The following is a 121,519-nucleotide window of genomic DNA, read 5'->3' as shown; positions in this document are numbered from 1 at the left end:
AAACTGCATGTCTAAGTTAAGTTGTTTTAACTTTAAATAGTCACTTCTGGCCAGTGATAGTCCATGATAATGCTTCCTCCAGTTTAAAGTCCCCTTTTGGCCTCTTACACTTAAATCCACCAACACATTTATTTAGAACTGTTTTAGACTGGTTTTTGCTTGTAATCGGTGCTTGATCTGTGTATATTTCTCCCCTGATTCAGACGAGGTGACTTTTTTTTTTTACCGGACAAATATATTATGGATAGGGGATTCATATATTGATATTAAAAACACCTTGACTGATTTGTTTCTTACAAACACAAGCATTTTGCTTCTCATTAATCGAAGGACTGGAGTTACTTACCTGTGGATTATTGTGATGTATTATTAGCTGTTTAGACTCTCATTCTGACGCACACAGAGCACACAGACTGAAGTAGTTTTATTTTAATTGTGGTGATTTTGGCTCACATTTAACAAAAACCCACCAATTCACTCAGTCATATTAACAAATTAGAATATGGTGACCTGCCAGTCAGCTAATCAACTCAAAACACCTGCAAAGGTTTCCTGAGCCTTCAAAATGGTCTCTCAGTTTGGTTCACTAGGCTACACAATCATGGGGAAGACTGCTGATCTGACAGTTGTCCAGAAGACAATCATTGACACCCTTCACAAGGAGGGTAAGCCAAAAACATTCATTGCCAAAGAAGCTGGTTGTTCATAGAGTGCTGTATCCAAGCATGTTAACAGAAAGTTGAGTAGAAGGAAAAAGTGTGGAAGAAAAAGATGCACCACCAACGGAGAGAACCTCAGCCTTATGAGGATTGTCAAGCAAAATCGATTCAAGAATTTGAGTGAACTTCACAAGGAATGGACTGAGGCTGGGGTCAAGGCATCAAGAGCCACCACACACAGACGTGTCAAGGAATTTGCTAAACCACAGATAACGTCAGAGGCATCTTACTTGGGCTAAGGAGAAGAAGAACTGGACTGTTGCCAAGTGGTCCAAAGTCCTCTTTTCAGATGAGAGCAAGTTTTGCATTTGATTTGGAAACCAAGGTCCTAGAGTCTGGAGGAAGGATGGAGAAGCTCATAGCCCAAGTTGCTTGAAGTCCAGTGTTAAGTTTCCACAGTCTGTATTGATTTGGGGTGCAATATCATCTGCAGGTGTTGGTCCATTGTGTTTTTTGAAAACTGCACCCGTTTACCAAGAAATTTTGGAGCACTTCATGCTTCCTTCTGCTGACCAGCTTTCTGAAGATGCTGATTTCATTTTCCAGCAGGATTTGGCATCTGCCCACACTGACAAAAGCACCAAAAGTTGGTTAAATGACCATGATGTTGGTATGCTTGACTGGCCAGCAAACTCACCAGTCCAGAACCCAATAGAGAATCTATGGGGTATTGTAAAAAGGAAAATGAGAAACAAGAGACAGCAGATAAGCTGAAGACCACTGTCAAAGAAACCTGGGCTTCCATACCACCTCAGCAGTGCCACAAACTGATCATCTCCATGCCATGCCGAATTGAGGCAGTAATTAAAGCAAAAGGAGCCCCTACCAAGTATTGAGTACATGTACAGTAAATTAACATACTTTCCAGAAGGCCAACAATTCACTAAATGTTTATTTTTTATTGGTTTTATGAAGTATTCTAATTTGTTGAGATAGTTAATTGGTGGGTTTTTTGTTAAATGTGAGCCAAAATCATCCCAATTAAAAAAGAACCAAATTCTTATACGACTTCAGTCTGTGTGCATTGAATTTATTTAATACATGAGATTCACAATTTGAGCCGAATTACTGAAATAAATGAACTTTTCCACAACACTTATTTAGACGCACCTGTATGTTAATATTACCTTTTTTCTTCCTTTTTACTGTCTGGATGAATGGAATCATCAGATTTGATGGGATGTGAATGGTGCACCAAGCAGAAGCTGCCAGCCCTGTTTCTTCAGACAACACCTGAGACGTGCCTTCATCTGCAGGTCCAGCTTGACATGTCTGAAGAGGATTCAAAAATGTGGTGTAAATGCGAGAGTGCATCGCAAATCCAAACTTTACAGCAGTCAATATATGATGAAGTGTGACGGATGTTCTTGCTTTGAGAGTTAAAACATGAAACGGTTTCTGTTGTGTCCTCAGATGAAAACAAGAAATAAGTTGTCCTTATCTTTGAGAATGAGCTCATGCTTGCAGAGCGAATCACACTTGAGGAAATATTCACAGAGATGGGCAAGTGTCATAATATCAGCTGTTTTCCAGTTAAGCTGTCATTAAAAGAAGCCAGTAACAGTTTGAAGACACATCAGTGTCCCCAGAAACAGGAAGTGGGTCATGATGGCATGCAGTTCAAATGTTTGTCATCTTCATGATGTCATCAAGTTCCAAACTTGTATTTTCTTTTGAGGAAAGTCATGTGGTTTCGAACTTCCTTGCATTAGTCAGTCGTAGATCAAATAAATGTAAACGACTATTTATAATATTTATTACACTTTCAGCATCAATCTCACGCTGAAGTTCAAGCGTGAGTGAGTTGGCAACCCTGCTTCCATTACTTTTCCTGTCCTGTCCCATTACTCCCATTTCCCTTTCCTTTTCTTTGTCTCTTTACATATACTTTCCTTTCCTTTTTCTGTTTTAATTTTTTTTTGTCCTTTGACTTTCTGGTTCCTTTTACTTTCCTATTTCTTTTTCCTTTTCCATTTCCTTTTTATTTCCTGTCCTTTTCCATTTCCTTTTCCCTGTTACTTCTTTAGCTTGTCAATTTTTCCTTTTCTTTAAATTCTTATTTCTTTTTACTTTCCTTTTTTCTTTTAATTCCCCTTTCTTTTCTTTCTTCCTTTTACAATCCTTTCCCTCTTCCTTTTTTGTTATCTTTCCCATTTCCTTGTCCATTTACTTCTACTTTCTCTTCCTCATACCTTTCCTTTTCCTTTCAGATTGCCACAGAATCAATAAAAAATTCCTTTATGAGCACCAGTTATATAATAGAGCAAAACAAACATCAGCTTTTAACATGTTTTTCAGTTGTTTAGCTCTTTCTCTCCTGATCCTCACTGATATGAAATTGCAGCCCTCAGTGTCTCAGACATAGAGCTTCCTTTATCGCTCCGACAGGATATCAAAAAGTCAGTTGTCTGGACTCAGTTATTGTGATATTATTATTATTATCTAGAAGAACTCTTCTCACCATCTCTTTGCAGACTGGTTGTGTACCCATCTCCTCCAGGGGGTATAACCATCTCAGAGGAGGACCTCGCCTGTCTTGAGGAAGGAGAATTCCTAAACGATGTGATCAGAGACTTCTAAGGGTTAAAGTTTTTGAAATTATGGCTGTCTACTTCACTATATTGGCACTTTAATGATGTAAATCTTGTTTTTTTGGCCAGGTATTTGGTCTGGGAGAAGCTGGAAAAGGAGGATACATCCAAGTACCACGTGTTCAGCTCTTTCTTCTTCAAGTGGTATTGCTGCTATATTCTTTATGACAACTCCAATAACAACGACAAGCAGTTCAAAACAATTGACAGCAAAAGACCAAGAAGCTGCGCTAGCTTAACGTTACACAACACACATAACGTTACACAAAATACTTATTGAACATGCTACAATTATTAATAATAATATTGACATGCGGTGAAAGTGAAGTTGTAGGGCGGGGTTCGCTGCTGTCATCGGCAGTGGCAGGTGGTGTTATTTCATCCGTGTCGTTTTGTTGTTGTTGCGATGTAGATGTTTGTGCGTTCTTGAGCCATTTTCTTATGTCCATGATGATTAAAAATGGACACTTATTTTTACGTTACCTAAAGCCCCGTCTCAGAAAGTCAGCTAACAAAATTTCTGAGCGGGAAGCACGCACGCAGGCAAAGTGGGCAATTAAAGAGACAGCTTCACCTTTTGCGTATCGCGATCACGAAAGGACAACTAGGGGAGACCAGGGACAGTTGTAACACTTTTTGCAATTTTTAGCAATACATCAAAAACCATTTTTACTGGAATAACCAATTTGTTATATTATAAACTTCAATCTGTCAGCTGCTGAAAAAATGTATTTAAGTGGGTTTATGAAATATGTACAGGTTGCAAAATTGATTTTAATACAGTCCCAGCCGGCAAATGACCAACCTTCAACGTTGAAATATGTTTGAAATAAGGTCAGTTGTTGTTTTAACGCTGAAACAACGTTGATACAATGTTTAAAGCTGAACGGTTGAAAAACAGTCTGCCCATGACCAACTTTCAACGTTGAAATATGTTTGAAATAAGGTCAGTTGTTGTTTTAATGCTGAAACAACGTTGATACAACAGTGAATCAACGTTACAATATCAACGTTGATCCAATTTGCAAAATCAAAAGGTAATTCAATGTAGATTCAACCATGGTACCAACGTTGTTTCAACCTTCAATCAACGTTGAAATGCCAGCTGGGGTCTCTCCACTGTTACAACCGTCCCAGTGTACAGGGACGGTTGTAACGCATGTCAGGGACGGTTGTAACATGTCTAAAATCTGCATAATGAATCAATCATATACTCAAAATAGAAAATATTATTTATCAGTCATGTTATTGTGACTATTCATTTCATGTTTTTAAGTAATGATTACCTTTTTCACACAAATAACACACAAAAAGAGGATGAAACTGTCAAATTATAATGCAAGAAAATTGTTTATTGGGTAGAACACCTCAAAAAAGGTTAAACATGAACTCAAACATTCTCAAAAACAGAGAGGGGGGGCTTGGTAGGCCTAGTCTGAGTCACAGTTGTGGCAAGTGTAAAAATGGAGTCCAGTACTTTAGAAAGTGTCTTTGATCCCTGGCTCCTCTTCTTGTGGAATCGGTGCAGGGTCACATGGAAAATGCCATATGATTTGGCCACTCCCCTGACTGACTTTCCCTGTCTGATTTCATCGGAAGCCTTTTCCAGCACAGGAAATGGGACTCCCCTGTCTGTCTTCCTCTTTCTGATATTTGGCATGCTGTCTATCACACTGACAATCTTTATATAAAAAAGATAATTACCTTAAAATGTGATTTGATGACATTTTACATTTAATTTGCAATGCACATTGTACATTTTACTTTTAATTTGCACATTGAAGGGAAACTATACAGTTTTTTTTAAGCTTGATTAGTTTTTAAAATATAAATGAAACTTGGTTGGTGATACTGGGACAGTTGTAACGGGGTGTTACAACCGTCCCAGTACCACCAAACATGTTTTCATCTCATGTGAGCTAGCTTGACTGCTAGTTTGACACTTGTTAGCCATTTCTATTTTTAGCTTACAAAACAGTGATTCTAATAATACTTGTTTGAATTCATAGACATTTGATCCTTAATGCATCCATGTATTTTAGCTGTGAGCTCAGTAGGTATATCTTTGTCTAGAGAAAAATCAATACGGCAACATCCGTAAATTAATGATGTTAATATATAAGGTTATTTTACCTTCACCATTGCCGCCATAAATTGGCTAACGTTAGGCTACATAACAGATAGCTAACTGTTGGCTAGCTGTCGAAGAAAATATGATTTCTTCGACAGCCAGCCGAAGAAATCAAAGTCGCTGCCATTACCATTGTAAGTAATATACATATGTAAAATATTCGCGCATTTTCCTTTTAAATTAGCTAACTAAAACTCTTTGTAACTCGTGTATTAACCGAGAGAGCCTTACCTCAAGTAGCAGCTGGTGTTATCGTCGATAACACGAGTAAGGAAGCCATGAAGCGGAAGTCAGAAATTGCCGTAAAGCAGACCCTCTGGCAGTGTGAAAATATGTGACGTCATCACATTTTTGAACGCTTTTTTAGAGCAGATAAGTGAACTTAAAAATGCAATTTTCAGCTGAGTGTATTATCTTAGCCCTCCCTTTCGAATACAACATTTAAATTACTAGACAAAAAATTATATCCTGAGAAAAGTGGGTTTTGAGGGGTATTTCGCCATAGACCTCCATTCATTCTGCACTCGCTCGCGAGCGCCCCCGCATGGATAGAGACTTGTTACTGCAACCAATCCAGAACCCGGAAGTAAGCAGAGAGTGCCAATTCTCTTCCTATTAGACATTCTCTGCCCTGGTCTCCCCTACAATGCATTAAACATGAAAGCATAACGAAATAATTTATTTAATATATATATATATATATATATATATTGTTTAATTTTATTAATTTATTTATTTTGTGTAGGCTATCCTATTATAGGCAAGAGTGTGAAATCCGTCTGTGTTTTATTTTCGGCAAAATCTTGTTTATGTGTGCTATTAATAATTTTTCATCTGAGGGTGCTTTCACTTTTATTTGAGGGTGCTTAGCACCCTCAAGCACCCCCGTAGAACCGGGCCTGCCATAACAAATACTTAATACAAGCTAATTTGTTTTCAGAGCATTTGAGCCATTTTTAAAAAAATTTTTTATCACAGTTGTTTTTTGTTTTGTTTTTTACATGTACATACAATGCACTGTAAGTCGCTTTGGATAAAAGCGTCTGCTCAATGCATAAAAAATGAAAATTGGACCACAAAACCGTATTAAGTGTACATTTTTCGAAATTTTGATTTATATATCATATGAAAGCTGAATAAATAAGCTTTCCATTGATGTATGGTTTATTCAGATCAGACAATATTTGTCCAAGATATAACTAAAAAACTTTGAAAATCTGGAATCTGATGGAGCAAAAAAAAAATCTAAATACTGAGAAAATCGCCTTTAAAGTTGCCCAAGTGAATTCTTAGCAATGCATATAACCAAAATATAAGTTTTGATATATTTACGGTAGGAAATTTACTAAATATCTTCATGGAACATGATCTTTACTTATTATCCTAATGATTTTTGGCATAAAAAATAGATAGATAGATCTTTTTGACCCACACAATATATTTTTGGCTATTGCTAAAAATACATCCCAGCATCTTAAGACAAGTTTTGTGGTCCATGGTCACACACACACACACACACACACACACACACACACACACACACACACACACACACACACATATATATATATATATATATTTACATTTTTTTTAAGTCTCATACTCACCATGACTGCTTTTATTTTATCAAAAAAAAAAAAAAACATTAAATAGGAAAACCTCTAGTTGTGAAATTTTATTACAATTAAAAATTATATTTCTATTAGAAATTAGAAATCTTTTGTAACATTATAAATGTCTTCATTGTCAATTTTAATTAATGTGATGCATTTATTTATTTTTTTGGAGGGATGAGTGAAAATTATTTTCTGTGATTATCTCTCATTATGCATGTTTTTCCCCCATAGACAACTTCAACCAGTGTTTCTGCTCCCTTTCAGATGATGAGGCTGAGGATGATGTTCAGGTAATGTGAGTAAATCACTTTCTAACTCTGTAACAGATCAGTGGAGAGTGAATTAACCCTTTATTTTTTTATTTTTTTAACAGACTGTCTAGAACAGATATGTCCTTAATAGTAAAAGTAATGTCTCTAAACAGTGAGTCAAGTTTTTTCCCTCCATGTTTTCCCTTTACCCGTCACTAGATGGCAGTAGCAAGTCAATGAAATGCTCCATTGTACTGAGTCACTGATGAACTGTCTGTGTTTGTAGACCATGCATACTCGTCATGGACTCCCTCGCCTGCACTGGAAGATCATCAGTGGTGCAGATACTCCAAGAGTAATTATCTTCTGTTTCAAGAGTTTGATTAGTTTTGCACCTGTGCATCGAGAGCACACATTTTCTCTTGTGCTTCTGTTTTCTGCATTTGGCAGCAAATGTCTCCAATTAATGTCAAATGTCTTTCTCAAGTGGGAGCAGCTCAGAAAGCCAAGTCCTTCACTGGACCGCATTCAAATCTCATTGGAGACGTTTGTATGCTAGAAAGAGTCATTTGTTTAAATAAATTCAAAGGACTCGTTGCTGACATAAAAATGAAAATCTGTCCACAAACAGAGCAAACCACATGCATGTTAGCTAGTGGCATATTTAAAATGGTGGAATTCACAATCAAATTATTCAATACTTCACAAATTAAAAAGATTTATGATCAATGAGCACAAGACAACATTGCCATCTTAGCAACATATTTTCTGTAAATCCTACTTACAAGAAGAATGAAAGGTCAGAATGGGCTCTGAACAGAGTTTTGGAAATGGAGTGATGAATGGAGTCCCCTCGTCCCACAACAGGATAACTAAACAGACAGTGGCATCTACCTTCTGCAGTATGTGGAGAGCTTCATCAAGGTATTTTGGTTAGCATCTGTTACTTTCTAATGTTTAGTTTGAACTTTTTTTTTCTTCTGTATTTAAAAACTGTTATTATTTATTGTTTCAGGACCCACCACAAACTTTCCTTTCCAACCTGAATAGAGGACAGTGAAGAAGAAGAGGAGGCAAATCAAACAACTCATTCTCAGGCTTCACAGACAGCAAAATGTTTTAAAATAGTTTTTTTTTTTACGTCTTATGGATCTTTCAATGTGACTACAACCTCAACCCCTTCCTACGGGATTTTTCATGGAAGGAAATTAAATTTGCATGTGTGAAAAATGAAATGTCATTTGCTTTGGAAATGGATCATTTGTTCTTGAAATCCAATCAAAAATTTAGCTATAAATAAAATCTATCAAAATAAAATGGCCAGATGCTGAATCCAAGTTCAAAAATCCATTTTTAAAAATTGTATTTGTTGGGGTGAAAGACTCACTTAAACCTGAATTGTGTCATTTCTGAACAGAATTGTAAGAATAACTCTTTTTCCAACAGGTTTCTCCAAACACTCTGCCTGCCACTGCATTAGTCCCGTCTCAAACCCAAATCTTTGTTTGAGCCAGTGTTGCTTTACTGTATTGGTTGAGATGCTCAAATAAACAGCGATTCTATGAATTCTTCAAGGAAATGAGTTTATAAATGGCTTATTTGTAGTGGTCTAAAAATGACTGAAAGTCATATTCAAGAGCCCTTGCTGTTTCTTCAAGCAATCCAAACATTAAGATTTCATTCTCATTCTCATTGAAGGCCCAAATAAGCACTCATAAAATGAAAAAATACATTTCTTCCCCCAGGAACACGGCTTATGCATATTCTAAACTCATTAGTTCTTCCGGACTTGCTTCTGTCTCTGCTGGAGGGCAGAATTTTTGCCTGTTCATGCCGATGATCAGTCTGGCGTCCTGCGCGATCAAGAAAGATGACCGTCTGCCTTCCAGTGCTCAAATTGAAATGCTTTATCTATTTCTGTGTTTCACCCTGGGCAAGAATTTATTGATGATAATGAACCACCTGATCCCTCAGCACTTCAGAGTATAATATTCAAGACTTTGGAAATCAAATGCAAAAAAATAAGAATACTTCGTTTAAAATATGTCGGTATGTTTAAATATAATGGTTACAATCCTTCTTCAAAGGGTTAATGTGCACACTGTAGCAAGTATGAGAACTATAAGCAAATTAACTAGATTAGTAGACCAGAAAGTTCATTAAATTCTTAGTTTAAAAGAAACGTCTCATAGCCTGTATCATTTGTTCAACTTTGAAACCTTGAAAACGAGCGCCTGTGACGCCTCACCTTCTTCCCATCTCTTGAGATAGCATCCCTGCTGTGTTCTCCATATGAGAAACTTCCTTTATCTCTTTAATTCTGAAGTGTTAGCGCTAATGAGACTCTTTGAGTGGATCACGCACTCGACGCTCAGTTATTACTTCAGTGCTTTGTGGAATCACCCATCTGCCAGTAGGCCAGCAACATATGAGCTGTAATTTAAGCTGAAATGTTTCTGAGGGATTGGTTACCACCGAGGGTATAAGGAGGGCAAACCCAAATACTCAATTTGCTGTTTGATTTGTGTTCATGATTGATAGTATTAATATCTTTAATAAAATAATTCATTTGTATTAATTAGAATTCATTTATTATCCCATATGAATAGTCCTAAATGTGTATATTAGTACTTTATGTATTTATTTATTTTCAGACAATGAAAATGATTTTCAGTGAAATATGTGTACAACTTCTGTTAAATTAGTAGGTATTTTAGTGCATGTTAACCATACGATTTTACAGTTCCACAATGTATAACTTGAGTCTAAATCTGCAATTTCTGGCTGAAATTGCAGATTTAGACTCAAGTTATACATTTTATTTTCATGTAACTGAAAAATAATAATAATAATAATAATAATAATAATAATAATAATAAAAACCTAGAATATCTTCCAGCTAGCATTACACTCCTCCTCACTTCAGGCTTTTTCATTAGAAACAACATCATTAAGATGAGTCCGTGTCTGGAAATCAAGCTGTTCTTCTCTTATACGTTCGCTTTCGTTGTGTTACTGGCATATGTGCTCTGGAGCACATTGTACGATTGTTTTTATCTCTGAGAGGCTCCTGGGAAATGCCAGAGTCAGTGTGGCATTAAATGTAATTAATGGTGTTTCTTTATGCTCACCAGACATGACTGTAAAACTCCTGTTTTAACCTGTTTTGAAACTTGTTTCTGAAGGAACTGATGTTTAATATCAATAAATGTTGGTATAGAAGATATTATTCTATAAAATCTTGTCAGATATTACAATATTTCATGGCTATATATGAGACTAACGCAAGCTTCTAGTTTAACTGTATAAACACCCTGAAGAACATTTCGAAGAAAAATATAAGTCTAGGTTTTTAAAGTAAAAACAGTTTTTCTCCTAGCTGTTTTGTTCAGACATTTGATACAGTGCCACGTAGTGAGTTATCATGTGTCCTAATTCGATTTACAAACACAGTCTGCTTTTCAGAGGTATTAGATTTCAACTCAGGAATACTTCTGTAAGTTTTGAATTACAAGCCACTAAAATATTAACGAGTCTCCAGTTTGTATTAGTTGCGCATCTTTTAGTAACCATGACAATCCAGTAGGCAACTCTTGACTTTCTCCTCATCATTCCTCAACAGACACTTTTTCATTTTCAACACGACTTCATATAAAAATAGAGTGTGACTTCTTCCTAGAATTTCATTTTACGATTTGATAATTGTTTTGATATTGGACCTGGTTCATATTTGTAGCCTGTTTTCCACTAGGAACGTGAGTTATACATTCTATAGTGTGCATATTTATAAAGCCCCTGTAGAGAAAAAATAGCTTTTTGTTCAGTCCCACAAAGATGAAATGTTTTTGTTTATTTATTTATTTTATAGAATGCTGAAGAAGCAACGTAATTTGTGTGAACAGAACTGATCAAATGAAAATTAAACATTTGTTTTGATTAAACTCATTCATTTGTAGCCTGTGTATTTACTCTTTTGTATAGACCTACTACACACTCGTGAAAAATAGTCATGGGCCATGGCTTATTATTTCCACGTTAAAACACATTGCTCTATTTTTATAGTAAACAAATGGTGTTGGCTGTGTGTGTTTTTGTGATTAGATGAGTGATATTTTAGTGATTAGATGTATGAAAATAGCTTCTGTGTCTCAACAACCTACCCTACCTATACAGTAAAGTTGCTGCTGCGCGTTCCCGTGACGACCAAGTCTGTGCACACGCCGTCCGTATGAAGCTGTATAGACAGTCAGCTCTCTGTGTTTTGAGACACAGCCTGTGTAGGTCACAGCTGTGTCACCACTGAGGTCGCTGTTATTCCTGTGGATTTCAGGCTGAAGTCGGACACACATATTTCACATCGAGGGAATCTGTCACCGCTAACCGGGATAATCTGTCGCTTCTGTGTCCGTAAAGGCAGCTTTTATTGCCGGACTTACAGATAATGTGAGTGACTTTAATTGCTCTATTTGGTGCGTGTCTTCTGTTTAGAGCAGCTAACATGTTAGAGGTTTGTTGTTAGGTCGTGTTTAATTGCTTTCACAGTGGCAAGCTAGCATGCTGCTAATGAACGAGTCCATATTATAAACAGTCGTCAGGTGAATTTCGAGCATCATTTGTTTTAGTAACAAGCAAAATTCTTTTTAAATACGCGATTCTAATTGTGACTTTTGTGTGGCAAATATTGCGTTTCATGTAGCTTCTTTTCTATCAGAGTTAGTTAAGTTATATCTATTAATAGTTTTGCATTCGGTTGGCTTTAGTTATATTATTTTGTCTTTCAATGAGTCAAAATTACTTTGTTTTGTTTTAATTAAGTATGTGACCAAAGTTTTCCAGAAAATGTGTAACGGCTGTATGTCAGGGAAACTCGATTGATTGTAAAGAGTTTAACTGTTGTGTTCTGAAGAGGTAAGTTAGGGTTATTTATTTGTGTTTCATATGAATGATGTACACCGTATTAGGTGACTGTAAACTTCAGTGTCTGCGCATGCGCGACTGCTCCGGTTAAATGTCTAACCTTTATAATCCCTCTTGTGTCATTCCACGAAATGTGTGTGAACACTGGCTTTATCAATGAAAAGCTTTTACTTTGTGCTATTATACAATGTTTTTACACTAAAGCAGAAAACAATGTATATATATATATATATATATATATATATATAAAATCTAAATTTTATTAATATTATATATAACTTTTTATTAATATGTATTAAGCAATTAATATCTAAACATGAGTGTATATTACACCCCAAATTAATGCTATAAAAAAACAGAAAAAATAGGACACAATGTAACTGTATCAAAATGAAGGAATTTTCAATATTTATTTATCTGTTTATTTATTTACAGTATTGTATTTTGAATTCTGAACTTTATTTCATTGTGTTTTAGGATTAACAGAAATGGCCATAAAATTACTGGATAATGTCCTGGCAGCAAATTACCAGTTCACTTTGGTTTAAATATATATATATAATATTAATAGATATTATATATATATAATTATTATTTTATAGTATTTTATTTTATAAATATTGTAAATAGGTTCTAAAATCTACACACACACACACACACACACACACACACACACACACATATACAGTATATATATTACTTATTTGATAAAGCAGCGATGAGCCAAAAATGTGGGGGAAATAAATCTGTGGTTGTCTATCACAGTAATAATGTTCTCACAGTTTTATTGTTATTCTTGTGGAAGAGACTGTATCTCAGCAAGGCTTGCATTGCCAAATATGCTTCGAAAGGACTTGTGTGTTCATTATCAGTGGATATTTAGATATTTTATTTAATTTTTAAATGTTTCATTTAATTTAATTTGAGTTTAAATTTCAATTTTTTGAAAAGTTAATTTTCTCTTTCATCTCCATATCACTTGTTTCAAAGTCTCTTCACTTTTGATGGTCATCTGCACAGAATATAGCCATAAAACATTTTTATTGTGTGTCTAATGCAGTGCTGTCATTGTGACGCATAATTATAAAGCTTTTATCAAAATGAAATGTTGTGTAAGCATATTATGATTAAGTTAATCTTAGATATTATATATATATAATTATTATTTTATAGTATTTTATTTTATAAATATTGTAAATAGGTTCTAAAATCTACACACACACACACACACACACACACACACACACACACACATATACAGTATATATATATATATATATATATATATATAGAGAGAGAGAGAGAGAGAGAGAAGGAAAAAGAGAGAAAGAGAGAAAAAGAGAAAGCGAGAGATTATTTAAACATTTTAAAATGGAGAAGGAATCTGTTTCATGGAATGACCCTGATAAGAAAAAAACACTCACTCACTCACAGCTGCCCTGTATTTATAATTACATCTTTGTACAAAGAAGAAATGTTCTCCCATCCCTGCTGAGGTCACACAATTATGCAAAATGTATTTTAACGGATCATCAAAGCAATGGCTTTCAAAAATTGTGCATAATTTGAATAATGAAGTTTGAAAAGCATAGGCCTAGTTACCAACTACAAACCTGCACACCAACTAGTAACATTTGGCTTGATTTTATTTTATTTTTTCAGTTCTTGCATATTAGTACACTCATTTGAATATTTATAGAACCCAGCAGAAGCACAGTAAAATGTTGACTTTGGAAGTCCCAACGACACTGGCCTCTTTGCATCCTGTTGCGTCCTGTTTTCCATATCCTCTGAGTCTGGCTATAAAGAGAGCAGGAGCAGAGGAAGAAGGGGAAGGGATACTGTACAGTATGTGTGGTATGGGAAACTCGCAGCCCTTTGACCCCGAGCCATTGCCAATGACAACGTCTGTACTGCTGTCATAATTATGTGCAATTACACTTCTCTATGATTGTCTCACTGCAAACATGAAGCTTCAGATAGATAGATGTTTATTTGATAAAGCAGCGATGAGCCAAAAATGTGGGGGAAATAAATCTGTGGTTGTCTATCACAGTAATAATGTTCTCACAGTTTTATTGTTATTCTTGTGGAAGAGACTGTATCTCAGCCAGGCTTGCATTGCCAAATATGCTTCGAAAGGACTTGTGTGTTCATTATCAGTGGATATTTAGATATTTTATTTAATTTTTAAATGTTTCATTTAATTTAATTTGAGTTTAAATTTCAATTTTTTGAAAAGTTAATTTTCTCTTTCATCTCCATATCACTTGTTTCAAAGTCTCTTCACTTTTGATGGTCATCTGCACAGAATATAGCCATAAAACATTTTTATTGTGTGTCTAATGCAGTGCTGTCATTGTGACGCATAATTATAAAGCTTTTATCAAAATGAAATGTTGTGTAAGCATATTATGATTAAGTTAATCTTATAACAGATATAAGAATTGATAATGAAGAAGATTAACCTTTAAAGGTTACTCACAGTTGTTATTATTATTATTATTTGTTTTTGTTTTTAAACATTGCACTTCCTTCTTTGTGACCGGTTCTTATTAAATCATTAAAAATTCAAGTGAAGGGCATGGTGCCACATGAACTTTGGTCTCATTTTGTCTTTGAGTACTTCCACTTGATCACTCAAATTTGGGTCACATCTGATTAATAGCATGCTACCATATATACGAGTGAATGGCACACATTTACTTCTGAGCATATAATGAGGTAAGTTAGCATGCTTGACAATTGATAATTGTGCTGTGGTGAACTCTTGGGACTGGGCCATCGTCAGAGTGCCAGAGAGAATAGGAAATGTTGTCCTGGACCAGACCTGGAGCAGTTGTTGCGTTCATCCTCTCTCGCACAGGTAGGGCTGGGTAGTTCTATACTTTTTAGCATCGACCCAGTTTGCCTATATACCATTGAGTATTGAAAAATGTATTGCCGTTTGGTACCAAATTTCAATAACCTAAGGGGTTAATTGTTAAAGGTTTTTATTTAATGAAAAAATGCCTAATGAAATGAAATATAAGTCCCAGTGTGCATAATATCCATCCTAAATTCTATGTGATATTAGTAATTTTCAATACTATTTAGGGCAGACAGGCTGGATAGTATACACATTGGGACGCAGGGAAAGTGTTCATCTGAATGGGCCGTTGAATCACTGGCTCACTTGATTCGTTTAAAAACTGATTCATTTAAGAAATGAAACACTGTGTTACTATGCACTGTTGTATAAAATTAATAGCACATCAGAAAAGTACATTGCTTGTGAAATGAATATAAAAACATAAAAAATCATATATGGGTGTTTTTTTTCTTTAATTGTTTGAATTATAAGGTTATTTTACCTGTATTCTAATAGGCCTCATCGTGCAGTGAATGCTTTGGACTCTCAAGACGTGTTATTGTTTTGTTTTTCAAGGTCGATGTCAGCTCTCCTATCATCTCTCAATCCCTCACAGTTACAAATACAGCACAATCACATGTCAGGAGAATGCTTTCAAATTCCAATGAAGAAAAAATCATAAGTTTTCTGTTGTCTTCTTTTTAAAGAAATTCAAAAGTTGCGCTTGAACCATTTTGAGCATAAAAATGATGAAAAATTGCTTGCGCTTGTTACATAATCGAGTTCTGTTTGGCCAGCTGTTATTCATGAATTAACTTAAATTAATAATTGTAACATTTAATTTGCATGATAACTTTTACATAATACACATTATTAATCCAAAGGGGATGGTAAGGGAGGATGGTGGTTTTACTGAAGGGATGCTTTTTGTCATTATTCTCCAGCAGAGGGATGCCATCCCCCATTTCCCCCCCTCAATTCAAGCCCTGCTCATCAGTAAATCAGTGGAAAATAGTTAGAAATTATGATTCTAAGTTATGCGTTTTGAAACGGAAGTTTAGCCTTAAAGATGTGGAAACTGAAAACTATTTGAAGTGTATTTAAGCTATTTGCACTGATTTATTTTGTTCATTTGTGCAGTGGCTCAGGAGATCAGTCTTCAATTCTGTAAAAACGCGAAAAACTTAGTCTCAACAAGCTGAAAAAGTTATTTTGAGGTAATGTAGTCTTTTCATAAAATTGATATCGAAAAAAGTATCGTTCAGGAACCAATATCGATATCAAACGTTTTTGAAGGATACCAAGCCCTACGCACAACAGACGTCTTTGACATAATGTCAGTGCTGTACTCTTACCAGGTATAATAATGCCCTTGTTATTAGCCATTATTGCTTTTGTAGATTTTGACAGCAGTTCAGTTACAGGTCATGCAGTCTTCAGTCTAGAGCTGAAACAACTAATCGATTTAATCTATTAAAATCGATTATTAAAATAGTTGTCAACTAATTTAGTCATCGATTAGTTGCTAAACAACTTTTATTTGCCGTAAGCGGCTCATTTTGTGCATATTTTAAATCTGCGATGACCAAAGTGTGGCAGTAATGAGCCGCCGCAGGTTTTATTCAGCCAGTACAGCAGGAGAAGTAGCGAATAGCCAATAGCTGGCCTCGTTTTATGTCACGTGCTTCCCGAACTGCGTCTGCAGCAGCGAGATGGTGGAGACACACGGCAGTGGAGTAAGCTTGAGAAAGAAAAAGAAAGAAAAAGAAAAAAGCGGAAGATAACACTAATCGAACTTGATTTTTTCAAGTTTCAATGTAAAAAAAAAGTACATTTTTGTGATGGTGATGACGTCGGTATGAATTTAAACAAATGAGCATATCGTGACGTCACTGACTGGGTCTTCAACCCGTGCCTTCGGGCGCATAATTGCAAACCTCATTTTGATGCAGGCTATATAGACCACAAACAAATTTAAATCTTTGTCAAAAACATGTTTATTGCATGAATTTCAGGTGAGAAAAAAAATGAGGTACTGTTTTACTTGCATCCACCGCTACGTATCAATGCAACCTACAAATGAGAGAACGTTTACTTTTCTTTCTTAGGTTGTCACTTTTGTGAAAAAAATCCTGTTTGATTTAAGTGACGAGTGTTCATTGAATCGATTGTAAAATCGATTTTGCATGTCTAAAGTTTTATACGGCAAATAACACCAAATATAGGTAAATCCACGGACAACAGGCAGGAGGAATGTAAAGATTCAATCTATTGGTAAAGACCAATATTTCTGATGATTTATTGGCGTGAAGTTACGTGCAAAATGACAAACAGAAGCAGAGTGGACTGCCATAATGCAAAACATTTACTGCAGGCTTCAACATGGCTGTGTTTACGATTAAATTTCAACAACAACAAAAAAAAAATTGCATAGGTGATTTTTTTAGGCTATCAAAAAAAATATTTTTTCGAATATTCGTCGAATTTAAAATAAAAATCCACATTAGAATGCTCATATGAATTTTGGGTGTGCATTAAGGAAGCTGCCTTATGAGCCCCGGTACTTCAGTCCGTGTTCCAGTCCACCTCGCCGCGCGCACAGCTGTGTCTACACAACGTTCAAAGGCGGACGAGCTCGACACGCACTATCTGCTTTCTCATCTTTCACCTCGTGTACGTGCACGAGATGCGATGACAATATATGTGGCATTGCATTATAAGGTTATGTTAGCCTATCCAGTTGAAGCCACTTAAAAAAAAAAAATCAATGTGGAGAAGATCTTGTTTACATCATAACTGAAACCAAGCCGTTCACACAGAACGCATATTTCGCGCATCTCATGTTTTTAAATGGAAAAAATGTATCCTGTGTGACTGGTTTTCCGCCCTTTTTATTTATTTAACAATGCATGCATACATGATGCTGTTTTGTTTATCGTTCTTTAAGCAACGTAATTAATAATAATTGGATCATAAACATTATTTTAAATATTATGTTTTTTTCACAGTCATGTATTCTAATGCTTTGAATAAATATGCAGTAATATTTTGCTCGATGCGCTATCTTGAGCCTCAGAAGAGAAGCAAAAAGCTTTTCTTCACCCTAACTGAAATTATGCATTTAAAATTCGAACACAATTCGAATTTTGATCATATTTAAGTTAAAAATTCGAATTTAGTTTTTTCAGCTATTTTGACAGCCCTAGGCGTTTCAAGCCCGAAACTGTATGAGACTGAATACCGGCTGAATTCACATTTCTGTTGTAAAAAAAGAGAAACATTGTGCAGAAATATTATTTGCTGTTATGCGTGTTTGTCCGAAGCTGCAGTTGCTGTGTGACGCCTGTAAAAAAAAAAAAAAAAAAAAAAAAACCTGGACGCGCTCCGAGAAAAGGTCGTTAAAATCATTTTCTTATTTTCGTTGCTTGAATCGTGCAATAGATTTTCGAACATAAAGTGACAGTCGACACGGTCACGGTTTTAGACTAGAAAGGAGAAGGGATGGGAAAAGATCTGGGCACAGTTTTTCCAGAACTTTGTGCCAAGTTAAAGAGGTGTCGAGCTGTTTTAATTATTTTTTTTAGATGTATTATGGTGCCCGAACCCATATGACTTTGAACAGTGACCGCGAACATTTAGTTTACTGCAGCCGCAGCCATCATTACCAAGCGCGAACCGTTGACTCTGACAGTGATTGAGAGCATGAGACGAAGCGAACGCACAGGCCACAGTGTGACATCCGTGTAAACACAGATGACATCAAGGTTTTTTTTTTAATTGAAGAAGATAGCCTTCATTTGTATGTAGGCCAAGGTAATTTATATATTTACAATACTTACTTAAATATAATTAATAGTATTTTATTGCGTTTGTATTAGTTGTTTGAAGAGTAAAAAAATAATTGGTCGGTCTTAACGCAAATTTACAATCGGCAAGTCGGTCGGACTAAAAGCAAAAAAAAAATTATAATTGAGTCGGTGCTAAATTGACAGGGTCGGTCGGGTTACGGCAAACAAGAATATTTTTAAGGATGGCCTCAGTTTGTCGTTTACCAGTTCATAATTCAGTCTTGCAGCCTAATTATGATTGAATGAGAGAGGTAGGCTAAATGTTTAAATGTATTTGAAATGCACTTTTTTCACACAGCAAGTTTTTTGTGTGTGTAATTTTTTTTTTTTTCTGGACAACCTTCTGATGGATTTTACTTTAAAATGTGAGCTCCATTCAGGTTTCATGCCACTGGCACTTTATTCGAAGGATTGTTTACAATTTCACAGCATAAGCTATAAAGCTGTTTCCTAGGTATAAGTTGTGTGTTTACAGGAAAAAAATAATGAAATGCAATGTACTGCAAATTTATTCTGTGTTATTCTTATTCTTCGTGAATAACATTCCTTAATAAGCTTTGTTCGGGATGTTAAACTACTTTAGGGGCCCTAAGGACTGCCATGGTGAAAATATTCTTTGAAATCTTGTGAGTATGGGTCAGTGTTTTGATTGCAGAAGAGTTTGAAAAAGAATTACTCATAATAAAACAAAACTCCAGGTATATTTTTGATGAGGATATGACAATGCAAAATGGTTAAAATCTTTAAAAGTCTATGTTGAATGATAAAGACCCTTCGTTAATAATTTAATTGGAAAAAATGGGCAAAACTAAAATATAAGTACATAAAGATTAATCGATTAATCATAAAAATAATCGACAGATTAATCGATTATCAAAATAATCGTTAGTTGCAGCCCTACTTCAGTCCTCAGTGGATCTCATGGATCTTAACGGATGTCATTCAGTGTTTCAGATAAATCACCTGATCTTAATAGGGAATTATATTGAACACTGTAAGAAGTCAATGGTTTATGGTAGGATCAGAAAGAGATCAGATAGGGCCACCAACTGTTCTCTCAAGAGGAGAGACAGTGCAGATAAAGATGGCTCAGAGAGCAATCCACTATTACAGGATAAGCCCATACCTGAAGGGGAATAACAAGATCAACGAAAAAAACATATGGAGCAATAAACAAGGAGACTAAAATAGAACTGTTTTTGAAATGACCAGTCCTTGACAAGACATTTGTCTGAGAATGGCCTAATTTTCCAAAACGTCATTAGACTGCATGAAAGAAGACATTTCCCCTTTCATAATAATGTGAGACCAGTCAGACTAGGGATGCTCAATTTCGGCTGATTCCGATGATGTTCAGATAATATTGTGCTTCCCTAAACCAGACCATAGAACTTTTGCTAAGGCATGCATCACAGTTAACATTGTTCATGATTTTCGAATCACAGATGATTAAAAAAAAGAATACAATTCCCATACACTCCCTATGTACTTGTTAAAGAAAGAATAAAGTCATATGTGGCATGAATAACCAGATGCATTTCCAATCGATTGAAATTGGTCTTGTAAATGTCTCAAAGTTTAACGTTTGAGTGATCAGATTGCTGTCCTTCTCGCATCCTGGAGGGTGTTTACACTTGGTATATTCATGATTCAGTAGACATCTGATCAGTAAAGATGCACGAAGTGATGAAATCTAAGTACCCTAGCAATTTCTTACCAAGATTTCTTTACAAACATATTGATGGTTATTTATTTTCTGTGGACATATACACTATTTATTCATTTATTTTACCATGGTAAATAAGTTAGAGGGTGACAGCTGCTTCATGGCCAATTTAAAAGTTGTGCTCATCTGCCATAGGGAGCAAAAATATGAAAATCTTATATATATTTGGGAGATCGTGGAAATGTGTCTTACAAATGCCATTGCAACCAGAGGACACTAGGAAGGGTCTTGCAACCTCCAAGGACTCGCTAACAATTCTCTGGCAACCACACATTAAGGCAGCCAGAAATGCATCACAGCTCACATTGTCTTCACATGTGTCTGTCTTCCAGAGCTGCGGTGTAGCTACGGGGTGCAATGGAGGATGGGAAGCCTGTGTGGGCGCCTCACCCAACTGACGGGTTCCAGCTGGGCATGATAGTGGATATCGGTGCGGATGCCCTCACCATAGAACCTCTCAATCAGAGAGGAAAGGTAAGACGTCAACTTTACTGCCCTTGAAATCCATCCTGTTAGCATTTAAAAAGTGACCAAGCAGGTGGCACCCATTGATTTTATCCATTGGTTTAAAGTGAAAAAAAAAAAGTGACGTGACATTCAGCCAAGTATGGTGACCCATACTCAGAATTCGTGCTCTGCATTTAACCCATCTGAAGTGCACACACACAGCAGTGAACACACACAAACACACTGTGAACACACACCCGGAGCACTGGGCAGCCATTTATGCTGTGGCGCCCAGGGAGCAGTTGGGGGTTCGGTGCCTTGCTCAAGGGCACCTAAGTCGTGGTATTGAAGTTTTACACATTATTGTGCCTCATACGAGGGAAACCTTAGCTTAGTTGCCAAGCACCTTTGATGTTCTGTCCCTCCACTGAGACCAGGGCACCGCAGGTGATCATGTGATCAGCTTTTCTGCTGACGTGTTGAGTTTTACCCACCACACGTTTGATTAACTTCATGATGTGTATAAAAGGCCTTCAGGTATCTGAGCAATAAGTAAAATGTGAGAACATGTGTATGTGGAATAGTGCTGTGCCATGTAAGGGTGTCACTTGCAGGGGATTTGAATAAGTAATGAGCTCTACCTGCTGCAGGTGTGCGAATCACGTTACACTCAGTGTAGGTTCATTAGACTAAAAAAGCCACCTGTGTTTCAGCTGCTTACACGCTCCCTTAGAGACTGTAGCACTGGGTGTATGATTTCTGAAAATAAAAAACTTGACAAAAGCGACTTATGAGGACATTCTCACAAGGAAAATTTTATAAATAATGTAATAAATGGGGGCGTGCAATACTGACAAAAAAGAGATCTTTATATTTTCTGGAATTTTATTTATAAGAATAATTATACAATATTTTGCTGAGTGTGTTGTTGTGCTGACATGTTTAGGACTACAGTTACATTAAATGCATAAATAATGTTTAGCTATTTGAAATAATAATAATAAAAAAACTAATGAAAAGATACTTTAAATGTGAAATTAAAACCGCCAGGAGGTCATTCAACAACTTTTTGCCACATTTTGCGACACATGGCAGTGGTCAACCGTTTGACGGGAAATAAGAGCATGGCTTCAACAACGCCGTTGTCTGTTTGCACGTACACCATGACAAATAATTAACTGCACTTATACTTAATTAACTGCATTAAACTTTGCCATTAATATGCAATTAATTGATCTATGTACTAAAATGGAAAAATGAAAGGAATATTCTAAAAACCTCTCATGTAAACACCTTAATCGTAATATTGTCTTATTCAGAATAAGGTAAATAATCAGATTACTGCTGTCCATGTAAATGTAGTCACTGTTAATAAGTGAGTCATTACGATTGAACCAAATAATTTAAACAGTTGATTCATTCAGGAAGGAAACATGTTATGTTGTTAAGAGACACAAAACAGTGCTGTGGTTCTGTTTGTAAGTATTTTTGATGGTGAAAATTGATCAAAAACAGACAATATGGTGTCTAAAATCTTTGTATGATATTGACTATATAAAATTATATATTCTTGATGTGATGTCCATTTTTTTATGCATCTAATCTATTAATTTATTAAAAAATTTGTAAAAAATGCAATTCATACTGTACATTCAATGACTCAATAAAAATATGCTTCAGTTATGATCAGCATGTTTTTGGTTTTCTGAATCAAGGGGTTCCTGAAATAACATCTTATAAGTAATATTAACTATTAATTAATTTTGTATAATTTTATAATTCTTATAAAAAACTTACTCATTAAAGATTGCATTGAAGACAAAGTTAAAAAAGAAAAAAATGTAAGGAAAGACTTGATTTTGACGGCTGACGACTTGACGGCTGTAGGTCTGGAATCCATGGCAGCTTTTATTGGCTAAGGTCCGCCCATAAGGGCGTTTGACCAACATGTCAAACAGCCAATCACTGTTTCATTTCAGCGTCACATTTCGGGGCGTGGAAATGACGCCACAATTGGTGGTGAGGTTGCAAAGGGATCTCATTATAATATTATCACCCCTTAATCTGTAAGTTTCCACCGATGGTGCCGTTATTGTGTTTTAAACAGCAACAATGGTGTACCATCTCTAATGCCGTTGAGAAAGTTTGAGCAAAACATACTAACTGTTCTGCCTTTGTCTGCACAGGCAAGCACAGAACACTAATAAGATCTAAAATAAATATGCAATTTATTTCCCAGAAGTTTACCGTCATAGACATAACCAACTGTTTTTGTAACTCGTGTGTTTTTAACGTAAACTTATCTGTGAACGAGAATTTGATTTAGTACTCAAATGCTGTAACAGCCGCTTTCTGTCCGTCTGCTTCGAATGTGTGTTCTCAGAAAACCTTATATCAGAAGTTTAAACTCATTTGGTTTAAAACGTATGATTTTAGCATGATAAACATGGTAATCAGAACCATAACAGATGTTTTTAGCAGGTCCCAGCTGCAATGGCACATATTCTGGTAAATGGGGTGGGGGGAGCAGCTCATTTGCATTTAAAGAGACAGGCCCTTTTCTGTTTCCACTCAAAATAGGCATTTTCAAAATGATATAATATATAATCTGTGGAGTATTTTGAGCTGGAATTTCACTGATACATTCTGGGGACTCTAGAGACTTAAATTACTATTTATTACTTAAATTACTATTAAATGACTTTAAATATTTCACATAGGTTTGAGAATCCAGTATAAGCGCTCATCGTCACCGTTGTAACATGAAGGCTTTTTTCTTTCGTGAGTGGGTTTGGTGTCACGGTATCTTTGTTTGCAGGCAGAATGTTCAAGAACACGCCACACACTTCTCCCGGAAATCCTGTATAATTCAATGACGTCTTCAAAACTCCTGAAGTGTTTCCACTGCTGTGTACTATATGCATCATATGTTCAGCCAGCGGTCCATGGGAGTGAGTCTGAGGCTGAGACTAGTGCACAGGGGATGGAAAGTTGTTTTGATGAAAGATTACAGGGACACATGATTTAAAAAAAATAAATAATTACAAAAACAGGAAATATGTGAACACTGACACATCATTCATAGTAAACAATGCAATATTCCATAAAAAATAAGATTAGTCCATTTTGATTTGATGCACAGAAATGATATCATAGGACGTCTGCAAATCCTTAAGACTATTTGTCAAGTCGGCAAGTAAGTCAAGTTAAGTCAAGTCAATATTATATCAGTTATATCATAATAACTGTATAAATAATATATCAGAAAATATCATTTTTATTTGACATTCTCATGACAAAGTCAGTTCAAGTTTTAAAATGTTGTGTAGTGCAACTCCTCAAAAACGTATGAAAAATAAATAATAGATTAATTATTGTATAATTATTAAAATAATTTTCTTAATTAATAAATGATAATATTTGTTATTTATTATTATTCGTTTTTTTACCCTAAATTTAATAACTTTTTAATATATTTTAGATCCAATTTAGGAAACCAACATGAATCATACAAAGAGTAAATTTCTAAGAACTGTAAGAAGCTACGGATTGTTTGGATCCGTGACTATTATTTGTCAGTGGCACGTTAGCTTTTTTTAAATAAAGATAACAATGTGTGAGATTTTATAGAAAGGTTGTGTGTGTTTTTTAGGCCAAAGAGGTAGATGATAACCATTACATTGAGACATATAATAACTTTCCTAATGTAAATGGCTTGTATAAAAGTGTAGGAGTGGAATAATGTAAAGCAGGGATGAGATGAGTTTTTTGAGAAAGGTCAGCCTGTCTCATCTCGCTCTGAATAACACACTGGTGTGATGGGCAGTTCTGGAATGTCTTATAATGTGTCATGTAATGGATTTCGCAGCTTATGTTCTTACCTTTCACATTAACATGACTTTACTGTTTCTTCTCTGCATTAAGGGCACCATTAGACATGATCAATCATGGCTGACCTAGCACCGTTCTTCATTGTCATTTGAGCGGTCGTAATGTATGAAGACCTTGAGTTTTTATAGCTTTACACTTCTCTAAAAGTAACCAGACAGAGTCGGAATTGAGAGGACAAACTGCTGCCATTCTTTACTTTTTTTTTTAAATGGTGTGTGCTTTTAATAATATGGATAAATAGTGAAAAAGGTTAATGCAGGCAGTTATTGATAGGCCAGGGTTTTCATTTGGCCAGAGGTCAAAGAGTTGACAATGCTCATTTTGACTTCTTTGCAGACATTCCTGGCACCCATCAGTCAAGTCTTTCCTGCTGAGGACGATGTGAACAAACATGTTGAAGACAATTGTAAGTATAGTTGTAACTGTATCATCTTAAATAGTTAATCTTATGATGTTCAATGATATTCTCATATTTACTTGGGATATATATTACTTACATGTTTACATATTTACTTCCAGGTTCTCTTATGTATTTAAATGAGGGCACTCTTCTAAACAACATCCGTGTTCGTTACAGCAAAGACTTGATCTATGTAAGTTAAATTCCTGTTTTGAATTCTTGTTTTCCATCATTTCTGTGCCCTTTTCCAAAACTATGCATATACACAAATACTTGGCCAACTCATAACATAAGCAACTCCAATTGGACCGATTTAGGGTGTGGACGCATTAGCAAAATTTTGCAGAGAAAAGAGGTCCATTATTTATTGTCAATAGTGTAGTGATGCATGAAGATCTGCTCACACAGAAGTTTTTCAAACCAAGTAAAATTGTAATTGATTTTCACCATAGGGAAACAGATGTTTAACAATTACTTATAAACCCTTGAAAACAGATTTACTGTGAGCTTCGAGGATGTAAATCAATAGTATATGATTTCGTTGAATCCTTCAGCCCGCATTATTTCAACCTGTTTTTCAATCGTGTTTAGCAGAGGAGTTCCTAATAGAAAAGCTACATTACCCATGATTCTGTAAAGAGCAAATAATGCTAAAAGATCTCTGCACTGATTGCTCATACTGTAGCTGGCTGGCTTGTGACTTTTTAAAAATCTCTATGGGGAAAAAATACTTCCAGATCCAACTTCACAGAAAAGGTGAAGATTGAAAAGTCTTCACTCATGCTCTAGTGCCGTCCCCTCATTTTCCATTGGTTGGATGAACAGATAATCCCGCCCTAAGTTCACACCACTGTTGGAGCCAATGTTGATGTATCGACTAGGTTGGGTTGCTCAAATGAACAGATTCATGTTTTTAAAGCACCACAGAACATACCCGAGTTGTCTGTGCATATTAAGCTAAGCATTTTAAATTACACCCATAACCTAAATATGTATAACAAATTGATTCTCTGATGAATTAAAGCCTCTTTTAATGAAACCGCACATAAAAATGCACAATGTATTCAAATATTTGGCTTAACAATCACCTCAGGGTAGTGTAGGGCGTAGATCTCACTGGCAGGCATGCCTGCAGGCACGGAGCTGACGGGCATGTTATTGTCGTGCTCCAGTAGCCCTTATTAGCCTCTCATCTGAGAGATGGCGGTCCCACAGTCAGCGTACGCTCATCAGCACAGCCCCCGAGCCTGTCAGGAGACGGCCCAGGCCCTGCCCTAGTGTGACTGCACGTCTCAAATGACCCAGCTAATCCTGCTCAGACGCTATCAAGTTGCCCAGTGCACTTAATTAGGTCCTGTGAGGTAGCGACGCTCCACATGGCGCAGCTAACCTGAAAGAATGAAGCATTGAATGACAGTGGTTTAAACATTAACTTTTGTTGGGTCGTCAGCCATTGATTTTCAGTTTGTTCAAAATATGGAAGACTCCAAATACAGAATCACACACATAGCAATGAACGTTTTACATGTTTTTTGACCATGTGTGTTTTTTATTTCAGACGTCTGTAGCTAACATCCTGATTGCTGTGAACCCGTATTTCGACATCCCTAAACTCTCCTCCCCAGAGATCATTAAGAGCTATCAGGGACGCTCTTTGGGGACACTTCCCCCTCATGTCTATGCTATTGGTGAGTGGGCATTTGAACGTCTGTCTAATAGGACACTTAAGGATTCAGTTCTAAGTCTTTATTTTGTAGATATGTTTTTTTTTAATGGCTACAGTGTTGACAGTGATTTTAAGAAACATCTGTCTCTCTCTCTCTCTGTGTCTCTGTCTCAGCGGATAAAGCCTACAGAGACATGAGGGTTCTGAAGATGAGTCAGTCCATCATTGTGTCCGGTGAATCAGGTGCTGGAAAAACAGAAAACACAAAGTTTGTTCTCAGGTATGACAACTATCAGTATTTTTATTGAATGACGAAAACACTCCTATTAATATTTCTCACATGCATACAGGGTCCAAATTTAGTCGTTTTTGCCATACCTGGCAGTAGTGGTGAAGTTAGGACAATATTTATTTTTAGACATTTAAGAGATTTTTTTTAAATTTTTATAAAAATTATAATTGTTAAAAATTATTATGGCATGCCTATGGAACTGTTCAAAAACATGAAAACCCATTGTAGTTTTAATTTGTGTGATTTGATATGAGGAATATTTTAGGGAGCCTTAATAAACTTTTTCTAGTGATGTAATCGAGTTACACTACCACACAAATTTTTGGGGTCAGAAATGAATACTTTTATACAGCAAATCGGTCAAAAGTGACCCATGAAGAAGTTTAAAGTGTTAAAGAAGATTTCTGTTTCAATTAAACTATTTGAACAAGTTTTGTCATTTTCACCATGTCTTGATCTGCTTAATTTCAGGTATTTAACCACATCTTACGGAACATGTCAAGATATAGATGAGAGGATTGTCGAGGGTATGTTCTCTAAAGACACTTTGAACTGGTTGTGTCTAGTGCAGTATTGTTTGAGTTTTGCATAAGATGCAAAATCTGTTTTTAAATAATGTCTGTTCTGTGCAGCCAACCCCTTGCTTGAAGCCTTTGGAAATGCAAAGACTGTCAGGAACAATAACAGCAGCCGGTTTGGAAAGTTTGTGGAAATTCACTTTAATGAGAAGGTAAACTTTCTCTTACTCCGAAGGCTGGAGTGTGATCTCTGTAAGACTTCATTAATAATTGTGTTCATTGTGTGTTTAGAATGCAGTCGTGGGGGGATTTGTCTCGCACTATCTGCTGGAGAAGTCTCGGATTTGCATGCAGAGTGCAGAAGAGCGAAACTATCACATATTTTACAGACTTTGCGCAGGGGCATCGGAGGACATCAGGAACATGCTTCACCTCAACTCTCCAGACAACTTCCGGGTCAGTTTCCTGAGTATTGTGTGTGTGTGTCAGGAATCTGGAAAGCATTATACCAAGCTTAGACACTCTGTTCAACAGGAAAGCTTGAGATCCTGTGTTGTAATTGGTGCAATGAAAGCAATCTGACAGCTGTGGCCATAGCAAACAGACTGTATCACAGCACACAACTGAATAAAATCCAATATGTGATTTCCAGGCCTTATATACAGTAAACATTAAATACGTGAGACCATGAAAATGGAGATGTACCACTAGATGGCATATTTGCTTTACAATGATTAGGAATGTATGTTTGGTCTCCTATATTAACTTGCCTCACTTTGTGTTTGTGTTTCACTCAGTATTTGAATCGCGGCTGCACCCGATACTTTGCAAACAAGGATTCAGATAAACAGATCATGCAAAACAGGAAAAGTCCTGAGGTACGTTGAATCATCTGTGTTTGGGAATCTCTGGGTCAATAACTTGATTAGTCCGTGTCCTCGTTCCTGCATTCTTATAGACATTTGTGGCAAATTTTAAGTAATAAACAACCCTAAGTTAAGCTGTAGTTAAGATGTATTGATGTATGATCAAATCCTTGCGTTATTTTTGTTTGTGTGGTACAATTAAGTCTAGAGGACATGCTGAATGAACAGATCTTGACCGCAGCCAGAATCTCTACATTTGCAGGATCACCGTTTTGCCTCAAATAGAATTAGTTACCCTCTGAAATTAGTTCATGTCTTTGATGAATTATGTAAAGTGTAATAAATTCCAGCGTTGTTGTGTTTGCACACAGCCCTCTCTGGAGACCAAGCCCATCAGTTGATGTTATTGTTATCAAGGGCCATTATTATAAATCATCGTTGTGTTGGATCCCTCTGGAGGTGATGAGATATTCATTAACTGCTGTTTCTGTTGGTGCAGTAGTTCATTTGCTAGCTCAACACCGTCTGTTTCACTACATTTTCAGATGAAGATCTGAGATTAGTTTCTTACCCCATATTCGCAGGTGGTACTTTTGTTGTTATCGGCCGATCGTGATCGGAGCAGCCCTACTATCTCAACAGCCATTTATGAGAACTGTATATTTATATTCAAATTTAAGCGAAGCTTTTAAAAAGTCACGCTGTCCCAGAAACCGATATTTTAACGATTCATAAAAATGAATCCCTGTATTTCGGTTAGTACATGATTCTTCTGTGGTATTACAGCACACTGTGAGTGCATTTTAGCACCATTTATTCTTTCCTTTGGGCATCTGATAGAGGGTTTAGACCCGGAAATGTTATAATTCTAAATCATCATACTCTTAAAAGCAAATAAGTAAGTATTATAATACATGAAAACGGTTCTTATGATTATTTATGAGATGATACAACATATTATACGTTTTTTTTTTTAATAACGCATTATTAATGATAATGACTTAAGAATACCCTTATTATAAATACAGGCTTCATAGAAAGTGTTACCGTACATTTTTAGAGATACTTTTAAGAATTGAAAAAGATTTCAGTGTATTTATGATTTTGTTCCACTTAGCCATCTTGAATTGAACTTGAATTGCATTCTGGGATTGCCAATGAGCAAAATGTATATGCAAGGCTGCTGGAACAGAGCACTACGTACTTTTCTAGCCAATTTGTTTATTTTCGTAGTTTTCTAACTCAATATTATGTGTCTTTGCCTTCCCTGATCTTTTTATAATTCAGGATCATAAGGTGATGTTTTTACCAGTTGGCCTTTCTAAATGCTTTTCACGCTTTACGTTCTTCAGCTTTCTGGGTTTCTGTGCATGAAATTAGTTATTAGTATGTGCATGGGTCTGCAAGCTAATATGCATGAGGCTTTCTGTGTGGAAAAAAGTATTTTTGTCTGAGGTGCTTGTAGTTATGGGTATTAAACAGTGTTTAAACTCTGCTGTGGTGAGAGTGGTATGATCTAGCTTGTCATCAGACTGCAAATTATCAGTACATCAGTGACTTAACGGCATAGTTTGCCCAAAAAGAACAAAATTCTGTCATCATTTATTCACTCTTGTATCCTTTAAACACAATGTTAATGTTGCTCTTTGGACAAAGTGTGATTAATTGATGATGGAGAAAGTCGAAAAAGGGAAGTGCTGGCACACTGACCCTCAGGTGTGGTTTTTCTTTTCTTCCTTCCTTCAATCAGAGATCTAGATGTATATACTGTACATTTCTGATCTCTGATTACAGCTGCTGTGCCACTGCATTTCCTTCTCACACACTTGCAGTGTGTGTGACGTATTGATAGTTTTGATTCTGGAACCGTGTGTCTTGATGGTCCGTTGTGTCTCTAGCATGGGAAGGTGGGTGCCCTGAAGGACCCTCTGCTGGATGACCTGGGAGACTTCAACAGGATGGTGGTGGCCATGAAGAAAATCGGCCTGGATGACACAGAGAAGCTCAATCTCTTCAGAGTGGTGTCTGGTGTCCTTCATCTTGGCAATATCGACTTTGAAGAGACAGGAAGCACCTCTGGTAGCCATCAATATAGCATCAGTAGAAAAATAACCCAGCATGGTGTCACAAGTTTCAAGCATATAGGGATAAAATTACAACCAATCAGCACATATTTGATGTTTCATATGCAGCCTGTGAGATTTCACTCTTTATCTATTGCAATAAAGCAGAACTAGAAACCAAACAGCCTATAAAATGTCTTGTGTCATTTGCAATTATGCTAGTTGGGACAAAAAAGATATGGAGTTTATTGCTTGTTGCTTTGTCATGTCATGCTTGGTTTAGAAGTATTTGGTTTCTTTCAGGTTTAGGGACTTCAAAATATGACCAATTTTGCTTTTATACAGAATTTGCACCATCTGCGTTCAGTCAGGGAAGAAATTTTCACTGATGTCTGAAGTGTTATTTCATTATTTTCCGAGCTCATGCTCATGTTCTCATTAGACTCCCTCACACTCATACACACACACACCACACCCACCCCCCCTCCAACTCAAAAGACCTCATTAGAGACCTGCTGTGGGGGTAACAGGGCTCTTTCTAGTGTTGCCAGACATGCATCCAGGATTTGTTTTCCTCCTCTGATGAAGGTACAATACCTTTTAACACTCTGGTCTGCTCCATTTCTCTGCTCCTAATGTAATAGAGGTCTTACAGGAGACCTGGAGACTATTGTGTATGAGCACATTTTTTTCATAAATGAAACAATGGTACAGTGATACAACTGTCCTGATATGACAAAAAAAGCCTCATTAAAAAAAATGTAAATCCTGCAAAGGAAATCTTTTTAAGTAGTTTGGCGTAATCTTTTATTATGTGTACAAGAAGAATATTTTATTTAGGGGGGGGGGGCATGATAGTTTTCTGTAAAATATATATATAAATGAAATCCATTTATCCAAGTAATTTTATTTTTTGGCCACAGTTTAAAGATGAGCATTAACAATTTGCATTTGGTCTCAGGTGGCTGTATTTTGAAGAACCAGACCAGTCAGACTCTTGAATACTGTGCCGAGCTCCTGGGCCTGGACCAGGATGACCTGAGAGTCAGCCTCACCACCAGGGTCATGCTCACTACTTCCGGGGGCGCCAAAGGCACAGTCATCAAGTGAGTGACCCTAACATCTGTTCACCCACTGACCCTCCGGCAGCCTGATTTGTTTTATTTCCCTCTCAAATGAGGAACAAAAGATGACCAAAAAGTCACTACAGATCCCTGCTTGGTATTTTCCACACTCTCCTCACATCTCAATCTTCCCCGCGATGCCAAACCTCTTCTAGTATTACATTTCATCATTTCATCCCATTCGCATAACTGTTAAATGAATCCTCTGGTCATCCCCTCACAGACAAGAGGAGAGCTGAAAATAGCTATTCGCAGCTTTTCCATTAGCGATATAGTCAGTATAATCAAATGTGGCATTGACTAAATTGGCTGAGGGTCCGTTATAGTCTAGTTGCCATTCAAAGACTTCTGCATTTAAACGGACGTATTTATTTTTATTGATTACGAAACGGAGAAGGCCTTTCACGACTAGACTGAGGTATCAAGCAGCTTTTTCCACTACCTTTTAAACATAAGTCTCGGGTTTGCAATTTTGTGAAACAAAAGCCCAGTTCTTCTTAGCTTTCTCCGTGCAAAGCCCGCAGTCCAATTACTGCACAAGTTTGTTGTCGAAGGGGAGAGAAATTGGAAAAACTCTATTGCCTCGATCAAATCGTAATGCTTCGTTCTTCATCGCCCAGGTGGGGTTTTATATTCGGTGCCGTCTGAATGATAGGCCAGCGCTCGGTGGATTAATATTTAACTGAGCACAGATGCAGGACTGGGAGTGTTTGCACTGTATGAATAATGGATGTTTGTCTGAGGGAGTGGCTTGGGGTCTTTAAGGTATGATGAGAATCAAAGTCACAAGAGGTTTCACTGCCCTCCTTATTTGACTGCGAACAGATGCACAACCACGTAAATATGTAATATGCGTTTTATGGAAAATTATGGAGACTGTATTCAAACAAGGCTACACTGACGCTTGGAAAGGGCAGCAGCTTGTGCCTGACAGAGCTTCATTTGAGGCGTATTGTGATTTTTAAAAATCTGTTAAACGCAACAAAGCAGGTGACATTGAGAAGGAAGAGCGCAGCAGCCTCTCGACACACGTGCTATGGAGGGAATACACTAATAGCATAAAAGCGAGTTTATGAAAAGCAATCTCGCAGACTCGAGATCAGATCATTGTGAGCCAGGCCCAGCTTTTATTAACTGTGCAGGCAATAAGAGTCACACAGCAGGTATTCCCACAGCGGGACGGCACCATCGAGAGAGCAAGAAGGTTTTATCATCTAGTTCTGGAGTTTCAGTTCGCTGGCCTCCATGTCCCTCCTGAGGATTGTGGGGAGCCATTGTGTCTTGTGATTATGAGCTGTTTTGCTTTAACAGGCGTGTGTTATAGAGATTTATTGTGTTTTCATGTAATATCGCTGCGCTGCTGCATTTCAAGCCCTTTAAGCTTCGCCGGGATTTCAAGTGCTGTTTGTTCTATGTGTATACATTTATCAAAGTTATCACTGCAAAATAAGTATGAATTGAACCTTTTCCCTGTACCCGTCTCAGTTGAATTATGTAATTAATCTGCTGGAGGACAATTAAGGTTTAAAAAAATAAATAAATAATAATAATTTTTATACACTTTATGAACAACAAAGCAGAAAAGGAGGATGTTGGAATGAAGGATGTTTTTGTGTTAAAAGTAGTCTAGGACATTTAGACCCAGTTATTTGCATGCCATAAACTTATTTTCTTGCATAGTTTTAGGAATAGTGGTCTTTGGGGGACTCATGTTACTGTTAACCAATTTACCTACGTCCCCATAAATACAAGCCCCCACACCCCCTAAAAAATATCTTGTATATCATTGCCAAACAATTTCAGCGGCTTTAATTATACTAGTTTGTATTCTGTCTAACTGTAGAAACTTCTATTGTCAGGTCAAATAAAGTCAGAGAAGATTTTTCAGTAGCCTTGAGCATTTGCAATTATAATGGAATTTAGAGGAAAATAAATTGCATTTTGACTCAGAATTATTTCTCGCTGGCGTTCTGCTTTCCCCTGAAGTTTTTTTTTTTACACATTTTGCTTGGAGTGGTAAAACAGCAACTGTCTTAAGAGTGCAAAGTTGGATGAAGTAAAACAGAATGGACATGAATTGATGAGGCGGCATAAGCAAAAGCCCTGGCCCAGATTTTGACTCCTCCTGTCCCACTTTGCTCCTCTCCAGGGTGCCTCTGAAGGTGGAACAGGCCAACAATGCCCGCGATGCCCTCGCCAAAGCCGTTTACAGCCGGCTCTTTGATCATGTGGTCAAACGCGTCAACCAGTGCTTCCCCTTTGATACGTCCTCCAACTTCATCGGTGTGCTGGACATTGCTGGCTTTGGTAAGGCTGTGTGATATCCACAATGGATGGGTCACGTTGCATTAACACAGATTTCAGTGGCTCTTTAATGGTCAAACATATCAACTAGATGCATATGAGAAATGAGACAGCCAAGAAAATCGCAACTTTTCATTTTCCGTCGGTCTTAGTACATGATGTAACTACAGAAATGTCAAGTTTTAAAAAGAAAAAATATAAAAACTCTTTGGTCATTTTTAAGCGAAATGCTAACGGTCTAATCAGATTCAATGATCTATGGTAAGCTAAGCTAAAAGTGCTACTGCCAGACCTGGAAATCAGCTGAATGGATTCAAAATGGTAAAACTCAACTGTTTAACTCTAGAGGAGTTGGAAAATTAGCTTATTTTCAATAATATTTGAGTGTTCCTTTAAATACATCTGAATAATTTCCATCTGAAAGCACGTGACTGGTACTATTGATCACAGAACGGGCTTTACTGATGAGATGCTCATTACATTGACATTTTCGTACAGCCTTTGATTGTTGACTACAAAGTACAAAGTAGATATGTAAAACTAGGATGCCGGGTGTATTCAAAGCACCACCATTACGGTCTAGAGTGCGTGGACTGGTGCGCTGTTATTGGTTGAGCAGATATATCGCATTCTGCAATAAAGGGAGACAGGCATTTGTCCTGGTTTGGAAAAAAAGGGAGAAAACATGACCTAATAACTCTGAATAACGCATTTTGTGTAAAATTACGAATACCAACCAGATACAATACTGATTTTGGCGGACACTTATAAAATATAATAATGCAGTTTATCGCATTTTGGAACCAAATCTTATATAATATAATAATTATATTAACAGCTTAACAATTTGAGTGAAATGTTGAAATTAATATGTAATAAATAATACATTTTCTCAATATTTGAATTTACTTATTTTTATTATTTCTTGTTTATTTAATGATTATTTGTCTTAATTAAAAAAAATGTATCATGATTTTTTGGACCCCATTTTATGTAAATACAGAGCTCTTTCTGAGATATTTTGACTTTCATGGAGTTCTCGAAAAAAAAATTGAAGATGTCACATTGTTTCTCAAAATGTATTCCAAATTATCAAGACAAAAAAGACAGAAATGCACTTACAATTTCTAAATCTAATAATAATAATTATATATAATAATATATATATATATAATATATAATATATATATAATATATATATAATATAATAATATATATAATATATATATAATATATATATAATATAATAATACTTTTTTGTTAGACACTCTTGTAATTGAATTTTAAAATATGTATATATTAATGATCCAATTCATACATACAATGGTGCAAATAATGAATGTGTTTTTCATTATTTGCACCATTGTATGTATGAATTGGATCATTAATATATACATATTTTAAAATTCAATTACAAGAGTGTCTAACAAAAAAAAACAATTGTCAGGGTGTCGTGATATCATAGTGAAAAAAAAACATTTATTAAAAGAATGGAATTTATATATATATATATATATATATATATATATATATATATATATACACATACATACATACATACATACTGGTCCTTCTCAAAAAATTAACATATTATGATAAAAGTTCATTATTTTCCATAATGTGATGATAAAAATTAAACTTTCATATATTTTAGATTCATTGCACACCAACTGAAATATTTCAGGTCTTTTATTGTTTTAATACTGATGATTTTGGCATACAGCTCATGAAAACCCAAAATTCCTATCTCAAAAAATTAGCATATCATGAAAAGGTTCTCTAAACGAGCTATTAACCTAATCATCTGAATCAACTAATTAACTCTAAACACCTGCAAAAGATTCCTGAGGCTTTTAAATATGCTAATTTTTTTGAGAAGGACCTATATATATTTATATATATATATTTTTTATTTATATATTATATATATATATTTTATTTATTAATTTTTTTTAAAGAGCTAAAAAAATAAAAATACACTTGTGATTAAAGTCCATAAGGTAAACATGCAAAACAGTACATGTCTACTAGATATCATCATTCATTAATTCATTCATTCAATACAACACAGTGATTCAATAGCTATTAGCTTGTCTTATGCAGAAATAAGGTTGAGAATATGCAGTATGATTAATGATAATTAGCTCTCTAACAGTGTCTGTGAAATAGTGTAACTGTTAAATGCTTTTAGAGATATACCTAGCACGTGAATCATAGAATGTTTTTTTTTTATTCCTGTTCAGAGTATTTTGAGCACAACAGCTTCGAGCAGTTCTGCATCAACTATTGTAACGAAAAGCTGCAGCAGTTTTTTAATGAACGCATACTGAAAGAGGTGAGTCATCAATGTTATTGGGATTTTTAGTATTGATCAGTGAATCATAACTATGCCCTTCCTAAAACCAACGCAATGAAGCCATTTTATCTGTATTCTTTTTGCTTTGTAAGCACACAGCCGTTCTGATTTAATGATTCCAGTATAACTTCTTTTGAGACGTTCTTGTTCCAGCAGATTAAGTTAAGCATTTTCCCACTTCAGCAAAAACGATACAATTTCATCTTGTGGTGGTGTTTTTTTTTTCTCCCCAGGAGCAAGAGCTGTATCAGAAAGAAGGCCTGGGAGTAAATGAAGTTCATTATGTTGATAATCAGGACTGCATAGGTCAGTGTTCCTTTGGCTGTGAATAACAATGGCCTTCCTCCATTCCATTCATTACGGGATGCACTATGGCCATAAGACGCAAACTTAAATATAATGAAGTCCTCCTCACATAGAAATGCTATGGTCTCTAAACCTAATGTGCTACAGCACAAATGTAATTTTTTCTCAAATTATGACCTTCAAAGGCCAAAAAACTTAGTTATTTGTATACATCGCCATGTCTGTTACTCTCTGGACATATCATGCCGAAGATGAATGTTCCAGCAGAAATCCATGCTGGGTGCCTGAGATAACACAGGAATGAATCCTGGGAGAAACCTCTCTTGAGCTCTCTGGAGAGGGTTTAGGAGATAAGATGAAGAGCTCGCACTGTTTTAGTTTTTTGATGCCGGCTTTAAAGGTGATCGCTTGAGAAGTGCAGTCTGACCCAAATCACCCTGTCATAAACAGAAAGTCAGTCCAGTCTCAGAACACTCAGTGAAATCTTCACCGGTTCACTGAATGCAAATACCAACACCAGACCGAACAGTGCTGTCTTGAGGTATCAGAACCAATGCCTTTTACATTTTTAGTCTGTCTGTATTTTAACACCCTAATGACTTATTGAATATCTTCCTCATATGTATTGCAGAAGCATCCACCTCATCAATCTATTTTAACTTGTGTGAGTTTGCACCGTATGCAGGGTGCTTAACATAACATCTCACCTATGATGCGGCTCAAAAAGCTTGCACACAACACCTGCATATCGCAGATGTCACTTCTTTTCCAAAGGGAAGAACTTGCTTTCCTTTCGCCATGTCTGCTTTTCCTAATTCTCTCGGTAGTGATGCAACACATGTAATTGTGACTTCCAAATGGATGCATAGGTCCTTTCCTTGCATGTCTCCTCATCAATCACATCACAATTATACTCGGGAGTCTGCTTATGCAAATACATGACTGCGCTTGCATCCGCACCTCTCTCACCTGCGTGTGTCTCAGTTGAATTATGCAAATGACGGATGCCTTCGTAATGATTATCAAATAGGTCCATGTTTGCCTACAGAATTTGCATTAGTCTTGCTGAGTTGTACTTCACTTTGGATAATACTTTCTGAGGGGGGATTGAATATGTTAATTTACTATTCAACTTGAATTCATTCATATGAAGAGTTTCTGTCAGTCCCAAAATTCTCTCTGTGACTTTATTGCTTTGCAGATCTGGTTGAGGCAAAGCTGGTGGGTATCTTGGATATTCTTGATGAGGAGAACCGTCTTCCCCAGCCCAGTGATCAGCACTTTGCAGAGGTGGTTCACAGCAAGCACAAAGATCACTTCCGTCTCACTGTAAGATATGGTTGGGTTCCTTCCAACAGCCAATACAGTAAAGCAAAGAAAAGCAACCCCTTAACTGTCACTCACATTTTTGAACATAGACTTTATAGTGCACGGTCTAAACTTAAATTTTTTAAATTCATGAATGAAAACATTTTGTAACATGATATTGATGCACCATTTACATGGTAATGCAATGTCTGATTTTAAAGTGAGTTTTAAAGGATGAATTGTTTTTTTTTTTTTTGTAGGGTGCACATAAATTAATCTATTAGTTTTCCTACATAATTTTTGTAACAAAAAACATTGGTAAAATATATATTTGGGAGTCTTAGACCTTTCCAACGATACATAGTTTGTCAAGATTAGATTAGATTTCATTGTAATATGGTGAAGTAAATGTAGGCGTCCCGTATATGGGACGGGGTGACAGTTAAAGGGTTAAACTACCTGCCTGCTGGATAGTTTCATACAGCCCCTTAGTAATTAATAGTTTATCCTTCATTTTGGACCACAGATCAGTTTTTTCATTTTCTGCATTTTCATCTGACCTTCAATGTCAACATATACATATCTTAAGGGATTGTTAAAGAGTAGCCTAATATTTAGAGGAAGATGGAGAAAGACCCCCCCCTCACCCCAACCTTTAATTTAGTAAACCTTTAATTTAATAAAGATAGGGAGTCATCTTACCACAGTGGGGAAAGATGGCCTTTTTTGTGATTTTTAATTTTGTGTTAAGAATTAAATTAGCAATTATTTCCATTCATTTCCCTAATGAATACATTATACTGTTATCCATACTAATGCTGTTTCCATATATGTTACAGTTTAGCAATAAATTATTATCTTAAGGGATAGTAGTGAACTATCACTTTAATGGAGGCATCAATATTTCCATCTGGCTTATTACAACAAACATGTTTTAGTGCTAAAATTAAATAATACATTAAACTAAATATAAACTACAAATATGCATAGTGTATTTTTTTGGCATTACATTAAGTGACTGAAACTTAATGTGCTTGAAAATACTATGGTACAATAAATAATAAGGCTACATTTTCTTTATGTAAAATTGTGTTTGTTACTTTATTTCTTTTGATTTATGGGATTAAATACGACCAGGGCATATCTTGGTTAATTTTGGTAGTGATTCACCCTGACAGTCCAATCAATGTCAAGACCCAAATATGAAGGAAGTCATAAAAATACAAAGATGGATTTTGCTGAAAGTTTAATTCTGTGTGGGCTGGTTTTTCAGGTTCCCAGGAAGTCAAAGCTTACAATCCACCGGAATTTGAGAGATGATGAAGGATTCATCATAAGACATTTTGCTGGTGCCGTGTGCTATGAGACTGTAAGGTCCCAATTCACTCAGTTCATTCTAAATCCCTTTTTGTATGGAAACCGTCCTATTGGTTTAGTTCTGTAACGTGACAATGTTTACCATAAGTTAATTAATTTCTGCCACACTGTAAAAACAATTGGGACCTTGGGGGAATCCCTTTGGTAAAGTAGTTGGTTTTTTTGTGAGGTTGACTTTGTGTTTATTTCTATGCCCTGTTGGTTTTGTGTGTGTGTGTATGGTGTATCTGTGTGAGCAGACCCAGTTTGTAGAGAAGAATAATGATGCCCTCCACATGTCTTTGGAGAGCCTGGTGTGCGAGTCGAAGGACAAGTTTGTTCGGGATCTCTTTGAGAACAACTCCAATTCCAAGGACTCTAAGCAGAAGGCTGGCAAACTCAGCTTTATCAGTGTGGGAAACAAATTCAAGGTGAATTTGTCCTTTAGCTTTACATTTCTATTCTCCTGATAGCCAGGTAACACATTTTGTCAAAGTTGTTAACAGGCCTGAATATATGAAAAAAAAATTAAGGTCTCAAAATTACAGGCTTTCCTCAAATTAGGAGTTCCTCAAATGTTTGTCTTTAGACTGCTGTAGATTTTGTTTTTGTGGGGCTTGCTATTCGTCAAGTTGTTTTCTTTTTGTTCCTCTTGGTAGTTTTGTGAGAGACATTTTACCTTTTACCTGGTGATCTAATTCTTTTCCTTCTAACATTTGCCCTTTCTCCGTCCTCCTCTTTTAGACCTTCTCCTGTTTCTTCAGCCTTTCCCTGTGAAAAGTTCTGGGGCTGAAATAAATATATAAAGAGAAACAAGGAAAAAAAGTGAAAAAACTGAAGCTTTTGTAGGGTAAGCCTGGCTGAAATATTCAGTGCCGGCACCACAGGGTAACCTGCAACTTCATAAACAATTGCAGATCTTAGTTTTCTCCCACCCTTCTCTTCCAACCTCTTTCACCCACTTGGTTCATTGCCATGTCTTTGTTCCATGTGGCTGCCACATTTTTGGTCTCTGTTGTTGTTGTTTGTCATGAAATCAAGGAATTTCACTGTAAACACATCATCATGCCATTTATGTCTCCATTATATACTGGATTTGTAGAAAAGATCTTCACAGTTGGTCTTATCACCGGCATAATGTATGTCTGTTACTTCCTGTGTGTGTCACAATATGTGATACCATTTGCATGGCAGCATAGTTCTACAACCATGTGTGTAAAGCTTTTTTTTTTTCTTCTTTTTTTTTTCTTGAAAAGATACTCTTAATTAAAATGTACAGGACTCACTCTCACATTTCATTTCATAGACCCAACTAAACCTTCTACTGGAAAAGCTACGCAGTACGGTGAGTAATGGGTTATTTACTCATTTAAAAAACGTTGGCCACTTGTTTGAACAAAAATATGCTTGTTTGCTTTGCGTGCCAGGAAGATTATATGTCTAAGTTGTCCATTCAACTTTGACAATAAGTGAAAATATTTCATGTGCACTAAATCAGCTTATTTGAATGATTTCTGAAGGACCATGTGACACGGAAGACTGGAGTAATGATGCTGAAAATTTAGTTTTGCCATCACGTGAATAAATTACATTTTAAAACATATTAAATTAAAAATTTATTTTAAATTGTAATATACAGTCGTGGCCAAAAATATCGGCACCCTTGTTAAATATGATCAAAGAAGGTAGTGAAAATTAATTTGTATTGTTAATCCTTTTGATCTTTTATTTAAAAAATTCACAAAAATTTATCCTTTCATTGGATAATAAGAATTTAAAATGGGGGGAAATATTATATGAAATATTTTTTTTTCTCTAATACACATTGGCCACAATTAACTGCACCCTTTCATTCAGTACTTTTTGAAACCTCCATTTGCCAGTTTAACAGGTCTAAATTTTCTCCTATAATGTCTGATGAGGTTAGAGAACACCTGACAAGATATCAGAGACCATTCCTTCATCCAGAATCACTCCAGAACCCTTAGATTCCCAGCTCCATGTTGGTGCTTCTTCTCTTCAGTTCACTTCTCTCATTTTCTATAGGGTTCAGGTCAGAGGACTGGAATGGCCATAGCAGAATCTTGGTTTTGTGCTCAGTGACCCATTTCTGTGTTGTTTTTGAGGATTGTGTTTGGATTACTGTATGGTTGGAAGATCTAAACATGGCCATTATACGATTTCTAACAGAGTCAGTCCCTTACTGATTTTTTATCTGTTGGTATTTGATAGAATCAAAGATGACATGTGTTTAAACAAGATGTCCAGGACCTCCAGCAGCCCCACAACATCACAAATACAGCAGTAAATTTCATTGTACACATGGGGTACTTTTTATCTCTGTGTTCACCAAACCCATCTAGAGTGTTTGCTGCTAAAAAGCTCATTTTTTTAGTTTCATCTCACCATAGAAGCAAGTCCCATTTGAAGTTCCAGTCATGTCTGATAACTGAATATGCTGAAGTTTGATTTTGGATGAGCTAGGAGAATTTTTTTTGAAGCCCTCCCAAACAACATGTGTTGATGTAGGTGCTGTTTGACAATTATTATTTTTTTTTTTAGATTTCTGAACCCGAGACTATTTTCTGCAATTCTCCAGCTGTGATCCTTGGAGAGTCTTTAGCCACTCAAACTCTCCTCCTCACCGTGCATTAGGATGATATAGGCACACATCCTCTTCCAGGCAGTTTCATAACATTTTATGTTGATTGCAAATTCTTAATTATTGCCCTGATGGTGGAAATTGGCATTTTCACTGCTCTAGCTCTTTTCTTAAAGCCAATTCACTAATTCGTGAAGCTCAATTATCTTTTGCTGCACATCAGAAATATATTCTTTGGTTTTTCTCATTGTGATGGATAATTAAGGGAATCAGGGCTTTGTTTTCCCTCCTCTTTATATTTCTGTGAAACAGGAAGCAATGGCTGGATAATTTCATGTTTATAATCACTCTGGAGTGCTCAAAATTGTGAATATGAATGGGATTATACTTCAGAGATATTTTACTCATAAGAATTTCTAGGGGCGGCAATAATTGTGTCCAACGAGTATTTGAGAAAAACCTTTATTTCATAATGATATTTCCCCCCATTTTAAATTCTTATTATTCATTGAATGGCTACATTTTTGTGAATTTTGAAAATAAAAGATCAAAAGGATTAACAATGCAGATCAATTTTCACAGCCTTCTTTGATCATATTTACCAAGGGTGCCAATATTTTTGGCCACGACTGTATCTTTCATTAAATTAAATTAAATATTAAATTATATATTTAAAAAAAACTTACTTCTGATTGACAGTGTACCGGCTGTAGTTTATTTCTGTTTCGATCGTGCATATGGTCCAGTGTAGACCAGATCCTACACCATTTAGTCAAGTGTCCTAACAATATAATAATATATGTATTAAATATATTATTATAACTATGTAATCATTTCTCATGTGTATGTGTTATAAAGGGATCTAGTTTTATCCGTTGTGTCAAACCTAATCTGAAGATGGTGAGCCACCAGTTTGAAGGAGCCCAGATTCTTTCTCAGCTTCAGTGCTCGGGTATGTATAGGATTTTATAGGTGTATTATTAATATTTTTTTAGTTCCCAATTCATCTCACAGCACATGTGGTAATGCTTCAAATATTTCAATTTAAGAAAACCCGTCGCAAATACACAGCACTCATCAGTCGCAAGCTCCCTTTTAAAACACATCCCGATATTGCCTATGGAGCAGCCATATTAAATGTGAGCTCCACTGATTTTTCATTATGTTTTGGAAGTGGCATTGCCACAAGAGTTTTTGAAGGTTGCTGTTATTGCGTTTTATAGGCCGTTAGCAAAGTTTTAGAAATAAACTTTCATGGAAGAGATAGAAGAAAAGTATATTCAAGGAGCTGCACTGGTATGTCGATTTGCCAATTAGTTTCATACTTTGTTTAGACCTTTGTTGATTAGTCGTGCACCACGATAAATGTAGCCTCATCAACTACAGTACTTAGTAAGTACTACTTAGTAAGTTCTAAGTGTTCTTAGTGTTATAAACTCATTCTGTGAGTTTTGTTGACAAAGGCAAGCACATACAGTGTTCAGTTACAGGTTGAGTGCACATTACAAAGAATAAGATGTTGAATCCTCCTTTAAAATTGGTTCATGCTTCAGGTCTGTAATGCAGCAAATCCTGTATATCTTCACTAGCTACATGATCTGTACTTCTCCTCTCCTCTCAGGCATGGTATCAGTGCTGGACCTGATGCAGGGTGGCTTCCCCTCCCGAGCGGCGTTTCACGAGCTTTACAACATGTACAAGCAGTACATGCCCAACAAGCTCACAAGGCTTGATCCTCGACTCTTTTGCAAAGTAAACCTCTATCTATCTTGATTTGCATCTAAAATGAATAGCTCTTTCTATTCGTGTTGTTATTCACATGATGTTCTTGTGTATATAATTAGGATTAGTATGATAGATGATGGCTAGCTGCTGGATTATTTTTAGAAAAGGCTATATGACCTTTCATATCCATGTGACAAAGCATGCACATAGTGATCCCTAATTGATTTCAGTGATAAATGATAGTGGTTTATCATTAGTAGTTACAGATACATTTGAAAGTCAAATTGCATTTTAATTATACACCCGTGGTTAAATATAAAGTATTTACTTCATCCTAAAATGTACAATTAGATGCTACACTAATACAGTGAATGAGCAGGCTGCAATTAATGATTGATTGAAATGATTGAAAATTACTTCTTTGTTCTGATGATTGTATCACACTTGAAATGCAGTGTCTAGTGTATAATCAAGGTTCAACAATAAGAGCTTTTTATCCTGTCAGGTTTTTATTTCGGATTTTCACTGAAGCATATTTTATGAGCAACTATTTGTTTTCCATTTGCAATAACAGGTGGAAATCTTTACCTCTTTAATGTAACTCTTTGAAAGCTATAAACTTCATAAACACTTTTGATGGAAAGTGTTATAATTTGCAAAACATTACTGACTGTTGCAGTGGTCATGGTGTTTTTAAGCTGTCAGTGACAAATCTGAATTATTTATTGGCTCACTGTAAAGGAAAAATCTTTTAGAAGTCTATTTTAAAAATTCATAGAAATGTGCTACTTAGATGATGAACAATCAGGCCCTTAGTTTGGATTATCATATTTTAGGAATACATTTGTTTTATAAATGTAATTTTGACACTTTAAAAACAATTTGTTTTTTATTTGCAATACCAGCTGGAAAGTTTACCACTATAATGTAACTGTTTGAAAGCTACAAACTTCATAAACACTTCAGCTGCAAAGTGGCAGAAGTTGACTGAAATTATTGTTTTCAAATCATTCTGATTCTAAATCACAAGTCACTTTAGCAATAATGTTCAAAACAGCACAATATATATATTTTTTTACGTTTACAAAGCATTAAAACATTAAATGTAACATCATGCCATTCTTATTGATCTCTGATAGGCATTTAATAAAGTATGCATTCCACTGTCTGATTGCATTGTCTCCTTCTGCAGGCTCTGTTTAAAGCACTTGGCCTCAACCAGAATGATTACAAGTTTGGCTTGACCAGGGTTTTTTTCCGCCCTGGGAAGGTAATAATGTCTTATGATATTTCTCATGAGGGTTTGAATAGTATGAGACTGTTTCATTAAGCTTGAGCGCATGGGAAACTCGTAAATGCAGCTATATAAATTTCAAAGTGTGTCTGTGCTTGTCTCAGTTTGCAGAGTTTGACCAGATCATGAAGTCTGATCCAGAGCACCTGGCCGAGCTTGTAAAGCGGGTCAATAAGTGGCTGGTGTGCAGCCGCTGGAAAAAGGTCCAGTGGTGCACACTGTCAGTTATTAAATGTACGTGACCCTTCACAACTTCAGTAAACTGCCTTTCAAAAAAACAGATTAGAAGCACCCCACGCCCTCCCATTCGCTTTTGCAGCATTACAGTTTGATGCTATAGATGAGTAAGCATCTTCTACTTGTTACAGTGAGGAACAAAATGAGCTTCAGGGCCAGTGCCTGCATCAAGATTCAGAAGACTGTTCGCATGTGGTTGTGCAAAAGAAGACACAAGCCTCGGTATGTACACACAGCATGCCGCTATTAGTGACTGATTTCTCATGAATTGCAAACTCAGTGTGAGGATCTGTTTTCCAACACTTGGGTCAGTGTTGTCACTGTTGTTTGCATCTATTTTGGAAAGCTGTCTGTGACAAATCTAAATGGAAATATCATATACAAATCAAGTTTAAAATGCATTCTTTGTTTTTGTGTTTGTTTCATATGGTTTTGAAAAGCTTTTATACTTTTTTTCAAGAAAAGTCTAACATATTTTTACTACTTTGAAACAGTCTTAAAGGAACAGTTAACTCAAAAATGAACATTTGCTGAAAGTTTACTCACCCTCAGACCATCGGAGATGAGTAGATTTTTGTTTCTTCATCGAAACCGATTTGGAGAAATTTAGCATTACATCACTTGCTCATCAGTGGATCCACTGCAGTGAATGGGTGCCGTCACAATAAGAGTCCAAACAGCTTATAAAGGCATTACTATAATCCAGTCTATCAGTTAATGTCTTGTAAACTGAAAAGCTGTGTAAGTAACAAATCCTTCATCAAGATGTTTTTATCTTCAAACCATTGCTTCTGGTTATTACAAGTTCTCATCTGAATCTGGAGAAAAATATGCACAGATAAAGCACTTTTTACAAGTGAAAACAGTCTAAAACCAGTATGTTCTGAACCGATATGTTGGTGGATTTTGATGTGAGAGGACAACAAGGGGATACAGTTTTTCACTTTAGGAAGTGATAATAATCATTATAAATCCTTAATGATGGTTGTTTTTATTGCAAACACACAACTTTACACTTGAGAAGATGTAAATTTAAGAACTGGAGTTGTAAGGATTATTTGAGGATTATTGTGACGTTTTTATCAGCTGTTTGGTCTCTCATTCTGACGGCACCCATTCACTGCATAGGATCCATTGGTGAGCTAGTGATGCAATGCTAAATTTCTCCAAATCTGTTCCAGTGAAGAAACAAACTCATCTTCATTTTGGATGATCTGAGGTACAATTAAAAAAAATTAAAATACCTTTTTTTTATGTTTCTCAAAATGACCCAAAAGATCAAAATGAGATCTTATATTGAAGATATCATTGAAGAGGTGTACAAAATATGTATTTTTGAATTAACTAATAAACCCTATTCTCTATTCTTGTGGCAGCATTGATGGCATGGTAAAGGTTAAAAATTTGAAGAAGAGGATGGAGAAATTCAATGAGGCTGTGAATGGACTCAAAGAGGGAAAACAAGAAATGAGCAAACAGGTGGAGGAACTGGCTGCCTCCACCGACGCCCTCATGACCAAAATCAAGGTGAGGTTTTCCACTGGAAAACCACCCAAGGTCGACAAACCCCCTTTCACCTCCTCCAGCGTACCGAGCTCAATGATGTTAAATGGTGTAGCTCTTTTCTTAGTCTGCTGTCGTATATCAGTTTCCATGCATAATTCAACAGGTGTGTGTTTTTCCATGTCCTGATGAAGGCAGTCTAAAGCTGTGGCTAGAATTGTCTGGCAGCTTCAAGTGTCTCTCTTCTTAGGGCCCAAAGAAAGAAAGCAGAAGCATTTCATCTCATTCAGCAGAAAATCTAGCACTCAACAGCAGAGTAAATAAATATAAAGTATGCAAATAGACAGTCGACAATGAGATTTCTCTCTGCAGATCATCATTGACATTCGCACCACACACTGTCAAGTCGATTTTCAAGGCTTTGTCGCATTATGCCCTTTCTAGTGTTGATTTCTTGCCTTCTTTCGAACTTTCTGCTTTGGCTGATTGAATGCAGTATATGCGTTATTGTATTCTCTATGTGGAGCCCTACGTGGAGTGCATTATTGACAGGGAAGCTTGAGAGATATTGTGCGTTCTCCCTGATAGAAAGCTGGCACCAGAGCTGAAACTTTTCTACCTGAACATTCCGTTCCTCCCTTTAAATGAGATGTGTTCTGTGCTTCTGCACCCATGATAGCCCTCTTTGTTATTAGCATAGCACGTTTTGATAAGCATTTGGTTTTTTGATTGGCAATGCCTCCCATCACCTTACCATCTGGACTGGAGATTACTGTGTCAATGACTGTCATTCAACACACTAGCGTTAACTCATCTAGCGTTAGGGGGTGAGACAGACCTTGTCATTGAGTCCCCACCCCTCTGCGGTACAATGATCTTTCACAATGCTTGCACCCCTCCACGCACCTCTGGTGCTCTGCCAGATGGCACAAAATCCACATCCAGGTTTAATGAATATCTGCAGGATTATTAATACAACTGCAGGTGAATGTGGCCCAATGTCACCGCTGTCGCCAAACTGATGGGTAACCACTGAGTTGCTGCCACTTTTTTGTGAAACCCTTTTTCAAATTTGTTTAATGAAGCATGGGAAGAAAAGCTTTTTAAAGAAGCTACTGTAGAGTTCAACCAAGTGGCCTGTCCTGTCATCATTTGTCATCATTTACTCACCTTATTATTGTTCCAGCCACTTATTGTTACAAAAGGAGATATTTAGGCAGAATGTGCAAGATTCTGTTTTCCATACAAAAAAAGTGGATAGTGATTTATGCTGTCAAGCTTTAAAAAGTATGAAAAAATTAGTCAAATATACAACTGACAAAGACTAAGATCTCTCATGATAAACAATAACCAACAGATCAAACTGAAGATGTCATTCACTGAAAATCTTCCCCTCACTTTGAAAATATCTTTTGCAGTCTAGCCCCTAATTTAGAATACAGAAACACTAGTATTACAGGCATATACAGTGCCCTCCATAAGTATTGGAACAGTAAAGACAAAATTTCTTTCTCTGCTGTGGAGTCAAGACATTTGCAAATATGATTAAAAGGTGAATATGCGACAAAACTACAGAATGTCACATTTTGTTATTAGGTCTTTCGATACATGCATGCTTTACCAAATAAAAAAGGACAGCACTTTTAGAGTTCATCCCACTATTTGATGTGAGCATAAGTATTGGAACAGTTGAATTTAAGGCAGATGTAAAAGATTGAAAGCTAATACTTAGTTGCATATCCCTTGCATGCAATCAGAGCAACCTGCAACCCATAGACATCAGCAGACTCTTGGTCTTATGCTTTAAAAAAAAAAAAAATCCTCAGCCTTTAATGTAGCCAATTCCAATTGTTGCTTGTTTTGGGGAGTTTCTGTCTTTAGTCTCCTCTTCAGCTGGTGAAATTAATGTTCAGTCGGATTTAAATCTGGAGATTGATTTGGGCAATCTAAGACTTTACATTTCTTTGCCCTGTTAAAGTCCTTGACTGAACTGGCAGGGTGTTTTGGGTCATTGTCCTGATCTATTATGAAGTGCTTTCTAATGAGTTTGTTGGCATTTTCTTGAATATTGGTAGCCAAGATAATTTTGTACCCTTTCAAATTCATTCTGCTACCACCATCTTAAGCCCCTTTCACACTGCACGTAGGACCCGGCAAATTGCCAGAACATTGCCGGGTCGCCTTCTGTGTGACAGCAAACACGTCCCGGGATTGATTCCAGGACTGATCCCGGGTCGGGGACCTAGTAACATTGCCGGGTTCAGTCCCGGATCTAATCACTCAATAATAAAAATGTGTTAGGTCTCATATTCATCTTTTAATCATTTTTACAGATTGACTCCACAGCAAACAGAACAATTTTGTCTTTACTGTTGTAATACTTATGGACAGCACTGTAGATAACAAACAAAACAAAACCTCACACTCTAGAACTCTTGATTCATCTGACTGCATGATGAATCAAATTAATTATTACAAACAATTGCATCTTTAATTCTCTGGAAGCGACGAGACAAAACCAATAAAACCCATTACAAACGAGCCATTTGTTGCATCTAGTGGGGACATAATTACTGATTATAATGACTTATATTGTCGTTTTACGCATTGCGTTGCGTATCGCGCCACGTAAACATAAAACCATATCTGCATTTTTGATCAGAGAAACGACAAACAACAAGCACTACTCTACACTGCTCAAAACTTGTGTTTGAATCATCAGTGGCAAATTCTTTAAATATGAAAACATACCTACAGGCTGTGAGTCAGAAGCACCAGACTGTCCTTGCGGAGTTGGAACTGCCGCACTTTATAGAAACAGACCGGCATTGTAGGCTACTCTTCCAGGAAACAGTCCTCGTCCTCTGTAAAATGTGCTGCACACATCTGAATATTTGGATTAAAAGTTATGCCTTCTTTCTTTGCGTAAACATTTAGGCAGCGTTATGCAAATCTTCCCACATTGAGACGTAGACGTGGGGGTGTTTTAGGTAGGCATGGTTATCTTCTTTAGATCTTCTTATGCACCAAGAGCTTGTAACACTCCAAAGAGAAATTTAAATCACATCATATGACGAATGAATGTCCAAAAGCAATATATCTCTACATTTTCACAAAGGAAATTAATAGTAGAATGCAGTATGGTGGATATTTTTTAAAAGTGATAGTTCAATTAGCGCTTTTCTGACTTTTTGACACGTGTGTAGATTTCCCCTTGTAATTTTGCCGTTATATTTAGTGTTTCATCATACCCTGAAACAAATTTTTTCTGTTTGTACAATGATAAACCGCATTTTATGGAATTTTTTCCAAAATCATCATGCACATCAGTGAGCAAGCTCACTCGCTCTTAGAAAGATCTGGGTGTGGTTAAGTAATCATTTGTCGTCGCAGTTTTAATCACGGAGTCTGAAACACTGCCCTGTAAAATTTCATTCATATGTAAGCAGAACAGACATTATAACAAAAATATACATTAAACATATATAACCCAAATCATTTAAATCAAATCCATTTTAACACTCTCTTTTTGACTTTACCCTCAGTCTACGTTGATGAGCCGCAAGGAGATCGAGCAGGAGTATGAGGGCCTGGTGAAACGCTCAGAGCAGCTCCTCTCCTCAATGCAGAAGAAGAAACAGGAGCAGGAGGAGACAGAGCGACTCAAGCACATCCAGGAGGAGATGGAGAGAGAGCGGAAGAGGCGCGAAGAAGAGGAGCAGTTACGCAAACAGGAGGAAGAAGACCGCCGCATGTGAGTCACGTCGAAAGTTTCGAATGGGATGAACCGTACATTAGGTCAGAGTCCCACTGCGTTTGAAAGAAGAACAGGAGCTGAAAAAAGGGTGTGGGAGGGGATTGGCAGAGAGATCAATACATCACTGGAGGGTTCGGCTTGACCTGCTCTCTCTTATGCATTCTCCAGAGTCTGCTGTCACGGACAGCATCTGTCATCGTTTCACGAATCAGGCCATGATGATATTTCTCTGTTTATAGTCTTGTCAAAGAATATTCAGTTCCACACTGGTAGATGCAACAACAGCAACTTTTATCATGCTGCATGCTTTGTTTTGTGGCCCATCCAACCTGGAACCCTTCCTATTACTCATTGAGGGGCACTGCTTTTACCTCATACATTTATTGGAGCCAACATTTTGCTGTACATCTCCAGTCACCATACATTAAAAACAACTAAACGTTTGGATTAGCCTTAAGTTCTTTGCACTCTCTGTATGGAGAACGTTTTAAGAATGCTGTCTGCTGTGTCATTATGAATTTGAACCTGCCACTTATAAATATATATTATAATTTTCTTTGTTTTCTGGCCAATTAAGAATACAAGCTTTTAGGGAAAATCGTGGCCTAGTGGTTAGAGAGTATGACTCCTAACCCTAGGGTTGTGGGTTCAATTCTCAGGCCGGCAATACCACGACAGTCCTTGAGCAAGGCATCGAACCCCCAACTGCTCCCGTGGCACCGCAGCATAAATGGCTGCCCACTGCTCTGGGTGTGTGTTCAGAGTGTGTGTGTGTGTGTGTATTCACTGCTGTTTGTGTGCACTTTGGATGGGTTAAATGCAGAGCACAAATTCTTAAGTATGGGTCACCATACTTGGCTGAATGTCACATAACTTGTCACGTCACTTTTAAAGCGAACCTTTGAAAGTGTATTTACATTACATACATTAACAATTATGACATTTTACAAAACATGCTAAGAATTGCATTCATTCTTTTGATGGCACTCACTATACTCATATACAGCAGGGTCCAAAACGCTGAAACTTTGTAAATCTGTATGCAAAATCTGGTATTTAAAATCCAATTTGCAACTGAAAATAAAGTTTCAAGATTATGATGTCCTGTAAAATTAGTTATAAAAATATGATATTACTATTCAAAACGTTTTTTTTTAAAACAAATTATTTTATTCAACAAGGACAAATTAAATTGATCAAAAGTGACAGTAAAGAGATTTATATTGTTAAAGACTGATTTTCATTTCAAATAAATGCTGTTCTTTTGAACTTTTTATTCATCAAATAGTCACTGTTTACATACACAGAAATATTAAGCAGCTAAACATTGATAATAATTATAATAAGAAATGTTCCTTGTGCACCAAATCAGCAGATTATAGTTGGCGTAATGGCTGGCTGCTGAATAGCTTTGCCATCAAAGGAATACATTACATTTTAAAATATATTAATATAGAAAACAGATGCTATGTTTGGTTTTGTTAATTTCTGCTCAAATGTTGCTTTCTTCAAAGCAAAAGTGTAAATGGTAAATGTAAATTTAAACTAGAAAAAAAAAATCCAGTGCTCTGAGACTTTTGGACCCACTGTACTGCAAAATACTCCTTTATTGGGAGCAGCAATACATTCACTTGATATGATATCTTTACTGTACCCTGTATACCCTCTTCATGCTTTTTTTAAATTTTTAAATCTCCCTGTTTTTAAGGTCTTCGCTTTAGCAGGGTTGCATATATCAGTTCCCAAATCCATGAACAACAAAGTACAATGAAAGATGCAGCAGATGTGGTTGGCTGTTTGTGAGATGTACTGTATAATATATATAGCTCAATCTCTCTCCCATCAGGAAAGCCGAGATAGAGCAGAAGAGGAAACAGGAGGAAGAGGAGAGAAAGAACAGACAAGAGGAAGAGCGAGTCACGCAGGTGTGTATGTGTATATGTGCTCCCTCTGTGTATTGATTCCTCTCCTCCGCTGACTCCTTCGGAAAACCAAATGCCCACTCCGTCTCACGCTGGCATGTTCAGCTGGCCAGGACTGGTTGTTCTGCAGGCATAATCATGACTGTATTGAGCTGCCACAGCGGCCTGTGGGTTTATTCATCAGCCCCTGCCTACCTCCTGGGGCTGGATTATGATGCGTCTGAGGAGTGAAAGTCCTATGTCTCCTCTCTCTCAATGGTGATGCTGTGTTTGGGGGCTTGGCTGACTTCCCTTGCGCTGCTCCCTCTAAATGAATCGTCCTGCAGAGACACTTTGTGCCCATGCTGCCCAAAACTGTTGCACACTCTTCATAGGCTTTTGTGCTGCTTTCTATTCTATTCTATTCTATTCTATTCTATTCTATTCTATTCTATTCTAGGGCTAAATCCTGTTTGATCTATTTTCAGTCTACCCCATTTTCATATGCTATATTAACTGTTCTAATAAATTGTGTTATAAAAACGCTCTATTTTATTCTGATTCTATTTTCTGTTCTGAGGAATCTTCCCTGTTCTATTTACCTTCTGTGCCATTTTTTAACACTGTTTCATTTTTAAATGCTCTATTATTTATTAAAACACTCTATTCTGTTCTATTCTATTCTATTATAGAAATTACCTGTTACTGTGACATTTTATGTTACATTTCTCTATTTAATTCTGATTCTATTCTAATCTAAGCAATGTTTTTAGCGTTTACTAATACCTTTTTCATAATTAACATATTTAACAATTATTCATTTTGTTAATAATAACAGTAATACATTCTTAACTGTGATTAATAAAAAATATTGCTGTGAAAAATATATGGCTAAATAGTTTTTTTTTTTTTTATAAAGCATGAACTGATTTTCTAAAGTGAGCCATATAAAGTCTGCTTCTATTAAATTATTTTATTCTGTTCTATATTGTGCCATTTCTGCTGTTCCAAGTATTTCTCTCTTTCTCTCTATCTCTCTCCTCCCCATAAATGTATGTATAAGTATATGTGTGTGTTTGTGTGTGTGTGTGTGTGTGTGTGTGTGTGTGTGAGAGATCAATGTTGATTCTATCACCTTGGCTTGAAAACATGATTGTTTCTGTTAACTTAAAAAATTTCTTGGAGTCCTTGAATAAAATGAAGACCTTTGCAGAAGAAAACATTTGCAATCCACTCAAAGACCACTTATAAAATCGTTATCACTGTTATTTTCAGACATAATACATCACTGTTTTCCACCAAGTCTCTCCTGCTTTTAGCAGTTTAATTCATAGCTCAGATTTATCATGTTTACCAGTGTTTGCTGTAACCCTCCCTCTCTATATAAGTCTTTGCATATATGGGTATTCAGCCTCAGAATAGCACCTGCACCATTCTTCTTTCTGTCTAAGGTTTTCTCTGTGACAATGTTTCATCTAAGTTTTTCTCTTCAAACACTCCTTTGCTCAGTTTTGGCCTGTTTTTGGACCACGCTGCTGGGCTCAGTCCCAGACTCTCCTCAAACATCTAAAACCATGCTGTTCATTTCATTTGTTTTTATTCGTTTTCCTTTTTTAATTTACCACAGTCTAGACATAGAATCCCAAGCCGTCTGGCTGCGGTACAGCCTCGATTATACACCTAATCAGACTTTAGCACACAGCAGGAGCCCAATGGCTTTATATCCTTACAGTGGGCAGTGCTATAGATGGGTTACGGTTCGTCTGGGGCAGGCCTGCCCTTCTAATCTCTCTTCCCTCAGCTGTAGGGAATTCTGTAGCCTGCCTTAAACAGCATCATAGTGATTGTGCAGAGAAATGTTACAACCAAAAAGCTGCCGCAACATTCATAAAAGTCAGCAAAATCAGGTGTTAGCAGGTATATGCTCTTAAACTGAACTTTCTTTTTTTTAGGAAAACCAATCAAAATATTCTTCATCTAGCACTCGTGGGCATATAAAAAAAAATTTGTCCAATCAAATGCTCTCCGGACTGAAAATGTCTTTACCCTGCCTCTGACTAGCAAGTAGCACATTATATTTCCAGGCTGTGATGTAAACAAAAAACTCCTGGCTATTTTAAGAAAAGGGACAAGTCCTGCCCTGACTTCCTGTTTCAACAAGAATCATCAATACCTTTCCCTCCTTTATTTGCACTGTTATTGAACTGAATTGAACCCTGAACTCACTTGAGATGAATAACGACCCTACTGTCTTCATTTGAACTGCTTATCACTGAATTGAGCTTGTTTCATAATGAATACATTTGCATAGTTATTGAACTAAACTGAATCAACACTGAACTGACTGGAGCTGAAAAAATGATACAGTTACCTTGCTAAAGCTGCTTAATAGCAGAATTTTGGATTTGCCTCATTTTTGAAGTCTGCATTATGTTACTTGATTTTATAAAGAAATTGCGCCCATCAAACCATTAAATGCTGTCCAGACTGGTTAGTTCTGGTTTGGTGCTGGTCTAGGAGGTTTTGATAAAGGACACCAGCAAAAGTATCCAAAAGTCTTTATTTTTTAATTTATTTTTTTTCCAAGGGATGGTATCAAACTCATTGGGATTCTTCTTGACCCAACACGTTTCAATGCTCTGAACTCAAATATGTGGTCATCGGCACCCCTGCCGGCACCCATTTGTATGCATGTGTCTCTGTGTGTTACCATCCAGTTGGAACTGAAAGAAGGCACATGTGTAGCAAAGATTATGTGTGAGATTGTGTGTGTGTATTATTGATTTGTAGGAATGTATGTTTGTTCCAGGCTGAACTTGAGATGCAGCTGGCATTGGAGCGAGAAGAAGAGACTCAGAGACAGACCATAATGGAGCAGGAGAGGAGGGACAGGGAGCTGGCCATGAGGATTGCTCAGAGCGAGGCAGAACTCATCCAGGATGAAGCTCAAATGGACCCCAGCTTGCGCAGGTACACACACACACACACACACACACACACACACACAATAATAAAATAATCAAGTCAACATATCAAAAGGCATGACCAGGTGAAATCAAACAAAGGAAGACTGCATGCCGGGTTGTGCCCTGGTTACTCATTCATAAAACGCACATAAATCGCAGATATTTCTAAATGGAGATTTCCATCTGAAAAGAGCCTGTATGGTCTTGAGTGGCGACAGAACAACAAACAAAGAACAAGGTTCTGCCAGACAGCGTTACATAAATGCCATGAATAATTTTACTGCGGCTAACCCATGTGTCTACAAAAGCAGGTAAACAGAAACACGAGATGCCTGCGGTGCAGCACTGAGAGTCATATTTCATTTAGTTAATGGAAGTGGACAAAGAAGTGTTGCCTGTTCCTACTTTATGTATAATAAAATAAAAGGCAGTTCTGTGGTTATTGCACGTGTAAACTGGGTGCTAAAGAAGACCGTGTTGTCATCCAAACCTCTTTTGTGCTTCATCTCCCCTCCAGTTATGGTAACACAGGTGTTTGATTCTTCACAGAGATGTAAGACCTAGAACAGGCCTCTTTTTTTCCCTCGATTTTCCACTTAATTCAGTCTAATCACACTCACCCACAATCACGTCCTGTCCCCCTAATCTCACCAAAACCTAGATGAGGATTACTCATAGAAAGTCACTGTAAACAATGGGCAAATTCTTAGTTTTGATATTAACCTAAATACTTCCTAAACTACATGAATCAATTCTTTTATTGGAGTTCGTGGATTGAATGGGTTATATTTGTAGATTTGTATTTTCCAACAGTAATGGAGCATGAACCAATTAAATCCACGACACAGAACTTTTTTTTACCTTTCTTACTATTATTCATACTTTGAACAACCCCCCAATACTAAACATTCATATTTGCCATTTAATATTAATTCACAATAATATAAAATGTTTTTTCTTGACAAATGATAAAATAGGCACAAAAATCATTTACACTTGCACTAAATGAAGGATCCAAGTTATATCAAGAGATCAGATTATCACAGTTTTGAGAATAGGCTCTTTTGACTTAGGAAAGCACTTATCAGCACACTATAGAATGTATAGAAATGCCCTGGCAACCACTCAGAACAATCTATTGTTGTGGTATCATTTTTTTACACTTAAGCACCACTCATATTTTCTTCAGAAAATGTTAAAATGTAGTTGTAGTTTAGAAAAATTAATAATTAAATGTAATTATTAAAAATAAATCATAGACATAGAAAGTGCCTTGGGGAGCTTTTTTAGTCATTGATTATTCCATCTGATTTCTAGTTGTGTCCTCTTTTGGAAAGCCAAACAAAGTAGTTTCGCTTTCACAATGAAACACACAGCATCTCCACATTCCGTCACGGCTTCATTATGCAAATCATCCCACATAGTGACATAGACATGTGGGGGCGTGTTTAAATGAGGTGTTTTAGGAAGACGTGGACAAGACTCAACTCATAAAAAATATCTCTTTGGGTTTGAGACTTTAGTCTTTCCAACTTTAGGGATCTTATCTATTCACGAACAGCTTGTAACACTCCAAAGAGAAAGGAAAACTTGAAATTGCATCAAATGACCACTTCAAGCAATGCTTAAAATGTATGAAAGTCATTGCTTTGCATAAAATATCAAATCAAATGATATTTGCAAGCTAATTATGGTAAAATGCAGTCTCAGACACTTTTGTTTACTTATCAGTCTTGAAAATGGTTTCACGTTGTAATAATCAAAACTCCATAATCATCGGGAAGAAGGAAGCGGGAACCGGCGGACAATCAAAATGAAACTTTAATAATCAAAATAAACACAAAACAGTGCATCAGCCCCGGACGGCCCTCTGCGGACGGCACGACACTCCTCCGCCGCCCGGTGGACGGCGACGGCGACTCCAGTTTTGGGCAGCCGGCAGAAGTCCCCCGTTCCCTGCTCCTCCCCGTTCCGGTGGAGGCTGCAGGCTCCGGCCCCCTGGCGAACGGCGCCGACTCCTTCGCTCCCTCACGGACCGGTGGGTCGAACACGTCTTAATATTTTGGTAGAAACAGCATTTATAAGAAATTAGTCTTTTGTAACAATTTCTTTACTGGCATGTAATAACAATATAATATACAGTAATTTTAATATTTAACACAATTATTTTTTTACTTCTATTTATAAATCTTCTGCTTGGAAAATGTGCTAGTGTTATCTTTACAATAAATGCCACTTGGTTTGATATTTTGTTTGTAATCACTTTCTTAAATGCTTGCTTGACTGTAGTTTAACTGCTTTGAATTATGAGTAGCTTCCCCAGCACTAGTGTTGACATTTCTTTTCTGGTCCTCTGTGTGTTTGTGTAAGCACTCTACTAACACCTGTATGAGTGGGTTGATCAGCAGGGTTGCTGGTTCAGTGACTTCTCTCGCATGGTCTCTGTTAAGCAGCTTTGCTCTTCACAGCTGTCAGAGTCGACAGAGTGTCCCTACATCCATTGTCACCATGTTAAGCCACGCAAGAGCTCCTCCCAGACACACACTCACCACTCACACTGACAACCCTTCCTTCTCTTCTGGGACTCCTGTCACTGCTTTTATATGAGAAAGTTTGCTTAAGCCTGTAGGGTGACATCATCATTTTATGATTTTAAATCTTGGCCTCAGGTACTGGAGTAATTGTCTTCTGTGGAAATGATTCAGCTCAGGAGATTGCCGGTCTTTCTTTAGTAGGATGGGAATTATGAGCTTGTTATTGAAGTCACCTAATCAAACCACAATCTCTCATAAGTTTATCATATGATGTTGCTAAAAAGGACATTATTTTGTGTGTTTGGTGTAATGAAATGTGTTTATGTGGTTTAAGGTTCAAAAAACGTTATTTTCCACATACTGTACATTATTATTTCTCCTCTATGTCTTGCCTTTCTGAAACGTGTAATTTTTTTGTTGTAATTTGTATTTTTTTAAAGGCTCATTGCTCTGAAAAGCGAGGTGTGCTCTGATTGGCCAGCTATCCAGTGCATTGTGGTTTGCCGAATGCCTCAAGCATGTAACGGAAATGTTACGCCCCTTGTCATGCTGTCTCCTGGTCAGAACACCGGTGCAACAAGACAAAAACAAAAAAAAACATTACAAACGAGCCATTTGTAGCATCCAGTGGGGACATAATTACGTAAACATAAAATAATGTCTGCATTTGTGATCGGAGAAATGACAAACAAGTGCTACTCTACAGTCGTGGCCAAAAGTTTTGAGAATTACATAAATATTGGAAATTGGAAAAGTTGCTGCTTAAGTTTTTATAATAGCAATTTGCATATACTCCAGAATGTTATGAAGAGTGATCAGATGAATTGCATAGTCCTTCTTTGCCATGAAAATTAACTTAATCCCAAAAAAACCTTTCCACTGCATTTCATTGCTGTCATTAAAGGACCTGCTGAGATCATTTCAGTAATCGTCTTGTTAACTCAGGTGAGAATGTTGACGAGCACAAGGCTGGAGATCATTATGTCAGGCTGATTGGGTTAGAATGGCAGACTTGACATGTTAAAAGGAGGGTGATGCTTGAAATCATTGTTCTTCCATTGTTAACCATGGTGACCTGCAAAGAAACGCGTGCAGCCATCATTGCGTTGCATAAAATTGGCTTCACAGGCAAGGATATTGTGGCTACTAAGATTGCACCTAAATCAACAATTTATAGGATCATCAAGAACTTCAAGGAAAGAGGTTCAATTCTTGTAAAGAAGGCTTCAGGGCGTCCAAGAAAGTCCAGCAAGCGCCAGGATCGTCTCCTAAAGAGGATTCAGCTGCGGGATCGGAGTGCCACCAGTGCAGAGCTTGCTCAGGAATGGCAGCAGGCAGGTGTGAGCGCATCTGCACGCACAGTGAGGTGAAGACTTTTGGAAGATGGCCTGGTATCAAGAAGGGCAGCAAAGAAGCCACTTCTCTCCAAAAAAACATCAGGGACAGATTGATCTTCTGCAGAAAGTATAGTGAATGGACTGCTGAGGACTGGGGCAAAGTCATATTATCCGATGAAGCCCCTTTCCGATTGTTTGGGGCATCTGGAAAAAGGCTTGTCCGGAGAAGAAAAGGTGAGCGCTACCATCAGTCCTGTGTCATGCCAACAGTAAAGCATCCTGACACCATTCATGTGTGGGGTTGCTTCTCATCCAAGGGAGTGGGCTAACTCACAATTCGTCCCAAAAACACAGCCATGAATAAAGAATGGTACCAAAACACCCTCCAACAGCAACTTCTTCCAACAATCACGAAAAAGTGATAACTAAGTGGCTCGGGGACCAGAATGTTGAAATTTTGGGTCCATGGCCTGGAAACTCCCCAGATCTTAATCCCATTGAGAACTTGTGGTCAATCCTCAAGAGGCGGGTGGACAAACAAAAACCCACTAATTCTGACAAACTCCAAGAAGTGATTATGAAAGAATGGGTTGCTATCAGTCAGGATTTGGCGCAGAAGTTGATTGAGAGCATGCCCAGTCGAATTGCAGAGGTCCTGAAAAAGAAAGGCCAACACTGCAAATACTGACTCTTTGCATAAATGCCATGTAATTGTCGATAAAAGCCTTTGAAACGTATGAAGTGCTTATAATTATATTTAAGTACATCACAGAAACAACTGAATCAAAGATCTAAAAGCAGTTTAGCAGCAAACTTTTTGAAAACTAATATTTATGTAATTCTCAAAACTTTTGGCCACGACTGTACACTGCTCAAAACTCGTGTTACATATGCAAGTCTTTTACATATGAAAACATACTTGCAGACTGTGAGTCAGAACAGTCAGCATTGTAGGCTACTCTCACAGGTTCAGGAAACAGTCCTCCATAAAATGTGCTGCACACATCTGAATATTTGGTTTGAACTGTTCTGGAACAGTGTTGTAAATACAACTTAACCACTGATTTCTAGTTGTGTCCTCTTTTGGAAGGCCAAACAAAGTAATTTTCCTTTCACAACAAATCAGCGTCTCCACAACATGGTGCCGGCGGCAATAGCGAGAATCAAAGTTATGCCGTCCTTTGCTTGAACATTTGGGCGGCGTTATGCAAATCTTCCCTCATAGTGACATTGACGTGGGGGCATATTTAAATGAGGCATTTTAGGAAGGCGTGGACGAGTCTAAACTTTTATAGAGAATATCTCTTTGGGTTTGAGACTTTATTCTATGCAACTTTAGGGATCTTATCTATTTATGAACAGATTGTAACACTGTTTTTATCCATTAAAATGGTTGAATATTTCTCTCCTCATGCACAGGCTTGTTTGAACCAGTTCAGTGAAGCTTCACATCTAAAATCAGTATAAACACATAATATTGGATTTTCTTTTAATTGGTACTTTCAATTGCCTATTCTTAAAACGGCTAAATTTAAATTTTATATCCATTTGGTCAGTTTAAGAACCCTATAACTCTGTGCACACTCTACTAAAAGACTCATTTGACTGTGGCAGTGGTATCAGCAGATGTTTTTTTTTTTTTTTTTTTTTCATTTCTTCTGTTAGCCAAGATCACCTGAAACTATATAAAAAAAAAATCCACATGCTAACAGTTGTGATCACATAGTACCCAATCCCTGAATTTTATGTATTTAGGAGTGCCAGTAGGATTAGAATCAGGGTGGTGATGTTTTTGGGACTCCAAGGACTCCCCACAGTCTTTGGCATCTTTAGTAAAGAAGAAGACAATCCCTTCTCTGATTGGCTTAGCGTGGGAGTCTGGATTGCAAAAACCCAAGCAGAGTGTGGCCTCACCCTCGATCACCATTACAAATCGTTAACTACCATTAACCACCCTCACTGTTGCGGCTCAGTGTTGCCAAGGCTGCACCTAATTTGCTCAGTGAGGTGTTAATTTGGCATGATCTGTGCTATTTCCAGGTCACTACAAGTTTCAGAGAGAATGTATCTCCACATAAGCAAAAGGCCATTTAATCATCTGACTGTGTTGTGGCTTAGGGAACGATAAGCAGTTGGTAACAGGAGCTTAGGAGATAAATCAGAACCTTTGCTTATGGAAAAATATGAAGCTAAGAAAAACTCCAATATGTTCCTCCTCTGTGCAATTTCAGGGGTGTGCAGGCGCAGGCCAACAAGGTGACAGCCGGGGTAAAGAAGTACGACCTGAGCAAGTGGAAGTACGCTGAGCTGCGAGACGCCATCAACACCTCCTGTGGTAAGAGCAATCAGTCCTCTCAATCTGCTCACCTGAAGCTGTTCATGTCAAAAAGCATGGCATTTTAGAAAGTGGAGACTGACGTGTAATATTGTTGAAGATGGAAAACAAGCATGATGGAGATGGAGATGGCATAGCATTTTTTTGTAGCTTGTTCTCAATCCATAATTCACTTATTTTGAAAGTTAATACACTATATATTTTGTCTTTTTATTTGCAGATTTGTTTATTTGTCTTTTATGGTAGTTGAACCATAAATCATAGAGACTTCACTCCCTTTTGTGGTTCACAGACTTTCTGGTCTGTCATGTTGGTTTAATTTTCTGTTGTCTTAAAAATGTTTTATAATTACCTCACCCTTTTGTCATTTTCTGTCTTCTGTGAAACAAAATCAGATGCTTGGCAGAATTTTCTGGCTGCTCCTTTCCACAGATGAAAAAAATAAATACAGTGATTATAAGGACTAAAAAGCACCATAAATGTTCTTGAGTGAGGGTGAGGTAATTATAACATACATAACAACATCCCGTTTTGTATTGTATTCAAGAAATAAAGTCATACAGATGTAGAAAATTTAGGTTTAGCATATTGTAACCATTTAAGGAACATCTTCATTTTATTGAACGTAGACAAACTTTGTAACAGTTGTTCCATGTTTATTTGGCATGAATCGGACCACTTAAAATGAAAGGTCATGTGAAACTCTGCTTTTTATGAGTGACAATGCAGTATTGAACATGTAATCTCTTACCCTTATAGATATAGATTTGCTGGCAGCGTGCCGAGAAGAATTTCATCGTCGTCTGAAGGTGTACCATGCCTGGAAATCAAAGAACAAGAAGCAAAATACAGACACAGAGATGAGGGCTCCTAAATCAGTCACTGACTATGGTAAGATATAAGATATTCCCTTAGAGAACGACCTGCACGGTGGTGGAACAACAGGATACAAATTGCTCTTTGCAGTCATGTGTAGCTGAATATTTCATTTGTAATGGCAAAAGGTGATTCAGCATAATATTTATTCTAGAAAGATACTTTTCTAAAAATAAAATTCTTATGCAAGGTTGAATCTGCATGTTTTGTCTGTTGTTCTTTTCAAGAACCTTGCAGCACATTTTGTGATTAGCGTTAGCCTTGTCATACACATAAAGCAGTCAGCTAAAAGCACATCTAAATGCATTTGCTGCTGTTTCAAGGAAATCAAACCTCCTACTTTTCCTATTTGAAAGGCATGTCAGTGTTTGGTTGCTGGAAGACTTTAGTGATTTTAAGTGTTTGCTCGTGCAGAACAAACAGTAGATTTAGAGTTCTGTGACCTGCAGGTTCTTTTCAAACTCCCCGACTCTCTTGTGGTGAAATCCTCAGATGTGTCTTACCTTCAAACAGTGGAGTGTTTGTATCAGGTGCATAAGGCTTATGCTGCTGCTCTCCGAGAGATTAAATCAGGCTTCTGGCTTTGCAAAGTCAATACTGAAGCACTGAGAACTTCTCGGACAACTTTCTTGACATTATGCCGACCTCCTAAGCTTTTTGATCTTTAGGAATGACGGAATTAAAATGTATGGGGTGGGAGTGATAATAGGAAAAGATCAACTTTGGCACTGAAACAGAACAAAATCTTACAGGACAGAAAACCATCTATACCTGATGGTTATGTAAGTGGGAACAAATGTGAGAGTCATGGGTGGGACAAAAAAAATTCCTGGAGTGGGCGGGAGAGAGAGAATATTGCAGGACAAAAAAAGTCCATCCAATGCAGAACTCTAGGTGGACCACCAAAAACAACCAAAAACCACCTCAAGCACCCTAGAGATCTTGGCAGCAAGTTTCGAACAGACAAAATACCTTAATCAGATTTTTTTTTCTTAGAAAGTTTTGTTACTGTTGTAATTTTCTCTTATATTTATTCAGCCCAACAGAACCCCGCTCCACCCGTCCCAGCCCGGCAACAAGAGACCGCGATGAACCGACAGCAGCGTTACTTCCGCATTCCCTTCATACGACCCGCGGACCAGTACAAAGACCCCCAGAACAAGAAAAAAGGCTGGTGGTACGCTCACTTTGATGGGCCCTGGATCGCCAGGCAGATGGAGCTTCATCCAGACAAGCAGCCGATCCTCTTGGTAGCAGGTGCCAAAAGCCTTCTTCAGGGCTACCTAAAGTTTTGATAAGATAAAACAGTAATTTTCCTCTACTGTGAACAATGAATTCTTCAGAATAGAAGTAGGATTTGAAGGATAAAACAGCTGAACCGATTACTGGAAAATACTCTTATCTGCGGATGTGAGGTGTGCACCAAGGCATAGCATGATGTCTTTTATCTTTTTCTGTACCCAGGTAAGGACGATATGGAGATGTGTGAGCTGAGTCTGGAGGAGACTGGGCTCACGCGAAAACGTGGAGCGGAGATCCTCCCGCGGCAGTTTGAGGAGATCTGGGAGCGCTGTGGCGGAATCCAGTACCTGAGGAACGCCATCGAAAGCAAGCAGGCCCGACCCACCTACGCCACCGCCATGCTCCAGAACCTTCTCAAGTGAACACAGACCGTTTCTCCTCTTGGTTTACTTTATCTATGCACGTGTAGATGTAGACGGTAAAGTGATGTAGCTAAAACAAAAGGCTGTGCAACTCTAGTGGAAGCAAACCCTGTCTAATTTACTTTTTGTTTGTAGTTTGTTCTTCATTTTGCTGTGAACTTAGAAATCAGTCTTCACACAAATCTGAGCCTTGCTTGAACCTGTTGCTCAGAGATGCCTTAAGATTTTCAGACCTAATTCATAATGCAAAGGGACGTTATTGAAATATCACACCCATGTAAACCTGCTCATAAATGTGAAATACACTAGGTGTAATCGTTATAAAAGGACATTTCAGTGTGTAGCGATAGCCAGTTCTGTAAAACTACACGACATAGCCTTTGTACTCTTTCAGTCGCATTATTGGTAATGTGATCTGTGTCATTTGTTGCATGTTAAAATATTATAACAAGGCATTCCCCTAAAAATTGCTTTTGAGCATCCTGACCAACCCATGCAAAATTGGCTCAACCAATGGCATGGGTTAAGGGGCGGGACTATCCATTCATTTGACAAATGGCAACTGGAGGCACTGACTTCAACTTTTAAAACAAAATTCTCTTATAAGACTTAAATGGTCATTACATTGAGTAACAATTTAATCTAATCAGATGGTGGTGGTAAAGGTTAATGAGGAACATGAACTGGAATATCATTAGGTTGTAATATTTTCTCGCACTGTGTAAATGTGGTAATAATGGCAGTGTTGTTTCCAAAAAGTACACAATCTGAAATTGCCTTTACATATATTTGATATTGAATTTTATAAAAGCAGCTTCAGTTCATAAAAAGGGGACAGCCACTTTTTTGCTCAGCAATTTTGTACTTAAATCATGGTGATATGCTAAAAGGCATATTCATTTCTGTTCAGTGAAGTAATAATGGCACCTTTGTTAATGATTTGCTGTGAATGTTCTTGGTGTGTGTGGTAGATTTCTCTCATTTTAACATTTATGTACCAACTCAAGGAGAAATGTATTTAAATGAGCTTGTACTCTGACATGTGTCTCGTTATGCACTCCTCTGGCCCTTTCGTATCTCATTTGGTAATAACTGCCTGAAGAATGAAAGCAATGGAAACAGCAGTGACATTCTAAACATTCTGGAAACTTGAGACAGATCAAATTTCTGCATTTGATCAATTTGCTGTCATTATCCAGACTTTGTTTATTCATAAGCTAATGTTTTTTTTTCTCCATTGAGCCCTTTCCAGATGAAAAGATGTCATCTCAAACAGTCAGTTTATCCATATTATAATTGTTAATTATTTGTTTCTTGACTGTCATTTATCTTTGATGTTTCTGGGTTAAATATACTCAGATTTTCTTATTTTTGACTGGTCACTGTTACTCTCATGACTTTGTTAGACCAAAATAAACATTCCATTTGAAATCGGGGTTATGTTTCGATCTTTGCCTTTATAGTCATAAAGAGTTTAAGCTTTACTCAGACACCCTGACTATTAACCTTTAAAGTCATCATGATCGATTCTTCAGTGCACATGAACATCTAAATAGACATGACATGAAATATTTACTTTATTTCCAAATGAAAGATACCTTCAGAACTACCTTTTCTGTTTAATGTAGAAAAAGACACCATGACCACAGTTCTGTATTTTTGTGATACCCTTGAGAGTTACAGAAATAGTTTACATGCATTTTCTTTGTTTGGGACACCAAGGATAGACTAGATGATTAGAATCTATTTTCTGTTTAAGATACAACCCAATGTATCAATTTGTAAACAAATACCTCATTGTGAGGGATGAAACAACCCTTTGACAAGGGTTCAAAGCATCAAACACATTACATGTCTCATATGCAGTTTACAACTTTTTGCAGATACAATTAAGTCCTCGTTCCTGGAGGTATTCCTTCAGTTGGCCAAGAGGATGGCTGATCCTTGAGCAAGGCGGTTGTATCATACACTCACCAAATGTCAACAAGAAACCAGCAAAGCTGAGTTGCACGAATAGCGCTTAAGAGCTTTGGTGCCATGCTTAGCTTAAAAAGTGTCATAAAATAGTCACTTCAAAGCTGTCACTATCAGGACTCCTCAAAAAACAGCAAGAAGACCTGCTGGACCTCCGACACGTCTGTAATATAGAGCATGAGAAAAAACAACCTGGTCATTCAAGAAAATTAAACACAATATGCACCAAATCATCAGCAGTTGATACAACAACACACCCTCATGTGACTAAACATCGAAAGAATGATTCGTTCATAAACTGGACATTACAAAATGGACTATTACAGTTAATAATGTTATACAGTAAATGTTCAATTTCTTGCACAGACTGACCTTAATATAGGGTCAGGAGCCACGGGTATTATTTCTGTGTTGCCTGATATGCTTTTTTTTATTTGTTTGCTTTGACTCTCAAACTGACGGCAGCAGCTATCGAATTGCATTTTAAGAATTAACTTGGACTGGTTTCAGCTAAAAACGTTCTACAGAAGAAAAAACACCTATATCTTGGAGAGCCTGAGGGTGAGCAAATTAAGATAATTTTTTGGGGGGTGAAATGAAATCCCTTCTAAGGACAATTAAGCAACTAACTCACATCGCTAATAATGTAGCACACGTACGTTTGCAAGATGTCTGCAAAGCATCTGCTGTGTGTCTGATGGACGTCTATACATACATTTTAAATCATAAACGTCTTAAAGACATTGTGAAGACATATGTTTGCATTTCTCTGGTTTCATTTACATTCTGAAGAATTAACAGCACCAGGTCATATTTGACTGGGCTGCCAAGTGTCAAGATACTTTTACAGAAAATGAATGGGAAGGTCTAATTAAAACACTAAATAACAATTTATAATTGCGACTTTGTGAAAGTCATTGAGTAGCCAAGTAATAACTAAAGTGCTATGTTGATTCATTAAACGCTCTGACAGATTCAGTTTATTAAGAACAGAATAGGCTCATAAGAGTCAGTAGATACTGTAGGTGATGTAGTAGATAGCGTACTAAAGTTACACACGCTGTGTTAGTTGCTAGGAAGAAATTGCTAGGAAGAAGTGCTTTCTTGCCATTATTTTGTGAAACATGTTATAATTGCTTTAGATTTGAGCTCTTCAGAAAAGCACCAATGAGCATGGTAACTCGTCTTATCACAATATATATATATATATATATATATATATATATACAGTCGTTGCCAAAAGTTTTGAGAATTACATAAATATTAGTTTTCAAAAAGTTTGCTACTAAACTGCTTTTAGATCTTTGTTTCAGTTGTTTCTGTGATGTACTGAAATATAATTACAAGCACTTCATACGTTTCAAAGGCTTTTATCGACAATTACATGACATTTATGCAAAGAGTCAGTATTTACAGTGTTGGCCCTTCTTTTTCAGGACCTCTGCAATTCCACTGGGCATGCTCTCAATCAACTTCTGGGCCAAATCCTGACTGATAGCAACCCATTCTTTCATAATAACTTCTTGGAGTTTGTCAGAATTAGTGGGTTTTTGTTTGTCCACCCGCCTCTTGAGGATTGACCACAAGTTCTCAATGGGATTGAGATCGGGGGAGTTTACAGGCCATGGACCCAAAATTTCAACATTCTGGTCCCCGAGCCACTTCGTTATCACTTTTGCCTTATGGCACGGTGCTCCATTGTGCTGGAAAATGCATTGTTCTTCACCAAGAAGTTGCTGTTGGAGGGTGTTTTGGTACCATTCTTTATTCATGGCTGTGTTTTTGGGCAGAATTGTGAGCGAGCCCACTCCCTTGGATGAGAAGCAACCCCACACATGAATGGTGTCAGGATGCTTTACTGTTGGCATAACACAGGACTGATGGTAGCGCTCACCTTTTCTTCTCCGGACAAGCCTTTTTCCAGATGCCCCAAACAATCGCAAAGGGGCTTCATCGGAGAATATGACTTTGCCCCAGTCCTCAGCAGTCCATTCACTATACTTTCTGCAGAAGATCAATCTGTCCCTGGTGTTTTTTTTTGGAGAGAAGTGGCTTCTTTGCTGCCCTTCTTGACACCAGGCCGTCTTCCAAAAGTCTTCACCTCACTGTGCGTGCAGATGCGCTCACACCTGCCTGCTGCCATTCCTGAGCAAGCTCTGCACTGGTGGCACTCCGATCCCGCAGCTGAAACCTCTTTAGGAGACGATCCTGGCGCTTGCTGGACTTTCTTGGACGCCCTGAAGCCTTCTTTACAAGAATTGAACCTCTTTCCTTGAAGTTCTTGATGATCCTATAAATTGTTGATTTAGGTGCAATCTTAGTAGCCACAATATCCTTGCCTGTGAAGCCATTTTTATGCAACGCAATGATGGCTGCACGCGTTTCTTTGCAGGTCACCATGGTTAACAATGGAAGAACAATGATTTCAAGCATCACCCTCCTTTTAACATGTCAAGTCTGCCATTCTAACCCAATCAGCCTGACAAAATGATCTCCAGCCTTGTGCTCGTCAACATTCTCACCTGAGTTAACAAGACGATTACTGAAATGATCTCAGCAGGTCCTTTAATGACAGCAATGAAATGCAGTGGAAAGGTTTTTTTGGGATTAAGTTAATTTTCATGGCAAAGAAGGACTATGCAATTGATCTGATCACTCTTCATAACATTCTGGAGTATATACAAATTGCTATTATAAAAACTTAAGCAGCAACTTTTCCAATTTCCAATATTTATGTAATTCTCGTAAATGTAATTTTGGCCACGACTATATATATATATATATATATATATATATATATATATATATATATATATATATATATATATATATATATATATATATATATATATATATATATATATGTGTGTGTGTGTGTGTAACCATATTGGTTTTGCTACACTAACCATAGTTGGACCATGGTATTTGTAGTAAGACTGTGGTTATAAAAATGGTTATCAATACGCCCAATAAACATGGTTCCCTTTCAAGGGAACGAGACACTGCGTCCTCTGAGGGGACACTATGGGGAACACCTCGTCGTGACCCGTGTCTGAAGCATACTTTGAAAAACGCCAACGTGTTGGCCGGCGACAGCCTCTGACGTCACTACCAGCGCGACTATAAATACGCGCCCGTAGGACCCGTCACTATCTTCTTCGTCTTCAGTTGACTGTTTTGTTTGAAGCGTGCATCTGAGAAACGACCAAAACGGTAAGAGCGATCTATTACTGTTTTCATCATGGCTTCCACTAGCAAGGCGTTTAGACAGTGTGTGCATCCGTGTCAGCGTTATCTGACACCCGATGACACACACACTCTTTGCGTCTCTTGTTTGGGCGAAGAGCACGCGCGCGATGTCCTTGAGGGGGCGGTCTGCGTGCACTGCGAGCGTTTCTCTCTGAGAAAGCTCCACTCTCGTTTGTCTCTCTTTTCGAGGAAAGAGGGACAGCCATCTGGATCCCGCGGCTCAGGTCCCGCCGTTGCCGAGGCAAGGAGGAGAATGAGCTCGTGGGGATGACAAATGGATCTCGCTGAGGAGTGTACAGAGGGACCTTCCCTTTCACACTCTCCGGCGGCGAACGAGAGCGAACTTCGGGAGGCAGATGTGGTATCATTAACCCATTCTGACACTGAAGTTAGTGCTCTGCTGGGTTCTACCCAGGAAGAGCAGGAGATGTCTGAGAGTGGTGAAGAAGCTGAGGCTGAGCCTTCTCAATCCTCCTGTCCCGCGTATGAGGAGCTGTTAGAGGTTATGGATCGCACCACGGCAAAATTAGATTTGCCATGGAAGCGTGCCAGTAAGGTGGCGCCACGAGGTCGCCTCGCTGAGCGGTATTTGTCTGACCATAGCCCTCCAGCTCAGGTGAGCCTGACTTACATGCAGAAGTCGAAAAGGAATGGAAAAGGCCGTTTTCCTCTCGCATCCACCGGTTTCAGCATACGAGCTATGCTAATATCGAGGGCTTGCATGAGAACGGCTATGAAAGGATGCCCCCTGTAGAAGAGAGGCTTGCTATCTCTCTGTGGGGCAAATGTCCTCTCTTAAATCTCCCGCTTTGCCATCTAAGCCCCTCCAAGATACATCCCGCTTAAATGGCAGGTCATACGCGGCAGCTGGTCAGGCTGTGGCTTCACTGCACACGATGGCGGTGCTCCAGGCCTACCAGGCTGACCTGCTGAAGGACCTGGATACAGGTGAGGGCCTTTCACCTGACCAGGTAGCCGAGCTGCGCCGCACCACAGACCTCTCTCTCCGAGCTACCAAGCAGGCCGCCTCCGCCATGGGCAGGTCTATGGCGGCCATGGTGGTGACGGAGAGACATCTGTGGGTGAACCTGGCTGACATCGGGAAGGAAGAAAGGGGGTTTCTTCTCGATGCTCCGGTCTCACCTTCTGAGCTTTTTGGTACCTCCGTCGAGATGGTGGTCGGGAAGTTCAGGGAGGCAAGGGCGCGCTCAGCTGCCTTTAAATTCTTCATTCCACGAAGGTCCAGGTCCGAGCCCGAGCAACTCAGGGGTCCTGGCCCATCTCGATCTGAGGGTCGTAGAGGGGCGCAGAAGGCTAGTATTGCGGCTCGCGCTCCTCCCCCGCCTAAGGGCAGGGGCAAGAGGAACCGCGGGTCACGGAGCGGTAAGCAGGGTCTGAGGGACGTGATTCGGACGAGGCAGTGTCCTCGCCCGGGTCAGAGCGGTAGGATGACCTAGTAGCTCCGGATGTTTTTAACCTCTGTTTTTAACCTCTGTTTTTTGTCCTCCCCTGCCTAATTCCCCTGTAGCCACCAGCTTTCCATTTTATGTCTACTAACAATCTCTGTGAGTTTCCTTTACAGTAGCTAGGTGGCCAAAGAATTGGCACAGCACTGCAGGGAATTCCATAGATGTCCGGCCAGGTCACCCTGAGGGGCCGCCTGGCCGCTTGGCGCATCCAGGGAGGTGGTGGTTACGGCAAGAAGCTCTGTATTTACTGCCTCAGGGGATGCTCCCCTTGCCTAGAAAAGAGGGTTGGAGCTCACCGCTCCCGTGCGATCCAGCGCCTCTGCGATGCTTGGGAACCTCTCTGTACACACGCTTGCCTGTGTACTTTCTAAAAGCCACATAGTGGTCAGTGTGCACGTTAACGCTTTGCGCACTGTCTGAAATCCACGTAAAGTGGTAAGTGTGCACGCAAGACTCTGCGCACTTTCTGAAATCCACGTAAAGTGGTAAGTGTGCAAGCAAGACTCTGCGCTCACTTTCTAAAATCCTGTATGGTAAGGGTTACGCGCTCCGCTTCGTTCCCTTTCTTGGGATGATTCGCCCCCGGTGTTCCTTGGGCTTCATCCAACCAGTGTGTATTTGTTATGCACCTCAAGCATCGCTTCCCTCAACATGAGGGGCTGGGTGGACTCCCACATATTGTGGTTATCAGGTGGTAGGCTTCATCAGGCCTCCCTGATGGTGAGCTCCCACATACGGTGGTTGCCAGGTAGTAGGCCTCACCAGGCCTCCCTGGAGATTTGGCTCCCACATACTTTGCGTCTCCACTAAATAGCATATTGTGGTCCTTTCAGATAGTAGGCTTCACCAGGTCTCTCTGAAGGTGAGCTCCCACGTTCTGTGGTTGCCAGGTAGTAGGCCTCACCAGGCCTCCCTAGAGATTTAGCTCCCACATACTATGCGTTTCCACGGGATAGCATATTGTGGTTTTTTCAGATAGTAGGCTTCATCAGGTCTCTCTGAAGATGAGCTCCCACTTACTGTGGTTGCCAGGTAGTAGGCCTCACCAGGCCTCCCTGGAGATTTAGCTCCCACATACTGTGCGTCTTCTCTCTATAGCATATTGTGGTTTTCAGATAGTAGGCTTCACCAGGTCTCTCTGAAGGTGAGCTCCCACGTTCGGTGGTCGCCAGGTAGTAGGCCTCACCAGGCCTCCCTGGAGATTTAGCTCCCACATACTATGCGTTTCCACGGAATAGCATGTTGTGGCTTTTTCAGATAGTAGGCTTCACCAGGTCTCTCTGAAGACGAGCTCCCACATACTGTGGTTGCCAGGTGGTAGGCCTCACCAGGCCTCCCTGGAGATTTAGCTCCCACAGGCTATGCGTTTCCACGGAATAGCATATTGTGGCTTTTTCAGATAGTAGGTTTCACCAGGTCTCTCTGAAGACGAGCTCCCACATACTATGGTTGCCAGGTAGTAGGCCTCACCAGGCCTCCTTGGAGATTTAGCTCCCACATACTATGCGTTTCTACGGAATAGCACATTGTGGTTTTCAGATAGTAGGCTTCATCAGGTCTCTCTGAAGACGAGCTCCCACATACTGTGGTTGCCAGGTAGTAGGCCTCACCAGGCCTCCCTGGAGATTTAGCTCCCACATATTGTGCGTTCCACTAAATAGCACATTGTGGTTTTCGGATAGTAGGCTTCATCAGGTCTCTCTGAAGACGAGCTCCCACATACTGTGGTTGCCAGGTAGTAGGCCTCACCAGGCCTCCCTGGAGATTTAGCTCCCACATACTGTGCGCTTCCTAAAAAACGAGCTCCCACGATTTGTGGTTGTCAGGTAGTAGGCCTCACCAGGCCTCCCTGGAGATTTAGCTCCCACATACTGTGCGCTTCCTAAAAAACGAGCTCCCACGATTTGTGGTTGTCAGGTAGTAGACCTCACCAGGCCTCCCTGGAGTCGAGTTCCATATTGCTTTCAGTTTCCACTGAGGTGGTTATCTGGTAACAGATAGTAGGCCTCTCTAGGCCTCTCTGTAGGTGAACTCCCACATATTGTGGTTATCAGGTAGCAGGCTTCACAGGCCTCTCTGAATGTGAGCTCCCACATACTGTGGTTGTCAGGTAGCCTTTCAGTACACACGCTTGCCTGTGTACTTTCTCAAATCCACATGGTGGTCAGTGTGCACGTTAACGCTTTGCGCACTGTCTGAAATCCACGTAAAGTGGTAAGTGTGCACGCAAGTCTCTGCGCACTTTCTGAAATCCACGTAAAATGGTAAGTGTGCACGCAAGACTCTGCGCACTTTCTAAAATCCTGTATGGTAAGGGTTACGAGCTCCGCTTCGTTCCCTTTCTTGGGATGATTCGCCCCGGTGTTCCTTGGGCTTCATCCAACAGGTGTGTACTTATTGTACACCCCAAGCCCCCTCAACTTTTGGGGGGCTGTGTGGGCAATTCTCGGGTAGTTCAGCAGCGCTCCCCTTTTCTGAAAGGGTCACCTATGAGCATGCTGCTCGGAGCTCGGAGTCTTCCTCTCTTGGGAGACTGATTCCCGGTTCTTCAGAGCGCTCCAGTACCACATACTGTTTGAGACGCTCTGTGAGAGCAGGCATCCTGCTGAGGCAGGGGCTGAGGCCTCCAATTGCTCTGCTCACGGGCCATTCTTCTACGAGCTGCTCTGACAGAGTTCCACGAGTATTTGTAAATCAGTATTTGTAAATCCATGTTATGGTAAGTGTGCACGGGAGTCTTTGCGCACTTTCTGAAATCCACATTGTGGTAAGTTCGCACGCTAGTCTCTGCGTTCTTTCTAAAATCCCTAGATGGTAAGGGCTTCGCGCTGCTGCTTCGTGCCCTTTCTTGAGTTGGTTTAAGCCCCGTTCATCTTGGGCACCACTCCACCTAGGTATCCTCGGATACCTATCTAGAACAGGGCGCCGCTACTTGAGTGCTGTGGGGACAGCCCTTTCGGCAGGTTTTGAGAAAGCTAGCAGTAGCGCCTGTGTGACAGGCAAAGACTTGGTAGAGGAAAGTGCCAGGCTCTTAGCCGTATCCCTTTAAAGGAATCTCTGTGATTCCAAGCCTTTAGCTCTACCCCGGGCCAGGGCCCTACAGGATAAGTTGGGTATATAGCTTAGGCCTTTGGCCGTAAGGGATAATGTCATAAGGCTGCCGTCAGACCGTCCCAGGGGCGACTCCCGGTGAAGAGAAAAGCGGTAGAGTTGGTACTTAGTGTTTGCCATGATTCTGGTCTGCACTCCCCTCAGCATGGCGGCGTGGGTATACTGTTCCCCATAGTGTCCCCTCAGAGGACGCAGTTCGAAGTTCCCTTGAAAGGGAACGTCTCAGGTTACGAATGTAACCATGGTTCCCTGAGAGGGAACGAGACACTGCGTCCTCTAGCTCCCTGCCATGCTTCAGACGCAAGCTTCACGAAGAAGATAGTGACGGGTCCTACGGGCGCGTATTTATAGTCGCGCTGGTAGTGACGTCAGAGGCTGTCGCCGGCCAACACGTTGGCGTTTTTCAAAGTATGCTTCAGACACGGGTCACGACGAGGTGTTCCCCATAGTGTCCCCTCAGAGGACGCAGTGTCTCGTTCCCTCTCAGGGAACCATGGTTACATTCGTAACCTGAGACGTTAATTGACCAATTCGTAACGGTACTAATGTCAGAATCCTTTATGAAATTCATTATTCGGACACACAATACTTAGGTCACTATTGAGTGAGTGCATTGATTTTGAAACACAGCCATTGCCTTCATTTTTTAGTTGTCGAGTCGAGTTGTCATTATTCTTTTGTTTACACATTCTTCATAGTTTGCTAATTTACCAGTTCCACTGGAGAACCAAAATAAAAGAATATTACTTTCAGGAATAATCAATGTATTATATTAAGTCACACTTTAGCGAATAAACATCTTCAGTCAACTATTAACCTTCTTGGCTATTAACAAAGCCAAGAATTTAAGCATACTAGACCAAATAATGCTGCTTCCGAATTTGCATTACATGCAAATATATTTGTATAATTATTAACTATTTTTAAATACATAAATACTTATCTGCTTTCTGAGATTGTGAAAGAAAAGTGTCAGTTTCTGATTTTAGATGGAACTGAGCAGTGGCAGGAAGGACACAACATTCCCAAAACATCTAGTTTAACAACATTATTTCCTCTTCTATATGATGGTTGACATTTTGATGGCAAAGATTTATCATCTTGACATGCTAAGTCATGCTGTCGTGATTATTTATGGTCACTGTTAATGCCAAATTAGTTGTTTTCACACTAGTTTACCTCGTTATGTGGAATACACTGATGGAAGTCAACCATTTCTGACATGAACTTTTCTGATCTTCTGGTGCAGAGCTGCCTGGGGATCTGGAAAAGGAATAACAGACCACCATTAATATTGAACAGTTTTCAGTGGAGACAAGGTCTTGCCAAGCAAAGAAGCAAGGTACATTTTTGGCACTCTATGACAATGCAGACTTTCAATATTTTGAAGAACAAAACATCTGTTGTGGGAAAAAAAAGACTGATTATTATTCATAATATCATTAATTTAGACAACTACAGATGCACATTTAGACTAAATGAGATGCAAAAACGTTTCTAGTATCCTCCTTGAAAAATAAATTCTTAATGTTGCTTCTTTGAAGGTTTCAGAATGGCAAAATATGTTGCACCATACATTTTTAATAAAAAGGAATATATGCACTGTTTCAAAAGTTTGGGTTCAGTAAGATTAATTTTGAAACAAGTTATTGTTTTTTATTCAACAAGGAAATTTTAAATTGCTCAAAAGTGAGAGTAAAGACGTTTATAATGTAAAAAAAAAAAAAGTAAATGCTGTTCTTTTGAACATTTATATTCATCATAAAATCCTAATAAGAAATGCATCACTTTTTATTTTATTTACAAAACTATAACTGTTCTGTGATAACAAGAAATGTTTCTTGAGCACCAAATCAGTATATAAGAATGATTTCTGAAGGAACACGAAGGCACTGAAGACTAGCTGGAAAATTACAGTTTTAAAAATAAAATAAATATTGTAATAAAATATTAATATTTCACATGTTGCTATTTTTATTCTATTTCAGATCAAGTAAAAGCAGCCTTGGTGAGCATTATAAACTTTTTTCAAAAACATTTCTTAAACAATCTTAACGAACCCAAATGTTTAAACAATGTTATTATTTGGATGATGGTAGCATATTGTAGAATATTGTAGGCTGTCAGGCTACTAGACTTTGTTCACACTGCACACATATTCAGTTTGGTATTCAGATCCTAAAATATTCACTGAAGGCCATTCAAAATGAGCTGTGTAGTCTGACAAAATAACAATTCTGTTGAGTGGAATAAGAATGTTAACAGGTTGCTTTTTCTAGGCATCATATTCATAACAAGAAAGGTTAGTCCATCCTCTCCACAAAATCTAAAGGACGTAGATAGGATTTCATGAGAAATGGGATGATTATAGATGTTAGTAGCGATTTTGACATTGATTTAAATAGATCATGAAAAATACCATCTTGGCAGTACACTTTACCTCAATACTAAGCTGTAAACTTTCAAGTGTTCGAAAAGTGCCTTGGCCTGAGTGTTGTGAGGAGGCTGAGTCAGAGCTCATGGGACAGAGCATGCTTGACACATGTGTTAAGACCCCATCGTCATTCTCAAAAACTGGATTTACTCTCATAGTATTACCAAATGGGCATGCAGGTTGTGAACGCCTACAATACAAAGGAGATCAGGTCTTTACACCAGCATGTGTGTCACATTAAAACAGGTCACCACTGCAAATCCAGATCTGGGAAGAAAAATCAAATGTCTAAATAAAAAGAAAAGGGGATAAAGTAAACCCTGCTTACACAAGTCTTATGGTCTTTCTGGTCCGTATACATTTCTTGTTAATGAAAATCAAGATGCCTATCACAGCACAAACTACTGAGAGGCTTCCCACCAGGCAGGCTACGAAAAGGAGAGGGTCAATTGGCACAGACACCAGTTCGTTGCAGCGTTCTCCATGGTAGTGCCAGAATTTCCCTAAAGGACATCTAAAAGTGGTTGAGAAAAAACATGTTAGAAAAATGTGGAATGGATAGAAACGTGTAAGATTCCTATCCATATGACTATCAACATTCAACTGTCACTTTTTGTTCTTCACTTTTGATGATTTTCTCAGTCACATAACATGGGCTAAGGGTTTGGCTGTTTAGTTTGGTTTGCCCCTCAAGGCAAATGCTATAAAAAAAAAAAAAAAAAAAAAAAAAAAATATATAAATGCTATTCTCAAAAAATATAATTTAATAAAATAAAATAAATAACAAAATAAAAAATAAAAAAATATATATATATTCTGACCTAGAATTCAGTTAAGTTTGTTTACCTTTCATACTTAAATCAATAAATTCAATCAAAATCAAATAATTCTTTTATTTAAAAAAATGTCACTCAGACATTAAACAATGCAACACCAATTACACATTTAAATTAGCCGTTTAAAAAAAAAAAATGTATTGATATTTATTAACTTTTTCTATGGTGGGGAAATTGCCAACCTCTTCTTCATTTGAACATTGACCTTGGAATTACTTATTTAAATTCCACTTTTAACTATAAATGGCAATATTAACTATATATGGCAAAAACTTGTTAGACCTTGCGCTAACTATTAATAAAGTACCTATAAAAAGTAAAGTATATTGCAGGTTTCTCATGTTAACGTACCTGCAGGCCGCTCCGTGTCCTGGTATGATCTCACACAGTCCTCCGTTCAGGCAGTATTCAGGTTGTAGGTCACAGATGCTGGTGCAGGGATTGCCGTCCACCGTGCTGTAGCCCGGGTCACACAGACACTCGGGCTCTGAGGTTAACGTGTTCACCACGCAGCGGGAGAACTCGTTACATGCCATTAACGTACATGGGTCTGCGTGGTCGGCTGCATTAGACAATAAGGAGTAATTGGCATTGAATACTTGTGGCCAGACACACACAGATGCATAAAGACTTAATACAGGTGTGGATGCTTTAGTTTACTGTTCTGCGCCATTCACATGGCAGCATGTTTAATGCTGGAAGCCGCTGGTAGGTCTTTCTACTTCTGGATGCCTTAATGCTATTGGTGGATTTCAATAACATTTAGAAAATATCATTACAAATGAGTGAGATTTTAACTTAACAAGAAATCAGTCTTTTTGCTAATAATTAACATGTGGTTTGATGAAATCGCCAATTCACAAAGAAACTGAATGACTCTTTGTCGCTTTTTCACTGCAAATTGCAGTCAGTGTGAACTGAACTTTCTTAACCCTCATAACGCTTTCAGGTCCGTTTTGACCTGTAAGAGATACATTCAATTTTATTTATTATATAGTTATATTGGTGTTATATTAGTTATATTACTTCTGAGATTGTGTTTTGTTGATAAGCATGAATATGTACACCTACATTGACGAACCTTTCCAGCATGAACAACTGATAACTTTTTCATCTGAAATGCATAAATGTATTTCATTATATATTTTATTTGTAAACTTTTCCGATTAATATTTATGTTGTCTAGATGTTGATCTGTTAGAAATGAATTTGTAGGTTTCATACATTTGGACTGTTTTTGAGCAGTCATGAGTAATAAAGTCTAAGGAATATAATTAATTTCCATCATTCCTATGGGGGTTAATGCTGGTGATTCTCACACTATACTGGGGTTCATGTACATTTCATACCATCATATATTCAAATAAGATTTCTCATCAGCACTGAAACATATATTTTTCATCATAATATTTGTTGTTGTTGTGGTTCGTGTGTAATTGTAAATATTTATGAGAGGTTGTTGATCAGATACAATATTGTTTTTTCTTCAGAAAGTCATTCAGGTTTCTTTTCTCAACACCGTGCTTACCTGGTTCCACATCCACTGATTGGGAGTTGATTTCCAAGTCCAGTCTCTTAGACTCAGCCTTGCAGAAGTCCTCAAGCACACACTGCACAGTCTCTGTAACATTGTATGGAAGTGGTTTGTTTAATTTCATCTTGCTGTTTACCACCACACTGCCGTTCTTGAAGTTCAGAATCTCCAGCTCCTTAAATCCAGTCAGGTTGGACTGTAGATATGGCAAGAGCTGTGAGAAAGCAGAGATAAAGGTGAAATGAGTGAGTTGCAACTTCTCTTTCATCGTTGCTGACTAGTGCAGACTGGTTAATTGTGGATGAATGAAATGCAGCTCAGATATGAAACTTTTGGTATTATCAGTTCTGAAGCAATTCTTCTCCATTGCTAGAAAATAAACGATTTTGGCCAGTGTCTGTCTCTCATCCTATTACAATATGCAAAACCTTCTCATTGCTCATTTCATTCTGCATGAGGAGGGCCAGTTAGAGATAAAGACGGTTGTTCAGGAGAAATAGGGCATATAGCAGCTCAGTCATTCATCTCGGCTCAAGATTTCAAGAGCTTGATTTTCATCGGTCACACATAAGATGGAAGACTTTAGGATATGATAAATTCACATAAGAGTCACAGAGATTATTTTGAAAATCTCTCAAATTAGATTTGCATATTATTGAATAATTCACTATTTTTAGCCTCACAATTTTTGTTTAATGTAATGAAAATATTGTAATCATTTAATAACGAATAGTCAGGAATTAAAATTGAAAATCTGAAAAAAAGTAAAAAAAAACAAAAAACGTTTGTTTACATTTTTAATTCAAATGAAGATTCAAAGTACATCTTATATATTAAATGTTTCATTTATATATATATTTTTATATATATTTTAAATAATTACATTAATTGGCATTTTAAAGTAAACATTTTAAAATTGACCATTTCCATTTAATTGAATTCTAATTAAATGTTGTGTAATTTAAAATAGTAAATATGATTAATGAGTAGTGTCTGTATAATACGGGGTAACTAACACTTTTAAATATTTAATAAAAATGTATCATTTCAAATACAAGTAATATTTTAAATAATTTGAAAGAATATGTTTGGATGAATATATAGAATATCATTTATATTTTAATTATTAAAAAAAAAAATCATTTAAATGAAATGTTTAATTTAAAATATTAAATATTCTAATCATTTAATAGTGAATGGAGAGCGATCAAGGAGAGTGCACGTGAAGTAAGTGCACGTCTGTGTAACAGGAGGTGATCTGCCTGTCATGATCAACCTCTCAGCTCTCGGCTCTCGGCTAAGTGCCAGTGCAGAGCAGGTGTTATTCTTCCAAACAGGCCACGCTGTGACTCAGAGCTCACCCTCAATCAGTGTTACTGTCTAGATCATGCCAGTGTCATGACCTTTGATGGCCGTCACAGGACAGAAGGAATCATCTAATATATACAGTAACACTCATTTCCAAATAGGTAAATGAATTATCACAGAGAGCATCATTGTAGCATATCCCTATTCTCACGCACGGTGCTTACACTTGTATCTACTGGTTCATAGGGATCTCTTTTAGTGCTGTTCTGTTCTATAACTTTGATTATATTTAATACTTAATAAATTCAATAACATATTTTAATGAAAAAATGAAATGCTTTTTGTTCTCCATGGCCAGTCGAGATGGTTGCTACACAAACCAGTAGAGACAGGAGTAAATGAGAGGCTGAAATCAATACAAACCTAGTATAAGTCTAAAATATTACAGCTTTCTCTACAAAAGCTACCGAAACGTTGAATTATAAATGGGCAAAATTTTTATGTGTATGGTGGAAAATCAATGTTCCTTTTGCAGAATTTGCAAGAACAGAAAGAGGTTATCGGATTATCCTTTAAAAGCCCATTTATGAATCAATGAACTAATTTTATGCCCATTTTCACCTAGACACTTACCAGAGCAGCTTGTGACCAGAGTTTTAGTAAAACATGTGATCATCCAAAAGGTCTCATAGCACTGGTGTTATTCTACTGACTTGAAACTACAACACAGTGCTAGTTTCGGGCAACCACTTGTTATTAGAAATTGAGTCTTTGTGTCTTGGGATTCATACACATTTCAAAATTCGATATCTTACAGAACAGAACATAAGATGTTGCAAGGTGTTCAAGAATCCCTAAAACCTTAGGAGCTGTGTGAAGTGAATTATAAAGATTAAAATAAACTGCAAACAAGAACCATTAGGAAGAGCCATGTACTCTTTAACACAAATGAAAACCAGTCTGGACCAGTCTAGATTAAAAAAAAATATATCTTGCAAGAGATCATTCAAAATAAGCCACAAAAGCAGCTACTGTGTCTCTGTGAATTGTTTTTATTACAAAGAATTGATTGAGCTGTTCATTTCAAAATCAAAAAGTGCCTTGTCATTGACGTAACACTCTAATAAACAACATTTGGAAACAGATTACATTCAAGGCCATGTGTCTCACCGAAGAACAATTTAAAATCATTAGGCAGCCTAACCAACTAAAAGCAGATTTAGAGAAACAAAACTAGACAGCAAGTCCCTGAGGTATTTTTTGGCATGCTCTGTGTTTTTGGTGTTTTAACTCAACAAGATTGTGAAATTGGTTCCTCTGTGTTTTACACAAACAAGAAAACCATATTACACACACATATACAGTTTAAGCAATTTACATGAACACATACTCCTATAATGCCTACTGTATATGCACATTTTATTGTTAGTATACACTGAAATCCTGAGATATAAGCCAACATCCATACTATCAAGAATAAAACAAGTAAAAAAAAAATAGGTTTGGCAATTGGAGCAATAGTGTAAGCATTTAGCTTTGGTTAATGCTGGTTAGAGAGCTCATTGATCAGCAGTTAGACCAGTAAGAACAGAAGTGGGAAGATGTTAGAAAAGGGCAGAATTTAGTGCCAAAAAGTGATTAATTATGCTCTTTAAAATTTGGATATATGTACCGGTATTGAAGCTAATGTTTTCTGTTCTCTCTCAGTCACTTGACTAGAAGCCTCAGGGTTTGGCGAGTCACTTGGTTCAGAGAATTGTCTCTAGTTGAAAAAAAAACAGGATATTACAAAATGTCATCTGAATAAAAGCATAAGTGCAAAGTGTTATATGATTGGACAAGAGGTGTTCTGAAAATTCCTTGGTTCTAACACTCTTGTACATGTTGTATATGAGTGTAGTGGTACAGAGTGGAAGTGGAGGGTTTTTCCATGGACGAGTACCAGGTTTTTTTTGAATGCTGAAGCCTTTGTGTTTTCTCTCATATTAGGATTGTTCAGGGTAGGTTTTCACTCCAGTGAGCATGGAGTGACCAGAGAACAGGAAATGGAAAAAAGTGAGTCGAGTTGGAATGGAGTGATTATGCATCACTTTGAACAGGGAGGAAAAACTGCTCCACTCATACGCAGGTCAAGTTGCTTGGTGACATGCAAAACTTAATGCTTTGGTTTGTTCTGGAACAATTTTCATTGGAAACAAAAAAAAGTGGTGAAATTTAAATTGTCTAAAATGTAAGTTCCGTTCGCGATTGTAATTACCTGGAGCCTTATGCCTACAATCAAATGAACTGCAGCCATGCCGATGTTCAGCGACACACCACCCTTGTTTGTGTGAGATTGCTTAATTATGTTTTGCAATTGCCATACACGATTTCATTTTTTTTTTGTCTAAATTGAAATTTAAGGTAAACAAAGTTTAGAGCAAAACATTTGAAGTGACAAAATAAGTATCCTTACTCAAAATGTACATAAATGTAATTCACTTTTCTGTCAGTCACCCAAACCCTTTATACAAAGGATTTATAGAAAAATATATATTGCATTTTAAACAACACTGTTCTCAGATGACTTCTGTCAAATCCCTGCAGACAAATGACACACTTTATATATTCAGTTTTCCCAACATGCACTGTGCACAGAAAAAAAAGTACAGCTAACAACAAATGGAGGATAGAAAGGCATGCATCAAGACACAGTCAAATACAAAAGTGTGTTTACCTACCAATTCAAGAAACGTGTTCTCCAGTGATTTGTACTCGGGGGAACTCTTGTTGAAAAGATCCTCCGAAAACACCATATTAGTCACACGTAAACTAAAAAACACTACTAACTCTTTGGCCTGGTTAGAAGCCATCACTGAAGAAGTGGTAACATAACCTAGAGGATGAGCTGAGGACTGTAGATTATCGTCGACCTCTGAGGGGAATCCACTCCCAGGGTCCAGAGTGTCATCCTCCTCATCGGACTGTTCAACATCTTGTGTTTCTCTATCAATATCTGTACTATCTTCATGTGGGGGAGGTGAAACTGTCCACAGAGTCTGTCCCTCTTCATCCAGGAAATTGTCCGGGGTCAGGTGTGAAATGAGGTCTTCTGTGGGCGTTAGCTTAGAGGGAATTGCTGCTGGAAGAATTGGTTCTGGAGTGGTAAGTCCAAGTGGAGGCACCTTTCGATGGAGTGTGTCTACTGTGGCACTGACAGATTCTACATGGTCACTAAGGTTAATTGAAGTGAGCGACTCAACTGGACCTTTAGGGTATGAAGGAAGTCCTTCAGTAGAGGTCTCTAAAGGTTCAGAGGGGCCAACTGTGTCATGTTCATGAAATATAACATCTTTAGCTGGCTCAGTAGGGGTTGGGGAGGTCAGGATTGATGATGTTGCCTCTGCAGGAGTCGCCGCTGTTGTTATATCAAAATCTCTTTCAGGTTGAGTTGAAGTAGATGCTTTTGCTACTTCAAAAGACTCTAATTCCAGTGGTGCAGCTGTGGCAACAATTTCATTTCCCACATCCTCTTTTACTTCCGACCACTTTGATTGGTAATCCACTGTAGTGGTTCTTTGCAAACCTTGAAAACAAAGAACCGGTTTCAGAGAGTGTCTTTGAAAATGCGTCTAATGCAAAATTGCAATTAATTCTCTAATTTTTAGGCTTCCTAACTTAAAGGTCTTGGTTTGGAAGCAAGTGCTCTTGAACACGAACCACTACAAATATGAAAGATTTACCGTTGGTCGCTGAAGTGACTTCAGTGGTTAGACTTGCCGTCTTTGAATCCTCAAGTTGGGATCTGTTAATAAGCTCTGTGGCTACTGGTTGTGTGGGAAATTGAGATGAAATAACATCTAATTTCTGTATATCACTCCTTTCTGTCCCCTCACCCAAATTGGTTTGAGTCCTATCAGGGCCCAGATCTCCAAAAGAGATGCCCATACTTCCACAAGGTGCTATAGTGTCCTCCGAGTTGGCTTTTGTGGACTGTGTACTCATTTCCCCAGGTAAAAATATAGATTCTTTGCTGATTTCAGTACTGGATCTCATGCTCTCCTGCTTTCCTGCTGTTGAAGAGTCTGTACAGGGCGAATCAGGTAAGGTTAAAAATTTGCAGTCTGTCTAGGGATCTTATATTGATTGTATTGATTTTGTGTACCTGGTTCGAAAGTAAGGGCAAGCACGTCCACAGGAAGTGATGTGTCCTCACGTAGCGCTTTGACCACCATGCCCTTTAGGACTCCCTCTATGCCATATTTATCAGTGGAGTCTGTGTCACTTATGGCCTGTGTCCCATCAGTCTCAAACACTACAGCATAGCTTGTTGCAGCACCTTCAGAGCTGACCGATGTTAAGAAGGAAATTGGTTTGCATGAGGTTTTGCATGTACTTGTATTAACCTGATCGTTTGTCTTAGCCCTCATGTTGACTGAAGGATCTTAAGGCCATTTTAATAGCTAAAAAAAAATCATACTTATCATTGGCCTATCAGGCTGATACATAATTACTATTTTGAATCTTATGAGAACTGAGTGAGGAGATTTGGAGAGTCTACTTGGATTAAGTTAAGTTAATTAAGTTAACTAATAAAGGTTTGCTTTGAAATTCATTTTCACATGCACAGGATTTGGGATTTTTGGGGGGAATATAGAATTGTTCTTAACAGTGCATGAGGATTAATTATTGCAATTTTCCCCAAAACTGCTATCATAAGGTAGTAAGCAAGCATGCTGTGTTATGAAACTACACAGTCTACAGTACAACAGAACATAATGGTACAATACAGTACTTGAAACACAGTTGTTCTGAATACAATTTGCCAAGTTTTTTTTTTTAGTTTTATTTATGTTTTTATTTTTTTTATAAATACTTACCCCATGTTGCTCCTGTGAGAGAATTACCCATCCAAAAATACAATTTTCAAGTTCAGTGGACTGTAATATCTTGGTGAATCCCACAGTTCCAGAATCAACTTACCGAAATCCCAGCTCCTGAATCTCTTTAAACCCAGGAAGTTTGTCAAACACATGCAGCATCTGCAAAAGTGTAAAGGAAATATTCTAGGTGTAATTGTAATAACTTTATTTCAACAACTGCATGATTCAATAAATTATGCAGAGTAGGTTACATATCATTTCCATAGATTTTGGATTATCCAACATGCTGCCATGCTGTAAAATCATGTGCCATGGCTCTGGTCTTATGTTAACTAATCTTATGCCGGCTTTTGTAGTTACCCAATTCTTCTTTGGCTTTCCTTTTTTTCTGATCTTTTAAGGTAAGCTGCTTTAAAACCTTTTGTAGTAATTTGTCTTATTTTTTTTTACTTTAAGATCTCCTAAGTTCTCTAGAAAGTTCTTAACACAAATGCATTTCATTTATTTTATTACAGTTATCACTCACTGCCCCTTTAAATGTATTTCTTTTATTAGGTTTCATAACCACGTTCCTGCTTATTGTCAATGTTCCTGTTTCCATATTTCGCCTTCTAAGCTCAACTCCATCACAGGCTCTTTCTCAGTTAGTAGCTTGAAACAGCTTGAATCTGTGTAAAATGGCATATATTTGATAGTTAATTTCACCTAACCTTCTCATGAAGATTGCGAGTGAAGTCTTCCCATTGTGGGCGGTCTGGATCCCTCAGTAGTGTGCTGTAGACGGGGTCTACTATAGTCACACTGAACTCCACAGTGTGCTCCACCAGCTTCTGAGGGACAACATCTGGTGCCCCAGTTTCCTATCAGATCAGAGAATAGTCAATTTGTTTGTTTCTGACTTCATCAGTATGTTAAGTGCATATTCTAAAAAGCAGGAGTTAGTGGCCGTACGCTGTCAGAATCCATGATGAAAAGCTCTAGAGGACTCTTTGAACCTGAAGCATAAAAAGCAATCAATCAGTCACTTTTTATAAGATCAACCAGTATTTCTTTCTCATTCAGATGGTGATGACTTACATTTCTCACCTGGTGCTGGTGTGAGAGCCCTAAAATAATTGAAAACATATCAATTCCAGAATGATAAATGCAATAAAATGTATTGTTCCTGATAAAGGGGCTGACTGCATATAAGCCTGAGTATGTTTGTGTGGCTCTAACACCCAATCATAATATGTCTGGGCACAGATCCCTCTTATTAAAGTGGATCAGGTCAGAGAGCAGTGTTTAGTTAGGCCACCAAAAATGAACAAACTTTGTTTTTTAAAGGACAGGCTGAGATTTTCATCTCCCACTAGTCAGGTGACCTCATTCTAGATAATTTGATGGGTTTGAGACCAAAATGCAATCAAGTAAATCGTCATACCCTGTATACATTCAAGATCATCTTCGGGATTCTTACCTCTCCTGCTCATCTTCAGCATTCACTCTCTGTAAATGAGAATTCACGAAAAAGCCTTTTTCAGGTTAATGATATTGGCACAATTAGGCTGTATTGGCAAGATGAAAGGACTGAACTGGCGACGGACACAAGCAGCTACTCACACTGGCTACCATGTCAAGATGCTCCTGTGTGCTACTAAAATTTCGGGCCAGATCCTCCATGCAAAGTGAGTCTCTCTGACAGGCGTACACCCACTGCTGATACTCCATGGTGTCAGGAACTCTGTCAAGAAAGATCTGGAAGGCCTCCCACACAGCTTCTTGACAAACTGTTTGATATCATGAGAATTATTTATCATTAGAGAATTGAGCAGAGATGGTGAGGACCTGATAAAACATGCTGGGACACATACATTATCTGCACCGCTGACAGAGATATAACATACGTAATAGTGTTTAGCATGCAGTCATTTGCTTCCATTATCTCATTTTGCCTACACTCTTATTATGGAGATTTAATTAAGAGTATCCTTTAACTACATCTGACAGCTAAATGTGCCTCACCTTTACCTTGTTTGTACAAGTAATTTAATATCTTTGCTATCTGCTTCAGTGTAAAAATCTTTGTCAGGTGACCCAAAAAAGGGTGCCTCATGTAGTATTGTCTAAAGTATTAGGATACATTAGGATACATTTTTTAAGGGTCTTTAGGGACCCTTCATACCGAAATGACATTGTTGTCATAATTTACTCACTCTCATGTCATTTGAAACCCTTTTGACTTCATGTGGACTAATTCTGTGATACTTTTTGAAGTTTAAGGGTTTCTGTCCATATTCACTGTAACCGAAAATAGTTTTTTATGTTGTTAAACAGTCTCTTATGCTTATATTTAATCTTTACATTTAAAGCATACGTTTTTTATTAATTTATTTATTTTTTAGAAAAAAAAAATGTAAAAACAGCAATACTGTGAAATATTACGCAATTTCAAATAACTTTTTTCTGTTTTAATGTAGAAGTAGCCATTACTTCAGTCTTCAGCGTCGCATGATCCTTCAGAAATAATTCTGATTTGGTGCTCAAGAAACATTTCTTATTAAGGCCAGTGTTGTTGGGAAAGTTTAGAAGAACAGCATACAGTATAATTGAAATAGATATGTTTTGTAAAATTGTAAATGTCTTTACTATCACTTTTGATCAATTTGAAGCCTCCTTGCTGAATAAAGTATACATTTTATATATAAAAAAAACTTTTCAAAATATATTTATAAAGATTTTTTTTTAATTATTATTAGATATTGAAAACAAAATGTTTAATTTCAATTTCTTTCATTTTTAATTACTTTGGTTTTACTTTCCTTACCACATATAGAAATAGTCCATACAATAACACTCAAAGAAGGCAAGCCTAAAAAAGTACACTACATTTATTTACACTTGGCTCAGAGCCACTTCTTTTTTTGGCTTGGCATGATCCTTCATCTCTCAGAAGGCTTGGAATGATTGGGAAGTTAATTATGATTTATGACGATCTGAGGTGTTGTTGCCTAATTCGGCACTGATGCTCAAGGCTCTGTCCCTTGTGGTGTTAAGGGTAGATGTTGTCCTACCTCTTAGTTTGTAGTAAGCTTTATGGCTGGTGATGACCTCCTCCATGCTCTCCTGAGGACAGACTTTCACCCCCGTACTAAACAATGCTGATCTCTTAGCTCGATGCGCATCTAGAGAAAGTGAATCTCTGCCATCTGTCAGCTGTTTGATTGGCTGTGGAGTCTCCAGGAAGTGCCTGTACTTCACATTTCTGATCCTGAGAATCAAGTCGTCAGCAGTGAGTTCTGCAAATGTCACAGCAACAGCGTGCATTAATTGTTTCAAAAGAGCAGGATTGACTTTACCTGAGAACAGTAAGCCACTGAATCATATAATTACACTTCATGTAATTACGCTCCCTCAGAGACCATCTGAAACCATTTAAGTCTATGTTTAGTATGCTGAATGAACATTTAATTGGATTAGGCCTAAGTCAAGCAGTCGGTTTTAACACCATCCTGGCAGATGTTAAGTACATTTACTAGAAAAATGTCTGTTCTCCAGCTGTTGTATACTTAACTGCATATGATTGAAATCACAGACCAAGCTGAAAGAAAGTCTTCAAAATTATTAAAAGGAAAAAGTCATGCTTCTAAATGTAGTCTTCATTGTTTTCCTTTTATTCAACGTATCATTCAGTCATTTTTCATTACTATTCAGTTTATAGTTTAACTCGATTTTATGTCAGCAGTTAGGATAGTTCAGCTGTTTTGTCCATATAATGACAATCAATGGGGTCTCAAATAATATTGGACCACAGATGACTTTCATTGCATGAGATAAACAATAAACAAAACATTGAGACATTGTTCAAAACATCTCCTTCAGTGATCCACAGAAGAAAAAATTAATTTTTGCATGAACTAGCCCTTTAAATGATCAATTTGAGTGGTAACATTTGTACAGTGGTGTGTCATTGAGACCCTCAAACTAACTCATGCTGACATCTAAGAATATTCACACTCGAGGTGGGCCACTTTCTGACCTGTTAGCTGTTAGAGTTAACCAGCACCTGCGGTCATTGTCGTAATAGACCTGCACCTTGTGTTTTACTGTTATTTACAGACTAGAGAATTTCAGGATGAATTGTTCAGATATTAGAATGAAAGCAAAGCTCACTTCATTAACTTCAGTTCATGTTGTTTTCAGTGAACATACAGCGATGCATTTAATTACTACAGTAATAAAGTATCGAACAAGTATACATTTAATTACTCATATCAAAGTACATCTGGATGTTTTCTGACTACAGTCGTGGCCAAAAGTTTTGAGAATTACATAAATATTAGTTTTCAAAAAGTTTTCTTTTTCAGGACCTCTGCAATTCGACTGGGCATGCTCTCAATCAACTTCTGGGCCAAATCCTGACTGATAGCAACCCATTCTTTCATAATCACTTCTTGCAGTTTGTCAGAATTAGTGGGTTTTTGTTTTTCCACCCGCCTCTTGAGGATTGACCACAAGTTCTCAATGGGATTAAGATCTGGGGAGTTTCCAGGCCATGGACCCAAAATTTCAACATTCTGGTCCCTGAGCCACTTAGTTATCACTTTTGCCTTATGGCACAGTGCTCCATCGTGCTGGAAAATGCATTGTTCTTCACCAAACTGTTGTTGGATTGTTGGAAGAAGTTGCTGTTGGAGGGTGTTTTGGTACCATTCTTTATTCATGGCTGTGTTTTTGGGCAGAATTGTGAGTGAGCCCACTCCCTTGGATGAGAAGCAACCCCACACATGAATGGTGTCAGGATGCTTTACTGTTGGCATGACACAGGACTGATGGTAGCGCTCACCTTTTCTTCTCCGGACAAGCCTTTTTCCAGATGCCCCAAACAATCGGAAAGGGGCTTCATCTGAGAATATGACTTTGCCCCAGTCCTCAGCAGTCCATCCACTATACTTTCTGCAGAAGATCAATCTGTCCCTGATGTTTTTTTTGGAGAGAAGTGGCTTTTTTGCTGCCCTTCTTGACACCAGGCCATCTTCCAAAAGTCTTATCCTCACTGTGTGTGCAGATGCGCTCACACCTGCCTGCTGCCATTCCTGAGCAAGCTCTGCACTGGTGGCACTCCGATCCCGCAGCTGAATCCTCTTTAGGAGACCATCCTGGCACTTGCTGGACTTTCTTGGACGCCCTGAAGCCTTCTTTACAAGAATTGAACCTCTTTCCTTGAAGTTCTTGATGATCCTATAAATTGTTGATTTAGGTGCAATCTTAGTAGCCACAATATCCTTGCCTGTGAAGCCATTTTTATGCTAAGCAATGATGGCTGCACGCGTTTCTTTGCAGATCACCATGGTTAACAATGGAAGAACAATGATTTCAAGCATCACCCTCCTTTTAACATGTCAAGTCTGCCATTCTAACCCAATCAGCCTGACATAATGATCTCCAGCCTTGTGCTCGTCAACATTCTCACCTGAGTTAACAAGACGATTACTGAAATGATCTCAGCAGGTCCTTTAATGACAGCAATGAAATGCAGTGGAAAGGTTTTTTTGGGATTAAGTTAATTTTCATGGCAAAGAAGGACTATGCAATTCATCTGATCACTCTTCATAACATTCTGGAGTATATGCAAATTGCTATTATAAAAACTTAAGCAGCAACTTTTCCAATTTCCAATATTTATGTAATTCTCAAAACTTTTGGCCACGACTGTAATTTAAGAGCTGATCTCTTCAGAGGTTATAGTGTAATCTTTATAATTTCCTCTTAGATGTGTGACTCACAGATCCATTAAAAACAGACAAATTGTTTGTCCCCTTCAAGTAAGATCTGAGCAACTTCAACACCTCTTGTTGAAGAAGTTGAAAGATCATATTAGGTCTTCATTTCAAATCAATGCAATGTCGTGCCTTGAGGTTATTCAAAAAGTAGGGTACAGGGCCTCCAAAATCGTGTCTGTGGCAACATTTCTGCAACATCATATTGGGTGTCTTCTTCGCAACACTTGTGAATGTGATATGTCTAGTGATTCCCTCCAAATGTGAATTCAGTTTTATCCAAAAAAGAGGAACATGAATCTGGTTTTATTTTATTATGTTGGTTGTTGTACATATTTCAGCAGTTTAGAAATGAAATGACAACAAAAGGTTACTGTTTTATCACATTTGAAAACATGGTACTGCCAGAGCGGAGTAGATTACTTGAAAATTGTAATTCGCTACTGATTGCAAATTACATGACAAAAAATGTAGTTAGTAACGTAATACACTATATTAAACATTTAAGGTAATATAATCATATAATATATATATATATATATATATATATATATATATATATATATATATATATATATAATATATATACAACATTTAGGCATCTTGATGTGGTGAAGATGACTTGCTGAGGTACAAACCGAGCATCAGAATGCGGAAGAAAGGGGATATAAGTGACTTTGAACGTGGAATGGTTGTTGGTGCCAGATGGGCTGGTCTGAGTATTTCAAAAACTGCTGATCTGCTTGGATTTTCACACACAACCATCTCTAGGGTTTACAGAGAATGGTCCGAAAAAGTGAAACTATCCAATGAGTGGCAGTTGTGTGGACGAAAATGCCTTGTTGATTTCAGAGGTCAGAGGAGAATGGGCAGACTGGTTAGAGATGATAGAAAGTCAACAGTAACTCAAATAACCACTTGTTACAACCAAGGTATGCAGAATGCCATCTCTGAACACACAACACGTCGAACCCTTAAGTAGGTGGGCTACAGCAGCAGAAGACCACTATGGGTGCCGCTCCTGTCAGCTAAGAACAGGAAACGGAGGATACAATTCACACAGACTCACCAAATTTGGACAATAGAAGATTGGAAAAAATGTTGTCTGATCTGATGTATCTCGAGTTTTCTGCTGCGGCAATTAGATGGTAGGGTCAGAATTTGGTGTAAAGAACATGAAAGCATGGATCCATTCTGCCTTGTCTCAGCGGTTCAGACTGGTGGTGGTGTAATGGTGTGGGGAATATTTTCTTGGCACACTTTGGGCCTCTTAGTACCTTTACTCAAATGTCCTCCCAGTCACCAGATTTCAATCCAATAGTGTGAAGAAGTAGAATTCTGAAGGCACAACGGGGTCCAACCTGGTACTTGCAAGGTGTACTTAATAAAGTGGTCAGTGAGTGTGTGTGTGTGTGATATATATATAACATAACTTTTTGATTACTCTTAGATTACTTTTCACCTTTTGACACATTTATCACTAATCTAACACTCACTACATTTTTGCCTGCATGCCATGGGGCATCAGAGAACCACGAACATGCACTTAATTATTAAATAATTATTATCTTTGAATAATAAGAATGTTTGCAAGACAAAAAGCCTTCCAAAGACACATTAATACATGGTTAAATAATCTACTGAGTGATCATTCAAATAAAATTAATGTGCTCATCAGTGGTTGATGCAATGTTGAGAAAACACTTCTTAAAATTAAAATGATTTTTGTGAATCCAGTGGTCAAATGCTGTGTGTGTAATTACAGCCACCTGACCAGTGACTGGTTTTTGTGTGAGAATCCACAAAACTCAAAGACTTTCTGAATATATATAAGAATTAGGCTATTTCAGAAAGGAATATTTAAAAGATGAAAAAGAGGAATAAGGGAGTTGTGTGAGTAATATGTAATAATGTAATCAATAAAAAAGTAACTGTAGTCTGATTATGAGACTACATTTTATTTTAAAATGTAATGTAATCTTATTACAAGTACTTAATTTTTGGAATCTGATAACGTCATCCATTCAGTTACTACCCAGCTCTGCGTACTTCCTACACTAAACGTTACTCTAGTGTTAACAAATGCACATGCAAGATATAAACACATTTGCTGATGCAACCTTATGTAATTTTAGTTCTTTTTTTCTACAAGACTCATGTTTTACTGCTCCAAAGTGCAATGATGTACCAGATGAGCTACTGAGCAAGTTTACTACATCAGAAAAGTAATCAATCAATCAATCAATCAATCAATCAATCAATGAAAGTTCATTCAATCATGAACTATAATAAAACTGTTTTGGGATCATAGCATAGTCTTGTGCAAGGATCTGCGCAAAAATAAGCTTTTATTTATTTATAGCTAATCATAATTTTGTGTGAAAAAGGAATAAAAGTGTGAGTTCTGCTGTTCATTTCACTTGGAAAACGGCAATAAATTGTATTTATATGTGCTTTTTTTTTGGAGATTGCAAAAAAAAACAAAAAACAAACAAAAAAACATTCTAATGAGTCTATTTTGCTAATTCTACCAGTACCTGCATTATAATGCTAACTGGCTTTAGTAGAGTGTGGTTAGTCATTTAATATAGATTCATGCAAACTACTTTACTATGGCCAACGGTGCTGAATCTGTAACAATTACACCATTGTTTTCATCTGAAACCCTGGTGTCAAATCAGATTGGACCTTCAGTCTAATTATTTTGATCACTCACAAAAGATGCCCTGTTATAGTGCCACATGTGGCACTATTTATAGATTTTTGTGGTGGAAGACAGTGAGCTGATTGCTCAGAGATACTTAACAATGTGTTTCTGGGTTACAAAACATCTGACCACATCTGTTAAATAGCAAATGAGCAGATGTAGGGCCAGTGGTGCAATTTCTCAAAGATAAACCAGGGTGACTGATTTGATCATGTGTCCCACTGCGGTCTATGAGCCTGCCGAGCACATGTGCAGAGATGAGGGGTGGCGATGCTAATTGAGCTGTACTTCTGAAGCGATGATCGAGGCCCCCACAGCAAAGCTACAAGCCAGAAAAGATAAGCGTTGCACACGGCCACAAACAGAATGCCTTTTGTTTCTCTCTGCTAATGAATGGAGCTTCTGAACATTGTAGCCAGACTAGAACCTGCATGAAATGTTAGTGAAACGCACTTTTCCAGTATATTGTGCCAAAAAGGAAGCGATAATGGTGTGCTTGCCAAAAAATGTGATCAAATGATTTGTCACCAGGCTTTGTTTTGCATAAGAAAAATCTTTGGGTTTCTTTTATGTCCTCGCAAATTGGCTCCTAAAATATTTAAAAGCCCATTCGATCACCGAGGGCAGGAAAATGCTGTTGTGTGAGGAATCGCACAGGCTGTAGTCGCTCTGAGGCATTGTACATTACCAGATTCCTGTTTTTTTCTCAATTATAGGACTTTGTTTAAATAAAACAGCACTAGAATGGCATTCAAACAGCGGCTTACCTTTGATTCTAGTGGCTTGGAGGGTAAACAAGAACAGAATGAGGAATAATCCTGTTTTCAATGGCATGTTGCAGTAGATTATGTCCTTTTGGATGTAAAGTTGCTCATTGGAAAGAAAAGACAGTCCGTATCGACTTATCTCACATCCGAGGGTGAAAGAGTTAATTTCCATCGACTATGTGTCCAGGCTTCCATGGATGGTGCTGGTTTTGGGAACTACTGTAAATTGGGTGGTATTCCTGACAAGATGGTGCAGATTCTTGGTTACAGATTTGGTCTCAAGTGTGTGAGTGGGTGGAAGATTCTCTGTAGGGTATGAGGGGAATGATGAGGTTACAAACGCTGCCTTTTTTTTCCAGACTAATCTGTTTACCTCTCGCTGACTCCTAATCCCCGTGGGCTCATATGGTGAACTATTCTCATCCTGTTAGTAGCCTTCTGGGCTGGCATCTGCTAGCCATCTTGCTTCAGTCACAAGCCACTCGACTTGCCTACTTGCTCCGTTACCAGTCCGCCCGACGCCCGTCTCTCTCAGTCTGGCCCACTCGAGACAAGTTTCTCAGTCCTCTGCCAGCTTTTGTTGCTGCCAAGCTGAAACGCTGTATTCTACTCCCCCAGTTTGGGACAGCAAGCTCTGCCCTTTCTCTGATCATGGGGCCAGATCTGTGTACTGAGTGTGTGCTGTCGTACCCTTGTGGTGCATGTTAGTCCCCAGGCCTACTGCTTGAGCTGGGAAGAGGATTACACACACCCTGACTGCTTATTAAATTTCACAGCCATAAATAATTCTCTGCAGCTCAAAATCCATTCAAGACCTTCCACAGCACTGGACCATCCACATTGAATTTCCAGCTTTCAAGAGATAATGAGAACAGGCTGGTGGCCGTTTGTAACCAGCAGAAACCCTGCTGGAAATAGGAATTTTAATAATTTTTTACATAGTTAAGGCTCTGAATAAAGCTGCTCATTTTGCTTGTGGCTTGACAAAAAAGAAGTAAAAAACTCTTTTCTGCACTGCATCTTAAAGTGTTGATTTCAATTTATATTAGCACTAAAAACAAACTACTACTAATATGAATATGTTAAGCTTAAAAAGCATCAAACAAAACCACAAACAGGATAGTTTTTAATAAGCTGTATTCTAGATCTAAGTTGAGAAATATTGACATTTACCATGGTAAATAGTTTTTTTTACCAAAGGCCCATAGTTACATCAGTTATTGCTATTACTTTACAGTTATAGTTTTTAATTTTTTTTTATTGTGCCAACATTATTATTTTGCCATCAAAATGTTCTAGCAATGGTTGTAGTCCCAAATGTCTGAGACCATAAGGAATATACTTTTTCTGCACTTTTTTGTCATTGTTATAATTTTCTGCTGCAAATTGTATATTCATCACAGTTATATAAAATGATTCATTAACATGAATTTTTCATAATTTCTTTGGTATATCTCTCTTTTTCTTTAAAAACAGCATAAACTGCACTATGGACTCCAAAAGATAAAATGTAAAACCTGATGTTCCAAAATGATTTAATAATGATCTAAAGAACATATTCTTTGTCTTCAATGGAAGAACAATGAATCAGTCAAGGTCACAAACTACTTACTTATTTGATTAGTGACTTATGAATAGTGTAAAATCTTAAATATTTATTTATTGTTATGTCACGATGTTTCTTTTTTTATATTAAAAATTATTTCTTAATTCCTGCTTTAAATCAGTTTTTAAATTAATTATTTTTTTTTCTTTTTATTTAAACCCCAGATTTTCAATATGGCTTGTGTCTTATTAGACAGTTTAGGACACCCTGTCCAACAGCTCTCATGTTCTGCTTTAAACAGAATCAGAGGGAAACCCTATTCTGACTGATACCTGCAGCTCAATGACAAATCTCTGCGATCTGGCTTTCAAATTCACCTGTCCAATAGTGGAGTTAATTCATCTACCTGATGGCAGGAACAGTCCAGGGATATAGTATCAGCAATACTTATGCGGTAATGCAAGAAAGTTGGGAAAATCAGTTGGCTGGCCTTTCTATGTTTAATTGTCTTCGGGAGCCTGATTCAGTTAAGAGTGGTAAAAATGAGCTCAAATGCAAAGCAGGCTGACCTTCTCACATATGCTAATGAGTTCCATCACTGACCAATCAAAAGGGTAAACTTCAATTAACCTGGAGTGAGTGACTGTCTGGAGTCAGCACATCTCTTCTCGGCGTGTCCTCTGACAGAGCTTTATATTGATGGATGACAGTGACTGACTGAATTGTCACTGTCATAATCCCTGGATACAGCTCTCATTATTTTGCCCTATGCTGCGTGACATACATATGATCCGCTCATCTTTGCATGTGAGATCTCCCCAAGTTGTTCTACACAAATCCCTCAGATGAGATCTTATTATATAGATGTATCTATATAATATTATTACAAATGTTAAAAACTCACAACCAAATTAATAATCTTGATGCAAACAGAAAATACAACACTGTTTTATAAATTTGACAGAATTTTATTTGATGTATATGGATGTTTGACTTATTCTCTTTTATATATTTGATAACTATTTTTTTTTGTTTGTTAGTTTGTTTCATTTTTAAGTAGGCCTATATATTGAAGATCTTCATCTGCTGCTTAGGATTTAAGGTAATTATGAACTCCAGCTGTGGTTTAATCTAAAAAGAAAACAGCACCATATGAGAACAGGTGCTCTAGGCTTATATTAGCAAAAATTATTATAATTGTGTAATGGGCAGCTTCTCTTGACAAATGTGGCCGATTCTGTCATACATTGAGCTTTTGCTGCTGCAGGCTTCCCCTATGGGTGATCATGGGTAATGCTTTGACTGGAGATTGAGCTCATGTCATGACTGAGCTATCAAACTCAACCTACTTATTTTGCAATGCGCATTCGAATAGTGTTTTCAGATACTCTGTGATTGATTGAGCCCTTCTTGTCTGCAAAAGTGGGGAGACGAAGAAAATCAATCATGTTATTGAGCTCAATATATCATACATGCAATGAAAAGATCACACAGACCAAACACAAGATTGTGATATTTGTATAGCTCTGGATTTATAAATGCTTTGAAGCCACCAGGGGGCAAACTTTGACTTAATTAAACCCTTTATGTACAGTCGTGGCCAAAAGTTTTGAGAATTACATAAATATTAGTTTTCAAAAAGTTTGCTGCTAAACTGCTTTTAGATCTTTGTTTCAGTTGTTTCTGTGATGTACTTAAATATAATTATAAGCACTTCATACGTTTCAAAGGCTTTTATCGACAATTACATGACATTTATGCAAAGAGTCAGTATTTGCAGTGTTGGCCCTTCTTTTTCAGGACCTCTGCAATTCCACTGGGCATGCTCTCAATCAACTTCTGGGCCAAATCCTTACTGATAGCAACCCATTCTTTCATAATCACTTCTTGGAGTTTGTCAGAATTAGTGGGTTTTTGTTTGTTCACCTGCCTCTTGAGGATTGACCACAAGTTCTCAATGGGATTAAGATCTGGGGAGTTTCCAGGCCATGGACCCAAAATTTCAACATTCTGGTCCCTGAGCCACTTAGTTATCACTTTTGCCTTATGGCACGGTGCTCCATCGTGCTGGAAAATGCATTGTTCTTCACCAAACTGTTGTTGGATTGTTGGAAGAAGTTGCTGTTGGAGGGTGTTTTGGTACAATTCTTTATTCATGGCTGTGTTTTTGGGCAGAATTGTGAGTGAGCCCACTGCCTTGGATGAGAAGCAACCCCACACATGAATGGTGTCAGGATGCTTTACTGTTGGCATAACACAGGACTGATGGTAGCGCTCACCTTTTCTTCTCCGGACAAGCCTTTTTCCAGATGCCCCAAACAATCGGAAAGGGGCTTCATCGGAGAATATGACTTTGCCCCAGTCCTCAGCAGTCCATTCACTATACTTTCTGCAGAAGATCAATCTGTCCCTGATGTTTTTTTTGGAGAGAAGTGGCTTCTTTGCTGCCCTTCTTGACACCAGGCCATCTTCCAAAAGTCTTCACCTCACTGTGTGTGCAGATGCGCTCACACCTGCCTGCTGCCATTCCTGAGCAAGCTCTGCACTGGTGGCACTCCGATCCCGCAGCTGAATCCTCTTTAGGAGACCATCCTGGCACTTGCTGGACTTTCTTGGACGCCCTGAAGCCTTCTTTACAAGAATTAAACCTCTTTCCTTGAAGTTCTTGATGATCCTATAAATTGTTGATTTAGGTGCAATCTTAGTAGCCACAATATCCTTGCCTGTGAAGCCATTTCTATGCAACGCAAAGATGTCTGCACGCGTTTCTTTGCAGGTCACCATGGTTAACAATGAAAGAACAATGATTTCAAGCATCACCCTCCTTTTAACATGTCAAGTCTGCCATTCTAACCCAATCAGCCTGACATAATGATCTCCAGCCTTGTGCTCGTCAACATTCTCACCTGAGTTAACAAGACGATTACTGAAATGATCTCAGCAGGTCCTTTAATGACAGCAATGAAATGCAGTGGAAAGGTCTTTTTGGGATTAAGTTCATTTTTCATGGCAAAGAAGGACTATGCAATTCATCTGATCACTCTTCATAACATTCTGGAGTATATGCAAATTGCTATTATAAAAGCTTAAGCAGCAACTTTTCCAATTTCCAATATTTATGTAATTCTCAAAACTTTTGGCCACGACTGTATATGTACTGTATATCTAACAGAAAAAGAAATCCTTTAGTATACATTCCTGTTGTAGATCTCCATTACTGAACTAGATCGATTCATGGTAGAAATACTTTTCTCTGGTGTTCAGCTTATAAACACATCACATATAAATTTATAAGTGCTAGTGTATAAGAGTACAGTGAATACAGTGCATATGTGATATATTATGTTCGATCTCATGTCATACCCAAGGAAAGAAGTCATTGAAATGCACTTTCATTCCAGCCGTTTGTGAATGGCTACTCTGATTGCTAGATAAATGGCCGGCTGTCTAGAGTACATGCAAGGTGAATTGTAAACAGTGGAAATTGCCCTAAATATGGCCATCTGTTCTGAAAATGAGAAGCATAATAGATGCTGTGACAGTGACCATAGACTGACATCGGCATGACACAAAACATAGCCACTTAAGTCACAGAAATCTCCTGTTTTCAAACAAGCCATCACACGACAAAATGCTTTTTCCAGCAGTATATTTATGACTGTGTCCAGTGAAGCCACTCTACATCTATATGTGCTATGAAGAGCCGAGATGTGCTGCCCCCAGGAAACTTCAGCAGACCAGCGTAATGACTGTGTGCTATGGAGAGAAGAATTTCAAATTTGACTCTCACTCCTAGCAGACCGAATTCAGTGTCCTTGAAGATTTGATGTCATGTTAAAATGAAAGCATTTTCAGAACTAATGCAGAGTCGTTGACCATTGACAATAACATATCCACATGCTGGTGTGACAATGTCAGTATAGTGTTTACCGAAGCTTATCATATTTATTTAATTTTAATACCATTGTTCCGGTTGCTTATAGCCATTACTTACCATTGAAAGTTAGACGGAACTGACATCATTTTTCCAAAAAGTGAATGGGAAAGTCTTACGTATCTAGCCAAATATACTTGAGTAAAAGTAAATAAAAAGGTTTGGTCATTTTGTTGTATGTAGGTATTTAAAAGCAAAAAGAAATGTGTAAGTGAATGATGAAATTAAGAGATTTTCACATTAAAGGTCTTTTACATTACATTTCACATTAAAGGTCTTTGATGCACTAAAAGGAACCTGTTCAGTCACAGATTTCTCATGTGTAAAGCTCAAGGGCAAACTACCCCTCTGGTGAACGTTAAAATCAGCTTTATTGTAGTTTGAATGTTTAATATACAGTTATATATTATAGTTGTATAGTGGTGAGACAAATCAAATTAAAAACAAGGACAAATTACCTGTTTTGGCTGTTTGCATTTTACATTTGAAGATTTTGAAAATATTAAATTATTTGAAATAATGATTTGTACATATATACACTACCAAAAAAAAAAAACTCACCATGGCTGCAATGCTGCAATATTGAAATACCTGTTTCCTGTTTTAATATATTTTAAAATATAATTTATTCCTGTGATGCGAAGCTGAATTTTCAGCAGCCATTATGCCAGTCTTCATTGTCACAAGGTATTTATCATTTCACAAATATACTAAAAACAATGATAAGCATATCATAACTTTTAAAGGCTTTTATTGGCAAAAAAATATGAGTCAATATTTACAGTGTTGACTCTTGTTGTTCATAACCTCTGCAGTTCGCTCTGGCATGAGGGATATTAGCTTCTGGGCCAAATCCTGACTGATGGTGATCCATTCTTACCTTATTAGTTCTCTGGGTTGATCACAATTTGTGTTCATCTGCTTGTCCATTCTTCTTTTGAGAAATGACCACAGGTTCTCTATGGGATTGAAATATGGGGAGTTGCCTCGCCATGGATGCAAAATTTCAATGTAATGATCTTCGAGCCACTTCTTTATCACTCTTGCTTTGTGACATGGTGCTCAATCATGCTGGAAAATGCACGGATCATCACCAAACTGCTAATGGATCGTTGAAAGAAGTCGCTCTTGCAGGACATTTTGATACCATTCTTTATTCATGGCAGTGTTTTTGGGCAGAATAATGAGAGAGCACACTCCATTGGACCAGTCTTCTGCTGTCCAATCCTTGTACTTCCTGCGATATTTCATTCTGTCCTTGACATTTTTCTTGGAGAGAAATTTTTCTTTGCTGCCATTCTTGACACCAGGCCATTGTCCAAAAGTCTTGGTCTCACTGTGCTGAGCAAGCTCTTCACTGCTGGTGACACGCTTATGTAACTGATTCCTCAGGAGGACCTGGTGCCCAGGAAACTCTGGGATGTCCTGAAGACTTCTTTACTGCAGTCGAACCTTTCTACTTGAACTTCTTGATGATCCAGTAAATGGCTCTTTCGTTGTAGCAGTTTACTTGTAAGTGAGGCCATTTTGATGTAAACCAAGGATGGCTGCATGTGTTTATTTGGAGGTCACCATTGCTAACAAGAACACAATGATTGAAGGTGCTTCTTCCCTCCATCAGTCTGGTCTTACAATCTAATTAGTGATTTCAAATGACTAGTACTCATTCACACTTCCACATGTGCTGCTGATATAATTAGTCAATTTATGTTAGCTGGTCATTTTGTGTCAGGTTGAAAATACAGTGATGTATATATATATATATATATATATATATATATTGTATATATATATTGTGACAGGTGCCGCTCCTGTCAGCTAAGAACAAGAAACGGAGGATACAATTCACACAGGTTCACCAAAATTGGACAATAGAAGATTGGAAAAAACATTGCCTGGTCGATTAGTCTCAATTTCTGCTGGGGCATTCAGATGGTAGGGTCAGAATTTGGCATAAAGAACATGAAAGCATGGATCCATCCTGCCTTGTCTCAGTGGTTCAGGCTGGTGCTGGTTGTGAATGGTGTGGGGAATATTTTCTTGGCACACTTTGGACCCCTTAGTACCAATTGGGCATCGCTTAAATGATCGCTTGACCATATCCATGACCATGTCCATCCCTTTATGACTACATGATGGCTACTTCCAGCAGGATAATGCACCATGTCACAAAGCTCAAATCATCTCAGACTGGTTTCTTGAACATGACGATGAGTTCACTTTACTCGAATGTCCTCCACAGTCACCAGATCTCAATCCAACAGAGCAGCTTTGGGATGTGGTGGAACGGGAGATTCTCATCATGGATGTGCAGCTGACAAATCTGCAGCAACTGTGTGATCCTATCATGTCAATATGGACCAAAATCTCTGAGGAATGTTTTCAACACATTGTTGAGTCTGTGCCAAAAGGGGGTCCAACCATGCATAGTCAAATATGTACTAAAAAAAAACCAAAAAAAAAAACCTTATTTTCAAGTATAAATTCCCTTGAATAAAACATACAGTACTGGGTTATTATTCTAGTAGCACTTGTTTGTATTTGTCCAGGAAGCACTTCTTATCTAGCTAATAGCATTCCAAATTGTTTGCTTGCCATCTGTTGTTTGCAATAGTCTCATATGCGACACTAAAGCACTTTTGCAAGTCACTCTGCATAAGAGCGTTTGATGCTGGTTTGATAAATTCCTTAATGTAAAAGTATAGAAATGAAGTGCAATTACTATAGTACTTTATACCCCTGCATAAGAGTCAGTTTTCTCAGAATAGAAACACTGGTTTACTGGTTATGTTGCAGCACTGAAACTGCTACACATCATATTTTTAATGGGGGAATATATTTCCCCTGATAATTCATGCTTACTAAGGTAGACCAAAACTCTGCTTTCCATAAATGAGCATGTTTCTATATTCTAGAGACATAATCTATGAATGTCACATCATTTATCCTGATAAACACTTACAATTATTGAGATGCATTAAGGTAATTTTTCCTGCCATGACATTACAATGCAAGTATAGACACTTTTATTTCATAGATTTAAGTAACAAATAACTCTTCTGAAAAACAAAGCAAATCTTTAGTCTAAAATCCATGGTTAAGTCGCAAAATTATGACGTTCTGCATGTGGTATTAAAAGACACCTCATCTGTCATAACTTGATGTGATTATTGCAATATTCTTTTTTTCCAATATTCAATATTTTTTTCCGCAACTGTAATAATTTAAAGGGATAATTCACCCCGAAATTAATATATTATCATTTACTCACCCTCAAGTTGTTCCAAACCTGTATGAGTTTCTTTCTTCTGTTTACCAGGAAAGAGGATACTCTGTAACCAAACAGTTTCTGAATGCTCCAAAGCTTCCGATGGCTACCAGCAGCTGTTTAGTAACCAACATCCTTCTAATTTTCTCCTTTTGCATTCAACAGAAGAAAGAAATTCACGCAGGTTGAAGTTCAAGTTGAGGATGAGTAAATTATATTGATTTTTGAGCATGCCTATAAGAATCAACATTTGAATAACACATAATGGTCAAAATCTATAATCTGAATATCGACTGCCAGCAATGGCTTTGTTAAAGCTTTGACTACCATCATTTCACATTTGATCCCGTTCAGTTATGCTAACCACGTTGAAAATCAAGTCTCCTTGCTATGCAGTGATGCACAGGCACAATCAGAATTGCTGATGCTGTCAAACCATCGATGTGAAGGGATTATTGTTTGATTATAAGGATGACCTCTACATTTTAAATGTAAATGTTTGTAAATGAAGAGCAGATATTAATTTACCCATCATGCTGACTTTCTTTGTGAGCATTTCCGCGAGCAGGTTTGATCTTCTATATCCCTATCTCCCCTTTTCTTTATTGTGTCTTCAGCTGTTAATTAATGGCATTGCATAAGAAGACACTAATTCGCTAATAGTGATGAAATTACTTAAACATCTCTTTAAACAGTGAGACGGCAGACAGCCCAGACTCTCGCAGATTATATAACACATTATTTGCAAAGTCTCTGCTCCTTTTGAGACAAGATTGTGCCATTTCAAATGTCAAAATATCCTTGAGAAAGATAAGATGCATGCTATAGAGTACGGAATGCTTAAAAGTGGAATAGTCATTAAAAGCGCTTGAATAATGTGGCATTCACGACGTCGCTTCACAGATGCCGACATTACGGAGCGGACTTCCTCCCTAAAGCAGATGAATGTCAGATGTCAAGATGAAGACCTCTGTCAGAGGAGTCTGTTTCCTCTGAATCTGAGCGGGTGTTTGGATCAAAATTAATGACTTTTTGTCTTGACATTTACTGAACTGTTGGTTGCTGTCTGTTATGGACCATGTAGAAATATAATGGATTAATGGCCTGTGCTAAACTCATTATCTGGATAGCATTCGTAAGACAAATGCCTAAATGTTTCCCGACATAGTCTTGATTTTGAACATACCTAAAATATTTCCTTCCTCCATACTTCCTTTAGTGGAATTAATAATCCTGAGGTAAATAATGCAGAGGCACAGCAAAGATATAAAGCAATAAAACAGTATAAGGCTGATAATAAGCCACTCCAACAAGTAAACAGGTATCTGTCAATCTCAAGGAATGGCATTTGGATTAAATAAATAAATTACTGCAGCAAGTAGAAAAACGAGCTGTACATGCAGGTATTTTGCAAAAGCATCAGCTTAGACATTAATTTTATGTATAAATGCCTGCAAGTGCATTGTTCTGTTTACAAATTCAGATATTTGAATGTTACAATCTTTAAAATATTAGGTTTTAAACAAAATCTGGATGTCTCACTTTTTGAACCACATGTTTTTACTCCATGCAGATATGCTCTGGGAAAAATACATATTTATTAAAGACTGGATAAGGTATGACACATGATTGACATACAGATGTGATCTATAGCTGTAGATGAGCAGGTAGTAGGACATATGGCTAGTGATATGTGTTCTTAAAGAGATACTTCACCCATTTTCTTTTTTGAGACATTTACTCATATAAATAAAAATATACTCTAAAAATATAATCTTTCCAAGCTATATGGTAACTTTGTGTGAGGAACTGACCTACATTTATGGTTCGGCATCATTTATCACTGGCTTCTTGATACCATTTGTGATTGTAAGTAAATGAGATTTTAAAGGGAATATTGGATGCAAGTCACTTTCACAAGGTCTTCTTGTCCAATAAATGTGTCTCAGCAGTGTGTGGACACAAGCACCATACAATGATAAAAATCAATTTACTCCTTTTTTTAATTAGTCTCAATTATCAAGGTGTTTTGATTTTCTGAGCAGTATGACATCATACTGCTAAGGCCCCACCCATGACTGTCACGGCTTACGCTGCTGGAAGGAACACGGAGCCGAGGGATAAACGAAACAAGGATTTATTAAATCAAACATAGGCAAATAACAGGTGGCAAGTGGCAAGTAACAGGTAACAAGTGGCAAGTAACAGGTAACAAGAGGACAGGTAGACAAGTAACAAGTAGACGAGTAGACCCGACAAAACAGAACTGAAAGGACAAGGCTTTTATACACAGGATAATAGGGAAAACACAGGTGGATGGAATGACTAAATTAACAGGGACATGGAACACATGCGGAAATGACTAGACACACCTGGGAACTAATCAAACCACATAGAGACAGAAACTGGGTCACAGGGGCAAAAACACACAAAATGAGTCCAGGTGTGTGACAGTACTCCCCCCTCCCGGTAGGTGCGTCCTCGCACCGTAGAAACAACAAAGGGAGGCGTGGGTGGGAACTTGGGAGGAGGTTCCGGTGGAGGACAGCCTCCCAGGAGGGGGCAAGCAGACAGGGACTACAGAGGAAGGAGCCAGGGAGGAGATGACGGAGGGAGGAGCCAGGGAGGAGACAGGAAGGATCTGAAGCAGGAGGTACCCAGCAGGACCCAGGCCACAGCCATAACGGCCCAAGGTGGGGCCGACGGTGGAAGGAGCCATGGAGGAGGAATGGTCACCGACTCCAGGGACTCGACCCACGGCAACGGAGCAAGTGGAGGAGGAGCCCGAGGCGGAGACGGAGAGCCGAAGAGCCAGGGTGACGGGGAGGAGCCGGAGGTCCTAGGCGGAACTGATGGCTCTGGTGACTGACGCGGCGAAGTGGATCCGGAAGGCCGCGGTGAGGCCAGAGTGACCGAGGACTGAGGTGTAGCCGAGGGGATGAAGGAGCCTGACGGAGCCGGAGGGATGGAGGGATGAGGCGAAGCCGGAGGAGTGGAGTCCCGAGGCATAAGATGGACGACGCCAGACCAAGGCGGAGCCGGAGGGACGAGGGAGCCAGGCAGAGCCTGCGGACTGCCGGGCCACGGCGGAGAGGAAGGAGCTAGGAGCCATGGTGGAGCCGACGGGTCAACGGGCCGAGGCGGAGTCCAGGCCTCAGAGGCTGGAGGCGGAGGTGAGGGAGACGCCGACCAAGGCGTCGCTGGAGGATGGCGGTCCCGCTGAGCTCGCACCACAATGATGGTAGGCTGAGGGCGAGCAGAGGGGCAGCCAGACGACAGTGGAGGAGGAGGCAGGAGTGGGTGGGAGGGTGGGAATTTTGGAGGAGCAGGCATTGGAGTAAGCTCTGGGGCTGGAGCCCTTCCTGGGCTTAACGGAGGATCAGGAGCCCGTCCTGGGCTTAACGGAGGATCAGGAGCCCGTCCTGGGCTTAACGGAGGCTCAGGAGCCCGTCCTGGGCTTAACGGAGGCTCAGGAGCCCGTCCTGGGCTTAACGGAGGCTCAGGAGCCCGTCCTGGGCTTAACGGGGGTTCAGGAGCCCGTCCTCGGCTTAACGGGGGATCAGGAGCCCGTCCTGGGCTTAAAGGAGGATCAGGAGCCCGTCCTGGGCTTAACGGGGGTTCAGGAGCCCGTCCTGGGCTTAACGGGGGTTCAGGAGCCCGTCCTGGGCTTAACGGGGGTTCAGGAGCCCGTCCTGGGCTTAAAGGAGGATCAGGAGCCCGTCCTGGGCTTAACGGAAGATCAGGAGCCCGTCCTGGGCTTAACAGAGGATCAGGAGCCCGTCCTGGGCTTAAAGGAGGATCAGGAGCCCGTCCTGGGCTTAAAGGAGGATCAGGAGCCCGTCCTGGGCTTAAAGGAGGATCAGGAGCCCTTCCTGGGCTTAACAGAGGATCAGGAGCCCGTCCTGGGCTTACAGGAGGATCAGGAGCCCGTCCTGGGGTTAACGGAAGATCAGGAGCCCTTCCTGGGCTTAACAGAGGATCAGGAGCCCGTCCTGGGCTTACAGGAGGATCAGGAGCCCGTCCTGGGCTTAACAGAAGATCAGGAGCCCTTCCTGGGCTTAACAGAGGATCTGGCATAGGTGAATTGGAAACCCCCTCATTTTGACCCATTTGGCGCTCCACATTTTGCTCCCTCGTGGTGGGCAGTGTCGCCGGCTCTCGCACCTGGTCTGACGGGTTGCTCTCTGGCTCTCCGTCATCGGTGGGCTCGGGCTTATGCCTCGTACCGTGGGGAGATTGTAGGCTGGGCTCTGGGTCCAGAGTGGACCTGGCGAGATCCTCCATTGGGCCGACCGTGAGAGGTGACCCATTTCTCACCAGATTCCACTCTATAAATGCAGCGAAATCCTCCCGAGGACCATCTTCGGGCGACAACGCTCTGCACCTGGAGTTCAGGCTGACGTGATAAAAGGTGCAGAGCGCGTGGTCCGGGTAGCTGGTGGCATTAGCTATCAAGAGAAACCGTCTGGTATGGTCCTCGAGAGACAGTCCCTCCTGCTCCAGCAGGAGGAGGAGGTATTCGGGGCGATAGAGGGGATCCATGACACACTACGGAAAGAAAAAGACTGTGAAAAAACGGAAAACAAAACGGAGGGAAAACACGCAGTTTTTTTAACTTTTTAGGTCGGGTCTTCTGTCACGGCTTACGCTGCTGGAAGGAACACGGAGCCGAGGGATAAACGAAACAAGGATTTATTAAATCAAACATAGGCAAATAACAGGTGGCAAGTGGCAAGTGGCAAGTAACAGGTAACAAGAGGACAGGTAGACAAGTAACAAGTAGACGAGTAGACCCGACAAAACAGAACTGAAAGGACAAGGCTTTTATATACAGGATAATAGGGAAAACACAGGTGGATGGAATGACTAAATTAACAGGGACATGGAACACATGCGGAAATGACTAGACACACCTGGGAACTAATCAAACCACATAGAGACAGAAACTGGGTCACAGGGGCAAAAACACACAAAATGAGTCCAGGTGTGTGACAATGACCACTTAAAGATATTAGCATATTTCTGCCCTCAGCAAGTTGTACGCCGTTTTCCCTGCGCTCAAGCAGCTGTAGTGATCTCAACAATCTCATAAGCAATGCAGATGTTTTGTAGTTGGATGTAAAAGTGAACAGGCCATGTGTGCAATATATGCCTGAGTGATTTGTATGTTGATTATATCAAGGTCGTATGTTATCAAAGACAAGTGGTAATCATATGCCCGCAAATGAGTGCTTCTCTGTTCGCTCATGATTAATGCTCCATCCATAGAGGACATTAAGGATAAGGAGGGAAAAAAGACCTTTATTTGCGATTAGTCATGTGCTATAACCAAATATTTCAATTTTAATTATATTAAATAAATAAAAAACAACAAAAGAAAAACACTGAATGACAACAACGGCTTATAACAGAAATGCAAGATTAATTTTGCATAGTATTAAATCTACTACTTTCAATGAGTTTCGAAGAAAAGTTAAATGACAAAGACAAGAGATTCAATTCAAATTAATTAAACAAGAAAACAAATCATTAACGGCTCCTCCAAGCATGTCCAAATCATTTTATACTAATGCTACTCGAGATTAAAGACATATTGATCAGCATACTCCAAAAAGACCAATATGGTTAGGGGGAAAAAAACAACGACAGACATTTATGCCATCATGTTGCTTGCTTTCCCAGCACCGTCGCTTTCTGAGAGCTAATTTACGATTCACTGTTAAGCGGTTCTGACAGGACAGCTTACACTTATTGCGGGTGTTTGCATGGTGTTAAGCATTCAAGCTGTAATACTATAAAATTAGGTCTTTAAAACTCACTTCACATCAACTTCGTAGACATTAAAAGGGTCTGCACTCCAAAACCAGTGAAAATATCAGCATGATTTTCATTTTCTTGATGATTTTCATATCCGTTTCTAGTCCATTGGCCCCCTGCTTATAAATGTCTCCAATTTCACAGGCTGCTGTAGGAGGTTTTGCAGCATGGTAAGTAAATCAATATCCATCATGACTACACATACAAAGAAAGGGCTGAAGGAAACACAGGCTCATTTTTGGAAAAGCAGATTTGTGGGAAATTTCAAATGTGCCTTTTTGCGAGATGCTGCGGCTTTGCAGTGATCCTTTCCTTTCACCTCCATATGGGCTTGATAGGTCGATATCTCCCCCTCAGCCCTTTTCTTGTGCATCTTTGACGTATTACTCACCTCTTGTGGTAGACGTGTCATTCTCAGTTACTCAGTGATCTCTCATACTGCCAAGTGACAGATAATATGACTTATGGGTGCATAGCACAGAATTTGTTAGAAGTAGGTCTCAAGTCTCATCTAAATCTTAATGGCCTCGGGGTGGTCAGTTTAACTCTGTCTGAGGCTCTCATATTGCTGATGATTGTATAGTGAGTACTTGACCTCAGTATACATTCCCACTGCTTGCTCTCATCAAACAAGGACTTTTCACCAAAACACCCACATTTTTGGGAGCTTGGAAAAGGAGAGCCACTAGAATAGATTTAGGTACAAGAATTTATCATCAGTAGGCCTGTTTTCATTATTCAAGCATAAGATAAGCATGCACTGCTCTATGACGAATATGCATATTCATATTGGATGTGAGCAAGCAAATGGATTGCCCAACGTATTTATTAAGTTTAGGATCAGTCAGCAGCTATAAGCAGTGATCACATAAGAGCAATTTAATTGCACATTTTTTTAAAGACAATGAAGCTTTTTACACATTTTTGCATTATTAATTAGTAACTAGTTGACCACAAGCTGTCAAAGCACTATTACGGAATCCAAAGTCATTGTAAATTATGCTCAGTTTTGCAGGAGTAGCCTACATCTAGTAAGTCAAACAAGGCCCACATAACAGGGTTTATAAAACGGCTGTTTGGGATTTTTGATGACCAGTTTGATTGACCGCTCATCTAGGAAACCTGTATCTGTATCTCTACTAAACTAATCAATTCGCTAATCATTTCTTGGCCATTTACTTCTTTATTTCGTGATTTTTTGTATTTTTTAAAGCAGTCATGTGATATATGTGCAGTCAGACGGTCATTACCAGGACAAAGGATCAAGGAGGTAATTTCGTATGAATTGATGTGAATCGTAGGAAAACGTACGATTTGTACAATGTTAGTTTTTCTACACAATTAGCCACGACGTGAAACTGGAGTTAATTGCTTACACAATGGCTACTGTTGCATTTTAACATTTAACTTTTTTTTTTTATTATTATGAAACAAGTGAGGAAAATTTCACTTTTTGAACTAGCAGCAAGGCGTGGGCTGTTTCTAAGCAGTTAATGGAGTAACCAAGGTTGTGTGTTTGTGAAAGAAAAGAAAAAAGCGCGATGGAGGGAGCGCGCGTGTGATTACCTGCGTCTGCTGCGGGCGGCTCTCGGCAAGGTTAATAGGCAGAATCATATTACAGACAATGAGGCTATTAGATTAATTAGTTAAGACAAAATTGAAATACTTTGTCATTTCTATTCTGTTGTCTGTCATTTATTTGATTGGCCGTATATTTGTTTCGTTTCCTTTGTGCCATGCTGATAAAAAAAAAAACCTTGAAATAATAATATGTGACTGTAATGAACTGGAACTGCTTCAAATCCCTGCAGGTGTAACAATCAACACCTTAGACTCTCTGTCGACCAATCAGAATCAAGCATTCAACAACGCAGCGATATTACTTGCGATAATGACCGTCTGACTGCATGATTATCCTAATATTATTTATCTTTTTATACTATCGTCTGCAACATCTAAATCTTATGAGTTTGTGAAAAGCTTTTTTAAAATCCTCATTCGACATGGTGTATATTATTGGATTGATAAGTGAGTTCACATAGCCAAGCCAATTGAAAAAGTCAAAGAGTTCTGCGCAAAAGCAGGATGGACAGAGGGGAACCAGCAGTGTGTAAATGAAAAACGGCAACCAGCACACAATATAGGCTCCCAAAATAACGCCCAGGGTTTTGGTGGCTTTCCTCTCGCGCGCAGCCGAGATTCTCTTTTTCTCCAGAAGTGAATCGGACACAGTTACTCTAATTTGATTGTCACTGCCTAGAGACCCGCTGTCCGAGTAAAGGTCTTGCCTTCCACAATTCAAAGGAGAAGTCGAAGCCACCGAAGCGGGAGAATTAGTGCTCAGATGTGCCGAAGTTAGTCTTTTCCCCGCTTTTTTGGGCGACTGCTTCAAAATGCGCTTCCGCGCCTCCACGTAAATCCGCCCGTACAGGGCGATGAGCAACAGTGTAGGGATGTAGAAAGCTCCGAAAGTGGAGTAGATGGTGTAGAAGATGTGGTCCGTGTTGACCGAGCAGGTGGTGAGCTCCCCCGCCTTCACCTGTCGCCAGAAGAAAGGCGGCAGGGAGATGGAGATGGCGATGATCCAGGCGGTCGCCACCATCCCCGCGGCGCGCGCTTTGGTGCGTTTCTTGGCATACTCGACCGCGTCCGTTATAGCCCAGTATCGATCCAAGGCGATTACGCAGAGGTGTAGAATGGACGCGGTGCAACAGGTGATATCTGAGGACAGCCAGATGTCGCAGATAACCTGCCCAAGCGACCACACATGCGTGACCGTGTAAAGCACGCAAATGGGCATCACGAGCACCGACACAAGAAGGTCCGTGACGGCCAGGGACGCTATCAAGAAGTTCGCCGGTGTCTGGAGCTTTCTGGACTGGGAGATGGTGGCGATGACAAACGCATTGCTTAATATCGTCGCAAGAGTGATGAGACCCAGAACTGACGCTAAGGTGACTTGAAACGCGAAACTTTCTTGTATTTCGTCCGTTTTAGGTGTTAAAGTCACATTGGTGCCGGTCGAGCTGTTCAAAACCTCGAAATGGCCAGGTGTTGGTTTGAAGTGACCGCTGCGCTCCATCCCAGCAGACATGTGTTTTCATATTTTGAAAGTAAAGCAATATTTTCGGCGCTTCATGATATCTGCCAGCTCCAGCATCAGGTGCAGACAAACGCTCGTGGATGTTTTCGTTCTGTGGCATGCAAATATATATTTCGGCTTCATTCTAATTCTCAAACTTCGGTGTCTAAGACAAATCAGCGGCGGATATGCCAGATGCAAAATTGCACAATATAAAGCACCCCAGAAGTTGTGTAAGAACATCCCTGCTCCTCTTGCATCACGTCCACAATCGAGTCATCTTTAGATACTTGGCCCGCAAGCAGCGGCAGTTCTTCACAGGTTTCACTGATAGGCGGTCGCAGGGTTCTTGCTTTTTATAGGGCTCTGATGCAAAAGTTGCAGCTTTGATAAGCATGATCTTCTAGTTTGAGAGAGGATGCTGTCCTCTGGGTCTTAGTGTCTCGCCTCCTTAGCCTTTATTGCTCCTTTTAATTATTTACAAAATAAACTCAGCCTCACGTTGTTCCATACCATTAAACTGTTATTATTTATTCGTTGTTTTAAATTCTATTAGCTAATTATTTACAACATGTAAGCTCCAAAAAAAAAAAAAAAAAACATTAATGTGCAGTCAATACCGCTCATGTGCAGCCCTATGCTATTCTGAATCAATTATAGTTATTTAAAAGTTATTATTATATTGGAATTCTTTTTCCATTAAAGGTTAGGGTTAATTTTTTTTTTTTTTTTTAGATTTTGTTCAACCAGAACTGGTATTGTGTATGCATTTTTTAAGCACTTTCTTGAAGTGGAAACGTGTTTAGTGCTGGCCACTTGAGTGAATGTCTTCAATTTCCTAGATCAATTTATTGATTTTCAAATAGTTATGTACACATGCACACATCTTGAGTAAATTATCTTTGACAGAGCAAGTATTAAATGTGATGCAAAGTCCTCACATTAACTGTAGTAAATGCATTTGTGGCTTCTCTGATAATGACTAATAAAATCAGCCAAGGTGTAACTAAAAACTATCAAACTAATCGCTCATCATGTGAGCGACAACTGTCTGTCATCAGAAGTGAACTTTACTGTTGAAGTGAACCTAAACAATTAAGTGACCTTCATTATGTAATCACTGAGTAAGCAGGAGTGTACTCTAGTGAATTATAATGTATTGAGCGCTTTTGTCAATGCAGTTTCTCCTCCATCCTCGCTGACGCTATTATGTTGTACTAATTTTCCTTTCATTTTGTGATTTAATCATGTGACACACTTTATTCCCACATGAAAAGACTTTCAGGAGACACAATTATGTCTTTCTCTTTTATATACATATATAGCTCCTTTAGTTCTTTTCATTGCTTTCAACAATACCCTGTTGAGCACAGTGGCGGTTAATAAAAAAAATCATTTAGTTTTTTCCAGTACAAAACCTAATGCAGCCAATTATCCTTAGGAATATTAGCATATTCATCGCAACTCGAGTGATTTGAACACTCCATGTTGGAATGTGTGCCTATATGTGGGTGCAAGTTAAGTATACTATAATACTGAGGCAAAGGTTCTATATCATCTGCATGTAGACAAAGAGAAAAGAAGATGGCAATTAACATATATGCTTACCAAACCAACTAAATATCTGCTTACCTAACTACTGGTGACTTATTCAGCAGCAATACACTGCAGGCTCATGAACGCATTTGCAAATGAAGTAAAATTGATGTGTCATACTAAAATTACTAATGAGACAATATTTATTTTCATTCCCATTGACTTCCACTTTATTATTTTTATGTATTATTATTATTATTATTATTATAAATTAATATTTATTTTTTGTATATACAAAGGAAGTCACTGGGAACCAAATATAATAAAATTACCCCCAACATGATTTTGTCAAGTTATCACATTAGGCCACATATAACTCTGTATATTATGGAAAGTCCCAGCTGTAATTTGAAAGCTTTATGACTCACTTCACGAAAAAAGAGTTTGTTCCAAATTCCAAGGATTTGCCTTCACAGTCACCCCATTTACGCACCTCCCCATCGGAAGATCATTTCATTTTTTTTCATATATTTTTATTTTTTACATTTTTTTTTTACAGTCATTAAATGTTGAATACTGTGACGGTAATTCAGTGAGATTTTTGAAGATGGTGGATGTTCTGTACAAACCCTAAAGCACAAGTCACAGCTAAAAGCTGCACTCTTTTAAATGTAAATGCAGTGTAACTGAAGGGAATCTTTTTTTTCTGAAAGGCTTCATCTGACGTTGAAATATGTTGCCTTGCTGTAGTCGTGATAAAAATGTCCACTACTCATTCCCTACATCTGGTTAACATGACTGCATCTTCACATTTCCATATGAAATATGATTATCAGTCATCAAAGACAGCATTCTACCCTATGAACAATTGGAACTGTGCTCTTGAAGGTCAAGTTTTATATACCCTAGTTAAATCTCAGGCAATCACGTATGTATTTATGGGACAGTTGGAGTGGTTTGAAGGCTCGGCTCGGAGCTGAAGCATTATCAGTTTATTGTCCTAGATCCCAGCTGTGCAAAATTGAATAAAAAGTTTCAGAATCTTTGTGTAAATATCTGTTTTTCCCAAACATCTATTTGACTTAACATCTTCGCACTCTCCTCGCCCTTTTTTTCAGTTCTTATATTTTGTCTGCAGCATCCTACAGACGTAATAGTAGGCTTGAAGGATTGAAATTGCAGTGTGATGTTCAATCACGAAAACACCTTTGTGATTGAAGATCTATGAAATGCATAAACGTATGAGTCTTGAGAGTGGAAAACAGAATAAGAGCCTTGTGCATCTCGGATTCAGTTTTCTCAAGGTCATGAAAGTACATGAAGTCCAAGGTGAAAATCAATTTGTTGACGTGCCCTTCAACATCTGACCCGCTGCAATCATTTGATTCAGCAGAAATAAACTCCATGTCAATGATTTTCTTTCCTCCCTATCTAATTTAGGCCTTTGTCATTTTCATTTGTTTCTAACCATCTGCCATCATATATAACAGGAAGTACAGTAAGCCATTACGCCATTTGACACTATGAAGACATCCTAAAACCTTTGTCCTCTGTAGTTGAATATCAAGTAGTCTCCAGTGAAACTTGTATTTCCTATTGATTCGTACTTGTCTAGATGCTGCATCAGTACACATAATCTAAGTTTAGATTTGTTGTACCTATAAGCTGGCTTTTCCATAACAAGATTTACTTATGTCACTCGGAACAATGATTTTCAACATTTTTCAGGCCAAGGACACTCCGATATACAAGGGACAGATTGGGATCGGTTTTTCTTTTTGAAAGAAAAGCTTAACAAGGCTGCATTTATTTAATTAAAAAAAAAAAATTAAAATACAGTAAAAGCAATATTGTGATTTATTTATGTATTTACAATTTGTTTAACTATTTTAATATTTTTAATATGTAATTTATTCCTGTGAAAGCAAAGCTAAATTTAAAGAAAGAAAATAGATCTTACTGACCCCAAACTTTTGAATGGAAGTGTGTGTATTGCTATATATTTTCATAATTTTCAAGTAAATCATTCTTGTGACCCCTTGGGTGTCACTGGACACAGGTTTGAAAGCTCTGGCTAGAAAGTATACATGGAAAGTGGGTCTGTCTTTGTCCAGTAGCAGCAGGAATGTGTCCGGGAGGTCCAACTTCACTGGTCTCCCATCAGTAGTTTACACAATACAATGACTTGAGCTGAGAGATTAATAAATCATCAGCCAGTGGTAATTCTTTGGACATTAATGGGCTCTGATGAATTATGAAAATAGCCTCTGTTTAGTTTACTATCCAAGCAGGCAATTAAGTCTGCTCAATATGTCTTAATTAATGCATTTTTGTCAGCACAATTGTAATGTAAGGGCGCTCCAAGAATTCTTGGCTCAAAGGGGTTAGATAACAGCATCTGAACACTAGTATTCAATGACTTCTACTTCGTTCTGAAGATGCCAATGAGGTATTATGTGGCTAGATAACGTGGGCCAATTTCCCAGACACATATTAAGCCTTGGTCCTGGACTGGTGAAAACCATGAATGTAAAAAAATTACTATTGTCAGTGAAACTGCATCTGGGAAAACAGCCATGATTTTTTTCCAAACACAGATTGAATCTGGCCTGCATTAGGGAAACTATCCCAAAGTCATCTTTAGCAAAGATTAGAGGCTATACTTTGCATTTAAATATATGAAGTATATCAAAATTCAAGAGATCATCCAGACACCTTGAAGACCATTTTAAAGCACCTAGAGCTATCTGACCCGAGCACTTTCATCACATGCCTGTTGCCATTTGGTCTTAATCAAAGTGAGCAAGAAGCCGGTGTCAGGACATTTATGCTCGAATGTGATATTCATTCAAATGGTTGGGAATCTCATCACGAAGAAAGCACACATCTACTTTTCCCAATACGTTTGCGAGGTGTTATATTGTTTTCCACAGGTGTTTCACTATGAATATATTGAGGGCAAAGGTATGTGATGCACTGTTGGCGGTACTCTGGGCATTTTCTTCAGTATAGGGAAACACTAAAATGCAAGGTTCAGTGACAGTCACTGGAAGTCCAGCAAATTAGAATGGACAGATAACATGGTAATATGGAAGCTGTGTAACCTAGACTTACTGGAGTGGCAGGAAAGAGGATGTCAAAATTGGGATCCATTACAAACTATTCCCCAAGGTAGGATGTGTCTCTATATTAATGTATTCTTATAAGAACTACATTTAGAACTACAACTACATGCAACTACATTTTTTAAAAAGTGGATTTATATTTACTTTGTTGAAAATGAAACTTCATTATTCTCTCATGCTCGTGTTCCATGACTGTTCATGCTTGGAAAAAAATATCAATATAATAACAGCTCATATTGATCATGTCTTTATAAAAAACAAAACAAAAAAACATGAAATTTGTCCACATAACATATTTAATCTTTTGAATGTGCTAGAGAACTGTTTAAATTTTGCGTAACAGGCAGGGTCATTATAAACTGTCATTGAATTTTCATAATTCTTGGTCAACCAAACTGTTTTTGCATAAAATATCTTCTTGAAGTACCCCCTGAGAGTTTAGGTTAATATTTCAATAATTTAACAACACATTTCATGTTCACTGCTCTTTGATGTTTGTTAATGGTCAAATGACATGCAGGTGACTACAGTTCCCTCACAAACCCCAGTGTGGGAAACCCTGTTATATGGGAAAGAGCTAAGTAAACTTTTTCCAATTTGTGTTCCTCAGAAGAAAAAAAAAGACATAGAAATGACCTGAGGATGATTAACACTGACAGATTTTTAATTCTTGCATATAATATTGCTTTATCCAGTCTTCATGACAGTTCAGTGCCACAGACCCTCTGGGTGACCTCAGGCTACTCCATTTTCACAGCAGTTTATTTTCCAGTTTATGTGTGAATACGAGTGGTGCTTATGAACAACACGACAAAATCCATATGGCAGAATGTGAGTACTGAGAAGTAAGCATCTTTACCAATTGCAGTATTTAGATGGCTAAACAGCTTGTTGTGACTGTTTGTTTCTTTAATAACTCATAGTGTGGATTAGGTCTAAACATAGAGTATAGTGTATTTTACAGTGTTTTTTTTTTTTTTCAGGGAAACTGCTTTGAAACCTTTTCACATTTAAAGAAGCATTGAACACTATCCAGTTCAAAGTCAAATCTAACATCTTGGCAAGCTGCATTTTGTTAGAAAACAAAGTTTTTCTATAAATTGTCTTGGAATATTGAGCATTCAAAGTATGACACTTTTATTTGAAAACAGCAATACAGAATTTTAATTTGGTTTCGCATACAGTATATTTAGTTTAGTTCTGTGTTGGAAAATAGGCACATGTTTGATCCATCAAGTCAAAAGTACTCTCAGATGGATGCATAAGCAGGAGAATACTCTCTACAGACTGAGTAAAGCTCCATAGGACGCAAAGACTTAAGTGAGTAACTGATCAGATGTAATTCTGTTCTGTTCCTGGCTTAAACATTGTTCAGAAAGTCGAATTCAATTTGGATGTATTAGTTAACCCATTGATGGGAGCGGGGCTCTTCTGTCGACCTTAGACTTTGATTCTTCACAAACATGGTAAAGCTGTATTGTGGTAAGACTACACACTTAGATATTGAATTGATTCTCTGTGTTGGATACGAGCGGCGGTTTACAATCCATCCATGATCCCCTCATTTTCAACCATATGATGTGAAAGATTTCACTCCAGCTTGTGTTATGAGTCAGACCTAGATCTGTTAGATTGTAGATTCTTTGCCTACACAGAGCTCAGAGCATTGCCAGCCTTCTGGAGCGGATAATTTTCCACCACCACCCAACCAGCTTGAAGCTATGGAGAGAAATCCCAAGCTCCCACAAGCCATTGGACAGATTCCAGTGTCCACCCTCCTCCGTCTCGGCCTCTTCCCACTGAGAGCTTGCAAAAGAATGGCCAGAGGAGCCATAATATCTGCCATTGGTTTGCAGATTTTACTATGGAAAAATCTTAAAGCCCCATGAAGCACAATGTCTTTTGGCAAAAATGTCAGTTGTTCATTCATATGCTTATGAACTTCTTTAGTAGCACCACAGTATTTAATCTTCTGATAGTCTTAATCTGCTAGGCAATCATGTTGTTACTTTTAGGGCATATATAGGGAAATGCAGATCTCAGTTGGAAGTGGTTGTATATTCCAAAGTTTTTGAAATATATGTACTTTCTGATGTCCCTCATGATACTGTATATATTTCCCCAAATTGTAAAAGCCATCCTCAGGGTGGTGACCTATATAACTACGAAGAGTTCTGCATCACTGCACCCTCCCTGCTGATCCATTACGATATGTTTTCTTCGTGTGATGCCTAACTAGACTGCATCTGAGATATTTTTCTCTATTTCTGGGTTTGAAGCATGTGCACACATTTAGAATGTTAGTGTGAAGTAACCTGGCAACCGTAATCTGCAATATGTGCGGCTCCATGAGAGAAATGATTATCTTTTGCAGTCGGAGCGGTGATGCACGACTCTGGAAAGATTCATGTTAATAGAGCGCTGGTCGCTGCTTTGACACGTGATTGAAGGAAAGACATGGAGGACAGCTGATACTGGGTCAGTCACTCATATCCAATCCTCTTGCTAAAATTGTTACCTCTGGAGGGGAGATTACAGATGTAAGAGCCAATGATAGGGTTTGGGGTTCAGATAGCACTCGATCTGATGCCAGATGATGATCTAGTTAAACCCCTTCCAGGTGAAAAGAGAGTAGAAAGGAGTTTTTTTATTATTTACACTGTTCACCCATTTTGACATTTTAATTATGTTTATTCACCTCAGTGAATTAAGGGTCCTTAAGGTCTGTTTTCTTGGTACAGTAGGTGTGTAAAGGAAACAGGTCAATTTAGCTCAAAGAGAATCATTTAAGATTTTAAAGGGAATTTGAACAGAATCACTGTTTCACGGCTGGTCACTGAGACGCCTTGTGATTCACTGAATGAGCCGTTTAACATCAAATCTGCACTGGATATTAATATCCAAACTATAGTGAAAACACTATCAATTAGCACAGTAACAAGATCGGCAGTTTAAGACATTAACTTGTAAGCACAAAACACAAGATACTTCTCTTTTCAATTTGAATAAGGCTTTATTAGATAAATCTAAGACATATAAACTAATCTAACACATAAACGCACGCACTCACACATTCACACAAGTTGCAGGAAGATCGAAAGTTAGGGAAAGATGAGTTTAAGAGAATGGAAATGTGGAATCCCAAGTTTAAAGCAATATGTTAAATTGCATAGACATGAACAGCAATCACTTAATTAGCCCTCCCATTGAGTTCCTCAATGAGGTTAAAATTATATTAGATACACCAGCACAAATGTCTGAAGGTACATTGCCTGTGTAAAGTTGTAGCTGATTGGCTGGAAGTTCAGTAGTCGTTGAAGTGACGTCTTGAGAAGGCCGTGGTAGTTGGGCGTTGGCTGAAGATGCAGAGTTGTGTGTAGCTTGCTGAAGTTGAACTCGACGTTACAAAACTTAACTCAGAACACGAAACTCTTAAATGGAAAAGAAAAGAAATAGAGTTTGACGAGACTATGTGGTGTTTCTTCTCATCGTGGCTAAGTAGCAGCAGGCGTGCAGGCTGAAGCACGCTGGAACCGCGCTCAAAGAACAGTGACGACAAACAGCATTGCTAAAAGCTAAAGCTAAGAAGCAAAGCTAAAAGCTGGCATGACTGATAGCCAAAGCAAGGCTAGAACTAAAAAGCAGACATGACTAATAGCAGAAGCATAGCTAGAGACTAAAAGCTTACAACTAAAAGCCAGATTTTATGGTGTCCTGGATATTTAAACTGGCCTGTTGGCCACACCTCAAATGTTGTCTTGACCAATCAGATATTGTCTTGGCTCGGGGTATCATAAATCATATGTTTATCTTACCAAGCATGTGGTCCGAATTTTCCCGCTCTTGTAGGGTACAATTTTGGACATGATTCTTATAACACGAATATGATACATTTGATAAATATTTGATTGTCAGGACTAATTCAAGCAAACAGTTTCCATCACAAACATACCAAACATGATTATGAATCCTTAAGTTATCCCATAGTTATTAAAAGACATACACAATAAGTGATTAAAACATGATAGTCAAATGTTTGGGTTACATATAAATGAATATGGAGTTAAGCGATGGACTGATTCATTTAGAAGTCTTTTTGAGTTCATTCTGGTTCATATATATGTACAAAAGACAGTTTATGTGCCATTCTCCTGACAAAGACTTCTGTGGAGACCAGTGGTTCAAAGCCTCTTCCCCCTTAGGAATTTCAGTCTGGTTCTGCTAGGTGGGGGGGTGGGGTCAATGGAAGTCTTTAACTCTCATGGGTTTACATGTGATGTCCAGCGTTACATTTCAATTACGAACAACAAATTTGACAAATCTCTTCTCCGAATTGAAATTGTCAATAATTGTTCTAGTGATGTTAATGTTGAAAGCTGTTCTGTGAAAGCTTTGGTTGGTTGGTTATCTTGCTTGGGACTTGTGGCACATGTTTTATGGCTTCCTGTGGAATTCGGCTCATGTTTCAAACACAGCCCTGATCGACTCTTTAATTTGTCTGGTTCGAGTCATTTCGGCTACAGGTGTCAGTGGTGATTGATGGCAGTTGGTCTGGTTATTTTCATTAAAAGTAGAACTCAGTCAATAGAATTTGTAGCATAGTGTTGATGATCACAAAAATTAATTTCCTCTTGTCGCTCCTGCCAAAATCTGTCTTACAATGAAGCGCTTTTAATGGAAGTACATGGGAGCTAATTTTATTTCACTGTTATAAAAGGATAAGTTATATTTAAATGCTTTTTGGTTTGCGTTATATTTGTATAGTATTGCTTTACCCCAAGACATTTTGCATTTCCTCTGTGTTCTGCTCCCCTATAAAACTTTGCACTCTCAAGAAAAAAAAAAAAAAAAAGCATTGCATTCCCCAAGAAACTTGACGTTTTCTTGGAAAACATTTGCATTCTCTCACAAATCTATTGTTTT

General features: G+C 38.2%; 3 protein-coding genes and 1 long non-coding RNA gene across 8 annotated transcripts; 2 read left to right on the top strand and 2 right to left on the bottom strand.

Moving 5' to 3' along the window:
- The first annotated feature begins 7,287 nt into the window (after positions 1–7,287).
- Positions 7,288–8,640, top strand: LOC132112109 (uncharacterized). Of its 3 annotated transcripts, none has more exons than XR_009424894.1 (2): positions 7,288–7,347; positions 8,324–8,640. It is a non-coding gene; the product is annotated as an uncharacterized LOC132112109 (long non-coding RNA). The 3 variants fall into 3 exon arrangements; XR_009424893.1 differs by lacking the exon at positions 7,288–7,347 and adding an exon at positions 7,444–7,663; XR_009424892.1 differs by lacking the exon at positions 7,288–7,347 and adding an exon at positions 7,675–8,232.
- Positions 8,641–11,655: 3,015 nt separating this feature from the next.
- On the top strand, positions 11,656–64,572 carry LOC132111685 (unconventional myosin-VI-like). Of its 3 annotated transcripts, XM_059519223.1 has the most exons (32): positions 11,656–11,751; positions 20,983–21,124; positions 25,325–25,394; positions 25,508–25,581; positions 26,947–27,076; positions 27,229–27,334; positions 27,818–27,873; positions 27,979–28,076; positions 28,156–28,320; positions 28,662–28,742; positions 30,629–30,809; positions 31,755–31,899; positions 34,067–34,224; positions 36,465–36,556; positions 36,811–36,883; positions 38,085–38,212; positions 39,465–39,560; positions 39,808–39,978; positions 40,854–40,892; positions 43,008–43,101; positions 43,771–43,901; positions 45,067–45,144; positions 45,273–45,402; positions 45,537–45,627; positions 46,782–46,932; positions 50,454–50,662; positions 52,512–52,590; positions 55,376–55,536; positions 61,635–61,738; positions 62,498–62,629; positions 63,653–63,871; positions 64,079–64,572. In XM_059519223.1, the coding sequence occupies exons 2-32, from the start codon at positions 21,008–21,010 to the stop codon at positions 64,276–64,278; spliced, it is 3,759 nt and encodes a 1,252-aa protein (XP_059375206.1). In that variant the 5' UTR covers positions 11,656–11,751; positions 20,983–21,007; the 3' UTR covers positions 64,279–64,572. The 3 variants fall into 3 exon arrangements, 2 of the variants coding, with proteins under 2 accessions (XP_059375206.1, XP_059375207.1); XR_009424839.1 differs by lacking the exons at positions 43,771–43,901; positions 45,067–45,144; positions 45,273–45,402; ... (7 more) ...; positions 63,653–63,871; positions 64,079–64,572 and adding an exon at positions 40,292–40,397 and having other exon boundaries at positions 43,008–43,100; XM_059519224.1 differs by lacking the exons at positions 40,854–40,892; positions 43,008–43,101; positions 43,771–43,901; ... (9 more) ...; positions 63,653–63,871; positions 64,079–64,572 and adding an exon at positions 40,292–40,839.
- A 1,270-nt stretch (positions 64,573–65,842) lies between these two features.
- Positions 65,843–94,965, bottom strand: LOC132111684 (interphotoreceptor matrix proteoglycan 1-like). Its single transcript, XM_059519222.1, has 18 exons — positions 94,289–94,965; positions 88,109–88,333; positions 86,658–86,824; positions 86,515–86,543; positions 86,133–86,161; positions 86,007–86,050; positions 85,766–85,915; positions 85,156–85,214; positions 84,338–84,519; positions 83,916–84,257; positions 82,914–83,758; positions 81,866–81,955; positions 78,880–79,099; positions 77,703–77,913; positions 76,844–77,029; positions 76,522–76,705; positions 75,261–75,344; positions 65,843–66,415 (listed from the first exon to the last, which is right to left on the bottom strand). Exons 1-18 carry the CDS (start codon positions 94,458–94,460, stop codon positions 66,335–66,337), a joined length of 3,300 nt encoding a protein of 1,099 aa, XP_059375205.1. The 5' UTR covers positions 94,461–94,965; the 3' UTR covers positions 65,843–66,334.
- A 14,694-nt stretch (positions 94,966–109,659) lies between these two features.
- LOC132112108 (5-hydroxytryptamine receptor 1B-like) lies at positions 109,660–112,298 on the bottom strand. The gene has a single exon (XM_059519692.1). The coding sequence runs from the start codon at positions 111,945–111,947 to the stop codon at positions 110,793–110,795; it is 1,155 nt and encodes a 384-aa protein (XP_059375675.1). The 5' UTR covers positions 111,948–112,298; the 3' UTR covers positions 109,660–110,792.
- Between the last annotated feature and the right edge of the window lie 9,221 nt (positions 112,299–121,519).

The sequence above is a fragment of the Carassius carassius genome, chromosome 31, assembly GCF_963082965.1.
Source record: "Carassius carassius chromosome 31, fCarCar2.1, whole genome shotgun sequence".
NCBI lineage: Eukaryota > Metazoa > Chordata > Actinopteri > Cypriniformes > Cyprinidae > Carassius > Carassius carassius.
The sequence above is the reverse complement of the archived record's forward strand: the minus strand, read 5'-3'. Positions and strand labels throughout refer to the sequence as shown.

Excerpts from the sequence above, each read along its gene's own strand:
- LOC132111685 (XM_059519223.1), top strand. The coding sequence starts at position 21,008 with ATGGAGGATGGGAAGCCTGTGTGGGCGCCTCACCCAACTGACGGGTTC. Across the intron at positions 43,902-45,066 it reads ATCCTCGACTCTTTTGCAAA|GCTCTGTTTAAAGCACTTGG; the intron begins GTAAACCTCTAT and ends CTCCTTCTGCAG. Across the intron at positions 50,663-52,511 it reads GAGGAAGAAGACCGCCGCAT|GAAAGCCGAGATAGAGCAGA; the intron begins GTGAGTCACGTC and ends CTCTCCCATCAG.
- LOC132111684 (XM_059519222.1), bottom strand. The coding sequence starts at position 94,460 with ATGGAAATTAACTCTTTCACCCTCGGATGTGAGATAAGTCGATACGGA. Across the intron at positions 84,258-84,337 it reads TGCCCTTACTTTCGAACCAG|ACTCTTCAACAGCAGGAAAG; the intron begins GTACACAAAATC and ends CGCCCTGTACAG. Across the intron at positions 66,416-75,260 it reads AGTGTATTCCACATAACGAG|ACGTGTCGGAGGTCCAGCAG; the intron begins GTAAACTAGTGT and ends TCTATATTACAG.
- LOC132112108 (XM_059519692.1), bottom strand. The coding sequence starts at position 111,947 with ATGTCTGCTGGGATGGAGCGCAGCGGTCACTTCAAACCAACACCTGGC.